At 46.8% G+C, this 123,215-nt stretch overlaps 1 protein-coding gene across 3 annotated transcripts; it reads right to left on the bottom strand.

The window, feature by feature from the left end:
• Positions 1–1,671: 1,671 nt before the first annotated feature.
• Scn10a (sodium voltage-gated channel alpha subunit 10) lies at positions 1,672–97,682 on the bottom strand. 3 transcript variants are annotated; one of them, XM_087905150.1, is made up of 27 exons: positions 97,413–97,682; positions 94,763–94,881; positions 90,899–90,979; positions 69,047–69,175; positions 68,517–68,608; positions 67,311–67,502; positions 66,875–66,938; positions 62,358–62,499; positions 61,579–61,776; positions 60,494–60,664; positions 56,238–56,531; positions 53,422–53,536; positions 45,921–46,159; positions 43,381–43,554; positions 31,793–32,152; positions 29,822–30,274; positions 28,122–28,262; positions 26,154–26,277; positions 24,761–24,915; positions 21,773–21,946; positions 15,692–15,814; positions 14,497–14,781; positions 12,453–12,506; positions 11,266–11,407; positions 10,303–10,403; positions 6,665–6,935; positions 1,672–3,336 (listed from the first exon to the last, which is right to left on the bottom strand). In XM_087905150.1, exons 1-27 carry the CDS (start codon positions 97,680–97,682, stop codon positions 2,120–2,122), a joined length of 5,880 nt encoding a protein of 1,959 aa, XP_087761276.1. In that variant the 3' UTR covers positions 1,672–2,119. The 3 variants fall into 3 exon arrangements, with proteins under 3 accessions (XP_087761276.1, XP_087761277.1, XP_087761278.1); XM_087905151.1 differs by having other exon boundaries at positions 10,303–10,407; positions 11,270–11,407; XM_087905152.1 differs by having other exon boundaries at positions 10,303–10,407; positions 11,270–11,407; positions 28,122–28,259.
• Between the last annotated feature and the right edge of the window lie 25,533 nt (positions 97,683–123,215).

Here is a 123,215-nt window from a genome sequence, read left to right as displayed (position 1 = left end):
TCTACCGTGATCGAGTGTGGCCTCATCTTGACTTGGTTATCTCTGCAAAGAACCCACTTCCAAATAAAATCCATATTCACAGTCTCCTGGGTTAGGATCTCAAGAGATCTTTTGGGAGAACACAGTTCAGTCCAACTGGGGCAGCGGGTAAGATGAGAAATACTGTCAGAGCTGGTGCCAGCTGTCAGCTTGACAAATCTGGGAAGAAGAAATCGCAAATGAGGAACTGTCTTCATAAGACTGGCCTGTGGCCATGTTTGTGAGGCACTTTCTTGATTGCTAGTTAATGTAAGGAGGCCCGGCCCATTGTGGGCGGTGCCACGCCTGGGCAGGTGCCCTGGGTTGTGTAAGAAAGGAAGTGGGCAAGTCTGTAAGCAGAATTCCTCCCTGGTCTCCGCTTCAGTTCCTGCTTCCAAGTCAGTTTCTGCCCTGACTTCCCCTGATAATGGACGATAAAGTGTAGTATGGAATGAACTCATTCTTCCTCAAATGCCTTTTTGATCAGTGTTCTATAGTGATGGAGAAGCAAACTAGACCAGATACTTTTGAGAACAGCACCATCTATTCTGTAATATCCAGTCTGATATTTGGGAACGTCTTATATTTTTGGTTGTGAGCCTAGCCTTTAGCAGCGAGCCATCTCTCCAGCCTGATATTCGGGAACTTGTAATTCTTTCACAACACATTGTAAAAATAAACCAGTCCCCAGGCTGTCTGTCTGCCCAGCTGTCTGTCTACCCACTGTCTCGTAAACACTTGTGTGGCTATGATTTCAGACAGCTTCTGCCTTGACCGCATGAGATCGCGATGCCAACAGAGTACTATGCAGTCAGTATCTGTGTTCCTTGGATCAGGGGCACCAGGGAGTGAGCGCTGATGGGCTGAACGCACCTTTCAGATGTCTCCAGAGAGAGTTTGGCTTGTGCCCTCCATGTTTCCATCATCACCTCGATACTGGCAAAACCCAACAAGTACCTTGAAATGTTCTGGCCACTGATGGGCCGACGGTGACAAGAGAAAGGAGGGATTTGCATCGTGAGAACAAAGCCCCTACACTTTGTGACTACACCAACAGAAAATCTTACCGATCCACACAGCCAGTGAATTGACCTGAGCTCTTTGATTATGGCTGGGAATGTCTCGAGAGTTAACAGAAGATGGTAACTGCTATGTGTCCTATGTAGTCAGAGGATGGCAAATCTTCACTGTCAACTTGACAGGAATCAGAATCATTATAGAAACACATCTCTAAGTGTGCCAATGAGGATGTTTCTAGAGAGCTTTAACTGAGGAGAGGATACTTGTCCCAGGTGTGGGCAATACCATCCCATGGGAGAGACTAAGCTGGGCACCAACCTTCATCTCTCTCTGCTTCATGACTCTGGGCACGATGTGCCCTGTCAACTCATGCTCCTGTTGCCGTGCCTTTTCGCCATGAACAACGGTGTACCCAAAAATTGTGAGTCAAAAGAAATCCTTCTGTAAGTGGCTTCTGTGGGGAATTTTGTCATGCCAACAAGAAAAGTATCATTTGGTTCTAGCACGCTCTCTGTGGCGGCAAACGCCATGACCTGAAGAGTGACATCAGAGGTTGACATCCGACTTCCAAATGCACATGTACCTGTGTACACACTAACACACACACAGACAAAACATATGCTACTCTTGCCATACCTTTAAAAATATTCATTTTAATGGCTGTCTCACAGGTGTTGCCCAGCAGCTGTGACCATGCAATCATGCAAGCCCAAATTAGTAATGCCATCCCTACCCGATGTGGCTTCTCTAAGGCTACCTGAGACCATTGGAAATGTCCTTGCTGTGTGTCCCTAGAAGTTCTGGTTCTGAGAAGTTGGCTATGGTAAATCACATCTCTTGTCACAACCAAAATAAATGGAGCAGTGTCATTTTCTGGAAATTTGGAAGGGTCGTCAAAGCAGAGATGTGTTTTTTGTCTTTTGATTCCTATTGGCATAGGGGCTTTCTCAAGGATGTCCCCATTCAGCTCTGACACAGTGACCACTGGCATGCATTGGTGAGGCTGAGTGCCACCCCTAGAGGGAAGGAGTTCACAGCAGAGGAAGACATTTGAACCTGCCCCGTGCATGCCGGAGTGTCTTCACTGAGGTCCAGGACTGTTCCCTTCCTTACTGGTGACTTCATCTTCATTTTGCATTGAGCTGGATGTACTAATATTGACCCTGTCACTCAGGCCCCTGGTGACACTATCATAGGATGGTGGGAAAGATGTGGCAGAAGCAGTTTCTGATTTGTCTGGGAGCCCACCATTGTCATTTGCCATGAATGTAACATAACCTTCACCAGGGAGTGGTCCATCCTCCTCCTCAGCCCTGGGTACGCTAAGGGGGTTGGAGAGTGTCAAGGAGCGTTGTAACACATAGCTCCGATAGGCCTTTTGAATGACAGTGGCTGAGATGTCTTCCTGCTTCCATCGGAGGGTGGTAGCTATTGGTTCATAGGATGCTTTGGAAAGATTAGCGGCCATAAATTTCTCTTCCATATTAGTCTTCAGAGAATCCAGCTCTCCAGATTCTCCCAAGACGTTCTTTGTGAAGGCAAAGAGGATGTCCAAACAGTGGATCTTATCGTCAGGGACCAGCGGCAGGTCCATCTGGATTAATATGTTCTGGTTCGGCTTTGGGATTCTAAGAGGGCCAGAGAGCGTGTCTGCAAAGTCCGAGAGGGCAGAAAAGGCAATGAACTGAGTGGCCTCAGGGTCGAACTTCTCCCAGGTCTCATAGAACATGTCAAAGTCATCCTCACTCAGGGGCTCCGTGCTCTCTTCCGTGGCCACATTGAAGTTCTCCAGGATCACGGCGATGTACATGTTGACCACGATGAGGAAGGAGACGATGATGTAGGTGGTGAAGAAGACGATGCCCACCGCCGGGCTCCCACAGTTCCCCCGGGAGCCATTGCTGTTGGGCAGATTGGGGTCACAGTACGGGGGCCCCGTGTTGAGGATGGGGCTGAGGAGGCCATCCCAGCCGGCTGACGTGGTGATCTGGAAAAGGCACAGCATGCTGTTGCCAAAGGTCTTGAAGTTGAACATGTCGTCGATGCCAGCCTCTTCCACAACATTGGCGAAGCTGGCCATGCCGAAGATGGAGTAGATGAACATGACGAGGAAGAGCAGGAGGCCGATGTTGAAGAGGGCAGGCAGGGACATCATGAGGGCGAAGAGCAGCGTGCGGATCCCCTTGGCTGCTCGGATCAGCCTGAGGATGCGGCCGATTCTGGCCAGACGGATGACCCGGAAGAGCGTTGGGGAGAAGTAGTTTTCAAGGGACTTGAGGATTGCAGAAAACACCAGACCTGCAACACAGTGGGAAATTATTAATTAGTGTCTCAAACCATGAGCTCTGGCTAAATTGGCTATGAGCATATGTCCTCCTCTTTTCTCAGTACAGACGTCCATATGAGAAGAGTCTGGGCCTTAGCCTGACCTGCTCGTCAGTAACTGTCCGTTGAGGTACCCATTCCTCCATCAGGTTATTTTTTTTTTGACCTTTCTACTATGTTCTCATCATTCTCCCAACCCAGAACAACTTATTAGTCAGCCTCTAAAACCCTGTCGTCTTCAACACACCATGCATGCATGTGTGGGAATATCACAGTGAATCCCATTAATTTGTTCAATTAGGACATGTCAATCATCGTAATAAACAACCGTCTCTCTTTCCACAGTCAAGTTCAGCCGGAAATGACTGTAGTCTCCTCCACATGCCCACAATGCTTTGCTTCCAATGTGACATAGCCTACCATGTTCATGTCCCCATCCTGGTTTGTGCTCTGGGTAGGCTAGGACCCCCTATGATCTGTCTCCTTATCTCCTACTGTGAAGATTGACTCAGTTCCTGGCACATGGTCCCACAGATAATTGTATGGGACTCACATTAATTATAAGGAGGCCTAGGAGTTGGGCAATTTGCTGACAGATAAACAAGAATGGTTCTGAATGGCCAGCTGTCTACACAATGGTTTTAATTTATCTCTTTCATTTCCAGCTGTACTTGAACTCTATGTTAGGGTCTGGGGATAAGATTTTTCAGGGTCAGTTATGCCTCATAATCCTAAGCATGAGAAAGGAAGAAAGATGAAGGATGCATATACCACTACAGGCATCTAATATGAGATCATGTATATGTCAAGTATATGAATTTAATATGAGATCATTTATATGCCATGTGTGCATCTATGACATCTAATATGAAATCATGTATACCTCATGTATGCATTACATGACACCTAGTATGAGATCATATATGTCACGTATGCGTTTATGACATCTAATATGATGCATCATGTATGCATCTGACATCTGAGATCATGTATATATCATGAATACATTTATGACATCTAATATGAGATCATGTACACATCATGTGTGCATCTTTAGTTTTCTCAGGATTGTTCAGAAAAAACAGAATGCATACTTGCAACAATAAATGTCTTTCGGGTGTGAAGGGAGAATGGGGGGAAAAGAAGAAAGATGGACAGGTGATTCTTCAGGTGTTTTCCCCTCCGCATTTACAGGGATTCCTGCCCAGTGCTATGTAGGAACCCAGGAACTGTTAGCTAAAAGCCCTCATCATAGGACATGTGGTTTTTCTGTATTGTCAATATGGATATCCACACAAGCAACTCCCATCAAAATGTCCTCTCGGATCTCTTATTTTGAAAGACAGATGTAACAAAACAAACAAATGAAAACCAAAACTCACTAGCCAATGGGCAGCAAAGCTTCTGCTGCACTCAGTCACAGAGAAGTCGTAGAGGACAGAGCTCCACAGAGTTCTTTTCATTTGCTGCTGTCTGCTCGATACTTTTGAGGGAATCTCACTCCACAGCCCAGACTGATCTCACATTCACAATATTCCTCCTGCCTCAGCATCTCAAGGACTTAGATTATAGGCATGTAACACCATTCCCAGCTAATAGGGTGGGTCTTGGCACTAGCAAACCAATGAACCGATTAATTAGGAGAAGACTTTCAGAGGCAACTGATATGTCTATGGTGTTTACAGTGGAAATGCTTTCACGGATATACAAACCTCAAACCTGACAGGTTGTATACATTAAATACATGTAGTACTTTTTTTGGTATGTCAATCTTAATAAAGACAATTTAGAAAATCCTCCAGCAATACCAAGATAAAGCAAAGCCAGATTAAAGCCTCAAATAAATAAATGCAACCTAAGCCTCTGTTTTGCCATCAGGGTAGGGCAAGTGATGAATTGCTATCGGTTGTATCAAGATGCCATTAGCTCTTGATAGTAAATCAATAGAAAATTAAACCCACAGCTGTGTGCTGACATGAGCAGTAGGCGGGTCAGAATATAACCGGCAAAGATATTTTTATGATTCAATTCAAAGTTGGTGAGTCAGGATGTGTCCTGTCAAAAGTCAAGCATCAGTTAAACAACTAGTCTGAGGACAATGTGACAGTCTTCATTGTCAACTTGGCTGGATTTAGAATAACCTGGACCCAGTTCAGAAAGTGTCTCGGGACCTTTCTGAGGAGCTCAGCTTTTAGACCAACCCTAAATGTAGGTGATGCCATCCCATGGGCTGGGGTCCTGGACTGAATAAAAAGGAGGATGTGAGCTTTGCGCCAGCATCCATTGCTCTCTGCTTCCTGACTGGGGATTCGACCTGATCTCATACCTCATGCTATTGCTGCTGGGTCACCCCACCACAGTGACCACTTCCCTTCTTAAATCATGAGCCCAAAGCAGTCATTTCCTCTTCAGTGACTAGTCAGGTATTGGCGCAGCAGTTGGAAGAGTAACGGATACAGTCTCTCGGTTGTTGTGGGAGGGAGAAGAACAGAAGAACAGAAGACTGGTCTGAGTTCCAATCTGCCTCCTGCAGACTGTGGTACCTGCATAACATTTCTAATCTCTAAGGCTCCATTCTAAACATGTAAGACAAGGTCAACGGCACCTCCTTCAGAGGGGTTGCTGATCTGGGGTACCTAATCCAGCTCAGGACTCAGTAAGTAGTCAGTTATATTTCTCAACCCAGATTCCAACTTTAGACACCACTGCACTCAAAATATAGAGCCTTCAACAACACCCTGGTGTCTTTACAGCACTGATGCCATTGCATCGAGCCCTTCACTTTTCTGTCACCCATGATCACATGATGTAGTCCACCAACCGTCTTCTTTCCCTGAGAACACCATGGGGCATCACTGTCTGCTGCCTTTGGAAGACCACACAAATTGGGTTCTTCTAACCTGTACCATGTGTTTTGAAAAAGCAAGCTAAGGCTGGGGAGATGGCTCAGTGGGTAAGGTCCTACAGAGTTGGGTATGGAAGTGTGTGCCTGTAATCCCAGGGCTTTTACAGAAAGATGGGAGGCGGAGACAGGAGAATCCCCTGTAGTTTGTGGGCCGGCTAGCCTGGTGTACGAGGCAGAGGACAATGAGGGACTCTGGATCCAACAATGTGAAAGGTGAGGGCTGACACAGAGGAGTCCTGACCTCCACATGTCCCTCATGGTACACATGCCCCTGCACACATGCTCACACATATGCACACAGAGTTGTACAAGCGAGTTGGCTGCTTCCTTGGTTTTAAAATAATAGCTAAACAACCCCAAGGAATGAGGCTTCCCCAGGCCGCAGTTGCCACTTACTCCCGATGGACAGGATCACCACGATGAAGTCAAACACATTCCAGCCGTTGGTGAAGTAGTACTGGCGCAGGGCGATCATCTTCAGCACGCACTCGCCCGTGAAGACGGCCACGAAGAACTGGTTGATCCTACTCAGGACCTTGGTCTTCTCATCACTCTGGTCGTCGGTCTCCACCATCATGGTGACCATGTTGAGGCAAATGAGGACCATAATGGCGATGTCAAAAGCTTGCCTGGTCACGATGTCAAACACAAAGCCCTGGTACTTATTCTGAGAAAGAAAGGGAGGCGTCAGGTCAGCCTGTTCTAGTCTCCTGAATCCAGCGCCTCATTATGAGAGTCTTCAGGCTCCAGTCTTGGGCATCCTTGGCTTCTGACCCCCTCCTTTCTCCAATCTCTCCAGCCTGCGAGTTGACATGTGTGTTGTGTTTGCTAATTTTTGCCTCTATCCTCAAACTGCAACCTCTCTGAGGGCGGGAACTGTGTCCATCTTGCTTACAGCTCGGATTCTAGCATCTGCATAGTGCCTGCCATGGAATTTGTGAGAATGGAAGATGGAATGAGCAGCTGTGAGTCAACCTCCCGACTAGCTTGACTAATCCTGTACAGAGGCACCTACAGAGTGGATACTGTGACCAGGGTCCCACACGGGTGGCACCAGGAGTAAAGAACCTGCTCTAGTCCTGCCAGGATGCCTCAGACGCTTCCAAGTGGGTGAGGGGAAGCTGCCACAAGGCTGGTGCCTACTGCTGCTTCACAGTGCAGGGGGTTTGCTGCCCTGCTGGGTTAGAGCAGGGAATCTGACCACAGAGTGCCTGCCTCTTGGCTTGACTGTTGGCTGATGTCCTGGGATGGGAGTGGCTTTGCTGAGCCACTAAGCCCTTATGTGTCGTTGTGAAAATGGGGAGAAAAAAAGAGGCCCATTCATGGTTACATGCCTTCTAACTAAACCAAGCAAGCCTCAGATTAGGGTTAGATATTCCAATATTTGGCTGTTCCCGGCTCAGCCTGTGGGCGGGGCTCACATTTTGGCAACACTCTGTGCGCTCAGAGATGATGGAGGGTGAATGATAACATGACAGACTGGAGTCTATTATTTTTTTTATAATGTGGAGCATGGGAAACCTGCTTTTAGTAATTTTTATGTGAGAACGTTATAGAATAAAACTGCCAGTCCTGTAGAACTTTCGCCTTTTCTATGAATAAGACAAGATTTAGAATGTGAACTTTACCAGAGGCAAGGCATGGGGTGCATGTACAATTTGGGGAATCCCTTTGTGGTATTGTGTTAGCTCCACCATTAGAAGCAGCCCCATACCTGGGGGGGGGGCAGTGGTAAAACACTTCTGCCAATGCTCTGCTTGATCTATTGGGGCTCCCAAACACATCAGTGGAACATTCCAGAGACAGATGCTGGATGGAAGGAGAGCTGGTCCTGAGTGTTAGCACAGCTGTTCTGGCAGGAGTGGGGGTGTTCTAAAGTAACCTTTGAGCCCCTCCCTTTGAACATCAGACACAATGGACCCTTAGCAATTGAATTTCCCTAGGTATCTCACTCTGGGTGAAGGAATAAAGCCTGGTACCAGCCGGAGAGGAACTTGTCTCCCAGGAAGAGAGTTCACAGAGTTCTGACAACTGCCCGGGCCACCTGCAGGACACACTGAAGGGTCAGTGATGGGCAGGACCACACTTGACCAGGTCTTGCTAGCCATGCATGTCTCTTGCTCTCTCTTTAAACATAACCCTCCTATCAGGACTCAGAGATGGACTTGGGAGCCCAGGACATCTTTATTTGTTCCTCTCACCAATAGGGCCCCTGCTGAATAGTCCCCTTTCTCTGGTTCTTGCTTCATTTGTCTCTTTAATTGGCATTTTGAGTATGGGAGGTAGAACTCAGCTTATTAGGGCTGCCAGAGCCCAGAATTGCACCCTAAAATTTCCACTGATATTAAGATACAGTAGGATTTTTTCCCCGAGTTTCCTTCTTGGCTCAAGACTTTAGAGAGGGCATATGACCAGGTGGTATCAAGATGTAGATGTTGGCTAGAGCATGGATGGACCATGGACTGTGGGCTCTGGAGAACAGTCATGTATGGTCTCTGCCTAGACACTGCTCTTATGGTTTCCCTAAGGTTTCAAAGCATCACTGAAATATCCCAACCTTGCCTCAGTTTTTCTTGATTTGGGAATCCAGGCGCTAATATTCACCAGCCTTGGCCCACAATAGAGGAAGGAGCCATGCTCTCCACTAAGAGTAGTAATGTGGTCAGACAGATGGAGAATCCCAGGAGCAGAGCCAGGCAGCGAGGCCCACTCTCCTCCTCATGGGGACAACAGACTCAATGCCACCACTGGAGGACGTGGAGGGTCCCAGCTAAGACTTCATTGGTGCAATGGTATCCACCTACAATTCCTACTCTGATTGTGTAGCCTGAAATTCCAACACTAGCTCCATGCCTTCATATCTACAGGATACTGTTTGAGACTGAGCCCACCCTATGCCAGGGACAATGAGAGGAAGAAGCTTCAGTGACTTGTGGGCTGGTTGATAAGGGAGAGGCCAGAGAAAAAGTAGCAGAAGCTTGATTATTCTAAACAGAGTGGTCCAAATACAGGACTCTCTGGCTCATCACTGCTGTGAGGTCAGCAAAAGCCACGGAACTCAGCACTGTCGTGGAGTGCAGCAAAGGCCACGGAACTCAGCACTGTCGTGGAGTGCAGCAAAGGCCGTGGAACTCAGCACTGTCATGGAGTGCAGCAAAGGCCATGGAACTCAGCACCGTCATGGAGTGCAGCAAAGGCCACGGAACTCAGCACTGTCGTGGAGTGCAGCAAAGGCCACGGAACTCAGCACTGTCATGGAGTGCAGCAAAGGCCACGGAACTCAGCACCGTCGTGGAGTGCAGCAAAGGCCGTGGAACTCAGATGCTTGCTTCTATAAACCTTGATTCGAACCCACTGATTGGGCGCAGCTTTTATCCCGAATCATTTAATTCTGAGCCTGTTCCCACCCATTGGATTTTGTGTATGTGTGGGTGCTTGTGCACGGTGTGTGTGTGTGTGTCCTGAGAGGACCTTAGAAAGCCTTGCACACTCTTGCTCAGACTTCTCCAAACCTGGTTATTTTCATCTTACAGGATCTGGAAGGAACGTTCTGCCCTACAGACCTGGAGCCGCCTGACATTCCTGATCTGGGCCTCGTCACAGATGTTCAAACAGTCACAGATCGACACACATTGTTTACAAATAGAGTGTGCTGAAGATGAACAGTCTCCCTTTGCCTCCTGCAAATGTTCTGACACCTTGTACTCACCAAGCCTGGAGTAACTTATCTAAGGGCCACACCTTGATATAGAAATTCTAACTACTCTTTCTATTCCATGAATTTGGACTTTCCAAATCCACAACTGAACCTTCAGTTGTTGGGAGACGCAGAGTTTGTCAGACAGGCTTATTTGAGGCACCCATTGGAGCTGTTTTCATTTCATTGAAACCTCATCTTTGGGGGCCTGGGAACCTCATTACTTCCACCCCTGAACTTGCCCCGATCTCTTCCATACAGCACTGGCCAGGCATCTACTCAACCTGGGCTCAGGCTGAATCAACCTCCTCTGATAGAGAGAAAGCCAGGGGCTCACCAGGGGCCGCGGGATGGGCTTCTGGGGCTTCTTGGAGCCCAGCTTCTTCATGGCATTGTAGTACTTCTTCTGCTCCTCCGTCATGAAGATGTCCTGGCCCCCTAGGTAGAAGAGAGGGACACACCGATGTTATTAAAAATAACGAGATCCTCCAGAGATGCCAAAGCCAGAGTGTTGTATAGGAAGGACCTTTTCATCGCCTCTCAGAAAGGATCAGGGATGTCTGGGCGGAGAGGGGATGAACCCATTGCTGACTCCCTGTCTGGGTGTCTGCAGCCAGATGCTCTACCCAGTGCCATGCCCACTAAACTCTGAGGGGAGCATCTGGATATGAGCCACAGCCTGGGCTTCTGGAGCAAAGCAGATTTCTGTCCTACAGTACAAGAGTGAAGAGGGCTTGGGAACTGGAGAATAAGTATGCACAATGAGAAAGCCTCTTATACCTCTAGCACTCATATTTTATATTAGAAATATAAATAAATATTTGGGATTAGGTTTCTATGAAGCCAAGGAAAGTATGGAGGCAAGAATCTTCTTTTCCATTCCAAGAGGGTTGGGACTCTGCCAGTGCCTGAGGTCTTGGACCTTCCTGAGATATCCTAACTCAGTCTGCTGGGGGATTAAAGTTCTAGAGTCCCAGGTGCTGGAGGCTTTCTCTCCCTAGTGGTACTTAATGAGGAGTCATCTGTGTGGGGTCACTTGGCTCCAGCTGAGAAGACCGAGGTCACTTTACCGGATGATGGGGAACCTTGGGGAGCATTGATGACATTGCAAACAGAGCTCCCCCAGCAGTGGCAGCATCAGGCACCAGACAGTGGTGAGGACCAAACCCAGGGGACAAATATCAGCCTGGCGCTACAGACAGGAAGCGTTGTATCACTGACTTTTAGCCACGAGGCCACAGCTGTCCGAGGGGTCGGAAGTGCAGGATTCATTACCATGGCCGAGACACTCGGGCCCCACTTATCTTTTTTTTCTGTTGATTGAAGTTGTCAATTATGACCCCAACAAAGAGATTCAGCGTGAAGAAGCCACCAAAGATGATGAAGACGACGAAGTATAGGTACATGTACAAATTGTACTCCCACTGAGGCTGGCTGTTGATCTGTGGTCAAGACAGGGCAGGAGATATGAGGAGGCGTGTGCCTTAGGTTTCCCCTAAGAGCCAACCCTGAGACAAGGCCCCCGTGCTTTATCCTGTAAAGCAGGATTGCCTGAGGAGCTGGGGAGAAGCAGCAGATGAAAAAAGGCTGGTGGAGGGGTATTATTTATTAACTAGGCCATGCTGTAGGCAACTGCAGCTCCATCCTGATGAGAACTCACCCCGGAGTGGGACCACTAAGGAACAGGGGAGCTGGAAGGTTTGTCTATCAACTCCCCGGACTTAGTAATGAGAGTTGCCTGGAAATGTCCCATCGCCTGCCCTGCCGGGAGAGGCCACTGAGTGAGTAACATCTGATGAACCGAAGAATCACTTCAAGCAGAGAATGGGAATCCCAGAGGACTCTAGGGGTTGAGAGGGAAGGCAGGACATCACTTGTGCCTGCTATGGCAGGGAGGGGTCTTAGCCATAGCCACATTACTGTTTAGGACTGGAATGTGAAACAGCTCTGCAGGTTCACTAGTGTTTGGACACTTGGGCCCCTGTTGGTGCCACCGTTTGGGAAGGCTGTGTGACTTTTAAGACTGAAAGTCTTGCTGGAAGAAACATTATTTCCTGTCCGCTCTGCTTCCTGAATACTACAGTGTGACCAGCTGCTTCCTGCTCTTGTCATGTTTTCCAGGCCATGAGAGGCCGGACCTCCTTTAAACTCTCAGTCAAAGCAACCCCTCCTTTCCATTCCTTCTTGTCAGGTGTTTGGTCATAGCAACAAGAAAAGTAATGAATAAAACCACTGCTGTCCAGCTGTCTGCCCATGTTCTCAACAGTGAGTAATAGAAGCTTAAGGAGCCCACGTGGAAGGCTAGTTGGGCTCAAATGCTCCAAAATGTAGCAGCTGGATGTTGCTACAGGGATGGGCTGTGGGAAGCTGTGTAAGCCTGAGTCTTCTGGCAGGAAGGCTATTTAAATCTCATCCCAGATACAGTCAGCATCCCAGATATAGGACACACAGAGGGGAAAGCGATGGTCGCTGAGAGCTGAGACTCACCTCTCCGGAATCGACAGCAGCATACATAATGTCCATCCAGCCTTTGAAGGTTGCCTGGAAACAAGAAGTGGAGGACAGTCAGCATCTGTCCATCTAACTGGACCCTTCTTAGTCCATGGTGGCTCAGGGAGAGAGAAAGATGTGAAGAGACTTGGGGAAGAAAGAGCGTAGGCAGAAAGGGAAGGAAGTCTCTGGGTGACTGGACCAATCTCACATGATTTCAAGTAACCCAGAGGAGTGCAGTATTGAAGACTTGGAACTCTCTAGAATATGGCCTCAGTTGGGACTCTAGTCGCTATAGGGACACCTGGCAAGGCTGTTCTATGCTCTGTTGGGGCTGCCATTTTCTCAATCAGTTTCCCAGATAATGCACGTGACATAAGAATAAATACACAATTTTTTTAAAAAGCTATCTTGGATTTTTTGTTTTTCCATATGAAGTTGAGTATTGTTCTTTCAAGGTCTGTAAAGAATTGTGTTGGGATTTTAATGTGGATTGCATTAACTCTATAGATTTCTATTGTTAAGGTGGACATTTTTATGTTAATCCTACTGATCCATGAGCACGGGAAATATTTCCATCTTCTTATGTATTCTCCAATTTTTTTTCAAAGACTTAAAGTTCTTGTCATACAGGTCTTTCACTTGCTTGGTTACAGTTATACCAAGGTATTTTATATTATTCGTGGCTATTGTGAAGGGTGTTTTTTCTCTGATTTCTTTCTAAGCCTATTTATTGTTTGTATATATAGGAGGAATACTGATTTTTTAAAGTTAATCTTGTATCCAGGAGGAGTGGTTTGGGGGAGGGGCACAGAGGGGAAGTGGGGGAAGGAACTGGGAGGAAAGGAAGGAAGGGAATCTGGTTGGGATGCAAAATAAACAAACAAATAATCTATTTCAATAAAAATAAAGACTAAATACACATTGGAAGTGGGAATAAGACCACATTTCTTGTTCCAGTTTTAACATTCTTGTGTCTGTGTGTGTACATTTGTGGGTGTGTGTTTTAGTGCACGTGTGTGCAGAAAACAGAGGAGTCTAATGTCCTCCTCTATTGCTATCTTATTCCCTTAGGGCATGACCTCTCCGTGAGCCTGGGGCTCATGCTTTGTCTTCAGCAGGATCGTGCAGCAAGCTCCAGGGATGTTTCTGGTCCACATCCTCAACTCTGTGGTTGTAGGTGAATGCGGTTATGCCCCAAAGCTTTCATGGGTAATGAGGATCTGAACTCAGGTCTTCTTGCTTGCAGAGCAAGTGCTCGCACTCACTGAGCCATCTCCCTAGGCCAGTCTTGGTGTCCTTGAGGTCTTAAAAATGGGTGTGCTTTGTAGCAGCATATCTCAGGCATGAAAGAATCTTTGCTCTTTCCAGCCTGTTACGGCATTTGATGGGCTGTTTGAATAACACATTTGTCCATTTTCCTCATGAAGCCACAGGTCCTGCACCCAGTTCTGACTGTGATTTCCAGGGGTTAAGTGCAGTGCCTAGCAGACCACAGCTACAGAAGATATTTTTTCCCTGAATGCATGAGCAGAGTGGGGAGTCTAGGAACTCGTGGTAAATAGATGTCACAGATGTCTAAGTAGCTGTAACCACGCTTCAATAAACACAGTGCTAAACGAAAGTGTGGATGTAGACAAGTGAGGTACAAACGAAGAGCGTGAACGGGTTTCACTGTTATCACTAATATTATCCACCATTGCACCAGACTTAATTAGCTATAATCGTTATCACACAGGAGATAATGGGAAGTGAAAGATGGAACCGTGTGAACGTGCCTGTTCTGTGCATCCTGTCGCTTGGATGGCTCACCTTTTAGCCTACTCTCTCAGGCAGATTTAGCTAGCATTAGCCCTGTGAGCTCACACTCAGCAGTGAGGGCCTCTAGTCTAGTAGTGTCCATGGAAATAGAGAATGACTCCAGCTTACACTTGGTGCTGCTTCCTGTGATGTCTCTATGTAGCATCGCCAGGAAGAACCTGGAAGCTCCCTTTACTAAGCAGCCAAAGGAATGGAAATGATGAATTCGGCGTTGACTCACCACCTGAAGAAGAGCCAGGTAACCCATAGCAACATTGTCAAAGTTGACTTTCACGTTGACCCAGAAGTAGTGGCCGGTGTAGTTTTGATTGCAACAGTCAGACCTGTTTGTCACAACGGTTGAATTCACAACAGAAAACGGATTATTGCTGGTGTCAATGCACCTTGAAAATTTCCCGGCAAAGAGGTTCACGCCCATGATGCTGAAGATGAGCCAGAAAATGAGGCAGACGAGGAGGACGTTCATGATGGAGGGGATGGCGCCCACTAGTGCATCCACCACTACCTGGTGGGAAACAGAAAAGGACCTGAAATCCCCAAATGTCACTTCTCCTTACTTCTCTGTCATGCATATACCTGCACATGGAGGATGGAAGACAGCCTTCGGCGGCATCATTTCACCCACCTCCTCTGAGGCAGTTTCTCATTGACCTTGAACTCACCTACTAGGGTAGGCTGGCTGCCAGTGAGCCCCGGGGCCACTTGGCTTTGCCTCGCCAGCTGAAAGTATAAACGTGCATCTCCATGCCTGCCTTTTAAAATTACACTTTTCACATGGGTTCTGGGGTTTGAATTCAGACCCTCATGCTTGTGAGGCGAGCGCTGGGGAAACTGAGCTCTCTCGCCAGCCCACAAGCCGATTTGAAAACGCCATTGTTATTTGTGAAGCTATGGCCACTGCTTCGAGTCAGTGATGGAAGTGGGACAGGGAGGAGGCTGACAGTACTAAAGAAGCAACGGGGCAGGTGGCAGAGACAAACCATAGGATGTAAAGACTATCCAGAGAGGTGCTGGCTGCGGTGCTGAGCCGAGGTTATCTCTGCATTTATTCAGAGTATCAGGGAGGAGATTCACTTGTCACAAGAAACGGGACAGCGGGTGATTTGTGTGTGCTCAGGAATAAGACCAGAAGGCAGGGAATAGCGAGGACCACGTCTCCAAGGGAGTGGGGTCTGAGGCCTGGGGCTGGAGGCACTTGTGGGTGATGAGAAAGGAGGTTATTACAGTCTGACTTGAGGGAGACAAGAGTCAGCCTGCACAGTGTAACCGAGATCTGATCAGGAAGGACAACACAGAGCTGATACCTGGAAGTGTGGACTGCCACTTGGGTCAGTGGTATGAAGGGCACGGAGGTGGGGGAAGCAGGGGAAGGTTTGACAAATGCTGTGGGTAAAATGTTCTGAAATGGGTCTTACCCTCATGCCTTCGAATCGAGACAGAGCCCGCAGTGGCCGGAGAGCGCGGAGAGTCCGAAGGGCTTTGATGGATGCCACATCCGAATATTCAAGGATCTTGGCTATGAGGCTTGTCAGGGAGATCTGGTGCAGGCAGAGAGCATAGCATTATCCTGGAGTCTAGAGTGTCAGCTGCTGGAAAGAGAAAGCACTTCCGTTCCCTGCCTCCCAGGCCCTGCTCTGTCTGTCTAGCCTGGGAGGAGTTCTTTTACTTTTACTGAGTTAAAAGGTTGATTAGAATATACTAATTACACACAATGGTTTCATTATGTTTTCATAAGTATATATAATAATATTGTTTGGTCACATTCACCTCCCGTGATTTTCTACTGTCTCCCCCATCCTCCCCTGAATCCCTTCTCTTCCAATTAGGATCCTTTTTACTTTCATGCTGTGTGTGTGTGTGTGTGTGTGTGTGTGTGTGTGTGTGTGTCTGTCTGTCTGTCTATCTGTCTCACTGAGTTTCACTGGTTGCCTACAGGAGCAAGAGCATCTAACTAGTGGCTACACCACTAAGGAAATGTCTCTCCTTCCTCTAGCAATCATGAGTTATCTATAGATCCTTGAGGATGGGTGGGGCCTTGTGAGCCCCTCCTCAATCATGGCAGAATGTTGATGGGCCCAGTCTTGTGCAGGTGACAGCTTCTCTGAGTTCAAGAGTGCAATGCCCATGACACACCCCAAAGACGACATTTCACAACATTCTACCCCTTTCTCTGGATCTTATGTTTTCTCCTCCCCATCTTCCGTGATGAACTCAAAACCCATTCATTACTCCCAGGGAGTTCTAAGTGTCTTAGTTAGGGTTTCTATTGCTGTGAAGAGACACCATGACCACAGCAATTCTTAGAAAGGAAAACATTTAACTTGGGCTGGCTTACAGCTTCAGAGGTTCAGTCTATTATCATCATGGTGGGAAATATGGCAGCATACAGATGAACATGGTGACAAAGAAGGAGTTGTCTTACATCTTGATCCACAGGCAACAGGAAGTGAACTGTGTCACTGGGCATAGTGTGAGCATAGAAGACCTCAAAGCCCACCCCCACAGTGGCTCACTTCCTCCAACAGAGGCCACACCCACTCTAACAAAGGCCACACCTCCTCCAACAAAGTCACATCTCCTCCAACAAAGCCACACCTCCTCCAACAAAGCCACATCTCCATCAAGGCCACACCTCCTCCAACAAAGCCACACCTCCTCCAACAAAGCCACATCTCCATCAAGGCCACACCTCCTCCAACAAAGCCACGCCTCTTACTAGCACCTCTCCCTGTGGGGACCATTTTCTTTCAAATCTCCACAGCAGGAAAGCGTATTCTCACTCATTGCTATCTCCAGAAACATGTGGTCAAACTTCTTTTTTCCTCCAATGGTGCTAGCTGGGCCCCAAGAACCTTGATATTTTGATTGACTTTCAGAGATTTGGGGAGCTGATGACCCTTCATTGGACCTATGATTAAAGCCTATTGTGGTGGTTTAAATGAGAAATGTCCCTCACAGGTTCATGTATTTGAACAGTTGGCCCCTAGCTGGTGGTGCTGTTTGAGCAAGTGATGGACCCTTTAAGAGGCGGAGTCTTGTTGGAGGAAATGCATCACTGGGGTCACTGGGGGCTGGCTTTGAAGGCTTATAGCCTTGTCCTACTTCTTCTCCCTCTCCCCCTCTCGCTCCGCTTCTTGTGTGAGGGTGAGAGTGTGACCATCCAGGTCCTGCTGCCCTGCTTTCTTTGCCTGTTGTCACGTTTCCCTGAGGTGATGGATTCTATTCCTCTAGAACCATAAACCAAAACAAACCCTTTCTTCACAGCAACAGAAAGGTAACTAATATGCTTATTTTGAGGGATCTAAAATTAGTCTTGATTGTATCTACTTAGAAAATTAGGTTGTGAAGAATCCTGCTTGTGTGTATCTCTTTAGGTCTCTCTTGAGCCCTGGCTTTGTGGCCTGCTGGATTAAGACACTTTCACCCTTTGTAAAATGCAAGATTCATACGGAAAGGAGGGAGTCTGACCCCAAGTCAGCTAGTTCTCATAGCTGGGCAGTGGTCTGAGCTCTAGTGAGTCCCTGTTGGTCTGCCGGTTCTCTTCAGGTGCTATCCCAAGGACATCAAAGGACACAGGCTGTCACGAAAAACAGCCACTTCTTGCAGGAACTCTCAAGATACTAGGGGGGAAACATTCTGGGGACAAGCTTAGCTTTATGGGGCTGTGACCCAGACCCACAACATCCTGGATGGTGCGGAATTAGGGCTTAGATTACTTACTCTGGCGCCTGTACCAGGACTCTAGAAAGCAAGGAGTTGACACGTAGGTCTCTGTGTCTGAAACAACATCCATTCTCTGAATGGGTGGCCTATTCTACCAGGCCAACAGCTACCACAACAGACAGGATAGCAAGGACTTCCTTCTTGCATTAGCACAAGGCCCCAGACACCATCAGGCACCCAGCTGTCTGCCTGGCTGAGGACAGCATGGTTCAGGGCCAGTTTTGTGTCAGTCTTTTGCACATCCTTCAAGAAAAGCTGTTTCTTGTTCAAACTTTACAGACGGAGCAGACAACCCTGCCTCTTGTATGGCTCAGGCCACCAGTGCCACAGCTTACCGACAGTGCTATTCCTGCGTCTGTCTCCTCCACACTCTACCGTAATTCCGGCTACGACCCTGGTTCCCTCCCGCTTCCACTCTTCTCTGGGACCTCAGTCTGGGTCATGTGACCACAGCCTGTCTTTCTAGCCACATCCCACCCACATCCCGCTCAGATCGAATGGTTCTGTGTGTCTGAACCTGTGGCCCAGGTCATGCTTTCAACTAGGATTGGCCTTCCTCCGGCACCTCTCTGCTCTCGCTGCTGTGTTCCTACAGGAAGCTTTCCGGGACTCTCTGCTCATGCTTCTGTGTCACCTCAGGGGTGACTGTCCTAATCCGTGTCCACCACACCCACCCTTTGAATACATTTACTTCTTGGAATATGGCGGTCTTAGGAAGATTAAAGCACAAACTCCTAGAGGAGATCTCTCTCTCCTCCCACCCTCCCTTACTTTCTTTACTCTTCCTTTCCCTCCTCTCTTCCTCCTCCCCGCCTCTTTTCCTATCCATCTTCCACTTCCCTCCCTATCTCCATACCCTCCTTCCCTTCATTTCTTTCTCCTCCAAATCACTCCTTCCTCCCCTTCCCATCCGTTCTATCCCCTTTCCTTTTTGGGAACAGGCAGGTCTTACTATGTAGCCCAGGCTGGCCTCAGACTCCCAGTGTTCCTCTGCCAGCCTCTCCAGTGCTGGGATCCTAGGCATATAACACTGTGGCTGGCCGACTGTCTATTTCTTACTTCCATGTTTCCCAGAGCATTCCATGTAGCAATTTTGTATTTAAAAGATTTTGCAAATAAATATTTGATGAATGCAAGAAAGGAAAGAATCATGTCGGGATGGATGAAAAGACGGGAGGAAGAAAGGATCAAAGGCCACAAAGATTGGTAGGATAGACGGTTGAGTGCAAGGGTCAGAGAAAGAAATCAGAGAAAGGAAAAAGTATGGATGAAGGAAAAGGATGGATAGATGAAAGAACGAATGGCTAAGTGCAATGACGGACAGATACACGATGGACGGAGAGCCGGGTTGAACAGATGAGTGGAAGAAAGTTTGGCTAGGTGGACAGCTGGAAGAGAAGGAGATGAATGGACGGTAGGGGGAATGCGGCGGGGGGCAGGGGGATAGCTTGTGCTCTGCTTTCCTTTCTGTGGCTGAGATGAAGCATCCCAGCAAAAAGCAGCCAAGGCGAGGAAGGGTTTGCTTGGCTTATGTTCCAAGCTACAGCCCGTCTTTGAGGAACTCAATGCAGAACTCGAACAGCCGTCACATCCCAGCCACGAGCAGAGCACAGAGCAATGAAGGGCTCGCTGCTTGTCTTCTCGCTGTTCCTACCCATCTGTCTTCCCTGTTGTACAGCTCGGGGATCAGCCCACAGAAGGGTGCAGCAGACATTCGGGGTGGGCCTTCCAACCCCAGCTAGCAATCAAGACCGTCTCCCACAGACACGCCTACGGGCCAGCTAGCTGTAGATCCTTCCTCAGTGGAGACTCTCTTCCCAGGTGGTCCTCGGTGGACATTAAAGCTGACCATCAGAGGTTGGCAAAGGAAGTCTGGAAAGATGGTAGACCACATGGATAAAAGGACGCATGCCTGGAGAGACGGTGAGTGAGTGGTTGGACAGAAGGGTAAGTGCCAGGCTATTTGTTTAGAAGGATGAAACAGAAGAGAGACACAAGGGTTAAGCACCAATTGGGGAGTGGGGAAAGGAAGAAGGGAAGAGGAGAAGATGAGTGGAAAGGGATAACTGGAAGGAAAAGGGCAGACAGACGGACTCTTGGGAGGGAGGGAGGGAGGGAAGGAGGGAGGGAGGAAGGAAGGAAGGAAGGAAGGAAAGGCGAAGAAGTAAATAGTGGAATAGATGGGAAGACGGATGCATGAAAGGAAGGACGGACAGTCACAATAAAAGAAGAGTCTCCTCCTTCTTCTCCCTTTTCTTCTTTTCGGGACAGGGTTTCTCTGTGTAGCCTTGGCTGTCCTGGAACTCACTCTGCAGACCAGGCTGGCCTAGAATCTACATAGATCCACCTGCCTCTGCCTACCGAGTGCAGGGATTGAAGGCGTGCACCACCACACCCAGCTTAAGAATAGACTTCTTAAGGAGATCAGGACTGGAAAACAATAAAGTCTACACAAGTAAGAGCTCTTGGCAGAGTGCAAGACAAAACAAAATGTTTTCTTCTTCTTCCTGAATAATTTCTTCACATGCAGAGAGCTGTCACTTGGGACTCAGATTCCAGGCTTCTCAGAGAGTCCCTATGGCACAGTGACCTGATACCACTGGCACACTGGCATCAGGAAAGCAGGGAGTTACATGCAGGCCCGTTGTGGAGATATTGCCAACTTTGGCCAGACAGAATATTCTGTACTGGACCCTGGCTAGCTTCAGGAGACACATACCAGACACAGACGTGTTTCCTGACATCTCTGGTGTCCATGACCCTGGTGCAGGTGGCTGCTGGAGGAGGGAGACAGAGACAAACACCCCTGGCTCTCCCTGCTCACAAAACCCTCATCTAGACAGCAGCGAGCAAGTAGCACAGGCTGCCATCTTGAAAAGCCAAGGAGATGTTTTCAAAGGGGGCAAAGTAGTGGAGTAGTTAAGACGTGGGAGTGATGGCGGAGTGCGTGGGACACATGGCCGATCCCCATGTATGAACTCCAGCAGGACCTGCCGCTGCTTTTGGTGTCATAGAGGGGAGCCGGTGTTCTCGGCACAGAGGTTCACAACCACAGCTGCACCTGGGAAATGACTGGAACCATCTACAAATTACTGCCTGGAGTTCACCTCAGACCAGAAAGATCAGATCCTCCCAGTGTCCTGCTTGCCCAGGGTGTTCCATGGTATTGGCAGCACAGCCAGGACTGGAGACCGTGAAGTTAGCAGGCAGGTTCTGTTTGTAGACCACAGGGCCCTGAGGTCCAGAGCCCTGGCAAGGGGTGAGAGTACAGGGCAGCCTGGGTGCCTGTGCCATCTTGCTTTGGATATGAAGGCGGGCGGCTGCAGCAGTTAACCTGACAGAGTCTGCTGGCCTGCAGCTTCACCAGAGGTCACAACTGTGTACAAACTGTGAGCTTCCTGGCCGGGGCTCACCATTCACCGACATGCAAAGTCATCCTGACTTCTAATTCAGTGCTCAAAGCAGCCCCCAAGAGACAATTGTCAGAGCCACATCTGTACCAGCGGCAGCATCCGTCCATGGCGAGATTCCATCCCACTCCATCCCACGGTGTACATAGGACCACATCTGTACTAAGCCATAGAACCATCCATGGTGAGATTCCCCACAGTGTACATAACATAGAACCACACCTGTACTAGCCACAGCGCCCATCCATGGTGAGATCCCCACTCCACCCCATGGTGCTCATAGAACCACATCTGTACTAAGCCACAGCACCTGTCCATGGCGAGTTCTCGACTCCACCCCACGGAGTGCATAGCGCCACTCACATTCACAATGAGGAAGTCCAGCCAGCACCAGGCATTGGTGAAATATCTTTTGAAGCCATAAGCTACCCACTTTAGCAGCATCTCAAACACAAAGATGAAGGTGAACACTCTATCGGTGTACTCCAGCATGGCCTTCACTCGGGGCTTTTGTTCCAGGTAGTTGTCCTCAAAGGCCTGCAGGGAAGAGAGAAGAATGGCTCATAGCACTGGGGTCCTGACCCACTGCGAGGACCAGCCAGCCCTACCCACGGCCTCCGGGGAATAGCCTTAGTAGTCTTCTTGGCCAAGTTTTCTTCCTCTGCTCTGAGGATTAAGTGGACCGTGGAGGGTGCACTGTGGGATAGGAACTAACACGTCGCAGCACACAGGGACATGCAGTCCTGATACCCGCAGGGCTGTTGGGTAGAAGTGAGAAAAGGAACCCTGGGTTGGATTTTGGAAGCAAACCAAAGGGATATTCACAGTGACTTATTTTTAAAAATAAAAGCACAGAAGGATGACCACAGGCAGCCCACAAGAAAGGAAAGAATCACCAAGAACTTCTGAAAATGAGTGCTCCATCTCACAGGTAATCAAGGAAACTCAAGTTAAAAAGAGGCACCACCTTTTCCTTTCACCAGAGATGAAGAAGGACCCCAGTGTTGGTGTGTCTGCTAGGGATTCATCTCAGAAATGACTGATAGGAGTGAAAACACAGCCCGTGTATGGGAGCCAAAAGGCTGTTGAGTAGTGAGTCAACCTAGCTTTAAGGACGCGCCAAAGATGCTGCGTGCTGTCGGTGTCCACATGACTCTCTGCCTGAGGTGCCAACACCCAGCAGCTGGTAGCAGTTTTATGGCTTGGATCAAACTGAGTCCACTCTGGGAAGTGCTGCCTGGGTTAGGTCCCCACCTCTGGGACAGTACTAGCCACTGACATTGGCGGTTTGCCTCCATGTGGGGCAACTCTATGACACCCTGGGTGGTCAGGGTTCCTGTGGGCTCAGCTCAGGCTGGACATCATCGCTCAGCTGCTTCCCCTGCCACCCTGCTGTCCTCCTCTGCTTCCTCCACAAGTACGCCCCCAATAAACTGCTGAATCAAGAGACATGGCTCCAACCTCCGGATCGCAGACCAAACCTAAGCCAGGCAGGCATTCAAAGATCTCCAACAATCGGTGTCTCCAACCATTACTCAATAGCTCTGTCTAGTGTTCAATATTCTTGACAAGTATTAAATACCTCTGATCATCATTCAGCATCTGTAATAGTCATTAAAAATCTCCAACCATCAAAAACTCTGTTTATCATTCAACATCTGTAAAAGTCATTCAAAATCTCCAACCATCATTCAATAACTCTGATAGCCATTCAGCGTCTCTGGTGATCATTCCAAAGCTCTGAAACCACTCAGTACTTCTGACAGTCATTCAATATTCCTGATTATTATTTAAAATTTCCTGCAAGGAAGATGTGTGGTCCATGTGAGGTGTGGATGTAGGCACCGACTGAATAAGTGAGGGGCACATTCCTATAATGAAGTATTTTGTGGCTGCGAAATGAGGCTGTATGTGCATACTTCCTGAGGAAATTCCTTGAGAAGGCATAGAACACATACATACATTTATTTTTTACAATATTTATATATTCTGTGTATAAGAAAGCTGGGAAGAGCCACACCAAAGTGTTTTCAAAGTGAGTTTCTCTTTGAGTGACAGGAAAATGGTGGATTTTTTCCCTTTATCTTTTTCTATAATTTCCAAGTTCCTTTTTCTCACTTCACTTTGTCAGATGAAAACCCATGTTACTTTTTTTTTTTAAGCACTCAAAGTAAAAGCATAAAGAAGACTAAATTTGGTGTCTGTTTGGTCCCATAGGAAAGGAGATAGGGAGCAAAGCGAAACTGCTGGGGGTGGGGCTGGGGCAGAACAGCTGCTTCAGGATTTGAGTGCCCCCTGGGAATGGGGAGGTTGGCACTAGACTGTAGAGAGAAAGGAGGAGAGAGAAGGGCGCAGCAGCAGGGTACAGAGAACAAAGAAGGGCACCTTTTGGGGCAGGCCCGTGGGGAGACAGGAGCTGTGAGTGCTGAGGAAGGCGGATTAGCTTGGACCCCAGCTGAGTCTCTGACGCCAGCATTTTCGTGTGTGATAGTATTGGATAAATGGGGACAGTAAGTCCCTTCCAATGCCTATGTCCACTTGGCTTAATTAGGATGGGCACTCAACACTGCAGTGAGCCCAAGTCCACGGGGAGAGAACCTTTCCTTGTTCTTCAGAGTCCAGCATCCGACCAGCAGCCTCTGGAGTACTGCAGAACTCCACAGTTTCTATTCCCTAAGACCCTGCTGTTCAATGGCTCTCAGCTGCCAATGTCTGCAGCTTGCCAGAAATGCAAGCTCTCAGGTTCTGTCATCTCGCCTCCAACTGGACCTGTGTTTCCACACACTTTCCAGATGACTAGACTAGAGAAAACGATGCCTGAAAAGACCGTGAGACCAAAGAATTAGCAGGCACGTGGTTTGCTAAGAAGGGGAAGATGAACTCGGTCTTCCGAAAAAGTCAGTGTTTGGAAGACCAGGGGGTAGAAAGCTAATGGCTTGGGGATCCTTTACGGGCAAAGTTAGGTTCTGCTGCTGCCTAGTTGCTGACAATGGGAGAGTCCTCCAACCATTAGAGTCTTAGTGGGGGGCACGCAGTCATTGTTGGAAAAGCTTGTGCCTAGGTTTAGAATGCCATGTGAGGGGCGTGCTGAATACCTCCCATGTAGTGTGCTGGGCTAAAGTTTTCCTGCCATCTGTGGCCTGGGGGTTTTCAGCTCAAGTCTTGGGTGCAGCCCCACGGAGGCAGCTCTAAGGCCTTTAGATGGAAGCCCAGCTCAGCTGGAAGCCATTGAGCCGGGGACCCTGGTTTCCCTTACCAGCACCCAGCTGGGGGCCACTGAGCCTGGGACCCCAGTTTCCCTTACCAGAGCCCAGCTGGAGGTCATTGAGCCCGGACCCAGGTTTCCCTTACCAGCGCTCCACTGCTGAGCAGGATCATGAAGATGATGAAACTCTCGAACCAGCTGTGCTCCACGATGCGGTAGCAGGTCTTCCGCAACTGCCAACCCATGGCCCATGGAAACTTGCTGGTATTCACTTTGCAGCAGGGGCAGCGGCGAGTGCAGCCTGGAGGGAGAGGTGGTGCACAGGGTCCTAGTTAGCTTGAACTGTCAATTTGACACATCAGTCGCCCTATGGGTATGTCTGTGGGGGCATTGTCATGACTGCTAATTGACGTTGGCGGGCTCCGCCCACTGTGGGCAGCACCATTCCCTAGGCAGATGGCTCCAGACTCTGTAAGAAAGCTAGCTAAGCGTGAACCTGTGAGCAAGCACACACAGCATGCATGCTTCACGTTCTTGCTTGAGTTCCCTGCTCTGACTTCTCTCAAGGGTGGCAGTGACTAAGAAGCCAAATAAATCCTCTCCTTCCCTCAGTTGCTTTTAGTCATGGTGTTTGATCACAGTACAGGAGGGGAACTGGACTAGATCCTGAGGGCTAGTCCAGAGGGATGACCAGCACTCTGGCCTGCTGGGAAAGCCCCTCATGCTCCATTGGGGAGACTTCTTGTACCTCCCAGCTCCTCTTTCAATGTAACTCATTAGATCATCCCCTCATGATGGCCTTGCCATTCGAATGCCTTCCCCAGGCTTCTTCCTTATTATATATGAACCTGGTGGTCCCCATCCTCATGCCCACACATCCCTTCGAAGACTGACAAACAGTGAGTCCTGAATATGATGGTACCCGGGAGGCCTTACCCGTGCTGGAACTGGAGAGCCACATGTCTGGGGCAGGGTCTGGGTCCAGTTTAACCAAGTTCAAATGGAAGCAGGGACTCAACGAAACGTTGTTCCCCACAATTCCTACTTATTTAAAGTTACCGAGGCCACAGCTACCTCGATAGGTATTTCGAGAGGTAGGAAGTATTTGTGTATTCGTCTGTCACGCGAGTGTCTATGGAGACTATAGTGTGCCTCGCTTTTGTAAATGCCAAGGGGGGAAGTGAATCAGCATGGAGCAGACACCCCATGGCTCTCCTGTGGTCCTTCACATCTCCAACCAGTTCAGAGTGATCACCATTGCAGCAGGAAACTTTTCCCGTTCAAACTCAAGGGGGCTGGTTATAATCTCACAAGGTGTTCCCAGGGGGAGGAGGGCGGACGGTACACTGAGTCTGTCTTTGCGGCATAAACAGTACTTGTGTCTGGCACAGGTGCCTCAGGCCTGGAGCGAGCCTGTTTGTTTGGTTGCCCTGGATGCCGGGCCATGGTTCTGCTCACCCAGGCACTTAGGTTAGAGCTGGGGCGGGACTCTCGACCCCATCAATGCGAGCATGAGGAAGAGGTCCATGCTCCTTATACCTTCTGTGAAGCAGTCGTCTGGCTGTTCCAGTTCGTCCGCCAGCTCGGGGATCTTCCTGAGGATTTCCTCTGGATCCGGGCAGTCCACCGTGCTGCCCTCCGAAGAGCTCGTGTCGTCCTCTCCCTGCGGGGCAGAGGCTCAGGGCAGTGAAGGTGGCTCTTTGAGGAACCTGGGGCATCTGCCCCTGGCAAGGTTAGCCCAGACTCTGCTGTCAACTGCCTTGGGTTGGGACTCAGCAGCTAAGGCCAGGGCATGGATGCTCCCCGTGGAGCCCTGCGGCTTAGCCGGGCCCTGATGGAGAGCTGGCAATGGCCCGAGACACTGTAATTACACCCATAAAGATGCTCAGCTTTCAATGCACTTGAATATTTAATCGGGGAGCTGTGTTGTGGGGCCCTGCTGTCCTCCCAGCGGCACTGGCCTGTAATGTCTCCAGACGAATTCAATTAGGAGCCGGAGCGGCTCTCATGTTAGTGAACCTGATCACTTGGCTAATGGAGCCAAATGGTAGGGTGGGTCCCCATCTGTCACTGACAGGCTCCTCCCTGCCTGGCCAGGGTTATGGCCAATAAAACAAAACCAGAATTAAAACCTACACCCAGAAGTTACATGTGAGAGCACAGAGGAGGGAAAGCTAGCCAGGTGGTCCGTAGAACAATTTAGAAGGGGCATGATACCCACACGCAGAATGTGACAACCCTCAGCCACCAGGGACTAAACGGCTTGTGTCCAGGGCCCCCAAGCCCCATCGCAGCCCATGCCCTTCTTATCTTAGTCTGCTGTGGTCAGCCTTGCCTGGGCTCAAAGCCAGTGGCTGACATTCCTCACGCCGAAGGGCTCGATAAGTGTGTGTGGGGGGGGTGAATAGTGTTCACTTTACCTTGCCCGGGTCCAGTGGCTGTCACAGCTGCACTTGGGGGCGAGGTGTGAAGTTAAAGTCTTGAGTTCCTTACGGTGGCAGTGAAAACACTAAAGATCTGGCGCTTGTGTGTGTGTGCGTGTGACCGCGTGTGGAGGTGCATGAGCACTGACATGCGTGCTTGGGAGACAGCCGGAGGCTAAAGTCAGCCGTCTTCTCAGCCACTCTCTCCTTTCTAGGCAGGATCTCCCACTGAACGTGGAGTTCACTGACTCGCCTAGACTGGAGGGCCACCCAGCACCAGGGATCCTCCTGTCTGCCCCTCCCCCTCCACAACACTGAGATTATAGGAGTGGACTAGCATGCCCAGCTCTTTACACGGGGGCTGGGATACAGAGTCAGGTTCTCTGCATGCCCACCAAGTGCGGTACCAGCTGAACCATCTTCCTTGCCCCGAGACACTGCCTCTTCACAGGTAGCTCTCTCTACAAGACTTTCCCCCAGGGTTTGTAGGTGACTCCCTGCTTGGTTTCTGTGAGGCTGTCAGCTCACCACGCACCTGGAGACAGCCTCCCTCCACCGCAGGCTGTTTTAGGCTAGAGAGAATGATGCGGACAAAGGAAAGAGGGAGCTCCCCCAGGAGGACTCTCTTGCCCAGGAAACACCTCCGACTCTGGCTGTTGTCTCTGAAAGATTACTTGACTCTCTTTGTTCGCTGCCTTTGTTCCTTTCTTTCTCTTGGCTGTCATTTTCTGGGCACTTACTCCATTTCAGACAGGAACTGAACGTTTGATGAGCAGTATCTCATTTAAGCTTCCAAATAACCTTACCAAATAGGCACTGCCATGCAGTTCTATAGAATGAAGACGCAGAGGTTTAGGGGGCAGGAGCTAGCGCTGGGTCCTGCAGCCTGGGGGGAGCCACACTCTCTCATCCCATCCTTACAGCTAGCTGGGGTGAGGTTCAGCTGCATAGGATCACTAGATTAACTAGAGGCAGACAGAGGCTTAAGGAGGAGGTCCTGTGGTTGGGAGGCAGCTTTGGTCCAGCCCCCATCCTCCAAGAGTATCCATCCTGTGGAGCCTCTCCAGGGAGCGCACATACCTACCTCAGCAGGGACCTGAGGGGTGGTGTCACCCTTCCATCTGTCACCCAGGTACGGGGCCAGGTCCTCTGAGGACATCCCAGAGCCTGGGCTCTTAGGCACTTCAAGGCCTTCGTGCCTTTGGACTTCCGGCAGCTGTTCCTGCTGGCGAGAGAGGGTCCATCTGGGTAACTGAGTTAATTTCCAATGCTCATTTCCGAATCTGAAGAGCGTTGGCAGCTGACAGGCCTCCAGAGCCAAGGTCCTCACACAGGCACCTTACACGCAAATGTACATGCGTGTGAAGTAAGCATGGAGGTGAATGTGGCTCCGGGCTCCACCTGCAGCTGCACCTGCACCTTAGGAAATCTAATTTTTCCGATCTTTTTTGTTCCTTCTGTAAAATCAAGAAGGTGCGATTCACTTCATTTCATTCTTTTGAGCACTAAATATATTAATACTTTTAAAGTCCATTGCAGGAGATTTGGTTCCACAGATAACAGCCACGGCCCTCAGTACCTTGCCAGAAGCCAAGCTGGTCACGAACTAAGGTCATCTGAGTACGCTCACCCCAAGGACTCCAAACTAACCGAACATGCGCTTGAGTGGCAGACAACCATCAGAGAGTTCGTGTCCCTCACTCCCGGGAGGTGACACTGTGGCCTCGGCTGTCACTCATACAAAGGAATCGAGAAAATGACAGTTGACAGCAGGAGCTGCTGGGTTCAGGTGACAGCTGCGGGGGAGGAAGGTGACGGGAGCTCTAGTGGCCTGGCCAGCAGCGCTGTGTGTCCCTAGGGATGCTCAGCGGACCCCTGTACCCCTCATGGAACACAATGGATGCCCTGAGACACTGAGGTACCAGCTTAAGGCACTAGGAACCCGTGCATTATCAGAAGGTGTCAGGGTGCCTTAAAGTCTTTGGTTCTGAACATTTCCTCCCGACATCTCTTGTCTGGAAGAACTCTGTAAAGGTGTCAGAATGGCCAGGAGGAGGAGCTGAGCTGAGCCTGTGTTCTGACGACACCTGGTTCTGCGGCATACCCTTAGCTGCTCATGGGAGAGCCCAGGGAGCTGGAGCTGGGGCAGCATATGTGAGAGACAGACACGTGACCGCAAGCTCCTTGGAGCGGTCAGGGCTCACCTGCTGTCCCTGCCCCCATTTGTCTCCCTAAGGATGCTGAAACTTTCTCCTCGGCTTTGCTGAGGTGAAGTAGTGTCTCCCCTGGAATGCAGGGCATGGTTTCAGTTTCTGTTTGGCTGGCTTGCCTACGCCTGGTTTGCCAGGACTCAGCGCTCTGCCACCCTGATGTTGGAGATCCTCTCGGAGGGTTAATCTTCATTGTTTACTTGGCTGGATTTTGAATCACCTTGGAAACACGCCTCTAGGTGTGTCTTCCAGAAGGGAAGCCCTACCCTGAATGTGGGCAGTATCCCTGCAGACTTGGGTCCTGGGCTGAATAAAGAAGAGACACCAGCCTTCATCTCTGTTCCCTAGCTGTGACCCAATGTGACTATGTCATCCTCACCATGACGGAGCAGACCTTCAGGCCAGGAGACAAAATGAGTTCTTCTTCCCCTTTAAGCTGCTCCTATCAGATATGTTGCCACAGTGATGGGAAAAGTAACTAACAGTCACTGAAATTTCTCTCCTGCCTAGGGTCACTCTCTGCCCAGGCCTCCGCCCACTTCCTGAGGCTGTCTGTCCACGGAGGAACTCTTACCTGTCCTTTGGGGCTCTCTTCCTTCCAAGAGCTCTGAGAATTCTGTTCAATGTCTTCCTCGAGCTCCTCGAGATCAGATTCTCCCTCGGCAATGGGGACTGAGACCCACACATTAGCATCGGTGATGAAGTCCCTGTGGTCGTCCTTGGGGCCACTGAGAGCCGGCTTTGCCAGGTTCCCCACCGCATGGTTGACAGCATCAGCAGCAATGTGGTTCTCCGCTTTGGAGCTGGGGAGGGAGGGCTTTGCCCCGAGCTGGGGCTCCACCTTTGGCCAGCGGAGCCGGCAGTGGCTCCTGAAGTAACTGGAAATGGCCTGACTGGACCGACGGCCAAATGCCTGAATCCTGGCCAGTGCTACCTGCAAGTTGTTCACCTCCCCATCATCCTCCGGGGCTGTGAGATTGTCAGCACTGAAAGAGTTCAGCAGCAAGGCGATGAAAAGGTTGAGCACCTAAGAGAAGGCGTGGAAGGGGAGGCACATCCATCACTTTGCATTGGAAGTTGAGAAAGAGAGAGACGGATGCTGGTCCTTGGTCTTACTCCTATCTATTCAGTGTTGCTCACTAGCATGGGAGAAAACACCACCCACATTCAGGTGGCTCTTCCCTCCTCAGTCGAACCTCCCTGGAAACACCTGCACAGGCCCACCAGAGGTGTGTTCGAGGTGATTCCCACCAAGTCACAATCAATATGGACCACCACAGAGGCTCTCCAGCACCTCACTAGCAGAGTCTTGATCACTCAGGCCTCCTCTGCCCTGGGCTGTTCCTGCTCACCTGGCAGAATGCATGCCCTGGGCACCATGAGGAGAGTTTGGTCATGTCTTGGGTTCCCTGCCTTATGAGGACAAGGATACCTCGCCACAGTAGGGGGTCATGTTGCTGATGGCAAAGGAGCAATCAGAGGGTGGTGCACTCAGGTGGTCTGCCACTAAGAACTAGCAGAAGGCATGTGTGTCCCCAGGGAGCAGGGTGGGAAACAGACAAGTGTTCTTAGCTGAGCTTTCTCACGCCTTTAAGACAGAGGCAAATTGATTGACTTCTAGAGTTCAAGGTTCCTTTTGCAGAAGACAGGCACTCTTAGACCACACCCTCCCCTCCCAGAGTCTGAGACTGCACACAGACACTCACAGGTGGAGCGGGTAGAGATGGGGTGGAGAAGGAGGGCTGGGACTACTTGGCTATCCCAAGGGACATCCCCCAAACTTGAGAGCAGATTTAAACACTGTGATCATTCAGACCCAAGTGGAGAGCCCTTTACACTCCTTTGAGCCCCGCAGACCAGGGAAAAACTTCCCTTCCATAATGAAAAGCCACCATCCATTGAGTTCCTAGACACAGCACCAGGAAATCTGCCTCTTTCACCCCCTGTAATTTAATTCTGCCCGTACACCCATGAGTAAGCATTGCTTTCTTGGTTTAAAGCAAATTAGGGCTTAAGGAAGTCACTCTTCCGTCCTGAGTCACTCAGCTAGAAAATGCTGGAGGGGGATTTTCCTACTCGTCTACAGGCTTGTTCCTGGAAAGCCAGGTTGTCCCCTGAAAGCACGCATCCCAGTGTGTGTCCTACATGACTTTGATGAGTCTGAAGGCACTCCAATCATTCCAGAGTGTGCATACGTCTGTCTGTGTGAGAGTGTGCCTATGGATGCCTGAGGACTTCTCCTGCGGCCATTCCTTAGAAGGAATACACCTTGTTTTTGTGACAGAGTCTTCCACTTGCAAAATAAATAATAACCCCCTAACTAGGCGAGGCTGGCTGGTCAGCAAGTCCCAGGGATCTACCCATCTTTCCTCCCCAACACTGGGGTTAGGAAAGTGTGCCATCGCGCTTGGCCTTTTATTTTTTTTAAATGTCGTTTCCAGGGCTTGAACTTAGGTCTCCATGCTGATACAGCACACACTTTCCTGACAGGGTGTGGGGGTGTCTCCCCAGTCTGCAACTCAGCCTTTGTGGGGCCCCTACTCACCACCAGGTTGCCCAACACCATCACAGTCAAGAACAGGATGAGGCAGATGGATTTCTCGCCGACTTCCATGCAGACCCACATGTTCTCGATCCACTCTCCGCACAGGATCCGGAAGATGACGAGGAAGGAGTGGAAGAAGTCACACATGTGCCAGCGGAGCTGCTCGTCCTTCCACAGGGCAACGCCGTCCTTGCGGCACCCGTAGTCCTCCCCCAGAAGCTGCTTTCCGACCAGGGCGAAGATGAAGACGATGATGGCCAGGATGAAGGTCAGGTTGCCCAGCGCCCCCACAGAGTTGCCGATGATCTTGATGAGCGTGTTCAGGGTGGGCCAGGACTTGGCCAGCTTGAAGACCCGCAGCTGTGGGGAAGCAGACACCGTCTCAGGTCCTGGGTGCTCTTCTCAGCACCTTCTAACTGAAGTCTGTAAACCAAGCTTGTGGGACAAGCATCAAGTCATTGTACATTGAGGAGCTCTCCAGGGGCTGCTTTTGAAGACTTTCCTTTTATAAGTCACTCAGCTATGGTCATCTTCCCGTCGTCCCTAAGTTGAATGTACTCCACTGACTGGCAAATCTAGGGGTCTCATAGCGGAGAGGTCAGTCTGTCATCTCTAGTCTGTCTCATACCCATAGACTGGACTCTTCCTGGACACGGGCCTGCTGTCTATCATGAATTTAGCTCTGATTGGGACTCACAGTAAGAACAGCTTCACTCTTAACCCAAAGAGGAGCTAGCCTCCCTCACTTAGGGCCCAGTCCACTGCATCAGACACGCATTGGTTAGCCCTCTATTGTGTCTTGGAATACCTGACAGCCTCTGTTGTCCCTACCGGCTCTGAAACACTTAAGTATGGTTTCATGGATCCAGAATTCACACATCCATTGGATTGACCAACCATTCCCCTTGTCTTACTGAAGTCCAGTTGTGCTTGGCATGGTCCTGAACTGGTTTGTGGGATGTGTGGAGAAAGGTGGGTGGGCTCCTTCTCCTATGGAATTAGTGGTTAGAGACCGAGATAGGATGAAGACTTAAACTTTTCACAGCAGGGCATGGGGTTGTGGTTTCGACGGTAAAGTGCTCGCCATAGAAGAGTGAGGAACTCAGTTCAATCCCCAACACCCAAATAAAAACTGGGTGCAATGCCGGGCAGTAGCAGTGCACATCTTTAATCTTAGTGCTCAGAAGGCAGAGGCAGGCAGATCTCTGAGTTCAAGGCCAGCCTGGTCTACAGAGTGAACTCCATAACTACTGAGAAACACTATCTGGAAAAAAAATACAACAAACAAAAACAGCTGGGTGCAGAGGTGAGCACCTCTAATCCCAGCACTGGGGAGACAGAGCTGGGCGCAGAGGTGAGCACCTCTAATCCCAGCACCGGGGAGACAGAGCTGGGCGCAGAGGTGAGCACCTCTAATCCCAGCACCGGGGAGACACAGCTGGGCGCAGAGGTGAGCACCTCTAATCCCAGCACCGGGAGACAAAGACAGGAGGGCCCCTGAGGTTTGCTGGGTAAGAGTAACGTAGATCCATTAGACTCATAGGTGAGAGCCTTGCTCAGCCATCATCAGAGAAGCTTCCTCCTGCAGCAGATGGGAACAAACGCGGAGAGAAGCTTCCTCCACAGGCAGATATCATGCACAGAGTGATAGACCTTGGGACACTCAGTCTCTATCAGATCCCTCCCCTCTGAGCTCAGGGAACCCTGTGTAAGAGGAGGCAGAAAGAGTGTAAGAGTCAAGGTGGTGGAGGACACCAAGAAAACAAGGCTCTCTAATTCATTGTGATGACTGAGGCGGCCTCTGCCAGGGCCTGCCCGGTCTGCACCAGGCCCTCTGTGTGTATATTATTGCCTCCAGGTTAGTGTTTTTTATGGGATTCCTGTGTGTGAGAACAATGGGTCTCTGATTCGTGTGCCTTCTCTTGGGCTCTTTTCCTTCTGTTTGTTTGTCTTGTCCAACTCCAGTGTGGTAGTTTTTGTTTTATTTTATATTTATTTTGTTATGTTTTATCACTAGCCCCTAGAAGCCTCTCTGTTTTCTAATGAGAGACAGAAAAGGAGTGGATCTGGATGGAAGGGAAAGTGGGGAGGAACTGGGAAGGGTAGAGAGGCAAAACTGTAATCAGGACATATTACATGAGAAAAAAATTCATTTTTGATAAAAGAAAAAAAAAACCAGTGGTGTGGATAGTGATTGAGGCAGACACGTGATGTTGACCTCTGACCTTCACAAACACATATATGCATAGTTGCCCCCACATGAACATATAGATATGAACACATACACACATGCGCACATGCACACACATACAGAGAGTCTTATGTATAGAATTAAATAGGCTGAGGTCTACAACAGAGCAAAAGTACTGTGCACAAAGATGCACAGACATTTGAAAATCCATTCGTATGATCCTCTAGTTCTCTTGCAGGAACTACACAGACTCCGCTGTCAGCAGTCAGTCAATATGTGTGGACAAAGCACCTACTAGGAGACACACTCAGGCCCAGGTGCTAGGATGGGGGGCTGAACGGAAAGTATGGTAGCATCTCTCTCATCACCCACACACAAGACAAACCCTGAGACGGCAGGCGCTATGTCCACGCCATGCCCGTCGGCTTGCCTGTGGGAGGAGTAGCCCTGCTCACGGTAGGCCTGCTCTGAAGTGGGCTGTCCTTCCAGTGGACACAGAGATGAGAGGAGCAGTCCTGGACAGAAGCAGTGATAGACACAAGAGAAGATGCAGCAGCAGTCACTCAGTGGAGCCCTTTGAGGAAGGCGACAGGGAACGCCGACTTCCCAAATAGAAGTCTTCATGCTCCGTAACTTCTGGACAAATGGAAATGGACAGGGGAGATAAGGTTTCGACACTGGACAGCAGTCACCCACCACACTGCGGAGCCTTGGGGACAGTGAGGGGCACAGGGAGGTATTTATTGGCACCTGAGCAAAAATATCAGGTATCGCACCCTAGTCAGAATAACTATGAACGAAAGAGAAATGGCAGGCTGGAGAGATGGCGTGACGCTGCTTAAGAGAGCAGTGGTTGCAGGGCTTGGCTCCCAGCGCCCCTGCTGAACAGCTCACAGCTGCCTGCAACTCCAGTTCATGGATGATGCCCACTTCTGGACTCCAAGGAGATTGCACTGACATGTACACATACACATACACATACACACACACACACACACACACACACACACACACACACATCCCTCTATCTTTAAATCTTTCTATCTATCTATCTATCTATCTATCTATCTATCTATCTATCACCTATTTATCATCTATCTATCTATATCATCTATCTATCTATCTATCTATCTATCTATCTATCTATCTATCTATCTATCAATCTATCTGTGTTAGGCAATAACACTCACCTTAATTGGACTTGGCTAAGAAAATTCATGGTTTCCTTAGGTAAGGCGAGAGGGCTAGATATTAATATTAGAACCTCCATAGTGAGATTGTTAATTGCCATCATTAATCTCTTGTGAAATTATAAGCAAACTGTGTATGTTCCTCAACCCAGAACACGGTTTGAGTCATCATTTATTACTTCTTTATAAAGACAAAACAAACAATAAAAATAACCAGGACATGCCCACTGTGTTCCAAAGATATCTGGGCTTGGAGTTCCTGATTCTCAGCCGGTCAGTCAGCACACAGTAGGGAGTGTCCACTGCTGGGACTGTGGTCAGTCAGTCAGCACACAGTAGGGAGTGTTCACTGCTAGGGCTGTGGTCAGTCAGTCAGCACACAGTAGGGAGTGTCCACTGCTGGGACTGTGGTCAGTCAGCACACAGTAGGGAGTGTCTGCTGCTGGGGCTGTGGTCAGTCAGTCAGCACACAGTAGGGAGGTCTGCTGCTGGAGCTGTGGTCAGTCAGCCAGTCAGCACACAGTAGGGAGGTCTGCTGCTGGAGCTGTGGTCAGTCAGCCAGTCAGCACACAGTAGGGAGTGTCCACTGCTGGGACTGTGGCCAGTCAGTTAGCACACAGTAGGGAGTATTCGCTGCTGGGGCTCTGGTCAGCAGAGATGAGTAGTAACTACCCTGTTCCACACTCCCCACAGCCATCACCTTTGCCCCCCCAGCTAATTATTCTCCACAGTCTTTGTTCAATATATATTATGACAAAGAAATTCTTCACAGATCATGCAATAATTTATAAACAATCATTTTTGACAGGTGCTGAATATTCATCTATAATTAATATACCACTTCTTTAATTAATCTCAGAATTAATATAAAAACTTCACTTTGAGGGAAACAGGCTAGAAAGAAGTCATGGTATTTATGTGGCTAAAAACTGACTTGAAGCTAATTTATCTTAAACTCCCCTCTTCTTCCCTCTTGCTCTCTTTTCATAATTATCCCCCCTCTCTCTCCTTTCTCTCCCCTTCCCCACCCCCCTCTCTGGATCTCATATAGTCGGTCTGGTCTCAAACTCACTATTTATCCAAGGAAGTCTCTGAATTTTTCATTTTCTTATCTCCACGCCACCGGCTCTGGGATCACAGGGCCACTACACCTGGTTTTATGTGGTATTGGGGATGGACCCGGCACTTCATGTGTGCTAAGCAAGCACTGAACTACAGTTTTCTTTAATGAAGATTTTTTTTCCAGAATAGAGTAAAAAGCCCATCTGATGTCCATGGAGGAAGTCACCATTTGATGATGAAACAAGTCTTGTGGTTGTAAAAAAATCAGAAGACTGGGGTACCTGATAGTGCATATTGAGTTCTCTTTGAGTGTCTCCTCCCACCAAATATTGCAGAAAAATGTTGGACAGTAAAAGTCTTAATCATACCAATAATCCATAGATAAAGTATGCATTTCATCCAAATACTAAACAAACGTGAAGATTCAATTACTTCCCTTCGGAGTCAAAGATGGCAATTTCCTGTGTCCCTGCAAACACTCAGCGTTGAGAGGCTGGGCTGGTGCTTGGAATGGAGATGGAGGCAAGTCAATGCACAGTACTTCCGGGCCCAAGCATAACACCCCCTGATTTTCTGTCTCTCCCACAGCCCCCACTAAAGCCACCCACTGAGGTGGGGATATCATGAGATAGGATAATCCTGCAACCCGAGTTACCCCTTAGAGCAAACTCTCCAACCAGTGACAAGTACGCTATGTCACTTCACAGACTGCGAATTGTTACTGAAAATAATTGTATTTATTCTGAATAGCATAGAAATTGGTTCATCGAAAAGAGATGGTGCCATTTAAAAAACACACTGTGTGTGCCACTGGGCGTGTGGTTATACTGTGAACAACCAGAAAACCGATAGAAAGACTTGGAAAGTGTTATTTCTGTTATTCAGTGACAAGCACATTGCTTGTCATAATTCCAGGGTAGACCGTGAGTTTCCTAAGCCATCATGAGAGAAGGGTTTGTAAAACCCGAGAGTTCGGAGACTGGGACTGAAGGCCAGTGGGTAGAAGGCTTGCTCAGCATGTTCAGGATGCTAGGTTCGATCCCCAGCATTTCATAAACCATGGTGGTGCAAACCCATAATCCTAGCGCTTGGGAGGTGTAGGATGGAGGATCGGAATTCAGAGTTATTTTCAGCTACAGAGCAAGCTGGAGGCCTGTACTACAATACACCACCTCAAAAACCAAATCCAAAGGAAACATCTTGTACTTGAGTATCAGTTTGTGGCTGACTATGGTTGTCAAGATATTCTAAGACAGACCCATGATTCAGGAGTATCTCACCAATGTATAAGAAATGAAAGGAAATAGAATCCAGATGTTTTGTTCCTTGAAGATTTGAGGAAGCACCTTGCTTTTCATAACTAACACTAGGCAATGAGATCACGTCTTTGGGTATTGAAAATGAGTTAGCAATTCTGAGGAGAAAAAGCGTTTAAGTCGAGATCACACTAATGATGACTCACCATTTCTACTGAGAAAGAAAGGCTGTGGTGAAAGGAAAGAACCGAGAGTCACGTCAGAGAATGCGCTTTGGGGTGTGTGTGCCATAGCACAGCCCTGCAGCCAGCTACGGGTTAAAGAAATGGCGTCACACAGAAAATCAAGAGCCTTGAGCGTAAGGAACTCTGAGCTCTCAGAACTTACAAACCCTGCCTCTCATTCTTCCTTAGTGGGAAGCAAACCATGAGGACGGCAAGGCTGTCTTCTGGGGCAGCAGATCCCGTCTGCAGAAGCCCAGTTAGGCCTGAGACTTGCACCAGACTGGGATATGGGTAAGAAACAGAACTTCGCTGGATTCAGTGACTGAGATTTTGGGTTCTCTACTTACTAATTTTTCTTTTGGGGCTGAGGGTAGAATCCAGGTCCTTGTGGATGCTATAAAAGCACTTTATTGCTGAGCACAGCCCCCAACTAAAATATATATAAAATCAAAACGCTTGCTACATAATGAGTGGAAACAAACAATTGTTATAAAATGTGGCTGTCCTGGGAGAAGGTAAAGATTTTAGCTAACTTTTAATTTTGACTAAGCCAACAACTGATGCTGACTCAAAAAATTAAAATAGGACATTTAGTAAAAGGGGGGGGGAGCATAATCCAAAGAGAGGTGGGGGGAGGGGAAAAGAAGACAGCTGAAAGAAAGGAGAGAGAGGGAGATCAAGGTAAAGACAGATAGATGTTCATTTCCTTTGAGATGGATGCACTCAGTGCTTTGGCTAAAAGATGAAGACCAGCTTGCCGGAACTGAGCAAGGACCCCGAGTCTAACTGTATGAACTGGTATGATCTGCAGGAGGCACACGAGGGTGGAAGTAGGAGCATGGATACAAAGATGCTGGGCAAACTCTGAAGCAGAAGAAAGCAGGCTCTGTAATTACTGCCAAGAAAAAAAAACAGATATAAAAAAGGTAAAAACAATCTTTATAGCACAAAGAAGGTTATTCTTAATAATAAAAGTTTGATATTACCAGGAAGCTATAAAACTTAAAATATGTGTGCCCTCGGTAATCCAGACTCAAGACAGAACCACACGAGCAACAGATACACCATAATCACAGCAGAGATATTTTAAGCACTACTTTCTCAGTAATTGCTATAACAAGCAGTAGACAACAATAAGCCAGGGTATAAAATGCCTCCTGTCATAAAGTTTCTCTTCCCGCAGCACAGAGGCAGCGCTGTAGCCCACGAGGTCAGCAGACTAGTCCTAGTTAAGTGTGTAGGAATATTTCCAGCATACTGAGCCAAAGATGGATAAGATGTAAAACCTTAAAACCAGCAACATCCATTCTTTGACTTTAATACAGCAGAGCTAGAACCCGGCCACACAACTGGAATCCCCTACATTCTGAAATGAAGACCCGTTCTTCCTATTAACCTTTGAGTCCAAGAATAATTCAAAGTTGAAATTAGGAAGCATTTAGAATCAAACAAGGAGAAATCAACAGATTAAAGCAGTTCTTAGGAGGGAACAGAAGTCTGACCTGAATATATAAGAAAAAATAGACCGAAAATTGTATGTTAAGAAGTTAGGAAAGAACAAAATATGAAGGATGAGGAATGTAATTAAGATAAGATGCACGATTAATTGAAATCGGAAAACATCAATGATGCAGAGAGGATCGATGAGCTACAAGTTGGTTCTTTGAAGAAGCTAATTAAATTGATGTCTCTTAACGAGACTAATGAAAAATGGCGAGAGCAAACACGAGTCATCGTTGCTAAGAAAGGTACGGCATAAACGCAGCTGACAAAGACCCTTGACAAATAAGAAAGCACCTTCAGCTTCCGTGGCAATAACACTAGACAAGAAGAGTTCATCTCCAGAGCAAAATTTACCAAACAAGCCTGAGAAATAAAGCCAGGCTCGTCTCAGGACATCAGGAAAATCCAGTCACTAAGGAAAGTCCCAATCCCAGAGACAGCTTCCCTAGAGAACTCTACCAAATTCCTAAGGAGCAAATGATTCCAAAACCACACCAAGATTCTGCATTAAAAAAGGAAATATTTCTCAGGATTTTTTTTTCTTAAAGAGTAGCATATGCTTGATATCAAAACCCAGGAAGGATTATGTAAAATTAAAAAAACCCAATTTGTGAAAATGGATGCAAAAGCCTCACAGATTACTAGCAAATTGAACCTGTTCATTTAAATTTATTAAACTTATTCATTTTATTAAAAAACGCATCACCAACAAATTGGGCTTATTCTACGAATGTAAAGATTCAGCAACAGAAACTCAATTTTTAAAAAATAACATGTCTGTGTGTCTGTGCGTCTGAGTCAGTCGCCAATGGAGGCCAGAAGAGGGTGAAGGATCCCCTGGAGCTACAGGAGGTTGTGAGCCGCTTAGCGTGGGTGCTGAGAACCAAACGGTCCTCTGCAGGAGCAGCATGTGATTTTAACCACGGGCCATCTCTCCAGACCCCTATATGGTTATCTCAATGTTGTTTTCTCTTTCTTTTAGGAGTAGAATAAATCTGATCTCTCTCCTGTTTTTCTTTTCTTTTGGTTGACATGAAATATGGGACGGGAGGTGATGTTTCTGTTTGTGTACATACGTGTAAAGATCAAATTAGGGTAATTAGCATACATGCCATCTTCACCATTATCATTTCTTCTTGGTAAGAACATTCAGAATCCTCTCCTGGGCCACTTTGAAATACGCAATGCACCATTCTTACCTGTTAATGGGGTTGTCTTCTATGCAGAACAATAGTCTGATAAAATTACATGATAACTACGTAACAAAAGGAAACTGGCAAAGAAAGGGTTTTCATTAAAGAAAATGCTGCAGAAGTGTCAGGCTTGTTGAGATACTGAAAGTATTGTCTTTGCAGTCAAGAAAACAAGGTCGCTTGTTATTAAGACTTCTTTTCAGTGGGTACTAGATGTCCTAGTTGGCACAGTCACATAGTAAGAAGAACCAAACGGCACAGGGGTTAGAAAAGAAAAACAAAATGTATTGTTTGCACATGATATGATCATGTTGAAAAATCTAAAAGAATCCATGGATGAACCATCAGAATTAACAAAAGGGACTTCCGGGTGCAAAAATATTAACTATTAGAATACTGGTTCAAATTAACAAAGACCATTTTAAAATATGTAAGATATGTATGGAGAAAATGGTGGGAAAATCATCAACTCGGAAGGCTGAACTGGATGGAGAGGGTGCCGTCTTTATAGATCAGCAGATTACATAACACAGAGTTTCAGTTTCTTCCCACACTGACTGCTAGACTTTATTGCAGTCCAGATGAAGAGAAGACTCAGGAGCCCTGTGTCTGTGTAGCTGGGGACACAGCTGCTTCTCAAATCAAACCGGAAGCCAGAGGCCAGCACGATTTTAGAGTAAAACCAGGCGGGTGTATTAGCCACTCTTCCCATCACTAATCAAGCAGGAAGAATTGAGAGGGTTTAGGGAACACAGTCCATTAGGGAAGGGACGGTGGCAGCGACGTCAGAGGTCCCAGCCAGAGAGAGATGATGGCTGGTGCTCAGTTTACGTCCTCCGTTTCATTCTGCCCGCCCCCACTTCCCATGCCTCTCACATCCAGGGCAACCTTCCCCTCTCAGTTAACCCTGCGGGAAACACCCTCACAAACACCCTCAGAAGTTGTCTCCTCCATTGATTCTAAGCTCAGTCAAGCTGGCAATGAAGGTAGATGGACCAGCACGGTGGGTGACCGGGTTTATAGACACAGCCGTGTTCTAAGTTGCAGAAATTAAGATGGCATGGTACTAGAGCAAAGACAGACTGATAAGCACCTTAAATTATGACCAGCGGTGGCACTCAGGGAAGGGCAAGAAGAGCTGCATGGAATTTTCTTCTTTTTTTCTCCTTCCCTTCCTTTTCCCAACCAATCAACTTTTTACCAAGTAACAACTTGTACTTAGCATCTGGGATAGAATGGCAGGAGAGAAAACCCTGCTTTTAGCTATCTGGATGACCACAATATAATAGTTAGAATCTGAGAAGAGCAGATTTGTTTGAAGAGCAAATCCCGTTTCAGATACTGGAGTGTAGAGGCCCTCCGTGAAGCGGGGATGTGTTGAACACAGGAGGCTGAAGACCTGTTGAACTAAGTGAAGACCGGGGAGAAAGTCTCCCAGGCAGAGAGCAAGGGTGTGTGGTGGGGCAGCTGTGGCTGGAGAAAAATCGGTGGGAGAGAAGGGAGAGGGTACTGGAGTCTTGTCTGCCCTGAGGACCTCAAGTTTTATTCTCAGAACAAGAGGAATCCAGTGGAGAGGTGTCTGTGACAATGTCCCTCACCAGTTTTAGGGGGTCACAGAAAGGAAATTGTTGGTTTGACGAGGAGGCACCTCGAGCGGAGTACTCTATGCCATTTGTTCGACTTTTCTGAAATTTAAAGCAGCTTTGGAAACTAAGAGCTGTTCATTAAAACCACAGAACCACAAAACAGATCATCTTGGCTGTGTATTTTCTCCCAGGAATGCTCAGCGATCAGGGCCAGCATGGAGAGAGATGCTGGGCTTTGCAGGACAAAGGGGAGGGGGCTGGACTTGTCGCTGATGGACTATGGACTCTCCGCCAGGCTGTGGGGACTCAGAAGAGATCCCACACATGCGGCTGGGCGATGTGGTTTGTGACTTGTGAACTGGTTGGCGTGTTAAAATCAAGAAGATGGGCGGGTGGCAGACACGATCCTGCCTCTATCTCACAAGAAGAGAGAAGTGCGGAGCTGCCCAGTAGGGTCTCCAAGGGACACAGTGTCCATGGGCTCTAGCTGTGAACAGACATGTCAAGTTTGGATCACTCCTGCTCCATTATGACACATCCTGGGGACGGTCACCCCAGTTCTTCAAGCTTGCCCTTTGCTTGTTTCCAGGAGTCAGTGAAACTCTAAGCATCCTCTAGATGGCTTGGGGACTTGAGGACGTCGGTGACCTCAGACTCTCCTGGGACTCTTAGGTTTGCTTGGCTGACAAAAGCAGTTGTGTTGAGTGGCTGCAGGCAATGGAGGGAGACCGGTGATTGAGTAAAGGAACACCTCCGGTAGAGGGCGCCCTGGAGCTGAGTTTGGAGAGGAGCCTGCGCAGAGGCTAGCAGCATGGAGGCTTTTGTGGGTGTGTAGCACTGACTGGGTTGTGATTTGGGGAGCCAAGAAATAAGAGAACACCCTTTTGAGGTGGGTTGGAGCTGGGACCCAGCAGTCGGGCAGGCAATGGGGATTTGAGTTCCAGATCATACACTAACGCTGCGTCCTGGAGGCTGGGAGACATTGGGTTCATCATTAAAGCAACAGTGTCTCAGGGTTGGGAGCATAACATGAGGCCCAGAATATCAAGAGTGTAATGCTATGGCTTAGCCACATCTTCAGAAAATGTTAGCTGTTGGGGCTTCATTGCTGGGGCCGCTATTTGATAAGAGAATAGGGTGTCGTTCAGAGGCCCCCTCCATAGATGAGGGACTAAGGCACCAAGAGAAGAAACGCCCCTACTTTACATCAGTGAAAAGCAGAATTTCTGACTCTTGGAACCATAATCTGCCTTGCTCCCACAAGAACAGAATGGGAGTGGGGGTTGGCTGGTAGAGTCCGCAAAAGGTACCGTGCCTGTCCCCTAGGGGTCGCCCTCCCTGAGCCTGCGTGGGAGCTCCCCAATGGCCAGGAGAGGAGCTTACCAAACGGAAGGTGCGAAGCACAGACAGGCTGCCCTTCTTGGCTATGCTCAGCTCCAGCAGGCTCACGGTGACGATGACGCAGTCGAAGATGTTCCACTTCTTCTGGAAGTAGTAGTAGGGGTCAAAGGCAATGATCTTGAAGGCCATCTCCATCGTGAAAAACACCGTGAAGACCTGAGGAGGGGAACAGTGTTCAGCGCTGTGAGGTCTTTGGCCTTGGGGACCGGGAAGACAGGGACAGCAAGAAAAGAATCTTGTTTACAAGAAAGCAAAGCATGCTGGGTGTGGTGGCACATGCCTGCAAAAACAAAACAAAACAAAACACCCAGCCTTCAGGAGGCTGTGGCAGGAGGATCTCAGGGTTGAGCCCAGGCTGAGCTATCCAACAGATCCTGTCTCAAAATAGTGGCATTAAAAATAAAAATAGAAGAAAACAGCAAATCCTTTTGTTTTGTTCTTGAGGACTGTAGACGGGAATTTCTGAGCCACTGATGTCCAGAGAATACACATTAGAACTCAGGTATCTGTTTTCTACCCCCGTCTCTCTCTGTGTGTCTCTCCCTGTATCTCTCTCTATCTCTGTCTCTCTGTCTCTCTGTCTCTCTGTCTCTCTCTCTCTCTCTCTCTCTCTCTCTCTCTCTCTCTCTCTTTCTCTCTCTGTGTGTGTTCCCATGTGTGGATATACTGTGTGTGTGTGTGTATGTGTAGTCATGAGTGTGGCGGCCAGAGGCTGACACGGAGAGTCTTCCCCGTCACGCTCTGCCTTATCTATTGAGGTAGGCACTCTGACCTGAACCTGGAGCTCACCTATTCTGACACTCTCCAGCTTGCTCCAGGGGTCTCCTACCTCAGCCTTCTGTGTGCTGAACTGCAGGTGGGCCCACACAGCTACCCACTCGCACGTCCGTGGGTGCTGGGGTCTAAAATTCCCTCCAGTCCTCGGGCATAGCAAATGCTTTACCTGCTGAGGCGTCGCCCTTCTCCTTTGGTCTTCTGTTCTAGGGGTGGTGGGTGCAGAGTAAGTAGATAACCATTAGAATAGGCTCCAGAATATAATTATGTTAACAGGTGTCAGTCTGATTCAGCAGTCAAAATGTGTGGGTTGTGAGATAACACAGAAAAAGATGAAAACCCAGCTCAGCCACTTCCTAGCTTATGTAAGCTTGGATAAGCAATGCACCCTTTCCATGCCTTGATTTCCTCATCTGTGTAATGGGTATAACGGCAGCACATGCTTGGGTAGTTCTCAGTAGGCAACAATTCTTGAATAAATCAACAATCGGTGGCCTTCTTAAGATTCCCTTTTGCTCTGAAGGTCAATTGTCTTACAGAGGACAGAGCTCTGACCTTGAGGGGCCTCTCACTTGAACCCAGAGCTCACCTATTCTGCCACTCTGCAGAGTCAGCTTGCCATGGGGATCTCCTGCCTCGGCCTTCTGAATGCCAGGATCACAGGTGGGCCAACATACCCACCTGCACTCCCATGGGTGACCTTAAAGGTCAACACCAGGCAACAAAAGCCAGCAAGGGAAGGAGGCAGGGACAAGAGAAAGCAAAGAGAAGGGGGCCAGGGTGGCCAAGTTTAAAGTAACGTCATATAGGGCACATCAGTCTTCTGGATGAATTTGCTACATGGTACCCACTGTCCCCTGCTCTGCCCCCCACTCTCCAATGACCACACTGAAAGTCATATCCGGGGGCTGGGGAGATGACTCAATTGCCCAAACACTGCCACAAAAGCAGGGAGGATCCGAGTTTAATCCTCACAATCCCCTTAAAAAGCCAGGTGTGGTGATAGACAGATACACACTTGTAGTACCAGAGCAGCGGGGGTGGGGGGTGTGGGGGTGGGGGGGTTGGGGGTGGGGGGGTGGGGGCGGGGTAGAGGCAGGATATCCCTGGGGCTCCCTGGCCAGCCAGACTAGCAGAGCTGATGAGACCCCTGCTCCGTTAGAGACTGTCTCCAAAGCAACAGAGCTGGGAGGAGGGGAGACAGGAAAGAACATGATAAAATATACTGCATGAAATTCTTAAAGAATATAGAAACACATAAAAACAGCAACAACAAGAAGTGGACGGTTCCTGAGGAATGATATCTGAGGTTGTTCTTTGGCCTTTGCACCCATGTAGACATATGAACACACACACACACACACACACACACACAAACACACAAATACACACTGTAGATTGCCCTTGAGGGGGACGTGACATATGACCTCATTTCTGAGTAGAGACCAGCAAGACCTCCATGATCCAGCTGTCTAATTCCGCATTCTGCCAAGGGATCTAAGCCGTCCTACCTCAGAGTTCTCCTTATCCACGTTCCTTGCTCATCTCAAAGCAACTTTCCCCAGCTCAGCTCGGCTCCTCCATCTCCTCCAGCCTGAGTTCAGGGTTCACATCTTCTCATGGTCAACCCACCGCCAGGCTGCTCTCAGGCGATACCAACACACCACCCAGTGAAAGCATGCGGCCACCCACCCAGCGCCCCCACTGTGATGGGTAGAGCAGGCCACCACGGCTGCCAGGTCACTCACAATGTTGCCGGCTTGGAGCATGGCCTCGAAGGCCTCGGTCATGGGGTAGTACTCCATGGCCATGAAGACGGTGTTCACCACAATGCAGAGGGTGATGGTGAGCTCCGCAAAGGGATCGGTCACCAGCTCGAAGAGAACCATCTTGAACTTCATCCACTTGGGGCAGCACTCCCAGATAAGACACTTCTGAGCCAAGCTGATCAAGCAGGGCGGGCACCTCAGCTTAGAATCTTCAAGCTCTGCATGACGCCAGTGACAGATGTCATTCACATGTCGCCTTGGACCCCCATCCTGTGGTCACAGTCTAGACCCTTCCATACCAATACTGGTCACCTTCAGGGTCAATCTCACTCTGGCCCTCATCTCCATGCCTCCCAGTTTCTACTTGTGGAGCAATAGGATTTTGGTCCTGTCTCCCCAGTCCACCCATTCACCCAGTCCCTCAGCCTGTTGGTATGTCTCCATCTCTCTCCCTCTCTCCATATATGTGCATGTTGATGTGCATGCATCATGTATTTAAGTGTAGAAGCAAGAGGACAACTTTACTTGTCATTCCTAAGGCATTGACCCTTCTGCCTCCTCTTCCTCTCAATGTAGCCCCGGCTAGCCAGGAATTCACTCTGTAGCCCAGGCTGGCTTCAAGCTCACAGAGATCCCCCTGCCTCTGCCTCCTGAGTTCTGAGATGAAAGGCATGTGCCACCATGCCTGGTGAAATGGTCTTTTGTTAGCCTGGAACTCACTAAGGAGGTGAGACTGGCCTGCCTGAAACCCCAGGGGTCCCTGCCTTGCCAGCACAGTGACCGTGCGTGTGCTGCATGTCTGGCTTTTCACTGCATGGTTCTGAGGATCAAACTCAGGTGTTCACGCTTGCAAGACAAACACGGACTGCGCTCTCCCTGCAGGTTGACCTCGCTTACTAACTGCCCACTGCCCCAACCATACCCTTACTTCTCAACTTACCCCACCTGGATTTCACACCCGTCCCCTGCCCACTTCTTTGTAGACATGCTCAGTCCCTTCACCTACTTCCTCCTCTGCTTGCCTGGCAAAACTCCCTATGTGTAAACCACAGTTGAACCCAGCCAGCTGAACATGGCTGGACAAAATACACACTCAACCTTACTTAAGCCACCCTTAAGCCTCTGCCAATCTCTGCCCAGGAGCACTGCAAGGGTGACTGGTACCCTTGAGTCAGAAACCCCATCCAGCATGCAGTGAAACCCAGTATGAGTTTATCTTATTAAAAAGAAATTATGAAAAAGATAAAAATTAAAAATACAATGTCTAAACCATATCCAAATCTGATCCTCCAGCCTTCCAGAATATTCACTATTCTGTACTCATGAGCTTCCTTTATCTCCCTCAGAATTGAGAACTATTCACGAAACAGTTCCTCCTGTCTCCATGTCTACAAGAGCATGGGAACCTGTACCTTGTCCACCTCCTGCCTCCGTGTCTACAGGAGCACGGGGAGCTGCAGCTCTCTGATGCGCATAGAAGCCTTCTCAGCTACTCAGCCCCCTTCTCCACCCCCAGGTAGCCTCCATGTGTCAGCAGGCCAGCACACTCTAATTGTATCTCAGCTTCAGAGAAGGTCCCTCTGGACCATGTATTCTCTCTCTCTCTCTCTCTCTCTCTCTCTCTCTCTCTCTCTCTCTCACACACACACACACACACACACACACACACCATACACACCCACACCCACATCTTCTGCCTCTTCAACAGCAAACTTCCTGGGAAGTTTTCTAAACGTAATCTCAAATTTTCCTCTTTTCTCTGGAGACCCTAGTGTCTGGCTCTTCCTCCTCCCAACTTCAAACAGAATGCAGCCCTGTCTCTTGCAGCACTGACAGCCTAGGCTAACTCCTGCGTTTCCTCTCCTCCCCATGGCTACTGCTTCTCAGCTTTGTCTCTGCTTCCTCTTCTGGCTTGAGGTGCTGGCAAGCACAAACACTCTGGACTCCATCTCCCCGCTGTCTCGCTGGGTACCTTATTGAACCCAAAGGCCCTACAAAACCACTTCCAGGCAGATCACTTCTAAATTATATGTCCAGCTTCTGATTTTTCCCTTGAGTCTCAGGTTTATCCCTCCCACGGCCTCCATTGCATATCTGCCTGGCTGTGTAATTGGGGCCATCTCTATGGAGAGCAATTCCATAGCTTTGGGCTTGTCTATAAATCATACCGCATGCTGTACATCCTGGAGATAGACGTACCAGCTGACGTGGGCATTTCCCCCAGTGTTTTCTTACACACACACTTTGCATACAAAGCCTTTTCCACTGTGAGGCTTTTAAACACCTACCCACCTTTGCTTCTTTCCTTAAATATCACTATTTTTCATGGCAACCTTTGGTACACTTGCGGTTTATTTGGGGTAGGAAGCAATGTATTGGTGTAGTTTTCTTCTTTGGTTGTTTATATTAACAGTATTTATTGGATAATCTGGTTTCCTAAAAGCTGAAACGGTGTTCTCACCGTGGTACTTCCGTATGTTCCCACGTACACATGTCCGTTCCTCTTCCACAGACCGGGCTATTTATTTCCACTACCGTGCTGTGCTAATTACCTACTGTGAGTTTTTCAAACTACAGATGTCAAAACTGGCAAGGCATAGCTTTGTACAGAAGCTGATGTGTTCTGGGAGCAAAATCAATCATCCCTGTTTGGAACAAAAGTGGACCTTCCTGGACCCGTTTTGGCACCAAAAGGTAAGCCTGAGAACTAATGTTGAGTGAGGACATTTACAGATAGCATTCTGCAGAAGCAGCCTGTCTGGAAGGCATAGTGCGCAGAGGCTCAGCACTGTCAGAGAGAGAGAGAGAGAGAGAGAGAGAGAGAGAGAGAGAGAGAGAGAGAGAGAACGCGGTGAGCCATGTGTGCACGAGACAGTATGCTTGCAGATGCCAAGGTCAATGTCAGTGTCTTCCTCGCTCACCTTTTTAAAGACAGGTTCCCCATGAACCTGTGGCTAGATGGGCTGGCCAGAAAGCTCTGGGATCTGCCTGTCTGCACCCCCAGTGCTGAAGTCAAAGGCATGCTGAGATTAGCTTTTACAGGGGCCTGGGTATCGGACTTGCACAGTGGCACCTTATCAATGGAACCACCTCTGTTCTGTAACTACCATGACCGATCTTGACTAAGACCACGGAGACAAGAGCAATCACAGCTCGGTTAGCCTTGAGTGTGGTCATGCCCGCTTCCCAGCAGTCTTGGGAAAGAAACTTCCTCTTCTGAGGAGCATCCTCCATTGAGATAACAGCCACGGTCTCCACTTGAGCATCCTTTCCCACCTCTTCCAGAATCTACTTGAATGCCCCTCTGCACCCTTTCAGTCTCTCCTGCTCCCCAAGATCTTTCTGGGTGTCAATATGCTCGAAAAATAACCCCAATCCCAAGAACCATAATGGCTTCCTTCAGCCCCTATCGTCCTGTATTGTTTTTGTTTCCTCGTTCACGGGAGTTCTTGACAAAGCAGTCAGGTTTCCAACTTCTCACTGCCCACTTATTCTTCATGAGTGGCCTCTGCTCACAGTCCAGCCATGATGATCTTGATGTGTGTGTGTGTGTGTTCACGTGTGTGCACTCACGCCTGTGCGGGTGTCCCAGCAGTGTGGGTGCACTTTTGTGGCCAAAGGACCATTTTCACTTTCCAGGTGCTATCCAGCCTGGTTTTTGTGTTTATGTGTTATGTTATGTATGATGCATGTGTGAGAACGTGCAAGCGAGTGTGCCTATGCACTCAAACACAGGAGGCAAGGCAAGACGCCGGGTGTTCTCCTTTATCACGCTGCACCCTACTGCCGTGAGACAGGGCCTCATATTGAACTATAAGTTCACTGATTTGGCTAGACTAACTGTCCAGTAAACTTTTGGGATCCCCATCTCTGACACATGCAACCAGCACAATCTTTTTTAGCGTGGGTGCTGGAGATTTGAACTCAGATCCTCATGCCTGTAAGGCAGGTAACTGACCCACTGAGCTCTCTCCCTGCCTCTTATGATCTCAGGCATGTCACCAGAAACTCCCACACGAGTCAAGTCGCAGTACATGTCACCTGCCATCTCCACAGCTTTGCCTCTGCTGACCTTTCTGTCCTCCCGGAAGGAATCTGGACCCTTGTCTCTTCCACTTCGGGGTCCTCTCTTATTTTATCTTCCTCGGTCTCTTCCAATGGCCCCATCGCTTCTGCTCAACCATCACAGCTGTAGCTGCCTAAAACCCAGCCCCAGTTCTTCTCCTGGATCTTACCTCATCCTCCTGCATCTTTTGAAAGTCACTGTCTGGCTTCAGGTTGCTATGGAATATACATCTCTAGGTTCCTGGCCTCATCTTAATTCTAGAACCACTGAGCATCAAGCCAGCTTCCTACCAGACACTGCTACCTGGATGTTCCCAGGGTACTTCACGCTCAACACGTCCCAGACTCTTACACGTTTTCTCATGGCTTTCCTCGGAGGCTCTCTGGTCCTCTCTACAATGCTCACATGAGTCACTGCTCCAGTGCACCTTTGGTGGCTTGTCCCGGAACCATGTGCACTGTGAACTTCTGAATCTCACGCCCCTCAGAGACCTGTGCAGTCCTTCCGATTTCCATCATTCTTGCTGCCACTCCCCCAGGGCTAAGCTCTTCCAGCTCTCATCTGACTTCTTCCTGCTTTCGCTGCCAACACCCTCCCACTCAAATTCCATTCTCTGCAAGTTTCAGAATTGCATTCTCCTGCCTCCAGCCCTTTAATGGCGTCCCACTGCTCTTGGATGAAGTCCAAAGTCCTTTAGAGCCCAGGGGCTTTTGTGAATCTGCCCCCAGCCTGCTTCCCTAGCTGTATTTTGAGGCCCCCGTCAGATAGCTCAGGCTTTTAAATGACTGTTTCAGGATCTGCTGCCAAGGGTGCTTCCCTGACCCCCGGCAAAGCTTCCCCCACATCTCCTAGCTTCCTGTATTTCTCCACCAAGACACTCAGCACCCCGCTGGTGACTTGTCTCGTATCCTTCTCTCCTGATGTGTGCAGTAACAACTGTACCCTTCGCTGTGAGCTTCTGCCTGGCTTCCTGGTTTGGATGACTGTCAAGTCTCAGTTTGCATGCCAAGCAGGGAAGGCTCATAGGTCTTGAGTGAAGTTAGCAGTCATGCACTTGAGCCAAACCTTCTCTCGCAAATCACCCTGAAGGAACTGGTCCTGCAGATCCCATCATGATGCTGATGGCATGGGGCTCTCTCCTGAACCCCATCATAGATGTAACACCCAGCTGAAGAAGTTGATGGACTTTATCCTTAGATGCTCCGGCCTAACCTGGAGTCATCTTTACCCAGCTTTAATACAGTGTCTCCTGACTTTCCCACTTCTCTCATGGTCCTCTCTTCCCGCCCCAAGATCTCTGATTACTCTTCATTTTACGTTTTTATCATTCAGTGCATTACCAGTCAGCACTGTTCTCCTCTCATCTCCTGTGTGCAGAGTGCTTATCTACCAGACTTAGCAACTGTGTGTTAGTGCCTACCGCGTGCCACACATTGCACCCGAGATCCAGCTCTGAGCAGAGCGGTCACGCCTCTTGCCCTTGCGGGGTTTAAAACTGGTGAATAACAGTAGGTGGTATCTGATGTGCCTACTACATATTTGACCTAAGTCTCTAGACCCTTGCAAAAACAGTACAGGGTAAACATACCACTGAGAAAAACTGAGGCACAGAAAGTCAAGAGAACCCTGGAGTCATAGACTATGCTATAAGTGGTAGAACCCAGATACAAACCCAGACATGTGGGCTCTTGACCTTCTCTGGTCTAAGCAGGGTACATCTAGGGTCATATTTTTTTTTTTATCACACCCATCTTCCTTTCTTTTCTTTTCTTTTTTTTGGTATTTGTTTTCAAGACAGGTTTTTACTGTGTAACAGCCTTGACTGTCCTGTAACTCACTCTGTAGACCAGGCTGGCCTCGAACTCATGGAGAGCTCTACCTGCCTCTGCCTCCTGAGTGCTGGGAGTTAAGGCGTGCACTGCCACCACCTGGCCCATCTTTCTTTCTGGGTCAGGTCATATGGTACAGCCCTGGCTGATCTAGAACCCACTCCTCTTACTTCATTCTCCCTGTTCTGGAATTTGGGGGCCACAAGACCAGGGCCAGCCTCTGCCTTATCCCTGAAAATTGGTTAGGTGTTTAAGTCTGAGGAACGTCTCTCACGGTTTTCACAGCCGATTCCCCGTGCTCGGTTCAGATTGCTGCTCTTCCCAGGGATGCTTCCTTTTGCTACCGCCCCATCTAATATCACCCCATTAGAACCCCTACTCTCCATTGCCTTCCTTTATTTTCCATCCCTCATCGCTACTTGCTCTCTACCTGTGCTGTTCATCTGTCTCCAGGGTGCACGGTCCATGGGAGCAGGTGTGTACCTTGCTCTCATGGAATCACAGACTCCTGGGACAATGCCAGATGTCTAACAGATGTTTGAATAAATAAATCTTTCTGAGGAGTTCCATGGAATAATTGAAAACTCAAGCTACTGGAATTGTACCAGAGCACCCTCTGAAGCCAAGTGAGGTTTCTTTACTGGGGATGTAAGTAGATGGGTTTGTCAAAAACAAAATTCTTCCCACCCCATGCGAAATAAAAGCTAGGCTAGAATAGCCTCTATGCCCAGAGAAGAGGTCACAACCTTGTTCTCTGGGGACTCTGTACAGACTGCCATCACCCAACGCCACCTCCTTTCTTCTCCTGCCCCTCAGCTGGATCACACGCACATCCCTCAGTAGACTGACCCAGTCCCACTTGAGTGGCAGCACCCAGGACTGGAAAGGATTTGGTGAAATAGATTGGCTAATCTACCTATGTTGCTTTCCCATGTTTGGCACAATGAGTGCTTGAGACAGAAATGAAGTCACAATGGTCAAAGTTACCACTGTGGAGAACATGAAAAGTCACTTTGTCAGGCCAGGCAGTGAAAGGCTGGTGAGTTCCTGGCACACCCTGGAAGTGGTACTAAGACCTTGAAGAAGTCACAGTGAGAACAGTGACCGTTTCCAATGATTTATAGAGGTGTTTTTCTGAGGAGGGTTTTTCCAACTGTTGCATGACTTTAGTTGCAAGACTATCCAGGCACACTTGGAGCGCCTGGCATTCTTGAGTTCTGCCAACAGTACACACACAATAAGGACGAAGGCTGTGGACTGACGGTGTGAGGACTTCCTTCAGATGACATCCAGAATAGATCAAAGGAGCTTTGATACAAGAAACTTGGTGTACCCCAAATAACTTTGTGTAACAATCAATAGGTAAGTCTTTGCACAGTTGTTAGAGGTTCAGTTCAAAGAAACTGTTCCTCCCTCCCGCCAGAGAGCCTAGAATTACACTCTACAGTGACTCTGCTTTGGAAATCTGTGCAACACGAAATGCCGACAGAGAGTATCTAGGATCTCAGGCCCCAGCGAGAGGTCCTTGGCCCAGCTTAGACTCTCTGCAGCATGGAGGATGGGCATGTCAATAAGAACCACTTACCCTCAATGACCGAAGTCATGATACTGACAACGCTCAGCGCCCTCTGTGCGCGGAAAGGCTCATTCAAGTATTCTGCAGACAGATAATTCTTCTTCTGTCCTGCAGTCTCAAGTGCCTGCTGGGACACAAACAGGGTCAAGACACTTCAGCAGCAGAGCTAGGTCATCTAGCTTCTTATTGGCTCATCTCATACAGTGGTGAGCTGCCCTGTGAAGCCACGAGCCTCTCGGGTAGAGCTCGAAGAAATAGGCATGGTGTTTGAGCTCAGTTGTGAGGACCAGCGGCACACAGGGTCAAGAGTCAGAGCCCAGGTCGGAGGGTCTGAGTCCAGCCAAAAAGATCCTAGAGGTTTGTAGAAGAGCTTGCTGAACCCCAGGGGAGGCAAGGAGACTTGGAAAATTAGGGAACTTGCTAAAGACAACTGTGTGTAAGTCCTCAGAAGGACTTCAAATCTCCTTACACTCACTGGATATTTTCACCAGAATGAATTAAGGCTGAACACTCAAGAATGTGATGTCCCAGGAACAGACACAGGAGGGTAAGGGCTGCGTCCAAGAGAGGGACAAAATGCTGAGCAGGGCATTTCCTGGGGTTCAGACTAACAGGATTCAAATGGCGGTGTCAGGAATACTGGGGAAGAGAACTAAGAGGCTTCAATGCTGGGCCACGAGGCAGCCATGCTTATTAGATACAAGAAAGGGCAGGGCTCTGGGGAAAGCAGCAAACCTGGTCTCAGCAGACCCTGGCTGTCTCTCCTTGGTCCCCTCCCTGAGAAGCACACCAAGGCATGCCCTTTCCCCTAATAAATATCCAGCTTTATGGGTAGTCACATTCTTATACACATCCTTATATCCAATGCATCTAACTATAGCAGAGTAAATCATGGGCAGAGACAACTTCTAAGAAAACCTCTGCTTACTCCAGGAAGGAAACCACCCCACACTGCCCCAGGAGCGGACATGGGAGAAGGACCAGGACTTCCTAAGCCCTGATTCTACTGGCTGGGACAGCTTTTAACCTGCAGGCTATACTTTCTGCTTCCTGTTCCCCTGCTGAAAACAGGCTTTGCTTTCTCTGGCAGTGCTTGGTAAGGATTCTTCTTTCATTGTATCACAAGAGCTAGGATTGTGGCTGTGACCAGGATTAGAGAGAATTCTGGAGGTGAGATCTGGTACAGCACTAAGACATCCCCAGAGAGCCAGGCTGTGGGGTGAGAACTCTGGGTTGGTGATTTGTTTGGCCTAGAGATAAGCTGTTCCTCTGACTTCCTGCTCTGCTGCCAGAGAGGGCAACCGTGGCAAAATATTGACCCTATGGCTCTGGTCAGGCTTGGCCAACAAGAAACACAAACTGGTCAGCAGGAGAGGGGGGGGTGGAGGGAGAGAGGGAAGGAGGGAGGGAGAGAGGGAGATGGAGAGAGAGAGAGAGTTGGCTGTCTGCACCCTGTCCCCTTCAGCTGGCAACAGCAGGACTCTCTATCTGAGACCACGGCTCCCTCAGCTACAGATTTTGACAAGTTCTGATTTGGGGCCTTTTCCTTAGCTGTCAGCTTTCACTGTTTCTGTTCTCCAGGTCCTTCACTGTTCCTTAGTTCCCGGAGCCCAGCCCACACCTCTGTGAATACTTTACTAAATTCCTACACTTGCTGCTGAAGCAGACCGTCTACTTCCTGGAATCCTCAGTCACATGGTATCCAGAGTCACAGGCTATCTCAAGTCACAAGGTATCCTGAGCCAGTTCTGCCGAACTCACCAGACTCAGTGGAAGCAACCACACAACGGTGTCTTAGATGTACAAGCCTCTTTGTATGTGTAAGTCTGGTAGCCAGTGAGGGCATGTGGGGACTGCAGAAGCACCGTTTGTGATGCTGAAGGAGATCTCAAATTAAACTGCATCTCCCAGCTCAACACGGAGTCCTAGGCTTGCTGTTATATCCCCTGTGGATATTTTCTCAAGGACTGGCGGACGTCAGTTCCTGTCCCTAGTCTGTGGCATTGCGATGAGTTATTCATCCTGTAAGTTGGACCAAATCCACTGCTATTTTATCAGGATCTGTCCTGAGAACCTCTCAGGATTTTGTCAAACCTCAGGGACAGTTTTCTCAGAGTGATAAGCTTATACACAAGGACCTCTTGTGTAGACAGAAGTTTCTGTCCCACCCAGTCCCACAGCCATTGAGTACCAAAGAAACACAGAGGTTTATACTAATTATAAACTGTTTGGCCTGTTGTTCAGACTTATTATTAACTAGCTCTTACAACTTAAATTAACCCATAATTCTTGTCTATGTTTAGCCACGTGGCTTGGTACCTTTTCTCAGTGAGGCTTTCTCATCTTGCCTCCTCTGCTTCTGGATGATGACTGTGCCTCTGTCTTTCCTTTTCCCAGAATTCTCCTAGTTTTGTCACTCTGACTATGTTTCCTGCCTGGTTACTGGTCAATCAACGTTTTATTGAACCAACACAAGTGACAAATCTTTACAGGGTATAAGAGCATTGTCCCACGGCAACCTTGTTTCCCTTATCAATCATCAAAGGAGCATGCGGGGCCATCTCTAAAGCAATGTTGGCAAGTAGAGATGGAAACACACAGGATGTCAAATGGAAAACCAACCACCTGCATGTCTGCAGAGATGACGGACAACACCTTCACCACAAACAATCCCAGTAGCTTTTCTGGGCCTGGCCTGCCCTGCATGTAAAAGAAGAGTTGTGTGGAGGCATGGGACAGATATTGTTAAAGACTCTTCCATTGATGACGCTTATTGGCAAATGGCTTCTCTTGGAAGACAGAGTATGGTGCATGCACAAACTCACCAGGCCTTCAGGACCTCCAGCAGCAAGCTCACCAGTGGGCAGTGTGAGCGGTCCCTCTTCCCCATGCCCAGGACCAGGCTTGGGAGACTGAAGCAATGGGCTCTTGGGGAGAGGACCTGCCTGCCCAGCACCCCTGCTCAGCACCAGGGAACCTCGATGGCCTTCGTGGTCCCCTTGAAAGACTCCGTCATCTGTGATCCCATCGGGAAATGAGACATCTTGGCCGGGTGCTCGGAAGTGGAACACACTGCCGTGGCTAGCTCTGCGTCTTCCAGAAGAAAGGCCTAGGAAAGACTGGGCGTTGCCCCGGGGGAGCAGGAAAAAAGATAGGGTTGGAGTGATCCTCTTTGAATCCAGTACACACTTCCCTCTACCCATGTCTGTGTCTTGTGACCTTCCCACAGTTACATAAAGACCTGAAGATGATCTGGGTAGACATGAGGAGAAGCCAGGAAAAGGACAGCCTAGACAGACTTGGAGAAGAAGAAGAGAGGGGGTAGCGGGGTGATTGACAGGGTGCCTAAGACCAGCATACAGGTTATAATTATCAGATATCACTGGACCAGCCAGATGTTTGTCAGCCTTTGGCAACAGGCTCAGAGATGACTGTTTTGGGTTCCAATCTGTGAGTGAAATGTCATGACCTAAGGATATGCTTGGATTGGAGCTTGGACTATGGGTTTTGAATAAATACGCTTTGCTGTCTGAAAATTAAGATGTTCAAGTCGCTGGATTCCATCTTTGTGAGTGTGAGGGTTTGTGTCGGAATAGAGGAGACAAGAGCTTTATAGTGTAATGAGTTGGCAGGATCCCCTGAGACCAACTTTGAATAGGGTGATTGAAAGAAGAGCCGCAGCCCAATTTCTTGGAAGAATAATGCCATTTTTCCAAATCGATAAACATTTCCCATCAAAAGCTTCCATCGAGAGAGCTGTGAGGCTTACAGATCCAGAGGAAGAGCTCAGGTTCCCAAATTCTCATGCATAGCACCCCCACAGAGCTCCTGAGTGGGGTTTGCTAGTTCTCATGACCATGGGAATCTGGCCATAGCAAGTGGTCAATCCTGTGCTCATATTATACATGCTTCCTCTAAAATCTAAACAATGGCTCCCTACTGAACTCTGGTCATGGTGCCCTTAATTTCTTCTTAATTCCTTTTGTTTGCTAAGCAACTAAAGCAGGACATGTTGCTGCTAGAATTCCCCTAACTTATGTCATAAAACTGAGCGAGTGAGCTCTTTCCCTCCTCCCTCTCACACATGTGTCTTTGTGTGTGCTCTTGTCCTGTGTGCACGGGTCAGAGGACAGCCTCATGGTTGTTTCTCAGGTCTCTCACTGCTCTGGAACTCACCAAAGATGCTATCTGACCAACAAGCCCCAGGCATCCTCCTGCCTCTGCTTCCCCAGTGCTGGGATTGCAAGAGCATAGCCCCACCATGCCTGGCATGTTCTTTGTTTCAGTGTGGGTTCTGGGGATTGAACTCAGGTCCTTGTGATTGTAAGGCACACACAGGACCAGCTCGGCCATCTCCCAAGCCCTTTGAGGTTTCTTTTCTTGGTTACTTGGAGCCTAATCCTGTTCAGCTACTACTATTGCCAGTCAAGGGTCATACACAGAACATTCTGCTTAGGATATATGTACCAGGATTGCGGCACTCACAGAAACCCATGAGTTCTTCCCATATTGTAGGCAAAGAAGAGGATTAGGAAACCCATATTAAGGATAAGAAGACAGAGTTGTTTAGATTTGGGCACCAAGCGAATTAAGGAGGAAACCAAGTGATGCTGTGGGACAATGGTTTTATATCCTGTAAAGATTTGTACTTTGTACTGATCTAATAAAATGCTAATTGGTCAGTAGCCAGGCAGGAAGTATAGGCGGGCCTGCCAGGCAGGAAGTGTAGGTGGGGCAACAAGAACAGGAGAATTCTGGGAAGAGGAAAGAGTCAGTCTGCAGTCGTCATCCAGACACAGAGGAAGCAAGATGAGAATGTCTCGTTGAAAAAGGTACCAAGTCACTTGGCTGACACAGACAAGAATTATGGGCTAATATAAGTTATAAGAGTTAATAAGAAGTCTGAAATAATAGGCCAACCAGTTTATAATTAATGTAGACCTCTGTGTGTTTCTTTGGGACTGAATGGCTGCAGGACCGGGTGGGACAGAAACCTCTGTCAACAAAGAGAAGCATCTAGGACCAGTGTTTGGCTGGCAGCATCTCCTTGCCACCATTTATTTTAAAACCAGTCTGTCTGTCGAATGATGGGTGATGATCTCTTTTCCATGTCTTAGTTCTAACATCTATACAATTGCTTTTAGTCCGAAAAAAAAATGAAAACTTTCAGAGATCTATTTACAAGCAAAACAAACATGGAGGAAGAGGATTGAGGCACTCTTGGACACTTGGGTGCTAATCTGTATGGGGCTGACTGAAGGGGAGAAATTCAAGCCTAATTCTGTGTCATTAGCATTTCCACGGAAGTCGTGATTTACCTTCTTCTGTGACTGTCAGAGTAATAGTCAAATTCCCTTTGAAACTTTGATTGTGCCCTGTGCATTTCAGGTGCTGCTCCAAAGAGGCAGAGCAGAGTAAGAAGGGTGCAGGTGTAACAGGTGCTCCATCATGGGCGCCTCTCCAAGGCCAGAGTGTGTGCAAGTGTGCCTGTGAGTGTAGGTGCCTGTGTAACTCTGGGGGCTGTCAACTGAGGAGAGCATTCTTCCTGTGAGCACAGGAAGGAAGGTTAGAGGGATACAAATGGCGGAAAGCAACCCTCAAAAGCTGCCTTTATTCCCTCCACATGTGAGGAACTTCTCTTTCACGTGAGCAATTGGGTTAGATAATCCAGACTGTCAACTTGACCCACCTGGGAAGAGAGAACCTCAGTCAAAGAATTATCTCCATCAGACTGGCCTGGAGGCATGCCTACGTGGCATCTTCCTCATTGCTAATTGATGTAGGATGCTCAAGCCCACAGAGGGGCTGAAGATGTGAACCACAGAGGGAGCCAACTATTCTTTTATGGACTCTACTTCAGTTCTTGCCTCAGAATTGCTGCTTTGAGTTCCTGCCCAGACTTCCCTCAATAATGGATTGTGACCTGGAAGTTGTAGGGTGAAAGGAACCTGTAATCAGAGTTTCTTATCCCAACCATCGGGTTCCAAATAACCAACTTGGAGGCTCATATTAATTATAAATGCTCAGCCAATACTCAAGCTTATTACTAGCTAGCCCTTATCCTTAAATTGACCCATATTTCTATGTATGCTTTACCACATGACTCATGGCTTGTTACCTCATTTTCTACACACCCTGCATGCACGGCGGCTGACTGGCATCTCTTCTGACTCTGCCCTCCTTCTTCCCATCATTCTCAGTTTGGCTTTCCCATCTAATTTCCTGCTCAGCTACCGGCCTGTCAGCTTTGCTTTTTATTAACCAATGAGAGTAATACATATTCAGAGTGTAGAAAGGGATTGTCCCTAGCTTGCTTGTGGTCGTGGTTGTTTATGACAGTGACAGAGAACAAAGCGGAGGCCTAAGGAAAGGAGCTGCACCCTCTCCAGGTGGTGGGGAGGTGGAAGGAGAGACTTGGTGAGGGAAGTCAGAGTGGGAGGTAGAAAGTTAAATCGTGGTGGGGGAAGAACTGCTACAGGGTCTAATGTAAGGTCTGAAAGTCATTGCTAGGCTGGACTGTGTCTTAGAGACCGGTGCTGGGGTCTTCTGTGTCAACAGCAAGTGACAGCCTGGGCTGCAGGAACAGAGGCAAGAGGTCAGAAAGAGGAGAGTAGGGTTTTCAGCACCAGGCACAGAAAAGTAGATTTCCGAAAGAAGGAGAGCTGACCCTTGTTAGCCACAGATACCTCAAGGACAGCATGCCCCATCTGGGCTCCTCCCCTGCACACACATACACACACACACACACACACACACACACACACACACACACACTAGCCTTTTCTCCCACTGCCCTATCTGAAAAATCACAGCTCACCTAAGTGTCCCAGCCTGAAACCAGAATCACCCTGCCTTGCTTTTCCTTTTCCTTATCCCACAGTCTTAATCTTGACCCCCTCTACCTAGAAAGGTCTTTATTATCACTCCCCTCCCCACTGATAATGCCCCTGTCCTAGCATAGGCCACCAGCGAGGAGGGCTGTGTGTCTCCTCTCTCCTTGCTCCCAACCTCTCTCCATTCCACCACGGCCAGAATAGTCACTAAGCTGAGTGACCCTTCGAGCCAGGTCAGGACATCTTACCATCCTGCGCTGATTGTAAGGCTCAGATTGGGGTGACCTGTTGTCATCTGTAGAGCCCTCTGACACCCTTGATTTCATTCTGTGTTTTCTCTCATGGGAGTTTCTGGTGGCTAACGGTGATCCGTTGTGGGAATGGAGCGAGGTCCTGTCAATTCCCAGGGCTGCCAGCACCTGGGGAAAGAGCAGTAATTGCAGGCCACAGAATCAGACTGAGATTGGCATTTGTGTGTCCCAGAAACAGCTGCGGGGGTGAGGGATCTAAGATCACAGAGGCTGAGGGTTAGAATACGCACAATGGTGGGGTTGTGCTATGGCAGACACAGGGGCCACCTCCCTCCTCCAGCCCTGCCGTAGGTGTTGATGCCTTGCCCAGGCCCTTGTGACCAGGTCAGGACATTTGCCCTCAGCTGCAGTGCAAGCTGAGCAGTTGATGCTCACATGTAGCACTGTGGACAGAATTCCGTTGGCTTCCTGCCCCGGAACCAAATATGGGAGCATACGCAGCTGGCCCTCTTGCTTCCAGGTAGGGCTAACTCTGGTGTAGGTTACTGCTGGAGCTCCCCGGGGGATCAGACAATAGCTGACATCTAGCTGAGCCCCAACTGCCACCTGATGATGCTTTAGTTTACTCTCCTTGTGTCCAAAACTCTCCTGAATAGCTCACTTGGAAAAAGCTCCCTCACTCAGTTTGTGTGTAGATGCATGTTCATGTAGGAGTGTGTGTGTGTACCTACCTATAGAGGCCAGAGGACAACTCGGGTGTCACTCCTCAGGATCCGTTCACTTCATTTTTGTGACAAGGACTCTCACTGACCTGAAGCTCACCAACTAGACAAAGCTCCAACGATCCACCCACCTGTGCCTCCCCAGCACTGGGATTGAAAGTGGCTTCTGGGACTTGAACTTGGGTCTTCCTGCTTGCATGGCAAGCACTTTGCTGACAGTTACTCTCCCTCCATGGATACTCGTTTAAAGGTGACCCAACCCTTAATGTAAGACTCATGTTCATAATAGCCTCTAAAGTAGTCTTCCCACGGTCCCAGAAGCTCCTGGGAGGTTGGCTGCACAGGACTGCCCCCACCCACCTCCTGTTCCTTCTGCAGCACTTCAAGGGCTTCCTGGAACTTCTTTTCCTTGGCTTCGATTTCCGCGATTGTTGCCTGGTTCTGCTCCTCATACGCCATGGTAACTACAGCCAAGATCAAATTGACCAGGTAGAATGATCCGAGGAAGATGACCAGCACAAAAAAGACCATGTACATTTTCCCAGAGGCCCTGAGGGTCTGGAGATTAAAGCAAAGAAGGTCAATCAGACACTGTGCATGGAACACACGGACCCTTGAAGGTCAGCCAGACACTGCGCATGGAACACATGGGCCCTTGAAGGGCCCTTTTGTGGTGGTGTATGCCTGTAATATAAATGAAGACTACCTTTTGTTTCCTGGCTTCCCAGACCTGAATAATCACACAGAAATTATATTAATTACAACACTGCTTGGCCAATGACTTAGGCAAATTCCTAGCTAGCTCTTACATCTTAAATTAACCCATTTCTATTAATCTGTGTATCACCGCAAGAGTGTGATCTACTAGTAAGGTTCTGGCATCCTTCTCCTTTGGCAGCTACGTGGCTCCTCCCTGGCTCCACCTTCCTTCTGCCAGTCTACCTCTATTCTGCCCTGCCATAGGTTGAAGCAACTTCTTTATTAACCCATGGTAAGAAAACATATTCACAGCATACAGAGGGGCATCCCACATCACTGTAATCCCAGCATGTGGGATGTGGAAGCAGGGGGATCACCACAAGTTCCATGTGAGCAAAGGCAGCATAGTGGAATTCTGTCCCAAATCAATGAAAAGATACCTGCTGGTACAGGCGCTCCCAGGAGTCCTGTGTCATGAGGCGGAACAGTGCAAGGAATGCCCACGCGAAGGAATCAAAGCTGGTGTAGTTAAAATCCGGATTTTCAGATGTTTTCAGGCAGACGTAACCACTGGGGCAGTGACTGCAGCAAGAGGGGAGAGGAGCCATCATACGGCCTTGCTGATTGGGTGTAAGGATGTTTGGGGTGGTAAGAAAGTGAAGGGTTTAAGGTCAGAACTGAGTTCAGAGCTCGGATTTAGTGTGGGACGCTAATGCTTTTGCTCAGCTTGCTTATCCAGAGGAGTAGCCTGGAGGAGAGAAGATGCCAGCTCTGACTTGATTCTACATGGCGCCAATAGGATTCTATATTTTTGCCGGCATGCACTAGGAAAAGAAAAGGCAGGAACCACAAAGCAAACTAAGTCACAAGCCTGCAGGCGCCATGTCCAGAGTTAACCATCTAGGAGGACTTACATCAGCCAAGTTCAGCGACAGATTACACATGACAATGAAAACATCACCTGCCACTCACTAAGTGCTCAGCGCACGCCTCTCTCCCCCTGGAGTGCCGCACAGACAATATAAAGCAATCATCTCAACAGTCCTTACTTAAAGTGAGGAAGTCGGGCTCAGGGAGAAATTAGCTGCCTGAACCCACAGAGTGTCGGGGTAGTCATTAAAGATGGAGGCAACCACACTCCAGGCGCATCGTGCCAGGAGAAGTTAGCCAACAAAAGGGGACTCCATTTTTTGTTTTGTTTTGTTATTTTTGTCTTATTGAGGTTCTTTATGATTGTCTGTGTTTTTGTTTATTGTTTTGAGAGAATATATATATGTGTGTGTGCATGTATATACATATATATACATACATGAACACATACAATGCACAGAGTTGGGAGGAATATAATCAAAATATATGAAAAAATTATTTTTTAAAAATAAAAATTTTAAAGTAGAAGAGTGTAAGCAGTGAGAAACTCAGCACTGCACCTGCTTCTCCTCCTGGTGGGGGAAGGAAGGCCAGGGTAGTGACATCTAATGGATGAGCGGGGTTGGCACCAAGTTCCCCTCCCTCGTATAAAGGGGTCAGGGTGGTACTGAGCTGAATGTCTGACTCAACATGCACAATGCTTCCATCCCAAGTGGGCACAGCCTGGTCAAGGGACCAGGAATCCGGGCATCATCCTCCAATGACAGCCTCTGGGGTTCTCCTTATTCCAGACCACCACATAAACACACAACCTCAGGACCCACGGAACTGCTTAGAACTCTGATCATTATAATTAATTCCAATTTTATCTCCACCGTGACTGAAGAGTTGAAGATTCCCGATTCCCACGATTAAAGGAAGCCCTTTGGTTTTCTTTCCGCTAAGCCCCACCATTATCTCTGAGGACGAGTTGGCTCTGTCTAGCTGCTCGTTCCAGCAGCTCAGCACATCAACAGTTAACTGTCTGCGACACCCCTTACACAGCGTCTTCAGTATATACAAACACTATACACAGAAAACAAACAGAATTCCTGCTCTGGGGGCTTGGGACAGGGCAGTAAAGAAGGGTGGGTGCCTTCAGATCTCTGGCACCTATATCAAAAGCTGACTGTGGCAGTATATTCCAGTGGTGGGGAAGTCAGATGAGACAGGAGGATCCCTGCTTGCTGAGTCAGCTAGCTAAGTGTCTCTCTCTTTCTCTTGCATATGCACATGAAAACACAAACACAGTCACACACACAAAATTCCTGTTTATTTTCACCACCTTGGAAACCTTACCAAAAGGAAAAGCTGGAAAAATCTGTATGGGAAAAATGATAAGAATCACCAGCTGTTTTGGGTACTCACTCTCCACCTTGAGACCCTAGACCTAGGGCTCTGGGTTTAGCTTGAGCTAGCCCAAGGCCCAGCTCTGTGACCCCAGGGAACCCCTCAGACCTCACCCTGTTACTGTCAGCCTCTCCCTTCTACCCAAGCTGCCTGGCTGCATCTGCCTGATGGGAAGTCTGCCTCTCTGATACTTGAGATGGGGGGGCATACGTGAACCCCAGAACTTTGTCAAGGAGAGTCGTGGGTCACTCTGGAACCACTGGCTTTAGTTAGAAATCATCTAACTGAGAAGAAGACATGGCTTCAACTTAAATAGGAAAGTGAAAAGCAATGTTCAACAATACTTTTCTGAAAACAAAGATGCAAAGACTCAAGTACCTTTGGGAATAAAGAGGTTAGGAAGGCTGACGGTGACCAAGATGCTGATTGAATTCTGTTTGTCTCTTCTGCTCAGCGCTATCTGAGATTACTCTTCTAGAGAGATGGTTAAGGCCTAGATGCCTCGAGATGGCTAATACCGACCGTCACCTCAACAGAATCTAGAATTATATAGGAGACAAACCTCTGAGCTTGCCTGAAGGAGATTCTAGATTTGATTAACTGAGGTGGGAAGATGCACCTTAAAATGTGGGTGCCACCATTCCAGGGGCTGGGGTCCCGGGCTAGACAAAAGAAGGAAGCTAGCTGAATGCTCATCTACTTTCTGACTGTGAGTGCAATGTCACCTCCTGCCTCACGCCCCTGTCTCACGGCTCCTGCCTCCTGCCTTCCTCACAATAAACTGTACCCCGAAACTGAGAAGCCAAATAAGCCCTCCCTTCCTGTGTGTGCTTCTTCTCAGGTATTTGGATACAGCAGTGAAAAAGTAACTTCTGTATTGGGTCCCGTTTGCCTCCACATGGGCCACAAAGACTAGTGGTCACGTGGGGAGCAGCTCCCTGTGAATTATGATTTTTCAGGAGATCAGTGATTGAGGTAGGGAAAGATGGGCCTTTCTGATCTATCACCTGGACCTCTCTAGCTCTTCACCCCAGATGTCAGAGCAGGAGGCAGTGGCGAAGGTCTGTATCCCTTAGCTTGATTTCTTACTTTCTGCCATCCTCATGGGATCAACCAAATAAACATCACTTGTTCATCCACCATAAAGTACCACACCTGTCCTTCAACATCAGCCTCAACTGCTGCCTCAAGGAAGCCCCCCCCCCATGTCTATCTGGCCTTACAACACTGCTCACTGTGTTTCCCCAGTCTGTGGAACTCCTAACACCACATATGCTTTCTATAGCATCTTTATGCACATACAAAAGAGACCAAAACACAGCTGGCTTATATCCTGAATTCAGCCTGCAGAAACATGTTGTCTGGCCAAGACGACAGGTAGATATTTTGGGGAATGTGTAACCAAATTTCTGACTAGGTGTTAGCACATAAAAATTGGAATTTCCTGTCTCTTTCTGTTGAGCTAGCAGAGCTAGAAGCAGCGCACACCCATTTTCACATGGCAACCAAAAGCTGGGCTGAGCAGCATCTGCCCCTTCCCATGGGGCACGAACTCCCAGTTGCTATGGTTCCCTCCTAGCCCTTGCCATTCCCTTGTTGTTATGTGCCTGACCTCTGTAAGAATTTGAAATTGTAAAAATATCATGCATGTATTTCTTCCACTGTTACAAAAAAAAAAAAAAAGACACCCACCCAAGGATGGAACGCGCCATGTTGCTCAAATGCAGAGCTTCAATACAAACACACTTGTTTTTCTGGAAGTTGATAATTTGTTCCTCCCTTTTGGGTGCCTACACCGTTTTGGGATATGACCCTGCCACTTTTCATTGAGAGGTGAGGTCTGTTTCAGCCCTTGGGTGTGTGATGACTTGTAACTTGCTTTGGTGAAGGGGACAGAAAGAACGTCACTGTGTGTGAAATCAAGACTTTCACGCTTCCACTATCTCCCCTGGAATACAGTGTCTGTACTAGGACAGCTCAGGCCAGACTGTTGGGGATAAAACATCAACGGAACGCACAGACACCTTGCGGGAACTCCATCTGCTGCGTGCAGATGCATGAAGAAGCCAAATACCAGCTGGTCCATGCTCCTGAGCGTTGAACCACAAGCTAAGTGGTTCTTGTGCTAAGTCGTAAAATCCAGCAGTCATTTATTACACAACAAAACCTCACTAATACACTTACACTCTGTGAGGCTGTGTGTGTGTGTGTGTGTGTGTATGTGTGCTCATATGTTGTGTGGGTACATGTATGCAGAGGGCAGTGTTCACATCGGGCGTCTTTCTTGGTTGCTCTTCACCTTATTTTTTGAGACAATGTTTCTCACTGAAATGAGAACTTGAAGTTCACTGGTTGAGTTAAAATGGTCGTCTAGCAAGCTCAGGGAATCCTCTTGTCTCCAGCTCTCTGCAAAGACACACCAAGGTGCTATGGTGCTTTGGGTACAGGTCTGCACTGATGTGCCCAGCTTTTCATGTGTGTGCTGGGGATTCACACTCAGGTCCTCAGCCTTGCATGGAAAGCACCCAACCAGATGCTCCATGTCGGCAACTCCCCTTGCCAGGAGTTTTAATATGGCAGTGTCTGTGGTATTCATTAATACAATTTCTTCAGGATTTCACTCTCTCTACAGAGAATGTGATGGACACACGGGAGGAAGGATGTGGGACATCGGTGTGGTCAGGGGATGGATACTCACCCAGCATCGGATCCATTCCCGCATAACAAAGGGTCAGTAGTACCATTCTTGATGTAGTAATTTTCTAAAGAAAGGAAGAAATGAAACCTCACAGTGTGTTCTGAAGTCGCCAACCTAGGCGTTGGGTGTCTCTTGTCTAAGTGAGGTCAGTTCCTCTGTCTGCAAGCCTTCAAGGGACACTCAGAGAGCACACATCCTTCCAAGCCACTTGGAGGCTTTACAGAGCCAGGGAACCTTGCTTTCAGGCTGAGAACTTGTCCAGTGTTTTCCTTGCAAAGGGGAAACTGGTCAGCAGGAAAGTGGGGGAGGGGAGCTTAGCCCCACTCAGGAGCAATTAATTGGAAATGAATGCCAGTATATCCACACAGGTGTGTAGGGCTTTTGGCCACATGGTCCTGGGGTACCCATGCTGGTCCCTACAGCAGTGTTGGCTCACCTGCCATTTCCGATGAGAAATTATGAGCCTTGTGGGGATCCGTGCCGTTCCTGATGCATTTGTTCTTCAGGTTGCCCTTGAAGAGCTGCAGGCCCACCAAGGCAAAGACGCTCAGGCAGAAGACGGTGAGGATGGTCACGTCAGCCAGTTTCCTCACTGAGTGGATCAGGGCTCCCACAATGACCTTCAGTCCTGTGGGAAGGGGACAGAGATGCTCCCAGGTGGGCAAAGTACCACACAGGTGTACACCTTGGCTATCCTCACTACGCACAGGTGTGACACACGTACTGCAGGCAATTCCAGGCCCAGCTTCTCATCTGCTCCTTGCAATTGCCCAGAGAGGCAAGTAGGTGGGTCCTGTCTGTCACCCTCATCATAAGAGCAAGCAGCTGAGGCCTGGCCAGTGCAGCTCTTACAGAGTCAAGACTAATAAATGGTTGACACTAGTGACTCATCTTAAACCCTGTTTGGCTGCCTGGGGATGCATGTGGCTCAATGGCAGACCACTTGCTAGCACGCACAAGACCCTTATGTCGCATCTCAGCTGTGTTCCCTGCCCTGTAGTTGTGAGGTCCTCTTTTCGCTCTTGTATTTGGTGGTGTTTGTTTTTCCACATTCATCACAGTCCCAGAAAGCAATTCCAGACTTGAGATAAATGAATTTCACTCAGAGAGAAAGGAAGAGAGGAGAGAGAAAGAGAGAGAGAGCGAGCGAATGCTGGGCTGTCCTGAGGAAGAACAGGTCTGGCTGCAATGCTGGGGTCCCCGCTCCTTTGAGGAAGGATGGCCAGCCAATGGAAAAGCCTTCTTTGGGGGAGCAGTGTCACAGACGACAGGAGGCCTTCTGACGACGCACAGTCTGCGACCCATCTGTGTCAATTTGTTGGAAAATCAACTTTATTGGCACCACACACATGAGACCCTCTACTGGGAGCTGAGAGATGGATATAGTGCTCCGTTTGGCAGGTGGTTTGACAGCTGAAGGTAAACTTCACGGTGTTGAAGGGAGTATCCTTCTGCATCTTACTAGGGATCAACCCTTAGCTTGTTTCTCCTATGCTTAAAGTCTCAGTTTCTTCATTAGCTAGGCCAATAGTCAACAGTCCCTGTCCTGGAACGTGTGTGTGTGTGTGTGTGTGTGTGAAAGAAGAGCAGGAGGAATGAGCGTGTGTTCTGTTGAACAAACATACTGGTTAAAGCCACTCACCTGGGATTACAGAGACAGTTTTCAGGGCTCTGAGAACTCGGAATGTCCGAAGGCCTGAGATTCCTCGGAGGTCTATTGCTGCCCCGACATACCTGTTGAACCGAAAGGCACTCAGCATTTTCTCAGGGAATAGGTTCCAGGGTGCACGAATCACACACAGTGGGGAGCCTTGGGAGATCAAGGACAACAGGCATACCCGGTGGCATTACCGTCTACGGTTGGCATGGATGCCCACTAAAGTGTTGGATTCAAACACACAGGCTTGATGAACCTGCCTCCTCAGATACGGCTCCATGTTGGGTAGGAATAACACTGAGCCTCACCTTGACCTGCATTGGCCAGTTATTAGCATAGGACTTTGGCTTGTTCCCATGGACATAGGACAAGTCATTTGTATTCCAATACCCAGAGTCACAAGGCTCCACCATAGGAAGCTGGATTGAGAAGAGGAGGTAATCCAGATTAAGAGATCAAAAGTCCTACACCCCAAAGTCTACAGGGACACATAATCCAGAGAAGAAAACACTCACGCCAGGGTAATGACGCTGAAGTCCAGCCAGTTCCAGGGATCTCGCAGATAAGTGAACTCATTTAGACAAAATCCTCTTGCCAGGATCTTTATCAGAGCTTCGAAGGTGTAAATGACAGTGAAGGCGTACCTGGGGAGGAGGTGGAGAGGGACAGTAACTGTGCCACAGAGGGACCTCTCTGCTTCCTCTGCTGGGAACTGAATTCCAGGGGAACACATACAAAGACCATAGCCAAGGTGAAGGAGAAGGGCAGTAAGGAGCTAGAACACACACCGAAGTGTACCACAGTGGATTAGATTTTAGGAGAGAGAGAGAGAGAGAGAGAGAGAGAGAGAGAGAGAGAGAGAGCAGCTTGTAAGCAGAAGACAATGTCAGGTGAAGACCAAGGCTCCTGTTCTGTACAAGGCTCCCATCCTATGGATGCTGAAGGTTCCTTTCCCAACCTGTGGGTGTTGGAAGATGTGGAAGAGGCACAGGTCTCTGTTGTGGTGCTCTTTCTGTACTTTCTTACTTCCAACCCTCTCTTCTTTTCTCACCATGCCTGGTGTAGCTGTGTTCATGGCCTCCTTGGCGTGGAAGGGAGGTGTTTTATCAGCAGGACGGTTCAGTAGGCCGAGGTGGAACTCGAGGACTGGACTTTCTAGCATGTTCCCAGCTGATGCTAATACACTGGCTCTGGGGATTCAGACGCACACATAAATCGCCCATGACTTGGTGCTGGGGAGATAGTTGGTTTGCCAAGTGTTTGCCATGTGAACATGAGATCTGAATTCAGATCCTTGGAATACATGTAAAAAGCCAGGTATGGCAGCATGTCCCAGCATGAAGTAAGTGAGACAGGAGGATCTCTGGAACTCATGGACAGCCAGCCCAGCTGAATCCATGAGCTCTGGGCTCAGAGACCCTGTCTCAAAAACTAAGGTGGGGAGTAACTGAGAAGAAACTGTATACAAGCCTCCATCTCCATTTGCACACGTACCAACCCATACACACACACACACACACACACACACACACACACACACACACAGAGAGAGAGAGAGAGAGAGAGAGAGAGAGACATACACACACACACATGCACACACAGAGAGAGAGAGAGACACATACACACACACACATGCACACACAGACACATATACACCCATATACACACATACACATACAGATACACACAGACGCACACACATACACACACACAACTAAAACTTTAACTTATAAACGTGCTGTGTGTGAAACACAGGCAGACTCTTGACTAAACATGCATTTACCCCGTCCTTCCTGAAAGCTCCCTCTGAATGACAGAGGATTTTTCAAAGACATAAACCCAGCAGGATAAACACAAGCTACCCTGTAGAACATTGAAGAGTTCAGGACGTAGAGATGCTCAGGACTCCAGAGGCTGGGATGTGGGAGAAGGTGCAGGTGCAGACAGGGCTCAAGAAGGTCTGTCCCAGTCTCCTCAGGAAGCAGCTGGGCCTTCTAGAGCCGACGTCACCGCCCATTCCGTGAGGAATGGCCTGCTGCAGAGGTGGACCAGGTGCTTACACTCAGGAGGTGAACAAGAGTGAGAACAACGCGGCCTGAGGTTGGAAGGTTGAGTTTTCATGGATAGGCAGGCAGCCCCCACTTCTGCCTTTGCTGAATTCCTAGGCATCGGTCAGATTCACAGTGCACGAAGATCTTCTCTGTTCTCTGTCTATCAGGGTTCAGTTATGTAGCCCAGACTGGTCTTGAACTTGTGATCCTCCTACCTAGCTTTCTGAGTGCTGGGATCACAGGAATCCAACACCACCAGCCACCGTAGACACAATTTCTTTAATAAGAAAGCTGGGCAAGGAGCTTTGTGAATTTGAGGGATGCTTGGAATCAAAACCAAAATGGGAGCTAGGCAAGGTGGTGCATTCCTGTAATCCCAGCACTTGAGAGGATAAAGCAGGAGGATTGCGATGATCTACAGGCCAGACTGGACCGTATACATGAGTATCAGGCCAACAAGATCCTGTCTCCATCAACATCACCATCACCATCACCAAAATAAAACAAAAGCCCAAGGCAACCAAAGAGGGCGCAAAAAGACAAGAAGAAACAAGGAGGAGAGAACTAGAGAAATCTAGAGAAATCAAAAATCTCTGCTATTGATATTTTTAGAAAGTTAAAAGGTGAGATAAATATTTCTTAATGCAATAGGAATCTATAAAAAAAATTAAGGAACAAAGCAGAACTTTTGAAAGCAAGACTGCAAACAAAGTTTTAGAAATCTCAGAAAATAGAACCCAAAGCAGGAATGACTAAAAGGAAGATGGTAAATCAGGGGCTCTGTTTGCTCCCAATACTAAGGGGAAATCTGGAGAGAAATAGGTTAAAGCATCACAGGAATTGGTCAAGAAAAAAACCTTCCCCAAATTGAAATACCTAAGTCTTTAAAATGCAGGCAAGCATTCAGGAAAATGGACGAAACAGTTAAAAAGCCTCATCATGGCAGAACTCCACCAAGGGTCAGATCTTCGCCACAAAGACAAGCCCAACAGCTCTGCTTGAGAGACAGAGAGAAAAACAAACACACAGGCTCTCTACAAAGCATTGAAGTCTCAGTCCTGCCCTGTCACTGCGAAGAGAACCACAACCAAGGCAAATCAGAAGAGGAAGCCTTTAACTAGGGGCTTGTTACAGTTTCAGAGGCGAGTCCATGACCACCATGGCAGGGAGCAGGGAGGCAGGCAGGTAGGCATGGTGCTGGAGCAGTAGCCGACAGCTTACATCCCAATTCACGGGCAAGAAGCACGACGAGAGACTGAGTTTGGTATGGGCTTCTGAAACCTCAGAGTCTGTGCTCAGTGACTTAACTCCTCCAAGGAAGCCACACTTCCTAATCTTTCCTAAACACTCCACCAACCAGGAACCAAACATTCAAATATGTGAGCCTCTGGGGGCCTTCTCATCCAAGCCACCACACTGAGAATACAAACGCCATCAGATAGCTCAGGGCTATCTTGGCTCGGAAGGAAGGTCAAAGCCTCCAAGTTTGGAGCCATAAACTTTCCCATACAGAATTTGTTTTCAGGAAAATTGTCAGAAATGAAGCTAAACTAACATGTAGGAATATGAAAATCCACAAACATTTACTTCCTGGTCCCCTGCCTATGAAAACCTAGACTGACTCTACCAGAACAACAAGAAAGCTACCAGTAAACACTAGGACGTGGGACCCCAGGAACAGAGAGGGAAAGAACTCCAGGAAAGAGCTTCTCTGGGGAGCTGTGGGTCCAGCTGAGGTAAGAAACAAAGGGCCCCATACTGAAGAATTCTATTTGTACACAGTAAATGTGCATTGCTCTCATGGATAATAAAAAGATGACTGGCTGGTAGCTGGATGGGAAGAGATCGGAAGGGACAGCCTGACACAGAGAGGATTCTGTGAGGAGGAAGAAGGGTGGCGTCAGAAAGCAGCCTGCAGACATAGAGAGAGCAGGATGGGCATGTTGTACTCAAAAATGTACCAAGCCACGTGGTAAGGCATAAATAAAACCATGGGTTAATTTATGTGTAAGAGTTAGCTAGTAACAAGCCTTAGCTATCTGCCGAGCATTCATAAGTAATGTTAAGCCTCTGAGTCAATAATTTGGGAAGCGGCTGGTGGTGGGCTGGCGGGCTGGAGAGAAACATTCCTTTCCATAGTTACTCTGAGAGTTAATGCTCTCAATTCGCCAATTAAAACACACAGCTCATGGGCTGGAGAGACAACCCAATGGTTAAGAAAACTGTTTGCTCTTCCAAAGGACCAGGCTTCAGTTCCTAGCACCCACATGGAGACTGAGAACCACCTGTAACTTCAGTTCTAGAGGCTGGGACATTCTCTTCTGGCCTCCATGGGTATTGCACATGTGTGGTGCACAGACATACAAGCAGGAAAAACACATGTACACATAAAAATAAGCCGTTAAAAAAACCACACAAATCAGTGGACTGGATTTTTTAAAAATGACTCAACTATTTGCTGGCAACCAGAAACTCACATCAGCAGCACAGATGAACAGGGACTGGGGGAGTTGAAAAAGATGTTACAAATGGAATCTAAGATCTAACAGAAGTAGCTGTACTCATATCCCAGAAAACAGACTTCAGGCCCAAGTAAGAGGACACTGAGAAGCTCACTTCATGGATAATAAATCCAAAGCATATAATAGTTATAAACATACATGGTCTGAACACTCATGAAAGTTTAAACAAATAAAAAACCCCCAAAATTTTCTTGTATGTTGTCATATCATATCAAAATAAAAGTGACAATCAACAGCAAAAGAAAGCACAAAACCCAATAAATATGTGGAAATTGGACAATATACTTTTGAACAATTAGTGGGCAACCAAAGAAATCCAATGAAGGGGTAGAAAAATTCCTAGAACCAAGTTAAAATTAAGATATGACGTTCCAGAACCTGTTGGGTGCAGTGAAAGCAGTTCTAAAATATGTTTTCAGCTACAAATGCCTATGTGACCATGAGGGAGATATCAGATAACTTCACGGCACATCTCAAGGACTTAGGAAAAAAGGAACAAGCCAATCTCATGAATAGTAGGAGAAAAAATAAAGATCAGAGCTGAAATTAATTAAGTGCAAACTAAAAAAATTCCAGAAAAGCAAATGAAAGCTATTTTGTTATTTGAAGTGATAAGGCTGACAAATGCTCACCAAAGTAATCAAAAGAAAGGACATAAACTAATAAAGCCAGAGACAAAAGACTATTACAGCATGGACCACAGAGACCCGGGTGATCAGTAGGGATTTTAAAATATTTATTTGTATGTACGTGTGTATGTGTGTGTATGTGTATGTGTGTGTATGTATGTGCTTGTGTGTGTGTGTGTATGTATGTGTGCGTGCATATGTGTGGACAGACATGTGGAATTCAGAGAACAACTTGCAGAAGTCAGATCTCTCCTTGTGTCATGTGAGTCTCATTAGACTTGGTGACAAGTGTCCTTCCCTTCTGAATCAGCTGAACCCCACTAGGGAATATTTTGAAAGCTTATGTTCTAATACATTGAAAACTCTTGAAGAAATTGACACATTTCTAGAAACACAAAATCTAAAAATATAGAACTGGAAAGTTGTAAAACCTAGACAGATCAATAACAAGTAACGAAATTGAAGAAGGATTCTCCCAACAAAGCAGCCAGGACCAGATGGAGTCACCACGTGTTTATAGCTGAATTTTTCCAGGTGTTTAAAGAAAGAGAAGGAACGCTTCCAAGCTCATTCCACAAAGTCTGATTTACCCTGGTACTAACACTAGAGAAAAACACAACAAACAAGGGAAAACTATGGGCTGGCATCCTTCTTAAACAGAGAGCAGAAGCCCTCCATGGAAAATGTGCAGAATTCAGCAGCACATTAACAAGACCACACACCGTCACGTAGCTGGTGTGTAACGGTGGCTCAACACCTGCAGTAAGTGTAACACAACCACCTCACGGATGCAGGAAGAAAACAACTCTGACAAATTAAACATCACTTCATGATAAAACTCTGTGAAGAACCCAGGAATGGGAGGCGCACACTGCACCGTGGCAAAGGTACTTGACAGCCCTACAACTAAAGTTATATCAAACGGGGCAGGGGGACAGGGGGAGCATTCCTTCTAAAGTCAGAATGAGACAAAGCTGGCCACTATCCCCACTCTTAGTCAATACATTTTCTATTTAAATTTTATTTATTATTATTGTGTGTGTGTGTGTGTGTGTGTGTGTATGATACATGTGTATATCACAGTACATGTGTTTGGAGGCCAAAGGACAACTTTGAGGATTGATTCTCTTCTCCCACTTTGTGAGTCCTAGGGATAGAAACTCCGATTGTCAGTCTTGCACTGCAAGTGCTTCTACCTGCTGGGCCGTTTCGCTGCCTCCTTAAGACATTTCTTGAAAGTTTTGTCAGAGTAATATGGCAAGAAAAAATAGAGATACAAATAAGGAATTAGAAAGTCATTATTTGCAGATGATGTGGTCGTATTTAAAAGTTCAAAAGACTCCACTAGAACACCCTTGGCTCTGACAAACACTTTCAGAAAAGGAGCTATAAGCCAACCGACAGACATCACTTCCCTTTTTACACAGAACTGGCGAATTCACTGAGCAAGAAACTGGAGTGAAAATCCATTTGCAATACTCTTCTCAATAAAGTACACAGTAATAAACCTAACCAAACATGGGAAAGACTTCTATAATGAAAATTAGAAAACATGGACATGAAAGAAAGAAATTGAAGAAGATTTCTTTTCTAGAAAGTGGAAAGACTGCCCATGTTCATGATTTAGCAGAATTTATACTGTGAAAATGGCCATATTGCTGGAAGATACCCATGAATTCAATATTTCTCATTAGAATTTCACTGATGTTCCTTCAGAGCTAGAAAAGGAAACTCTTGAAATTTGTTATGGAAGCACACAAGGTCCCATACAGGAAAGAAAATCGGATAGGTTGGGCCAAGGGAGGATGCTCTGCCAACAAAAACAAAAGCAATCTGAGGGATACTGGAGCTTTAGTAACAAAAATTACAATAGTACACTGACAGAAAAACAGACAGACCAATGAACTCAAGTAGAAGACCCAGGAACAAACCCACACAGCTCACACCCACTGACAAAGACACCAGAATTGTACCCTGGAGAAGGACAGTATTTTGAACAAGCAGTACTTGGAAATGGCATACACACACGTACAAGATATAAACTAGCTCCCTACCTCTCACCCTGTGTGTAGATCAACTCAGAATGTATCAAAAGGTCGCAAGGTTAGACGAGACCACTTGAAATCACTACAGGGAAACAGGGTAACTGCTCCAAGAGACAGAAGTAGACAAGGACTAAAAGGAGCCCCCACTGACTCAGAAAATGATGGCAAGCCGTAACAAATGGGGTCAAATGAAATCAAAAGACCCCTGGATTCAGAACAGAATGCCAGCAGACAGAGACAGCCTGAAGGATGGGGTGAATCTTTGCCAACTATAAATCTGAGAGTGCATTAATTTCTAGAACCGATAAAGAACTCAAACAAGTAAACAACATAAAGTCAAGTCATTCAAGCAATAAATAGGCAGATCAATTGGACGGACAGTTCTCAAAAGAGGAAATGCAAAAGACCAGAGACATGTGTGGAAAAAATGTTCACTTTCCTCAACCATCAGGGAAACACAAATCAAGACTCCGCTGAGACCCCGACTCATCCAAGCAGAACACGAGTGATGGCAAGGATTTGGGAAAAAGGATCCCACAGCCTGTTGGTGGTGATGCAGATTAGTGCGGACTTCGGAAATCAGTTTGGCGGATCCTGAAAGAACTAACAGTAAGACTGCCATGCAATCTAACTCTAGCACTTCTGGGTCTGTGCCCCAAATAGCCCAAGTTGGAATGGTACCTGCACATCCACGCTTACTGAAGTCCTGTTTACAATAAGCAATGCCACAGAATCAGCCTAAGTCTTCATTAACAGATAAATGAATAAAGGCTGTGTGTGCGTGCCTGTGTGTGAATCACTATCAAAATACCTTGTATACATGTATGGGATGGCATAATGAAGCCCATTGTTTTGCACAGTTAACATGCAATGATAAGAACGTTGAGAATGCTTATGGAAATATAAAAAGTATATGATATGAGTGTGTATAAAATGTCTACAATTTGTGTGATCAAATAACTATAATAAAAATTAACTTTGAAATGAAAACCAGACTGAAAAGGCTAGTATTTCATGTGGCGAGAGAAACCGTGCTGGAGACTTCCCGAAGAAGTCCGCCTGGCCACATGGCTGCCCGAGCAGTCAATGTCATTCTTAATCCACCTGTTACCCCACCCTTTCGAGTTTTCCAAATCAGAACATTTTCACTCTGAACTATTGGCTGTTGGGAAGTTTTGATGGATATTTCCCACTTCTCAGATCAAACAGATCCGGACATGAAGGAGAACATTCTCTGAATGAGAATTTGGATTTCCCAGGTGACGGTGAGGCAGAGCACTGAACTAACCCAAAAGGGGCGGTTTATGGGTGACTACCAGACAGCCTCAATTAGAAATAAATCATATGGGCCAGTGAGATGAATCCGCAAGGGACAGCACTCATCACCAAGGCTGAGCTGGATCCTTGCAGTCTACATAGTGGAAGGAGAGAACTACTGAGAATTGACCTCTGACCTACACACACACACACACACACACACACACACACACACACACAGAGAGAGAGAGAGAAGGGGGCATGTGTACAAAAAAGTTTTCACAGATAAAATAAGTACAAATTACTAGAAAATTGAATCCAGACCAGGATCAGTTGAAACTATTAAAAACATGAACAAACCCATTTATGCAGCCTATCCTATTAATAAACTATGTCACAGTCTTGATAAATAGAAAAATATTGATAAATATAACAATATCCAGTACAAGGGAGCGACCATTGAGAGAACAGGCCCAAGCCAGAGACTTCTGCCAGAGCAGGCCTAAGCCAGCAACCTTGCTGGAGCAGGAGCAAGGCAGCGACCTCAGTGGGAGCAGCCCCAAGCAAGCAACCTCTGTGGGAGCAGGCCCGAATAACCTCCAAGATGGCAGGGTGACCCACAGAAGCACTGCGCAACCTCCAGGAACACCCAGGGACTTCTTGGTGACTGGACTGTGGTCGTGACTGCACCATGAGGAGCAACCATCTGAGCCTTGGATCCACTGGCATCTGGAAGACTGATGACCAGAGTCACAGCCCAACTACACCAGTCAGAGAAAAAGATGGGTAGATAAGAACACATTCAACACCACAAGAGCAACACAACACCAATAAAAACGAGTAGCCTTACAACTGCAAGACTTGAACAATCAAATATAGAGAAGCAGAAGAAAACGACCTAAAAATAACTTAAGGAGAATGTTTGAGGCCCTTAAAGAGGAAATGAAAAATTCCTTCAAAGAAATGGAGAAAAAGACAAAAAAATAGGAAGAAATCAACAAATCCCTTAAAGAAAATCAAGCAAAAACAATCAAACAGATGAAAGAAATGATTCAAGACACAAAAACTGAAATAGAGACAATAAAGAAAACAAACCAAGGGAATTACGGAAACAGAAATTATGAGAAAATGATCAGGAGCCATAACTACAAGCATAAACAGCATAATACAAGAGATGGAAGAGAGAATCTCAGGCACTGAAGATATAATAGAGAAAATAGACTCATTGGTCAAAGAAAACATTCAATCTAGCAAAAGTTTAACACAAAATATCCAGGAAATATGGGACACGGTGAAAAGACCAAACCTAATAATAATAGGGATAGAAGAAGGAGAAGTCCAACTCAAAAGCACAGAAAATATATTCAACTAAATCATAGATGAAAACTTTACCAAGCTAAAGAAAGATATGCATATGAAGATAGAAGAAGCTTACAGTACACCAAATAGACTGAATAAAAAAGTCCCCTTGCTATATAATAATCAAAACACTAAATATACAGAGTAAAGAAGAAATACTAAGAGCTGCAAAGGAAAAAGGTCAAGTAACATATAAAGGCAGACTTATCAGAATTATACCTGACTTCTCAAGGGAGACAATAAAAGCCAGAAGGTCCCAGTCAAGTGTTATGAAGACATTAAGAGATCGTGGGTGCAAGCCCAGACTACTATATCTAGCAAAACTTTCAATCACCATTGACAGACAAAACAAGATATCCCATGACAGAATCAGATTTATCCAATACCTAGTCACAAACCCAGCCCTACACAAAGTAGTAGAAGGAAAACTCCAACCCAAGGAAGGTGGCTACATCCACAAAACCACAGACAGTAGATGATCTCACAGGAGCAAATCTCAAAGAAGGGAAAAACACATACAATAACATCACTAACAACCCCATGTATCTTACTGGATCACCACGGATTAAAACTAGAATTCAACAGCAACACTAATTCCAAAAAGTCAACAAACACATGGAAATTAAACAATGCTCACCCGAATCATCAGAGTCAAGGAAGAAATAAAGGAATAAATTAAAAACTTTCTAAATTTCAATGAAAATGACCACACAACATACCCAAATTTATGGGACACAATGAAAGCAGTGTTAAGAGGAAAGTTCATAACACTAAATGCCTACATAATGAAGTTGGAAAAAAATCTCACACTAGCAAGTTAACAGAACACCTGAAAGTTCTAGAACAAAAAGAAGCAGACTCACTCAGGAAGACTAGATGGCAGGAAATAATCAAATAGAGAGCTGAAATCAACAAAATAGAAACAAAGAAAACAATGCAAAGGATCGATGATACAAAGAGTTGGTTCTTCAAGAAAATCAACAAAATAGACAAACCTTTATCTAAACTAACCGAAAGGCAGAGAGAAAATATCCAAATTAACAAAGACAGAAATGAAAAGGGGACATAATTTCAGACACGGAAGAAATCCAGAGAATCCTCAGGCCATATTTCAAAAACCTGTACTCCTCAAAATTGGAAAACTTAAAGGAAACAGACAATTTTTCAGATAAGCAAGTTAAATAGACCTATAACTGCTAAAGAAATAGAAACAGTCAGCAAAATTCTCCCAAGGGGGGGGGGGGGAGAAAAAAACACCCAGGACCAGATGGTTTCAGCGAGAATTCTACAAGATTTTCAAAGAAGAACTAGTACCAATACTCCTCAAATTATTCCACACAATAGATACAGAAGGAACATTGTCAAATTTTTTTATGAGGCTACAATGGTCCTAATTCCCAAACCACACTAAGGCATTACCAAGAAAGAGAATTATAGACCAATCTCACTCATGAACATTGATGCAAAAAACTCAATAAAATACTGGCAAACCAAATCCAAGAACACATCAGAAAAATCATCCACCATTATCAAGTCAGTTTCATCCCAGAGATGCAGGGATGGTTCAACATATGAAAATATGTTAATGTAATCTACCATATAAACAAACTGAAAAATAAAGACCACACAATCATCTCATTAGATGCTGAAAAAGCCTTTAACAAAATACAACATCCCTTCATGATAAAGGTCTTGGAGGGATCAGGGATACAAGGAACATACCTAAACATAATAAAGGCAATCTACAGCAAGCCAACAGCCAACATCAAACTAAATGGAGAGAAACTCACAGTGATTCCACTAAAATCAGGAACAAGACAAGGTTGTCCACTCTCTCCTTATCTATTCAATATAGCTCTTGAGGTTCTAACTAGAGCAATAAGACAACAAAAGGAAATAAAGGGATACAAACTGGAAAAGAAGGAGTCAAACTCTTAGTATTTGCTGATGATATGATAGTTTACATAAGTGACCCCAAAAATTCTACCAAGGAACGTCTACAACTCATAAACACCTTCAGTAATGTAGCAGGATACAAGATTAACTCAAAAAAATCAGTAGCCCTTCTTTACACAGATGAAAAATGGGTTGAGAAAGAAATCAGAGAAACATCATCCTTCACAATAGCCACAAATAGCATAAAATATCTCAGAGTAACTCTAACCAAACAAGTGGAAGACCTGTATGACAAAAACGTTAAATCTTTGAAGAAAGAAATTGAAGAAGACATCAGAAAATGGAAAGATCTCCCAAGCTCTTAGGTAGGTAGAATTAACATAGTAAAAATGGCAGCATTACCAAAAGTAATCTACAGATTCAGTGCAATGTCCATCAAAACCCCAGCAAAATTCTTCACAGACCTCAAAAGAACAGTACTCAATTTCACATGTAAAATCAAAACAAAACAAAACAAATCAAACAAACAAACAAAACCACAGGATAGCTAAAACAATTCTGTACAATAAAGGAACTTCTGGAGGCATCACAATCCCTGACTTCAAACTCTACTACAGAGCTACAGTACTGGAAATATCTTGGTATTGGCATAAAAAGACAGGAGAATCAATGAAACCAAATCAAAGACCCAGATATCAATACACACACCTATGAACACCAGATTTCTGACAAAGAAGAAAAAAGTATAAAATGGAAAAAAAGGAAGCATATTTAACAAATGGTGCTGGCATAACTGGATATCAACATGTAGAAGAATGAAAATAGATCTCTCTATATATATATATTACCATGCAGAAAACTCAAGTCCAAATGGATACAAGAACTCAGCATAAAGCCAACCACATTGAAGCTCATAGAAGAGAAAGTGGGAAGTACATTTGAATGCACTGACACAGGAGACCACTTCCTAAATATAACCCCAGTAGCACAGACACTGAGAGAAACAATTAATAAATGGGACCTCCTGAAACTGAAAAGCTTCTGTAAAGCAAAGGACAAGGTCAACAAGACAAAATGGCAGCCTACAAAATAGGAAAAGATCCTCATCAACCCCACATTGGACATAAGACTGATCTCCAAAATATACAAAGAACTCAGGAAACTGGTCATCAAAAGAACAAATAATCCAATAAAAAATGGCGTACTGACCTAAACAGAGAACTCTCAACAGAGGAATCTAAAATGGCTGAAAGACACTTAAGGAAATGCTCAACATCCTTAGTCATCAGAGAAATTCAAATCAAAACAACTCTGAGATTCCTTCTTACACTTGTAAGAATGGCCAAGATCAAAAGCCCTGGTTCCAACTTATGCTGGAGAGGATGTGGAGTAAAAGGAACACTCCTGCATTACTGATGGGAATGCAAATTGGTACAGCCTGTTTGGATATCTGTATGGCAATTTCTCAGATAATTAGGAAACAACCTACCTCAAGACCCAGCAATACCACTTTTGGGTATATACCCAAAGGATGCTCAATTGTACCACAATGACATGTGCTCAACTATGTTCATAGCAGGTTTGTTTGTCATAGCCAGAACCTGGAAACAACCCAAATGCCCCTAGACCAGAGAGTGGATAAGGAAAATGTGGTACATTTGCACAATGGAGTCCTACACAGCAGAAAAAAAATGATGACATCTTGAAATTTGTGGGCAAATGGATGGATCTAGAAAACATCATACTGAGTGAGATAACCCAGACCCAGAACGACAAATATCATATGTACTCACTCACAAATGGCTTTTAGAAATAAAGCAAAGAAAAATCAGCTTCCAATTCACAATCCCAGAGAACCTAGACAACAATAAGGATCTTGAGACATACATGGATCAAATCTACATGGGAAGTAGAAAAAGACAAGATCTCCTGGGTAAATTGGGAGCATCGGATTCATAGGAAAGGGTAGAAGAGGAGGGGATAGGAAGGAAGGGGAGCAGAGAACAACATGTAGCTCAATAAAAACAATTAAAAAAAACAATATCCATTTGTAACAAAAGTCTTGCAAGTTTGATTGAGATGACAGACTTGCACTAAGAACCCTGAGTGTGCCTGGAAAATAATGCTTTCTTGCAAATGAGGAAATATTTCTTCCAAAGCCTTCCCTGCAATCAACTGTTTTCCAGAACATGGGTATAGCAAGAAAAGGTCCAGGCTGTGAACAAACTCCTTCGGAGGCTGTGTGAGCCTGGGGCATGAAAGGAGGGCAAGGAAGGGCATGAGAGGAGGGCAATCTCCTTGGTGTGATTTCATCTCTTCCTAATTTCTTTTCTAGCACATTCTTCCTCTTTAGCTTATTGGGAACATAAGAAGAGATTAAAAATGGGCTCTGCATGTCTGTCTTGCCCCAAGCAGACAGACAGGCAGGGAGGGAGAGAGGGAGAGAGGGAGGGAGCTCCCATTAGCCCGCAGAGACTAGCACATAGCTAACGTTACAAAGAGGCACAATGGAACTCTAAGAAAAGAGAAGGGCTTGTGTCTACTGGGTAGATTGTGTCAAGGACAAGGCTGTTCCCTTGGATTCTGAGTCTTGACTGGCTACAATTTCTTTTCTTCCTAAACAAATACACAGCGTGATCTGGAGGGGCTGGGTCTGTCCCAAGGATATACATTCTTTCCCCTGGGTCCCAGCAGCAAACAGCTAATGGTTTCCAGCTCACACAGCAAAGATCAGAGCTACTCTGTTGTTTCCACAAGGTTGAGGGTACTCAGCCTTGCCTTGGACTAGAACAGGGAGAGCTTTGTATCTTTTCAAAGTGTGTTTATAAAAGAAGTTGTGTCAACAGTTCAGTGTATATGGAGTCTAATAGAGAATGTTCTCAGTGATTAATGGGGATGAAAACTGACTTTGCTTTGGAATGGGATTTGGCAATATTTTAAAAACTAAAATTTAGTGACTGAGTAGCTCAGTTGGTGGAGTGTTGCCTACCATGCATGGCCCCAACTGAGCTCAGTCCCCTGCACTGCGGAAAGAGGGTTGAGTAGAACATGCATTCAGTCCCCAGCCAGCAGTCAGGAGTTGAGTCAGGCCAATCAGAAGTTCTAGGCATCCTTGTCTACACAGAGGGTTCAAGGCTATCCTGCAATACATGAGATCCAGTCTCATAATAAAATAAAAACAAAAAGTGTACATTCCTTGGCCCAGTAACTTCTATTTCTAAAAACTCATCTCTCAAATTTTGTTGCATTAGTTGTACAAAGAAATGTGCACAAGGCTATTCATCAAAGAATAAGTCATGACACAAAAATATAAGGATTCTTATTATGATTACGGTTATCATAGAAAATAGTTCAATTTTACCTCTTTCATGCTGGTAAAATCTATCCATTCAATTTCTACTAACCAATTGCTGCTGAGATTTTTAGTGAGATTTCACCGAATCTATAGATAAATTTGGGCAGCACTAACAGTTTAATAATAGTAATCTTCTCATCCATTATCACAAGATATATTTAAATTTATGTAAGTACTTTAAAATCTCTCAATAATATTTTTTCATTCTTTAGTACAGAGGTCTCGGGTATATATTTCATAGCACCATTTGAATCTATTAGCCCCATTTTGCCATTTATCTCTTCTCCAGTTATTAATTTTTCTTTCTGATTGCCTTTCATTTATTTTATTCTTTCTCTAGTTCTGTGCCAGACATTTCTACCTTTGCTGATATTAAGATCCTACACTGCTCTAAGAACTGCTTTTTGCCCCTATAGGCTCTGATTAAATTCATTTGTCCCCAGAGATTCTGCAATTTTACTCTGTAACTGTTTTTCATTCAAGAGCTCTTGAAGAACAGCTTTAGCACAACCTAGTAAAAAGGCTTCCTCCTTTCCGTCCAGTTCCCTACCATTTTCTAACTTTATTGCAGGATGACAAGAGCATTCGTTATTTGTTATGGTTATCTGTGGAACCAATGGGGTTGGGTTTTGTGGTTGTTGTTTGTTTTGGAGTGGGGCTAACAGGAGGTTAACGTGTACGGTCTTGTGGCTTAATCTCCGAGACATACGGTGTGCAATGCATTTCCCCATTCCTATCCCCTCTCCATCTTTACAGATTTTTACACTTTATCAGTTACAGGCAAAGAATGTGACCTTCAGATCCTCCAATAGCTCTGCCCAGACTCACATTCTTCAGTTTGTAAACACTGTTCCTGCGTCTCTCATTGCAAAGCTCTGACTTGCATTGTATTTAGCGTTCGGAGTGTCATGCTTGTCTGGCCTCCTGCTCTTTGGTGTAAGTTCTACTTTCTCTGACTCCAGCTAGCTTTCTGCCTGTCCTTCCTTACATCTTTGCCCACTCTTTGTACTGTTTGAGATAGGGTTTTATGTAGCCCAGGCTGGCCTAGAACTTGCTATTGTCGCTCAGGCTGGCCTTCAACTCTGTTCTCCCTGCCTCTGCTTCCTGAGTGCTGGGGTTTCAGGCATGTGTTACCAAGCCTGGCATTTCCCCATTCTTTAATTTAAACTTTTTATATCTTCGTGTGTGTGGGGGGAGTATGCCCATGTGTGCAGTTGCAACATGTGTACATACATGTACACGAAGGTCAGAGGTCCACCTCAGCTGTCGTCCTTTGGGAGTCATCTGATTTGTTTGTTTAGAACAAATGCAAAAATTGCTAAACAAACAAAGCAAACAGATAAGCAGCCGAGCAGAGATAGGGCACACCTTTAGTCTCAGCACTCAGGAGGCTAGGGCAGGAGGAACTCTGAGTCCAAGGCCAGCCTGGTCTACAAAGTGAGTTTCATGACAGCCAGGGCTACACAGAAACCCTATCTTGAAAAGAAACAAAACAAACGTTTATTTTAGCCATACTTACTCCCCCCACCACTCCCCAACTTGCAGAAGTGTGTTTTCTCTTTCAACCAAGTGGGTTCTGGGATGAAGCTCAGTTCACGGAACTTGGCATCAAGCATCCTCCGCACTGAACCATCTTGCAGGCCCCTCTAACTTTTGGCGTTTCTCCCTTTAGGGAAGCAGGTATACACGCTCTCTCCCCCATGTTCTGTCTTCTTGCTCCTCCTGGGGTTTTGCTGTTTCTACCTTGTCAACTCTAGAGCCTTCCAGGGGTAAAATGTCAGGATCTCATCTTTCTTCCCCTGCATCATGGCTTAAGGAGAGCCAGTCTGTTCAGGGCTTTGCCATTCCTCCGCCCACTTCTGGTCTCCCAAGCTTGTTGTGACATCATTGTCTCTGTATTTCCTTCCCGTCTCCCTTTGTTCTCATGTTTATGCTGTGCTTACACCAGTGCTGTCACTGCACTGGCATTTTGAGGGTAAAACATATGCGTCTTCCATATTTAACCGCAGTCCCCACGTTACTCCCGAATGACTCACATTGAGAAGGAAAATGCTTGCCTTAGAAGTTCTGAAGGACAGAAAATCTAAATGCAATATCATCCCAACCGTATAAAATATGAGTTTCATAAGTTACTTAGGCATTACATTCTGGTTTATATTTTTCAGTGTTTGCCATTTTATGAAGTACTCATTTATTTTTGAATTATTATTATTATTATTATTATTATTATTATTATTATTATTATTATTATTGCTACTATTTTGTTTTGTTTTGTGACAGGATCCCACTCTAACTCAAGCTGGCCTGAAACTCCCTATGCAGACCAAACTTGCCTTGGACTTATCACGATCCTCCTGCCTCAGCCTCTTGAGTGCTGGGATTACAGGTTTGTTTATGCTCAGACTTCAGGGTTACAAATTGTGTTGTTTTTAAAAATGTCTCACCAGGACACATGTACGTCATAAACAAGCGTTACCGCGTGGACAGTGACATAGTCGCTGGAAAGTGAAGGCTTCGCTAGTCCATCTAGCAGCAAGGCAATGCTGTCGGCTGATGACTTGAATGACAGAAACTAATCCCCTCATGGCTGGGAGGCTGAGCAAAGAAGGCCCTGGCAGGGTGAAAGACTGGAAAAGGTCCCCTTCTAGCACTGTAGGTGGCTGCCTTCTCCTGTATCCTCCCAGGGTATAAAGAGCAATTGGATTTTCCTTCCTTGTAGCGTCTAGAAGTTCTATTGCTACGCTAACCCCAATCCTGGTGACCTCACTAAGCCATCTCCTTGAAGGCTCCCATTTCCAACATGGTGACACAAGAGGTCAGGGCTCCAACCTACAAATCTGGGGAAAGAGCACAGATTCTGTGTGACTATTCATGCCCCCAATGGAATGTCTTGACTCTGTGCAGTCCCTACCCGACGACATTCTCCTGTCTCGGGGCTCCTCTTCACATATTTTGCATTTTCACAGTTATTATTTCTATTTTGAACTACTATTATGCTACAGATTGAATGTGTCTCCTCAAAATGCGTGTTTCGACCAGGTGTGGTGACAGAAACCTGCAATTCCAGCACTGACCCAAGGGTTTGAAGGGTGCTGCCAGGAGGATGAGGGCTTCACGGCTAACATGAGGTACACAGCAAACTCAAAGCAGCCTGGGCTTCACGAGACCCTATCTCTAGACAAAGCAAGACCTATTTTGCAGACTTAACTGCCCAGCTCATACATTTTAAACCCTTTCTTACTTATTTATTCATTATTTTTTTTTCTGAAGCTGAGGACCGAATCCAGGGCCTTTCACTTGCTAGGCAAGCGCTCTACCACTGAGCTAAATCCCCAACCCCTTTATTCATTATCTTTTGTGTATGTGTACCTGTACATGCACATGGGTGCATGCGTGTCGTAACTGAGTGGAGGTCACAGGACAACACACAGTGGACAGCTCTCACCTTCCATGGTGTGGATCCCAGGGACTGAATCTTGCCAGGGTGGGCAGCAGGTATCTTTTAAACCCCGAGACACGTCACCAGCTCCTAGTTCAGATATTTTCAAGGTGGGTCTTTTGGAGGTAACTAGGATTAGCTCAGGTCATGGGAGGAGGCCTTTGCAGTAGCTTTATAAGGAGACAGCTATGGTTACCATTTCTCATTGTACTGTAATGCTGCCAAAGGCTTTTACCAGAGGCCACCCAGGTGCTGGTGCCATGCTCTTGGATTCCCTGTTCCGCATAACTACGAGTTGGTAAATATGATTTGAAATTATTAAAGCCTCTGGCACTTTGTTATAGCAAGAGGAAGTCGACTAAGTCAGTTCCTAAGTAAAATTGCCTTACTGACCTTCACATTTTGTGTAAATGGAATCATAGTAATAGAATCCTTTAGTTTGGGTCAACATGTTGTGCGTAAGATTACTGTGGGATAATGGTCTTGTACACTGTAAAGATTTGTCGCTCTTGTTGGTTTAATAAAATACTGATTGGCCAGTAGCCAGGCAGGAAGTATAGGTGGGGCAACCAGACTAGGAGAATTCTGGGAAGAGGAAAGGCAGAGACACAGTCATCAGCCAGATGCAGAGGAAGCAAGATGAGAAAGCCTCACTGAGAAAAGGTACCAAGCCACGTGGTTAAATATAGATAACAATTATGGGTTAATTAAAGTTATAAGAGCTAATTAGTAATAAGCCTGAGCAATAGGCCAAACAGTTTATAATTAATATAAGCCTCTGCATGTTTCTTTGGGACTGAATGGCTGCAGGACCACGTGGGATGGAAACTCCATCAACACAAGACTCATTCCTGGTCTCATACGGACTCATGGTTCATCTACATTCATTGCTATAAATTATCCAATTAAGAATATAACAAACATTTAATACACTGAACAGTTATGGACGTTTGAGTTATTTCTGCATCGCTGCAGGTAGTGTCCATAGGCTTCCTCAAAGCTGGGTTTCGGTGCCCACTTGGAATGGTTGCAATTCAGTTCATTTTCCTTATGTGATGAGTGCCTAGTCATCTCTCGCCTCAATAATTTTAATTTTGTCCTCCTCAATAAAAAAATTTAGGAATTTCCATGAGTTAATACACCACTTGGAATTTTGCCTGTTCAAATTTTATCTTGCTCAAAATGCATGAGACTGCCATATTTTTAAGTCTTGATTTTTGGAGAGGGTTCAGAACTCTGGAATGAGCTCCTTAGAACTGTGCTGGTACCGGTGTCTTCGTTCTCTAAGAGTTGACTTCCAGGGACTGGAGAGATGGCTCAGCCGTGACAAGCCCTTGACGCTCTTACAGCGACCCTGGGTTCAGTTCCCAGCACTCACATCAGGCAGCTCACAACCATCTGCTACTGCAACTCCAGGGGATCCTATGTCCTCTGCTGGCCTCCGTGGGCACTGAAGTAGGGTGTACATATGCACACATATGCATAAATAAAATAAATCTCAAGTAGTTACCTGGTGAAAGAAGTTCCTAGTTTACCAACGGGCATCTGTTCTTTTCCCTAACTGGTGTTTCCTGTATCATTTCTAATAAAACTTTCCCTCCCCTGAGGTCATACAAGTTTTCCTCTGGCTTTTGTTTCCCTTCTAAAAGTTTTATACCTTCGTACTTCACAAGGAAAGTTGTGGGCTAATCTATGGGGAACTGACTCTGGGGTTCGGTTAGTTAGGTCAACTGACTTTTCACACTCTTATCACAGATTGACCTTCTCTGCTGTTCTGTGGAGCCACCTTCATCACAAATTCAATGCTGGCATGCACACTCACATGTGCACACACACACGCATGCATGCATACACACATGCACGCATGCACACACGGCTGCTCCGCTTAGAGTCTGGCTAGCTTTGCAGCAATGGCTTTGGAGCCAATTTGACCCCAGTGGGGCAACTGCTCCTCCCCTGTTTTCCTTCTTCAAAAGTGTCTTGGCTATAATTTACTCTTTGTGTTTCCACATACACTTTAGAGTCTAAATGCTTGTTGAGACTGATTGGGAAAACACGACATTGATTACTCATCTGTGCACGTTCTTCAATATTGAGACCTGCAGCCTAACAACATAGCATTATCTCCCCATTTGCTGGGGCTGTTTCTGTAATTTACTCAATGCTTTGGTATTTTTAATTCTAGAAGCTTGATATTTTGAAATGCCAGTGTAAATGATAATTTGAAAATTATTTTATTTCCAGCTTGTAGAACGCTGCTACATTCATACATAATTGGCTGATGTATATTAACCCACACTGCTATCTCGATGTACAGTCTTATTAATTCTAGTAGACTTTAAAGATCTATTTCACTAATTATTTATGTGTATGGATGTGTGTCTTCTGTGTGTGCTCAAATGCACATGAACACAGGTTCTCCTGGAGGCCAGAAGAGGGGCTGGGTTCCCTAGAGCTGCCCTCCGTGAACGCGTGCACTCGTGAGCACAGACTGGGCAGTTGTGAGCTGCCCCGTGTGAGGACTTGGAATCCAACTCTGATTGTCTGCAAGAGTGGCAAGGTTCGTAGCCGCTGGGCCAGCCTCTGTCTTTAATAGATTCTCTCTAGGTGACGCTGGATATTTTGTGTGTTCTGGACCGTTTTCTGTAAAGTCTGCCATGTTCGGCAGTCTTCTTACTCGTGTACTTTTCTGTTCTTACTCTTGCCTCACTACACTGGCTGAGCCCCCTCAATGAAGCTGAACTGATGAGACTAGACATCTCTGATATTTATTTTCCCTCTTTCATCTCAAAGAGAGAGATTTCCACGCTCGCAATTACATTTGATAAATGAAAACCCTTTTTGGAGGATACTGCTATTTGAAGAATTAATGCTTTTTTATCAGAGTGTGATAATTTCTTTCTGTTTTGACTTCTCTCAGAGTTTTGACATCATGAGCAGAAATTGAACTTTATCAAATGGCATTTCCAGAGTCAATTAAAATGGCTACCCAGTTTCTCTCCCTTTCCTAACAGAGATGGGGCATCTTTTTTATTTTGGCATGTGCTACTTTTAAAGTTAGCAAGAATGTAAGGGGGGGAGAGCTTTTCGGAGACCCTGTTTTTACATCTGAAGGCTCGAGCAAGGGCAGGAACACCTCCCCAGCTGTGGTGCCACATCTGTTTTCAGAAAACTCTTCTGTTCTCAAGCAATAGAGGTTTCATGCACCAACCAGCGACACAGGCAACCTAGAAATGCTGTGGTCCTTTCGAAGCATCTGAGCTGGGATGCCTACCCACCTCAGCTGGGGATTGTTCCGTGAACAGATCCCAGAGCTGCCATTCATAGGCCTTTCTTAGTTTGCCCCGCTTCTTCAAGTGTAGGCCTTCCCTGAACCTCATCCTCACATGCTTAGTTCATGTGTGTCATGTGTGTGTGTATGTGTGCATGCATGTGTGTGTATGTGTGCATACATGCATGTGTGTGTATGTGTGCATGCGTGTGTGTGTGTGTGTGTGTGTGTGTAACCGGGAGGACTCACCTGCCCATGGCATTGAAGGCTAATGACAACAGACCTTCTAGGCGACAGAGTTTTGAACGGCATTCGTACAGTTCCACTGTGGAGCATAGGTTGAGAGCCACTAATCTACACTGTCATGAAGTTCAAAACTATACATGTGCTTAGGAAAAAGGCACACAGAAGAAACCTGACCATTGCAAAGTCAAATAGGCAACAGAATTCAGACTTACCTAAGTAAAGACTGGTGTGACAAACAGAGGCTGCTAAGAAAGCGAGGGCAGAGAGAAAGCACAGAGTGGTGGCGATTTTACTCACTCGATTTTCTCCGGAAGATCGCTTTGGGTCATGCATACACAGTTGAACAAAATAGTGATGGTGATGAATATGGAGAACCAGCTGTGAGGCCACGTTAAGGACAAATGGGGGTCTCCATGCGCCCTCAGCCCCCTTGTCGGGCCGCCTTGCTGCCTGCCGAACACGAAGCTCGTGCCTCAGCTAACATCTGCTTTCACAAGTGTTGAGCGCCTGCCCATCTGAGAAGTCTGTCTTTATTATTGTTAGCAGACAGGAATAACGAGGGTGTTGAATATCAGACCCAGGGCCTTGTACTAGGAACCACTTTACCACTGAGCCAAATTTCCAAATTCTGCTCACATTACGCCAAATACTAACCTATGGGCAGCTTTCATCATTGACATGGGATCTGAGCAAATGGCGCCATGAGTCTTAAATAGCCTTTCAGAATCATGCTGTGTCATGCAGCCTGGTAACCATAGTTACCAGGTAGAGGTTATTACTGTTTATGAAAATCACTTTAGTTTGATTGTTTTCCTAAGCTGAGCTCAACCACATTGAAGCAATGGATTCTGGGTAGGGATGGCCAAAGCAGGCCCAGGAAGTGAAACACTGACTCTGGAGGGATATTCCAAGGAGAATGAGATGCTACACGTCAGAGAGAGGCTCTGAGGAGTGGAGCTTTGACTAAGAGATACTCAAAAGGGGAGGGTGGCTTTGGAAGGAAGAAGAGTGCACAAGAGTAAATAAATGGAGGTGGAAAGACTCTAAAAGCAGAGCTCTCCCGGGCAGACAATTCCTCAGGACTGGGTGAGCTCCCACAGTCCCTTCCAAAGGAGAAACATCCGTCCTGGAGAGAAGTGTTACCTACAGGGTAAGGATGGAATTCGTCCCTCATCATTTCAGCTCATTCAGAAATATTTAAACCCATCTTAGTTTTCTGTAAACAGCTTTCATGTTTTTATTTAGATTTACTTAGGAAGACATCTGTCTGAACAGGGACGTTCTACCAATGAAACCACATTTTCCTGCTGATTGACAGCTAAGAATTATGTTCACATGGGGGAGACTTGACTCAGGACGGAAATTTAAATTATATCTTCAGTTCTGCAAATCCTCACAAGCTGTGTGATATCGCATGTCTGCGAAGGTATTCACAAAAATGGGATTGGAGTTACAATTCTGATCGAGTCTTGCTTGGGGCTGTAGTCACCAAACTGATTGAAATTAAGTATATCTGTGCACACTTTGTGAGGGGGAGACCCCTCACCAGACCTCTGTCCAGCGTGACTCCAGCAGGGAATTAGTCGTTCGTCAGGTCTCACGACAGAAGGACCATGTGTTGTCACTTGGCTGTTAAGAGAAATTTTATTTCTAATTATCTGTTATTTACTTATCTCAACGTAATTTAACTGCAATCCATGGAGGATGGTTCGTGTATTGACTATTTCTCTTTAGCTGAGATTTCCGTGACACTGTTTTGATCTTCCTTTAGAAAGCAAGAAGCAGTTTTGATGAACAGTGCAACTCCGACAGAGCTAGATGAAGGAAGACTGTTTAAAATCTTGAATCTTGGATACTACTATTTTAAAAGTAAAAGCCCTCGCTTTGTTTCACGCAGAACAATACAATTTATATAGTGAATAAATGCTCATGATATGACTTGATACAGTTTTAAACAGAAAAAAAAAACTTGGAGAAAATTCAGGTTACCAAACCCCGACCTGCAAACAATTTTTTTTTCCAAAAAAAAATCACTCTATAAAATGGGTCAAAGCAAGAGATGTTTCCAGTGTTCAGTTACCTGGTCACTAGTGCACTGAAGGTTGATGGAATTTAACAGAAAACCCAACGTTCCCATTCTCCCAAGTCTCAAAGGAGGAACACACTGAGGTCCTTCAGATGCAAAACTGGGCCTTGCTGCTTTGATGCCCAGAAGTTGAATTCAAATGTGTTTTCCAAAAAGAAACATTTACCCAAGTAGAAAAGGCCCACTGAGAGAATTATTGCCTTAATCTGTGTCTGTTCACTTGCCGTCAGCCTCCGCACTGAAGACGCTGCCCCAGAGACACCGCAGGCTGGACCTGTGACCTCGGGACATTTATGGAATGCCTCTGTGTGTTGGTTTTATGATCTGTAAAACGGGGTTCTAATCCTTCATCCAAGGCTTCTGTGCCCGTGACTGTGTTGACACTTGGGAAGTAGTTAGCCACTGGGTGCCTGCTATTATCTTGAAGTATTCTGAAGAATCTAAAAAAATCTAAGATTCAATTCAGAAAGCAGAACTCCTGTTGGGTAGCCACAAAGATAGCCACAGCAAGAGAAAATGGGCTGTGCATCGTCAAGCGGGGTAGTTACAGAGTGAGTGTGTGCTTGGTTCTGTGCCAGGCTTCCTAGCTCAGGTGCCGTTCGGCAACTTCCCAAACTGTTCCACAGTGACTGGGGTGGGGTAGAGGGAGAGAGAATCCCTTTCCACTAATGCTCAGCCAGAAACAGCAGGTGGCTACTGTCCGCCATGCGACAGGCCAAGGCTCTTCCGAAAAGGAACTTCCTGGAAGCCAAGGCTGGATTTGTCACTGAGAAATATCAGTTTGAGAGATGCCTGGACACCAAGCCCAAGTCCTTCTTTGTCTTACTGTGTTGGCTTGGATTGAATAAAAACACAGAACATAAACAAAACTGGAGGTGGCATCTGGTGCACCCCAAAGCAGCAAAGGCAATACAGCCAGTGCCTCATGACTGGTGAGGTCCCACGGAAGATGATCAGGGCTCAGCCTGTCATGGGATGCTCTCTTTGTTGTCCGGGAGGCATTTCTTTTTTGTGTAATGAGCAATCACCCCCCCCCTCCACCGCATGGCCGAGGATAGTGTAGCAACTCATGTCTGTGCCCCTGGTCCCAAAGAGCCTGACGTCTTATTACCTTACAACAAAGGAAAAGTAGGCTGTGTTTGATGGTAAGGCTGTGCCTGGGGCATTGGTAAGACTCACCTCATAAAGAAGACATTTGGTGAGACTGGAGACATTGGTTCAGCGGTTAAAAGCACTGGCTGCTCTTCCAGAGGACCCAGATTCAATCCCCAGCACCCGCACGGCAGCTCACAACTGTCTATAATTCTAGTTCCAGGGAATCTGGCATCCTCACATATACATGTAGACAAAACACCAATGCAGCACATAAAATAATTTTTTTAAAAAAAGAGGACATTTGGGGTTGGATGTGGTTTTGCGTGTTCCAGTCTGGCATCAAAATCATTCTGTTGCTGAGAATGAAGGGGAACTAGGATCCTCCAGTATCCTGGTTGATACTGAATGGTGGGATTATAGCCATCATTTATGGTTTATATGGTCCTGGAGATTGAATTTGGGACTTCATGCATGTTAGGAAAGCACTCTATCAGCTAAGCCTCGCAAGAAAAATATTTCAGGCTGTGTTTCCACAGCTGGTTTCCACACCCTGGTCTGTGTGAGCATTTCTTCTGTCTTGAGACTATGGGAAGGGGGGGTCAGTGAGAACACAAAGATCATACACAGGAGCCGGCAAGACGGCTCAGTGGTTAAGAACACTTGCTGCTCTATCAGAGGACCGGAGTCTGGATTTTAAGGCCCACATCAGTTGGCTCACAAATGTCTGTAAGTCCAGCTTTGAGGGATTGGAAGCCCTCTACTGGCTTCTACAGGCACCTGTACACACACAGGTGTGCACACATATACACAACACAGACAAGATAGATTTAAAAACCCACAAACAATGCTCTCAGTGTGATGACATCGCAATCTCGGATACAGTTGGAGGAAAGCTCCTCTGCTAAGCTCTAAGAAAGACGTCAGACGCCAGGGGCAGAGCCTGCGTCTAAAGCACGGAGGCGCATGCGTGCAAAGGATACGAGTGGACGGACACCTTGATGGCTGTTCTTCTGATAAGGTTGAAGGGACTGAAGAGAAACAGCGCCCAAGTGGCACTGAACCTGGAAATGGTCCTGCCTTTATTCAGCACCATGAATGTCTAGAACAAAAGCAAAAGCGGACTGCGGTGAGAAGCGAGATCCTGGGTGGCCTCTTCTCACGCTCAGGAACATTGGCCGTCTAGTGGAGGTGCAGACAGTTAGAGAGGGTAAGATAGCAGAGCCACATCCTCACCCTCTCCGCAAGATTCTGAACTCCACAGCTGAGTACCGGGGCAAGCCCACTGAGAGGCTTCATGGACAGGCTGCTGATTCAAGGGCTGGATGTCCACAGCATGCCTGGGAAAGAATTCTGACTGCAGATGGTTGAGCTCAGTTGCACTTAATTCATCGTGTGTGTGTGTGTGTATGTGTGTGTGTGTGTGTGTGTGTGTGTGTGTGTGTGTGTGTGTGTGCGCACGCGTGCGCGCGCATATGCATGAGTTGAGAGAGCAGGTGTCAACCTCAAATTCACTCCTCGGGACCTTTCCACTCTTTTTATTTTTAAGACAGAATCTCTCAAGAGCCTTGTGAGGTGAGGTTTGTCAGCCAGTAAGCCCCAGAGATCCACCTGCCTCTGCCTCCTCCTCAGGGGTGAAATTACTATAGCCCCCCCCCCAACATGTGTCCTAGGAATCAAATAAGATCCCTACAGTTGTTCAGCAAGTGCTTTGCTGACTGAGTCCATCTCCCCAGCCCCAACATTTAACTCACTTCTGTCCTGGTCCTGGGAAGTCCCTGCTTCCCACTGCTTGAACCTCACTCTAAACCGTCTCTAAGTCCCTCCTCTGTGCATTTAGGAGGGGTGGGTTCTTGGGAAGAGAGAGGAAGGAGAAAGGCATTGCTATGTGCCTTATCTCGCTTACAAAGTGCATTTGCAATGGCTTGCTCCAGCTCCTTGTCATTCCCAAGCATGTACTTACCATGTGTTTGCTACATAGAACACCTAAGATGCTGCACAGGAGAAGAAACTGTCATGGGCATCGCTGTAGACTGTTAGCTTTCAGCTTTTTTGATTTAAGACTCTAGTTGTGTGTGTGTGTGTGTGTGTGTGTGTGTGTGTGTGTGTGTGTGTGTGTGTGGTCAGTGTTCCCTAGCTATAACAAAATATCACGGGAAATAAACCTAAAGAGAGGAATGGTTCCATGCACGGTTTCAGAGGTGTCTGGTCATCCATGCTTGCAAGTCCACACAGAGGAAAAGCGCCCACCTCGCAGTGCCAGGAAGCCAAAAGAGGAAGAGGAAGGGTCTGGGAACACTGACCCCACACACACAGACACACATGTACATGTACATTTATCATGTTTGCATGTGTGTATACACCCTGTAATGGCTAGTGTTGTCAAGATGACACAATCTAGAATTCCTCAGAAGAGTTTCAGTGAGCGATGGTCTAGATTATCGTGCTAGTTAAGGTTGGAAGACCCAATCAGTGTGGGTGGTACCATCCGCAGACAGGATCCTGGGCTGTGTGGGAGCAGAGAGAACAAACTGAGCACTAGCATGCATGCATGTATTGCTCTTCTCTTCAGACCACAGACATAATGTAGCTCCCTCGAGCCCCCACTGCCATGGCTTTGCGACCATGACGGAGGGTAACCCAGGGTGAGGAGCTAATAAATCTTCTTTCCCCTAAGTTGCTCATGTCAGAGTATTCTATTACAGCAATGGGGCAGGAAAGCAGGAATATGCCATATTCTTTTTTATTTTTTTCTGAGACAAAACCTCTCTGTGTAATTCTGGCTATCATGGAACATACTCTGTAGACCAGACTGACCTCAAACTCACAGAGATCTGCCTGTCTCTGCCTCCTGAGTGCTGGAGTTAAAGGTGTGTGCCACCCCCACCAGGCTCACGTGCCACGTTCTTTTTGTTTGTTTGTTTGTTCTTGTTGTTTTAAGATGGGTTTCTCTGAGTAACAGCCCTAGTTGTCCTGGAACCTGCTCTTGTAGACTGCTCTGGCCTTGAACTCACAGAGATCCACCTACCTCTGCCTCCCAAGTGTTAGGATTAAAGGCGTGCACACCACTGTCCGGCAACAAGCCGAGTTCTTAAGAAACTTTAAAACCCAGGAGCACGTAGGCACGCTTTCCAGTGGCTGTTGTTGATGTTGCTCCCTTGGTTACCACTATATGCTCATGAGACCATGTAAGAAAGACAGATGATAGCTGACTATTATTTCAAGACAGTTTTGGCTTCAGTAACCTATGAGAGAGATTGGAAGACTCCAGGGGCTCCAAGACCACACTTTAGAGACTCCTGGCTTAGGGCATTCCTCTCTCAACTTCAAAATCCCTGCTCTTCTCTGCAAAGAGATCTAACACCTCTAGAGGCCCTAGGCAAGGACTCGCCTGTGGGAACAAGCAACTTTCCATGCCCGTTCTGCCGCAGCTGTCGGCTTTGGGGGTTTGGATTTAGTTTGTCTCCACCACAAGTTCTTAAAGGTGCAGAGAGGAGGGCCTTGGACTTGGTTTCCCCAGCCTATTCTTCAGTAATCAGCTACTCCCCTGGGGGTGAGGGCTTCCTGGGCTGGGTGGGACTGAGGCGGGTTCTCCAAAAGCTGAGCACACATGTTCCCAATGGCAGCTCTTACCCGGTGTGTGCTGTAGAACGGGTCTAGGTCCTCCAGGGGCTCCCCAACCAGTTCTGCAGGGAGCTCACCATAGAACCTGGGCAGCTGGTTGCAGGCTTTCAAATCTAGCTGAGGCCTGGGCTTCTCATCCTGGCCCTTCCGCTCTCCACGCTTAGCTTTGGCCTTTTTGGCGGCACGATGGGCCGCAATTTGCTTCTCGATCTCTGCCAGCGACTCCGGAGTGAACCGCCGGAAGTTAGTAGTTTCCACGGACCCAAAGGGGAACTCCATCTTCTCATTCTTCTTGGGGAAGAATTCACACTCTTATGGGAGGAAAATAACCAGAGAGGTGACAACTTGCCAAATGGAACTCTCCCTTCAGTCACCCTCCTCGATTGCTAAAGCAGCCCCCATCCTCGGCTCCAGCTCCTCACGTAACAAGCCCGCCCACCATGGCCAACAGAATCCATCCTCTGCAGACTCCGCTACAGAATCCAGATGCCACAGGCGTGTCTCTGCCCCATATGCCCGAAGCCATTGTTCCCCCGTCACTTTGTAACAAGTCTCGGTCCGTTCCCCTATAAGCAGCTTTATACATTTGGTCATCTCCCTGCATCTCTAGGGTCGCCTGGTTACAGCCTGCCCCTGGCTTCACCCAAGATTCCAGCTCTTGATCCCCACCTTAAGTCTCCCCACCCTTCTTTCTGACCACACATTTTATCTACTGGTGTTTTTTTTTTTTTATCTGTTTCTCACTTTCTTTGAACTTCTGTGAGCCTCACTGGCCACAGCAGGAGAGTTTTCTACTTAACCACGTTAGATTAGACTTCCCCACTTACACCCCAAGCCCAGGTCGATCTATAGCAGTTGGATTCAGCTTTCTTTGAAATCTGGCTGCTTTAGCTAGAAACTGACAATGAAGATGTTCAGCGGTGTAGGGATCAGCTGGATTCCCTAGTCAGCAGTTTTTTCTAGTCTGAGCTTTTAAAGACTCTTAACTCTCTGCTGACTATCTCTGTCTCTTCATGGAGAAAGCCGATGGCCCTGTCTTCTTGTTGCTGGAGAAAGACAGATCACCAAATCTCTGGTTTACCTGTTCACAGGCTCTTTCCCCCCTGTCTTATGAGAGTGTCGCCCTCATCCCAGCCAGGGTCAGCCCCTGCCTTACCCTTCAGTTCTTATCTTCTTCCGCTCCCTGTCCCTCCTTTCCCTGAACCCCTACTTTCCCCAACCCCTTCATATCAGCACTTAGAGACGCTTGGCTCTTTTCTCACTTTAACAATATTTGTTTGGGGCTGGTGAGCCAGTTTAATGGATAAAAGTGCTTGCTGAACAAGCCTGGCAACCTGAGTTCCATCCCTGAAACCTATGTAAGAAAAACGACCCCAGAAACTTATCCTCTGACCTCCAGACATACACCGTGGCATATATGCCCATGCACATGCATTGTGCACACGTATCCACACACAAATTAAATTACAAATTTGAAAATATTCACTTGAGGCTGGTGAGATACTCAATGGGTGAAACCATGTGATGCTCAAGTCTGGAGACTTGAGTTTCGTTCCTGAAATCCACATAGAGGAAGAAGGAGAAAGCGGATTCCACACTTGTTCTGTGACCTCTGCACACATGCACTCGTGTGCACACATGGACACACACACACAAAATATTAAGCAAAAATGTAAACATTTGCTTGCTACACAGCCCGTGCCGCCCTTGTCTCCTCTCCAGCCTCACTCTATGCTGAGTTCCAGAAGACTTGCTCCCACTGAGGGTCCCCTGTCACTCTGACGTCCCTGCACCTTAGCTTTTGCCCTCACTCCACTGAAATGCATGCTGCCAAGGACACCAGAGACCCTGGAGGCTAACTCAGGGAACTGTTCTCCGTCCCCTCTTGATGATCTTGCTGGCTGTCTTTACCACCTCCCTCCAGACATGCCCTCTTGGCTGCTGTGACACCTCTCGGGGTCTCCCCATGATGTCTGCTCCTCTGCATCCCTCCTCCCCCAGCTTTTCCTGCACGTTGCTATCAGTCTTTGGGGTCTCCGCTATGCCCAAGAGTTGCTGCTGCTGCACCGCTGATAATGGCCAACATTTATGAAGATCTCATTATGTTCCAGAGTGTGGGCTCAGCCTCTCGTAGCATGGGTCTCAAGCTAGACTACTCATGGGTTGACCACTCCCATAATTTCTGTGACACCTTTGTCCCACCATATCTTGTAGGCAGGGCAAATCCAATCCCGGTAGCAGGAGATGGCCAGTTCAGGCTCTGTTTCTCCCATTGGTAGGAGTCTTAGCTAGGGTCACCCTCATCGATTCCTGGGAGTTTTCATTGCACTGGGTTTCTAGCTCATCCCAGAGACGCCCCTGATTCCAGTTGTGTTTCCCAGCACTTGCTCCCTCCATTCTCCCATCTTCGGATCTCTCCTGTCCCCATCCCCACCCACCCGCATCTAGACCTCTTCCTGCATTCTCCTGGGTTGTCTGTTCTATTTCCCCTTCACAGTGAGAGTCATGTCCCGTCATCCCCCCACTCCAACCCCCCGCTTGAACCTTTCTTGTTACTTAGCTTTTCTGGGTCTGTAGATCCTTTACTTTACAGCTAGTATCCTCCTACAAGTGAGTACACACCATACTTGTCTTTCTGGGTCTGGATTAACTCACTCGAGATAATCTTTTCTAGTTCCATTTACCTGCAAATTTCATGATGTCATTATTTTTTATGTCAATGGAAATGAGTAATACTCCATTGTTTAAATTTACTACATTTTCTTTATCCATTCTTCAGTTAAGTGGCATCTTGGTTGTTTCCAGGTTCTGGCTATTATGAATAAAGCCACTATGAACATAGTTGAGCACAGGTCCTTGAGTCCTTGTGAAATGGTAGAACATCGATGGGTATATTCCCAGGAGTGCTATAGTTGAGTATTAAAGGAGATTGATTCCCAGTGTTCTGAGGCACGGCCATATTGATTTCCAAAGTGCCGGTACCAGTTTGCACTCCCACCAGCAGTGGAGGAGTGTTCCTCTTGCTCCTCATCTCTCCAGAGTGAGCTGTCACTTGTGTTTTTGATCTTAGCCATTCTGACAGGTATAAGATGGAATCTCAGAGTTGTTTTGACTTGCATTTCCCTGATGGCTAAGGACATTGAACATTTCTTTAGGCATTGCTTGGTCATTTGAGATTCCTCTGCTGAGAATTCTCTGTTTAGATCTGTACCCCATTTTTAAATTGGGTTATCTGGTTTGATGATGTCTAGTTTCTTGCGCTCTTTACATATTTTGGAAATTAGTTCTCTGTCGAATGTGGAGTTGGTGAGGATCTTTTCCCATTCCGTAGGCTGATGTTTTGTCCTTTTGTTGATGTCCTTTGCCTTACAGAAGCTTTTCAGTTTCATGAGGTCCTATTTATTAATTGTTGATCTTAGTGCCTGTGCAACTGGTATTCCGTTCAGAAAGCTGTCTCCTTTGCCAATGCATTTAAGGCTATTCCCCACTTTCTCTTCTATCAGGTTCGGTGTATCTGGTTTTATGTTGAGATCTTTGGTCAACTTGGACTTGAGTTTTGTGCATGGAAATAGATATATATCTATTTTCATTCTTCTACATGCTGATATCAGTTATGCCAGCATCATTTGCTGATGATGCTTTCCTTTTTCCATTGTATACTTCTGGCTTCTTTGTCAAAAATTGGGTGTCCATAGGTGTGTGGATTTACATCTATGTCTTCAGTTCACCTTTATTGATCAACCTGTCTGTTTTTATGCCAATACCATGCGACCATGAAGTTTTTTATTACTACAGCTCTGTAGTAGAGCTTGAAATCAGAAATGGTGAGACCTCCAGAAGGACTCTTATTGTATAGGATTGTTTTAGCTACCCTGCCTTTTGTTTTTCCATATAAAGTTGAGTATTGCTTTTTCAAGTTCAATAAAGAATTTTGTTAGAATTTTGATGAGAATTGCATTGAATCTATGGATTGTTTTTGGTAAGATGGATATTTTTTTACTTTCCATCCAACAGGCCCACCAATCCATGAGCATGGGAGATCTTTCCATCTTCTGAGAACTTCTTCAGTTTCTTTCTTCAAAGACTTGGGGTTCTTTCCATACAGGTCTTTAACTTGCTTGGTTAGAGTTATCCTAAGATATTTTATATTATTTGTGGTTATTGTGAAGGGTGGTGTCTCCTCAATTTCAGCTCATTTATCATCTGTGTATAGGGGGATACTGATTTTTCTTTTGAGTTTATTGTGTATCCAACCATTTTGCTGAAGGTATTTATCAGTTGTAGGAGTGCCCTGGCAGAATTTTGTGGATCATGTATGTATACTATCATATCATCTATGAATAATGATACTTTGATTTCTTCCTTTCCAATTTGTATCACCTTGATATCCTTCAGTTGTCTTATAGATTGACTAGAACTTCAGGCCCTATAATGCATAGATATGGAGAGAGTGGACAGCCTTGTCTCATCCCTGATTTAAGTGGAATTGCCTTGAGTTCCTCTCTATTTAATTTCATGTTGGCTCTTGTGTTGCTGTAAATTGCCTTTATTATGTTTAGGTATGTTCTTTATATCTTAATCTCGTCAAGACTTTTGTCATGAAGAGGTGCTGGATTTTGTCAAAGACCTTTTTTGGCATCTAATGAAAAGATCACAGTTTTCTTTCAGTTTGTTTATAAGGAGGATTACACTAACTGATTTTCTTGTCCTGAACCATCCCTGCATCTCTGGCACAAAGCCCACTTGATCATGGTGGATGATCTTTTTGATGTGTTCTTGCATTCAGTTTGCAAGTATTTTGTTGAGTATTTTTGTTTCTTTGATCATAAGGGAAATTGGTCTATAGGTCTCTTTCTTTGCTGAATCTTTATGTGGTTTGAGTATCAGGGTGACTGTGACCTCATAAGAAATGAATTTGGCTGGATCAAAGACCTCAACATAAAACCAGTCACACTGAACCTCATAGAAGAGAAAGTGGTAAGTATACTTGAACACATTGGCACAGGAGACTACTTCCTAAATATAACCCCAGTAGCACAGACACTGAGAGAAACAATTAATAAATGGGACCTCCTGAAACTGAAAAGCTTCTGTAAAGCAAAGGACAAGGTCAACAAGACAAAATGGCAGCCTACAAAATAGGAAAAGATCCTCACCAACCCCACATTGGACATAAGACTGATCTCCAAAATATACAAAGAACTCAGGAAACTGGTCATCAAAAGAACAAATAATCCAATAAAAAAATGGCATACTGACCTAAACAGAGAACTCTCAACAGAGGAATCTAAAGTGGCTGAAAGACACTTAAGGAAATGCTCAACATCCTTAGTCATCAGAGAAATTCAAATCAAAACAACTCTGAGATTCCTTCTTACACTTGTAAGAATGGCCAAAATCAAAAACACTGATGACAACTTATGCTGGAGAGGTTGTGGGGTAAAGGGAACACTTCTGCATTGCTGATGGGAGTGCAAGCTGGTACAACCCCTTTGGATATCAGTATGGCAATTTCTCAGAAAATTAGGAAACAACCTACCTCAAGACCCAGCAATACCACTTTTGGGTATATAACCAAAGGATGTTCAATTGTACCACAAGGATGTGTGCTCAACTATGTTCATAGCAGGTTTGTTTGTCATAGCCAGAACAACCTAAATGCCCCTAGACCGGAGAATGGACAAGGAAAATGTTGTACATTTACACAATGAAATCCTACACAGCATAATAATAATAATAATAATAATAATAATAATAATAATAATAATAATAATGACATCTTGAAATTTGTGGGCAAATGGATGGAGCTAAAAAAAAAGTCCTATTGAGTGAGGTAACCCAGACCCAGAACGACAATTATCATATTACTCACTCATAAGTTTTTTTTAAACATAAAACAAGGAAAACCAGCCTACAGATCACAATCCCAGAGAACCTAGACAACAATGAAGACCCTAAGAGAGACTTACATAGATCTAATCTATATGAGAAGTAGAGAAAGACAAGATCTCCTGAGAAAATTGGGAGCATGGGGACCATGGGAGAGGATTGAAGGGAAGGGGAGAGGAAGGGAGGGGAGCAAAGAAAAATGTAGAGCATAGTAAGACGTATTTAAGAAAAGAAAATGATTTTGGCAGTGTTCCTTCTGTTTCTGTTTTGTGGAATAATTTGAGAAGTATTGGTGTTAGCTCTTCTTTTAAAGTCTGGTAGAGTTCTATGCTAAAACCTTCTGTTCCTAGGTGCTTTTTTGCAGAGACTTTTAATGACTGCTTCTATTTCATTAGGGGTTTTAACTCTACTTAAATTGTTCATCTGATCTTGATTTAGCTTTGGTAAGTGGCATCTATTGAGAAAACTAGTTATTTTTCTTAGATTTTTCCAATTTTGTGGAGTATAGGTTTTTAACCTGATAGAAGAGAAAGTGGGGAATAGCCTTGAATGTATTGGCAGAGAATACAACTTCCTGAACAGAATATCAATTGCACAGACACTAAGATCAACAATTAATAAATAGGACCTCGTGAAACTTAAAAGCTCCTGTAAGGCAAAGAACACCAACAAAAGGACAAAACGGCAGCCTACAGAATGGGAAAAGCTCCTCACCAACTCCACATCTGTAGAAGACTAATATCCAAAGTACATAAAGAACTCAAGAAAGTGGACATCAGCAACCAAACAATCCAGTTAAAATGGGGTACAGACCTAAACAGAGAATTTTCAATAGAGGACTCTCAAACGACTGAGAAACACTTAAACAAATGTAAGACATCCTTGTCTGTCAGGGAAATACAAGTTAAAATAGCTCTGAGATTCCATCTTATACCCGTCAAAATGGCTAAGATCAAAAACACAAGTGACAGCTCATCTGGAAAGAATGTTGAGCAAGAGGAACACCCTCCACTGCTGGTGGGGGTGTAAACTTGTACAGTCACTTTGGAAATCAATATGGCCATACCTCAGAACATTGGGGATCAGTCTCCTTTAATACCCAGCTATAGCACTCCTGGGAATATACCCATGGACGTTCTAGCATTTCACAAGAACACATGTTCAACTATGTTCATAGTGGCTTTATTCATGATAGGCAGAACCTGGAAACAATCAAGGTGCTGCTCAACTGAAGAATCAATAAAGAAAATGTAGTACATTTACACAATGGAGTATTACTCATTTCCATTGACATAAAAAATGATGGCATCATGTGTGCAGTCAAATAGATGGAACTAGAAAAGTTCATCCTGAGTGAGATAACCCAGACCCAGAAAGACAAACAGGGTGTGTACTCACTCATAAATGGATATTTGCTGTTAAGAAATCAAAAGTCATAATACAATCCACAGACCCAGAGAGGCTGAGTAGCAACGAAGGTTTGAGGGAGAATTCAAGGATCTCGCTGGGAAGGGGAAATAAAATAGATTTTGCAGGTGGACTGGAGGCAGCTGGGGATGGGAACAGGAGAGATCGGGTGGGGGAGATGAAAGGAAGCAAGTGAAGAGCAGGGAAGAGACAACTGAAATTGGAGAGCAAGAGGTGGGGATGGAAACCTAGTGCCGTGAAAACTGCCTGAAGTTCTAAAGGGAGACCCTGGAGAGGCCGTCTAGTGATGGAGGATATGGAGCCTGCCCATCTTCTGCAGCCAGGCAAGGCTTTCTTTGGTCGGACTGGGGCACCAATCGACCTACAATCTGACTTGCCTTCAAGATCTGCTGGGGAAATGGTGGCACCGAACTTGTCGGAGTGGACAAAGACTGATCAACGCAAGGCCCATACCACAAGAGAGGGAGCCCATGTCTGATACTGCCTGGGTGACGAGGAACCAGAGACTGGATAGCCCAGTGGAACTAAATACAACTATCCAACAAATAAAAGAAATGGTTCCTAATGATGCTCTAATATACTCAGATATTGATGTCTAGTTCAGCCATTATCAGAGAGACTTGCCTCCGGCAACTGATGGGTAGCAGATGTAGACAATCAAACATTAGGCAGGGAGCCCAAGTCGGAGGTCACCATGAAAATCTCAGGGAACCCTGAAAAGCAAGAGGAGGAATTGTGGGAGACAGAGGGGTCAAAGAAACTGGGAGACCACAACCCTGGGAATCAACTAAGCAGAACTCATGACAACTCACAGAGACTGCAGCAATTGTGTGGGAACCTGTGTGGGTCTGTCTGTGTGTGTGTGTGTTATGGTTTTTGGCTTGGTGTCTTGTGAGGACTCCTGACAGTGGGCGTCGGGGTGTCTCTGACTCTTTTGACTGCTCTTGGGACCCTTTTCCTGCTACTGGGTTACCTCACTCAGCCTTGATGTGAGGGTTTGTGCCTGGTCTTATTCTACCTTGTGCTGTGTTCAGCCAATGTCCTGGGAGGCCTGCTCTCTTCTGGGGGAAGAGAGGAGGGGAGTAGATGTGGGGATGAGGGTGGGGGGAGGGAACTGGGAAGAGTGGAGGAAAGAGAGGCTGTGGTTGGGATGTATTGTAGAATAAATAAAAATTAAAAAGAAAAGAAACTTCATACTGATTGGAGACTCTGAATCCCACATGCAGCCCCTCTCTCCCCTTCCATCTCTCTCTGTCTTCCCCTTCCCTCTGTGCGTGTTCACATGTGTGCATGTGTAGTACAGATGCACATGCCCACAAGTGTGGGGATCAAAAGACAACCTCAGCTGCCATCCTTCAGGGGCCTTTGGCCTTTTTTTAAAATTCTTGAGAGGGGGTCTCTCACTGGCCTGTAACACATCAAGTAAGCTAGGCTAGCCACCAAGGCCAGTGAGTCTACCAGACTTCACCTCCCAGAGCTGAGGTTGTAACTGCACCATCAAGCCTGGCTGGGCTTCGTTTATTTGTCTACATGGTTTCTGGGGGCATCAAACTCAGGTCCTTGGGTTTGCAAAGCAAACATTTTAAAGTAAGCTACCTTTCCAGCACTCCGCCTTGCTCTTTCTTAAACACACAGTGCATAACTTTGAGTCAGACTCTCAGTAGGTAGCCTGGTCTGGAAGTCACTAAGATGCTCAGGCTGACCTCGAACCTGCAATCCTCTTGCCTCACCCTCCTAAGTGCTGGGACTGTAGCTGTTTGGCCACCACACTGGGCTTATAAAGGACATTCTGCATCAACATTCCCCAGCCTTCTGCTCCCTCTGCCTGGTGTTCTACTTCTAGTTCCAACCACACGCACCTTCCACGGGAGCCTGACTAGTCAGGGTTCCCTCGGCGCCCTTTCCACAGTGGTCCTTGTCCATGCTTTGTGCCTCTTCCTTCCCTGATTCTTAGAGCATTTTTACCACCTAAAGTTAAAGTTCTGCTTGCTCTTTATTTATCGCCCTCAGTAGGAATGTTTTCTCCAGAATATAGATTTTTATTCTGTTTGGTTAGCTGTGGAACCCCTAACACTGAAGAGAAGACCTGGTGCATTGTAGATCAACAAATATTTGTTGAATAAAATGGATGAATAGTCAAGGGACCTGAAGGGGCATGCATAAAATATTTATGGGCTAGAATTTGTCATCTGACTCAGGATCTAACTTTGGGAAGTCAGGAAAGAAACAAATGTTTTTGAAATGTCAATCTACGGTGGTTAGGAACTGCCTCGTGCTGTTTCTGTTAAAAAAAAAGTTTCATATTCAATAAAAACATTAAACTCTACCCTACTTGCATAGATATGAATAAATAAAAATTAATGAATAAAATTAAAATTAATAAATAAAAATTAATAAAGAGAATAAATATCCTCTAAACAGAAGGAAGAATGAGCGAGGCCTGGGAATGGAGGGATACCAACAGCAGGATGCCAGGCGCTGGAAACAGCGGGCGGACAAGCTTTAAGAATGAGTCAGGCTATGATTTAGTGCTGATGGTCATGGGTGAGTGGGCTCCCCAGAGCAGGGATCTAAATTAGCATCAAGAAACAGAAAGGACACAGCTGGATTGCTGAGTCGTAGAGAGGGTAGGATCAGTGCATCATACATGCATAAATATGGCCGAGCTGACTGTAAGAGAAACCCCACAAATGAAGCCATCTGTAGCCGCAAGTCCTGCTGGCCAACGGGGAGGTGTGTGTGCTATGAAGGGATGAGCCTAGGACCAAGGCTGCTTGGACCTCCTGTGTCTCTGTGAGAGTTTGTGACCGAGCTGGTGTCAGGAAACAGTAGCTGGGAGTAGGCGTGCCTGAGCGAGAGTGATGTGCCTGACGCTGGGGAGGGCGGTGTTGTGTTCTCTAGTTCATAGAACAAACAGCAAAAGTAGCCTGGGCGCTGGCTCACACTGGGCTTTTCATTGCAATGGGAACGTGGGATTAAATGTCCTGGGTTTGGAAGAGGTGGGCAATGGGGACAGACTGATCAAGACTTAGAGATTGTTTCTGAGATGTATGTGTGTGCACACACAAGCGAGTGTGTGTGCATGTACACATATGCACATGTATCCAATGTATGATGTTTGTCATGAAAAGTTTTATCTTCAATGTGTCATTGCAATAGCAGCGTTTCTGGATAGATGAACTGTCCAGGTAAGAGATAGAGCAGGAGGAGCTCTACTCCATGAGAAAAGCATGCTAGGTATGATCAAGGCAAGGAACAGGCGACAGCACTAGCCATGACCCCATGCAGTCATCACAGATGGAGCCTCCGATATCCATGGCACCAGAAAGAGCTCACAGGACAGGAGAGAGCCGAGTGGGCTCAGGAGAGAGCCCAGTGTTCTAGCTTGCCACCTGTCCCCTTTCAAGAGCAAATGAAGCCCTGCAGCCAGGCCCTGCTCTGTCCGTGGTGCTGAACCACAGAACAAGAACCAAGTCTAGGGGGCTTTCGTGAGCCTCTGGAGCGGCAGCAAGCTGGGAGGGTGAGGTTAGCTGCATGTCTGTGTGAGTACAAAGATGGAAGTTAATTTAAAGAATTAAGCAAAGCTGTGTGTTTGGTGCAAGGTAATTTTACTCTCCAGAATAGAAACCCAAATGAAGTTGAAGAAAAGGAGTATTGATTCTCAAGAGTCTTTGTTCCCCTAAACTATTGAAAATTTAAAAAAATTGCTCACCAAGAATAAAAAAGACATTCTCTATCATATGATATGGACATGCCGCAGGCCCAGAAACTCAGAATGAGTCAGGTCAGATCCACATACTTTGAATTTAATAACACAGAAAGTCAAGAGATGACTCTGTTGGTAGAGCACTCACCTCGCATGCAGAAGGAGCCAGCACAATCCCCAGACTCCATGTTTAAAACAAACAAACAAACAAAGCTGGGGGTGGTGGGGTGCACTTGCAATCTCAGCACTAGGGAGATAAAGACAGAAGGGTCCCTGGAGCTCATTGGCTAGGCAGCCGAGCCTGCTAGGTGAGTGACAGAGCAGGAGAGACCCTCTCTCAAAAGCAACGGAGTGGGTGGTGCCTGAGGTTGTCTCTACACACGTGCATACACACAAACACACATGCATCTAAACACACATGCACACACAGAAACACACACTCACCTAAACACACATGCACGCACACAAAACACATAGAGGTCTCAAGGTTTTGCCGAGATAGCTACAAAGCTTGGAGACATAAAGTATGAAAGTGAACCCTGACTAGGTCTTTTGAAAGCACACGGCCCTCACTTCTGTGTTTCCAACTGGAATTGATTACCTCTCCGCCCTGCTCATCCGACCCTGCTGTTGAGGGGCACAACTAATGTATGTGAAAGCACTCGTAAGCTAAGTGCCGTGCAAATGCAGACAGCCAACGTCAGCGTTCCCATTACACATGTGATTTAATAGCCAATGGCCACTTAGCCTATTTCCATACCACACTGCTGGCTCTCAGGCACACAAATTAAATAAACATGTAGGCTCGTTCGCAATTAAATTCAATATGAAGAACTTACAGTTTTCTACTTTATTTCTCAACACCTCATCTTTAGTGTGTGAATGCCTTTGAATATGATTCAGCTGCCCAAAATAAAAGCACTCATTCAATGAGGTAATTTAAATGACAATAACCCCAAAGAAACTGAAGGAGATTTGTGCTGTGGGTGAGTTTTTGTTGTTGTTTAAAACATACAGAATCTACTTTCTTTTTCTTCTGTCCCCAATCCGCTCCCCTCTGCCCAACTCCTATACTATGCCACAGGACCAATTTGAACCCATCACTTACAGAGTTCTGGGAGGAGGGTGGCTGGCGAGAGCTGAATTCGTATCATTTTAAGACCACAGCTTTCCATTGTCAAGTATATTTAAATAATCCAAAGATTCTGAAAGGATGAAGCATGGGCCTGGTTCAGTGGAATATTGAAATGGCCAAGGCAAACCATTCTTTGCTGTTTATAAAGTTCTGGTGATCAGTGAACTTCCTGGTAAAGAACTGATTAATGATTGATTAATGTATGTGTGTGTGCAAATAATGCATGTACATATGTGTGTATATGCATATGGAAGCCACAGAGCAAGCCTTGGGTGGTATGCATCTTGTTAGCAGTTTGTTTTGTTTTGGTCAGGGTCTCACTATGTAGTCTTGGATAACCTGGAACTTACTGTATAGACCACGTTGGCCTTGAACTCACAGAGATTGCCTGCCTCTGCCTCCCAAGTGCTGGGATTTAAGGTGGCGCCACCACTTCCAGCTCACCATGTTGTTGACACTGGCTTGGCCATAGCACCCGAGATCTACCTGTCTGCCTTCCTAGTTCTGGGACTGCAAAAGTTCATCACCATGCTTGGCACATTTACACACGTCCAGATGCTCACAGTTAGGCCCCTGTGCTGGTTCAGCAAACACTTTACCGACCAGGCCATGTCTCCAGCTTTGATTAAGCTTTTCTAGGGAGGTAGCATCGCTGACTCAATTAGGGGACCTGTTATTGCAGAGGACATGTGTAGAATGCATCCATTCATGCTGTGCCTCTCAGTCCACTCCCCTGTGTCTCCATGGCCCCTTTCAACACAACTTTTACTAAGCTGCAGCAACCACCAGGGTGCCAATTCCAGGCACACTCTCGGGCCTCTGTTTTTGCCTGTCTTGGCAGGATATGACATAATTGAACACTCCATTTTCCTTAAAATCTGCTCTGCGTGTTCTGTATGGAACTTCATTAAAGGTTTCTTTTTTGCCAAGCCATTAAATATTGGAGCCTCTTGGGATTCTGTCCAAGCGCTCATATATGTGTGTGTGTGTGTGTGTGTGTGTGTGTGTGTGTGTGTGTGTGTGTCCTTTCTCAAAGTAACCTAGTCTTTCCTCCTTTGACTTCGACAGATAGGCACACCTTTCTCCTGTGCCAGCCAGACATTACATTTCACCTACTTGCTCTTGCTCTATACCGATCGCCGCTGGATTGTCTTCTTCTTCTCTATCTTCTACTACATTAAATGGTGCCAGTAAGCACCCAGTGGCTTTATCATAAACCTATTCCCTCCTTGCCCCAGTCACTGTCTCCCCTGCTTCAGTCACCAAGTCCTGGTCCTGCTGTGTGGCTTCTGTTTGTTCCCTCACAGGCCCGTCTCCACACTCTTCCCCCTATATTTGCAGCAACCAATATCATTTTTAAAAGGTACATTTATTAATTGATTTACTTATGTGTGCGAGCGCATGTGTGCATGCGCTCACACATGAATGTGCACACACACTATGACATGTGTGTTGAAGAGTCAGTTCTCTTCCTTCACCATGTGGATCCCAGGGATCAAACTCCTGGTGATAGTGGTCAGTGCCTCTACTGCTGAACACTCTCGTCAGCCCCCATTTTCAAACATTGAAGATGGAAACTGAATGTTTTTATTCCTCTGATTATATCTTTTTCAAAGGCTTCTTCTCATCAGCTTCAGACCACATTCACTCACACGGCACAACCCGGTGTACGCCGGCTCCTCCCCATTTTCACCACCATTTTCCTGGTCTCCTTCCTGGAAATTCTCAGGGTTTCTCAGTTGCGAGAAGTTTCCACGTTCCTTTCTGCTTGAGTCCCCTCATGCTTGGGCCATTCCCCACCACCGTTCCTCAGCACTGCCCTTTTTCTGTTCTCTGAGCTGACCACTATTGTTCTTTCAATTTAGTTGAAGCACCCCTTCCTCAGAACAGGCTTCCCTGGCCCTTTAGGCCAGGTGAGCCATCTTCAATCTTCAGTGTCCTTTCCTGGCAGCCTCCACCACGGTGGCACCATTTCAGCAATCACCTGTTGAGATGCTCACACTTGTCTTAGAAGGCAAACCTTTCAACGCCTGTGACGACGCCCGTTTTTCTCCTGCTGCATCCTCAGCACCCCGACAACGGGACATGGGTGAGTTCAGAGACCAGTGGAGAGATGCAGGGAGCTCTCTTGGAGATGCTTAGGGTAGAGTACCATATGTGAACCACATATGTGAACCACACTTGCTCTGTCTAGTTTCTGCTGTTGGTTCCTTGCTCGACCTGAGCTACTGTCCCACCCCTGAAGGGGCAGTGTGACTGGGATTCTCTTCTGAAGGAAGAGAGGTCTGGAGCTGAAACATGAAGGTAAGAAGCTGAAATGGAGAGAGGGATGACGATGAAGTAAGAGTCACTGGGACGCAGTGAGAAAGGCTGTGATGTGAGAGGAAGGAGGCGTGGAGTTAGCCAGCCCAGCACTTACTGCTGACCTGACTTCTGACGCTGAGTGCCATTTTCATCCCCGGGAAGCAGCTACCATACAGAAAACAGCAGAGATCTATCACTCTGTGTCCTGCTACCTACAGCGGCTGGAGGTCTGTGAGGAATCTAACGGGCTTGCCTGATTACGGGGAGAGTGAGACCCATCAGGCAGTGACATCTGGGAAAGTCTGCATCAGGGCTGGGTGGCCTTGCATCTGGAAGGAGTATGGCTCACCAGCATTTTTAAGGTGTCACTTTCTGGATGCAGCTCCTGGAGGAATAGAGACCACCAGGTGCATCCGTTTGAGTAAACACAGACCTCTGTGCCCTTATCTACAGCCTGATGTGAACACAGCCTCGTTTCTTGACAGCCCAGAGCGTCTCTCTTGAAATCATCACAGCCCAGAGGCGGGAGCTCACTCAACTCTTTCTCAGTCTGTTACTTCATTGTCATTAATTGCTGGAATCCAGCTATGCACCGGATGTTGTTAGACACCAAGGAAGGGAATATTGAGAGGAAAGAACACTAAGCTGAAAGGTGGGAGGCTGCAGCCCTGGACACAGGCTCTAACAAGCCCGGCTCAGCTTTTGGACACCTGCTGGGTTTAAATCTTCTCTTTCTCACACGTGCAATGAAGGGACTGGTGTAGATTGTACGCTAAGATTTTCCATCTCAACAAGAAACCATGTTCCATGTTTTGCAGATTTGTTTTGTGGCCTATTCAGAGAAAAACAAATCCCTGATAATCAGGAGAGAACCGTGAAGAAAAGCCAGCACGTGGCTGTGACCATGCAGTTTGAAGAAATAAAGTAGTTTGCGTGTGAAAGAAGTAACAAAAGTGTCTGTGAGTGCCCTGGGTGAGCTGTCGGTAGAGAGCCCCCCAAAACCAAGAAAACCAACATTGTGAATGTCTGTGTGACTGTATGTGTATGTATTCCTGTGTGTGAATGCAGGCATACATGTGTCACGGCATGTGTGATGCCAAAGGAAAGCCTCTGGTGTGGCTTTTCCCTTCTTTGAGGCAGGGTCTCTTTGTCGTTCGTTGCTGAATATGCCAAGCTAGCTGGGCTGCAAGCTTCCAGGATTCTTCATCTTTTGCCTCTCATCTTACTATAGGAGCATGGGAATTACAGATGCTGGGTAGTGCACAGCTTTACACAGGTTCTGAGGGTTTAAAATCAGGTGCTCCCATCTGCATGGCAAGCACCTACCCACTGAGTCATTTCCCTAACCTGGGTAGAGTTTAAATGACAGCTATGTTGTAATATGCATGATGCTATCATCATGGCTGGGGCATGGTGCACCCTGAGCTTTGGGACCCTGTGGGAGAGGCATGGTGCACCCTGTGGGAGAGGCATGGTGCTCCCCGAGCTCTGGGACCCTATGGGAGAGGCATGGTGCACCCTGTGGGAGAGGCATGGTGTGCCCTGAGCTCTGGGACCCTATGGGAGAGGCATGGTGCACCCTGTGGGAGAGGCATGGTGTGCCCTGAGCTCTAGGATCCTATGGGAGAGGCATGGTGCATCTGAGCTCTGGGACCCTAGAGATTATTCAAATTTTCACCTATCTGGAGATCCCCACTGGGCCTTTTCCCCTCTAAATCTGGTTTTTGTTGGCTACATTCTGAAAGCAGGGGCACCTATGTGGGACCCCTGTCCATGAAGCAATTCTATGGTTGCTAATCTTCTTAAGCATTAATTATTTCAGAGCCAAATACATTTCTTGTGAAGAGTAATTCCCCTTTTCTTTGCTAAATTTCTAAAGAAAAATATGCAAAGTCTAATAAAAATTGACAGGTAGAAATGGGTTTTGGACACGAAGTTCCAAGGCAAGAGCCCTGTGAACATTATGTAAATGCCAAGCAATATAATGCAGCCCTTTGGTTTATTCTGGGTAGGTAAAGGGCACTGGGAAAGTCCCGAGCTGCTTTGCAGCTCCTGGCATTGAAGGAATTTGCCTTTTGTTCCGAAGTCACATTTTGATTTGGTCCTTGAAGTTTATGTCCAAGTGAGGAGTTCTGACTGAATTGTGTGTCTCCTATTTGACACAGCTTCCATGCGGCTTCCTCAGTGAACCTCTCTGGGGCTTGGCTGTCTGAATTAGGAGCGCCCGGGATGCCTCCTGAAGAGCCCGGTTCTGTTACTCCTCTGCACACCTGACAGCTGTGCTTCTCTGTGCATTTGTTCACATTCGTCTGTCCTGCTGCCTGTGAGTTCTGTGCAGCAGAAGTGGCATCTCTTCCCTTCTGTTCTCTGTTCTCAGTGCCAGGCACAGCAGGTAGCACAAAACAGAGGGTCCAAGTAGTTTTAATGACTGTTTGCATCAAACATTGTCATTGGATTAAAGCCATGATCCAAGAAAAGAGTCGCTTTTCAAAACTTTGTCACGTATGTTTAGCTTCAGACTTTCCAACATGCAATAGATTGAGATCAGCCTCCACATTTCCTAAGAAATATTCTCTACATGTTTTTTTTATACATGTCACATAATCTCTTCCCCAGGACAACAAACCGCATATCATTGATTAAGAAATTATTTAGAGAGGCAGCAAGTACCTTGGTGATGCTTTTAGATTTGGGAGCCAGGATCTTTGGCTTTAAACTCCTTACTTTATGGAATAAAGGAGAGGAAGAAAAGAAAGGGAGGAGAGAATGTAAGAGCTGAAGAGTGGGGAGGACAGCCATGGAATTCTTCTTCTAGGTAAGCCATAGACATGACGCAGACGAACTCACAACAGCTCTGATCACCGGTGCAAGACCTGCAGCATATGAGCCTGCCAGTCAGCAGCCCAGCATGGATAGGGGAGGAGCTTGCAAAGCCCCATCCCTCTCTGAGCCAGTCAGCAGCCCAGCATGGATGGGGAGGAGCTTGCAAAGCACCACCCCTCTCTGAGCCAGTCAGCAGCCCAGCATGGATGGGGAGGAGCTTGCAAAGCACCACCCCTCTCTGAGCCAGTCAGCAGCCCAGCATGGATAGGGGAGGAGCTTGCAAAGCACCACCCCTCTCTGAGCCAGTCAGCAGCCCAGCATGGATAGGGGAGGAGCTTGCAAAGCACCGCCCCTCGCCGAGGAGCTACTGATAGTTAGTGACTACTGAAGGAGAGTTACTTTTTGTGGGGACACACTTGCTGGTAGGTTGTCCCTGCCTCGGAGCACGTGATAGCCCTGAAAATAAGAATGTGACGTTGGAAGGGAAATGTGGAGATAAAGACCTGGATGGAGCTGGGAAGAGGTTAGGGGCAAACATTATCAAAATTCACTGTATACTTGTAGGGAATTTTTGGAATTTTCAGAAAACAAATAAAATATTAGTTAAGAATAGACAAAAAAAAAACACCCCAATTTACAAATCACTAGCAGTGGATTACAGGAGGTCACGCCACTTATCCGTGCCTCAGTTTTCTGACAGTAGTCATGATAGCAGTTACCATTACGTAGTCAGGTGAAATAAACAAGTGAATATAAATATATTGCTCAAAAAGCACCGAGTTAATTTATTGTCAGTGTTATAGTTGTTAAATAGTTGACTTAACAACAGCCAACATACCTGATTCACATCCAGACTATACAGACTCTCAGAAACATGAGTGTCCCCCACCAGGCAGAGAACCTGAGAGTCAGGTGAATCAGGGGCCTGTCCAGCATCCAGCGAGAAGCAGCATTACAATCGACAAGCCAAGGTTTCCAGCCTTAGGTACACCCTGAACCAACCAATTCTGAGATCCCTTTCCCTTGCTCTCTTGCCCATATGCTGGAATCCCAGAGAATCAGAGCAGTGTCAGGATAGCTACCCACACTACCCCTCCAGTCAGCCTCTGAGTCAGTGGCCAACTTCCTCTTCTCGGCTTCCTGTGGGAGGTGAGCCAGCCCCTATGGAGTGCTGCTGACCCCGTGCTTGGCCTGTGACCATCCAAGGCTCCAGCTAACACTATAGGAAGTTACATCACAGATTCGTCTGCTTAAAAAGACAAACACAAATAAGACAGCTTTCCTAACCATCGTTTCGTTAGCCGCCTGTGTGCTGAGCACAGGTTGAGCACTGAACACACACAGAGTATTTTAATCCTGGCATGCACCAGCCTGACCCTTTTAACCCTTTTCTGAAGATAAGGCGTAGTCAGCCTGAAGGCTGTCATAGCCAAGGCCAAAGCCGACTGGAGTTCCCAGTCTTGATTCTTATCTCTCCTGCCCAGTAATGAGGAAAATACACCAATACTGATGGCTCTTGGGGCATGGTATTAAACACACACAAAGTTTGCTTATCTTAAGCTGATAGTTGGATGTTTTCTTCCTAACAGTGCAGGCACCCCTGCGATCGCCACCATGACTGACACAGAGAAAAATCTCCCAACAGAAGCCTCTGAGCCAGGCCCAGAGGCTCACCTCTCACTTCTAGAGGTGACAGAGATTCTGATCTTTATCACCACAGCCAGCCCCTTCTAAGTGCTTCTGGACACTCTACCTGCGGTGGCGCCCTAAGCACACAGTGACCTTCTCTTTGCTTTCCACCATTCGAAGTTCTCGCCCCCAATCCCCTCTCCCCAGCCCTCTTTCTTGGAAAAAAAAATCCCCTGATTTATGCTGATAACCATCTCTGTGAGCCACACAATAACAAGAAACAGCAACAGAGAATACACAGCTTACTCTGCCCCTTTCCTTGGACCAGGTCTAGGTCAAAGTCAAGCTCCACCCCTGTGACACATTGCTGTGCTTTCGAATGCCTTGGCTTCTCCCTACAGTGCCAGCAAAGCCTCAGAGCCAGACAGGGCCAAAGAACATCTCGGGCTGCGCACAGTGGACAGGGGTTCTTGTTCTCTGCGCCAGAAATCAGTTGTAAGACCTTGAACAGTCACCAGAACAGGAAGTCCAGGTCTCAATTTCAAGGAAATAACCCTGGGCATTAGAGCTGGTGGAAAAGGCCAATCCCCTTCTGTGCATCTGCCCGCTAGCTTGATCCTTACGCTCATCTTGTGACTTGGGTTTTATTGTGGGCATTTCAGAACTGTAGAGACAAAAGGCAAGGAGAGGGTAACCTGTGGAGCTAATAACAGCAAAGCCTAACCCCTGTGGCCTGGCTCAGGCCATGGGCCTGTGTTCTTAGTCACTGTACCCTCTGCTGGGCCATAGTCTCCTGCACAAGTTCATAAAACAGGGCTTTCATCATCTTTGGAGACGCAGAGAGAAGCACAGACGAATAGCAAGGCAAGATGAACAAGTGTGAGATGTAAGGAGAGAAGGGACCAGCGGGACCTCTGAGGATGCTGACAGGGAAGGGAGGATGCGTTTGCCTAGCAGCAATGACAAGAGTACGCCTGTACATCCGAATCTCGTTCTCACAGACATCGGGACACCCAGCCATGGCTTGTATTCAGTCAGTACTTGTGGAACTGTTAACATGTACAACGTCTTGATGGAGCTATAAAAACAGAGGAAGCTCAGACCCTGCCCTACCTAAACCCACATTTGGCAGGAGGTGGGCAAACAAAAGCATCGTTTTAAAAGGAGATGGGAACATAAGCACGGGTGGGTGAAGAGAGGAGGCAGAAGCAGGGAAAGGCGAGGAGGGCTGTGCCTTGTGGGAGAACAAGGTGTGGCCAAGACCTGGGGAGGCAGATAAGATGGTGGATGGGAGAGAGGCTATGCAGGGAAGGCCTGGCAGGGATGGAGAATGGAGGCGAGGCAAGGGGCAGCAATGGGGGCATGGGGGCGTGGCAGAGTTAGTGACTCCAGCATCACAGAGTCCCTTCACATCTCTGCTGAGAGCAGGGCGGCTTCGGGGAGGTTTAGGGCAGAAGCCCAAGTTGTGAGGAGCCTCCTGGCTTGATTAGGCTCCACGTTTCCAGACTAAAGACTGCCTTTCTCCTCTTGGAACAGCGTTTCCTTGGTGATACTTATTGGTAGGACTATAAAAACAACCTCTCTGCCACATTTTACCATCCCAGGCCATTCTCAGATTTCCCTTCCATTTCCTTCTATGGTTATTAGGACCAGCCTTGTAGATACATGCTCTTTCATATGCCAGGGGAAATATGCTGGTTTTCCATCTCCATGATTGTGTATCATCATCATCATCATCATCATCATCATCAGCTTGCTGAGCAAGTGGACAGGGAACTAGGAAATCATATTTTAAGACCACTCTAAAATTTCCTACCATTTCAAACCAACTTTATGCTATTTCAAAACAAATTTGCCCATCAGTCTAAAAGCAATTCATTTCTCTATGTCATTTCAACCTTCCTCCCACACTGTGTGGTTAGAGAGCCCAACCTTTGGCTTCTGTTACTGAAAATATGTATCTGTGATTCCTTCTGCCTGCTTCTTTTTGCAGTGAAACTGATTCAAACTGTGTTTTAAAACCACAAGCAGCTGGCGTTCCTCTTTTCCTGTGGCACCAATCCAATCAGGTAATCTCAAAGAACAAGACCGTGATTAAGAGAGGAAGTTACACTAAGGGCACTGGGCCAGGAGGAAGAAAGAGGAAGAGAAGAAGAGGAGAGGAAGAGGAGCAGAAGGAAAAGGAGGGGGAGGAAGGGGAAGAAAAAGAAAAGAAGAAAGGGGAAGAAAAGAAAGGAGAGGAAAGAGAGACAGGAAGAGGTGGAAGAGAAAGGACAGAGAGGAAGAGGAGGAGGAAGAAGGAGAAAAAGTAACAGAAGCAGTCCGTGTAGTCGTAGTTAGTTATTAACAGCAGCTGCGGCTGCCCAAACAAAGCTAGAACCCCAGGGAGATCTGAGTGAGCCCTTTTCCCAGGTTTGGAGTAGCGTCTGTGCACCCATCTCTGAAAACATACAGACGCTCCGCAGCAGGTTGGACATTTCCTGGCACCTAGACTTGCCTTCTCTCATCACCAGACCACAAAGGCTCTACTGCTGCCTTGCAGAACTTTGAAAACTACAGATCTCGTCTGTTAGCCCTGAGATGGCTCACAGCGTGACTGCTCCTGAAACATCTGTTGATTCTAGAAAATGACCAAGAACAGAAGCCGCTGGTTCCCCTTACCTGGATCTCTCCACCAAGACTGTTTGCTGCCTTGAGACCGTGGCGAAACTTATCTCCCAAAGCCGGGAGAGGCTCTTGTGTGCATCTAATTTTTATTTTTATTTATTTTTTTATTTTTATTTTAGATGACCATCGTTTTGGTAGAACTTTCTGAAATCACACCATCTAAAAGCAACTCTTTGGAAAGCATAGACTTGGTAGAGAATGTGGGCATGACCAATGTTTGAATTAGCCACAACCTTCCTTCCCTTATCATTCAGAAGAAGGGAACACCAGACCTCAACACACACCTGAGAATGTTTTGTGCAACCTTCAAGACTCACTTTGTTCCTGGGTAAAACACGAAATTCGCCTCCTAACACCCCTAAGCGCGCCTCTAAATCAGCCGTCATAGCCTGGACCCTGAGCCCCACAGCCAAACCCTTACTGTATGTCGGTGATCTCGTCTCTTCCCGGGTTGCCTCTACTGAAAACCGCGAGCTCCTGGAAGAGGCCAGCTTAGCGTTCGCGCATGGCAAGAAGAAACCCCACCTGCCCGCCTGCCCTGTTTTCCAATCCTTTCAAAGGCCTAGGGTAGCGTTAGCAGAAGCAAGTTAAGGATCCCAGCTCTGCAAAACTTACATTTGTCCGGGCTCCTCTGTGAAGGCGACTGGTCGTGTCTGGTGGGAACCTTACCCATCACTCAAGGAGCTATGAGGAATCATGCCTTCGTGGGTGCCGTTCCCATTTCCCGTCACGAGTTCCACCCTGCTTGCTGGATGGAGCTCCAGAAAATACACTCTGAATGAAAAGGGGTGGAGGGTATGGGGAGAGGCTTATGTGTGATTAGACGGTAAAGTAGTAAATGTGATTTTAAATGCTCTCCTGGGACACGCTGAAACCTAAGGAAGAGAAAAGGCTGCAATTAGATGATGATGCCTCTGATGCCTCTGGCAGCCATGACAGACTCCCAACCTGGACCAGGCTGCGTCTTCAGGATGGGCCGAGCCCACCACTGCCCTGGCATGGCAGAGTGGCACCCGCTGGAAGTGGCCTTCCAGTCTCTGGGTTTGTGTTCCAGAATAAGCATGCACTCACCCCTGTCAAATGTGTTCTGTTTCTCCACCAAAAAGAAATACTTTTCTTTCTTGCTTGCTTGCCTGCTTTCTTCTTTTTTTATTTTATTTTATTTTATTTTTGACTTAGAAACACTTCACTGAAAACGTTTTGGGGTCATTTGCCTACGTACTCTATGATGGGCTAAGTCTTGGGAAATGGTGGCTTCAAATGAAATGCCGAAACTAAAGTATTCTCAGGTCCCAGATGAGAGCTGAAAAGAACTCAGGGTAGGGGAGTGCCCTGGCTGTGGGACCCAAAAAGGGAGGCGGCCCAGGAGGCCCCAGTCTGAGTTCACTCCTTTAGGTTAGCTCAAGCCTCTCCCCAGCAGTGGGAAGCTGTTCTCTCTATGCAGGAACCTGGCTGGGCGCCATGTTCGTTTCATTACAGCCTCATTTATTCAAAACTCCCAAATCAACTCAGAAGCAGCCTTTTTGGGTCAAGATTCCATTCTATTTGGGGAGGCGGTGGTTTCGTTTGATTTAGATTTGTTTGACTTTCAAGGTGGAGTCTCATTATGGTGACCTGGCTGGCCTGGAAAGCCCAGAAATCTACTTGCTTCTGCTTACCAAGCACTGGGATTAAAGGTGTGTGCCACCACACCCAGAGAGATGAATCCTGAAGGGAAGGGAAGAAAAAGGAAAGGAAAGGGAGGGGAGAGGAGGGGAGGGGAGGGAAGGCTAGCCCTCTTGCTCTGAAATTCTGAGTGTTTATATGCATACAGTAGAATTGTGGATAATCTTAATTACTTTTAAGTTAAATTTCTTTGACAATTTCGTGCATGTGTTCTGTTTTCCCCATTCCTACCTTCTCCCAGCTTCCTCCATTTCCATTCCGGACTTTCCTGCTAATCTCTTCCCTGTATAAACTTTTGTTTGCTTTAAGCCCCTCTGAATTTGACCAGCGTCCATATGTGTTAAAATGTTACAGAATTTGATGGTTGTGGTAGCTTGCTCCTATAATCTCCGTACTTGGGAATGCTGAGGCAGGAGAATTGCCCCAATTCTCCTGACAAATAACGATTGTCCCAGGCTAACTGAGCAACAGTGTAAAAATGATAGAAAAAAATACCATGTAGAAGTTCGCGCACTCCACATAGGGTTTCCCCAAAACTGACAGTATTGTACGAATGTCAGGTCCTTCGTTTGACAATGTATTATGGTTAAGGAAGATGTTCTAACTGCAGGGATTGGGTTGGGAGCATATGGAAGCTGTTATGTTTTTTAAACCATTTGTGAATTTTAAATTATGTCAAAGTAAAGAGCCAAGAATTTTTTTTTTTAATATGAGGGTTAGAGAGATGACTCAGTGGCTAAGAGCATTTGCCGCTCTTGCAGAGGTCCTGGGTTCCATTCCCAGAATCCACACAATGTCTCACAACTGCCCATAACTCCAGCTCCAGGGCATTCAACAATCTCCTTTGGCCTCCACAGGTACCAAACACACACATGATGCACACACAAACATACAAGTAAAACATTCATTTATATAAAATAAAAACAGACATCTGGAAACAATTAAACTGGGCTTGGAGGCTCAAAACTGCAATCCTAAATACTTAGGAAACTGAGGCAGGAGGATTGCTGCAAATTCAAGATTAGCTTGGGCTGTAGTGGAAGACCCAGTCTCAAACAACAAAAACATACAAAGAATTTACTAAAAATGTCACATTTTTTTAAATACTAAGGCAAAGTAAAAGCAAACGGGAGGTCCCAGGAGGGACATGTGGAGGCGGGTAGGTTCGTGAATCTCTGTGGTAGTACCCTAATTGCTGTTGGCACAGCTGAATTTTCAGTGTGTGTGCAAGTGTATGTGTGCATACATATATGTGTGCATACATACATGCAAGCCTGTTCAGGTTCGTGTGCGTGTGTGTTTCATGGAATTCTGTCCTAGGCTCCATGGTTCGGTTATCTGAAAAATGCTGTGGTCACACTAATAGACCTTGTTCCCCAGAGAAGCCTGCTGGCTGGGATCAAATCTTGAGTCGTGCATCTCAGTCGGATGCCACATAGGAATCAGACCAAAGGGACGGAGGAGCAAAGGAGGCAGTCATTCAGTGTTCTGATGATGGGCTCGGGGACACTTGTGGGTGCTGGTGAGCTGTCCGAGGTAGAAAGAAGCCTCTTCTGGAGAGTCCAGGCTCCTGCTGTTGAGATGGCGTATCAGCCATTAAGTAGTGGTGCTGGCCGAGTGTGTGATGCTGAAGATTATCCTAAAGGCTAATGTGCCACTTGCTGCCATTCCTCTCACCATCCTTCCAGAAGAACAATCTGGATGAGACAGGAGACTGGGCATGCCTGCGTGTGCTGGTTTAAATGACATGTCCCCATCGACCCCAGCATTTGGTTCCCAGTTGGTGGCACTGGTTGGGTAGGTTTAGGAGGTGCTGTGGCTCTCAAGGCAGACTTACAGGTTTCAAAGGTCACACACCATTCCCAGTTTTCTCTCTCTGCTTCCTGCTTCCAGATGAAGACGTAAACTCTTGGCTTCCAGCTCCAGTCACCATGCTTTTCAGCTACAGTGCTTCCTCACCATGGTGGTGACAGATTCCTACACACAGGAACCGTGAGCCCAAACAAATCCTTTCTTCTATGAGTCACCTTGGTCAAGATGCTTTTTCAAAACAACAGAAACATGATCAATACTCCAAATCAGAAAGACGCTTGGATTCAGAGGCAACCTCGGGACACCCAGAATCTGAAGAGGTTTCTTCCTGTGGTCATGTGACTCCTCTCAGTTGTTCTCTCATCTGAGGGGGCTCGGCACGATTGGCCGCATGGTCCCTGCAGACAGAGCCTGTCCTCTTAGCTTCTCTTTCCAGGGAAGCGTCTCTGGCCATGCTGCCTCATCCTCCACCTGGCTGGTAGCTATGGAATCATTTGGAGATTCTGTCCGAAGTCTCTTCCCCAGGCCTTCAGTCCCCTCGCCCTTGAGATGGTACCCAAGTCTGTTGGGGAATATTATTTTCAGGCGTGTGGCCTTTGTTTACCTCTGTGAAGCTGTGTTACCGTGCCTGTCTAAAACACCTGATGGTCTAATAAAGAGATGAACAGCCAGTAGCGAGGCAGGAGCAAGGTTAGGTGGGGCTGGCAGGCAGAGAGGACAATAAATAGAAGGAGAAACAAGGAAAGCAAGGAGC

The sequence above is a fragment of the Myodes glareolus genome, chromosome 4, assembly GCF_982192425.1.
Source record: "Myodes glareolus chromosome 4, mMyoGla1.1, whole genome shotgun sequence".
In the NCBI taxonomy this organism is placed as follows: Eukaryota; Metazoa; Chordata; class Mammalia; order Rodentia; family Cricetidae; genus Myodes; species Myodes glareolus.
The sequence above is the reverse complement of the archived record's forward strand: the minus strand, read 5'-3'. Positions and strand labels throughout refer to the sequence as shown.

Coding starts and splice junctions, on each gene's coding strand:
- Scn10a (XM_087905150.1), bottom strand. CDS start 97,682: ATGGAGTTCCCCTTTGGGTCCGTGGAAACTACTAACTTCCGGCGGTTC. Junction 66,939..67,310: donor TTTCTCATCGGAAATGGCAG/GTGAGCCAACAC, acceptor TCCTTTCTTTAG/AAAATTACTACATCAAGAAT. Junction 30,275..31,792: donor TGGTGTTGGGCAACCTGGTG/GTGAGTAGGGGC, acceptor GCCTTCTCTTAG/GTGCTCAACCTTTTCATCGC.